Source organism: Canis lupus, chromosome 16 (genome assembly GCF_003254725.2).
Source record: "Canis lupus dingo isolate Sandy chromosome 16, ASM325472v2, whole genome shotgun sequence".
Lineage (NCBI taxonomy): Eukaryota > Metazoa > Chordata > Mammalia > Carnivora > Canidae > Canis > Canis lupus.
The window spans coordinates 28,246,349-28,388,232 of record NC_064258.1 but is presented as its reverse complement, the minus strand read 5'-3'; the positions used below and the strand labels follow the sequence as shown (position 1 = coordinate 28,388,232).

At 42.5% G+C, this 141,884-nt stretch overlaps 5 protein-coding genes and 3 long non-coding RNA genes across 19 annotated transcripts in view; 5 read left to right on the top strand and 3 right to left on the bottom strand.

Moving 5' to 3' along the window:
- LOC125752627 (uncharacterized) overlaps nucleotides 1-2,263 on the bottom strand; it is an 8,651-nt gene extending 6,388 nt beyond the window's left edge. The window contains exon 1 of the long non-coding RNA XR_007402591.1: nucleotides 2,089-2,263. This is a non-coding gene — a long non-coding RNA (uncharacterized LOC125752627). The remainder of the gene's footprint in view (nucleotides 1-2,088) is intronic.
- Nucleotides 2,264-2,837: 574 nt separating this feature from the next.
- On the top strand, nucleotides 2,838-23,164 carry EIF4EBP1 (eukaryotic translation initiation factor 4E binding protein 1). The gene is made up of 3 exons (XM_025429791.3): nucleotides 2,838-3,063; nucleotides 20,596-20,775; nucleotides 22,699-23,164. The coding sequence occupies exons 1-3, from the start codon at nucleotides 2,919-2,921 to the stop codon at nucleotides 22,728-22,730; spliced, it is 357 nt and encodes a 118-aa protein (XP_025285576.1). The 5' UTR covers nucleotides 2,838-2,918; the 3' UTR covers nucleotides 22,731-23,164.
- A 65-nt stretch (nucleotides 23,165-23,229) lies between these two features.
- Nucleotides 23,230-42,815, top strand: LOC125752626 (uncharacterized). Its single transcript, XR_007402590.1, has 2 exons — nucleotides 23,230-23,653; nucleotides 24,135-42,815. It is a non-coding gene; the product is annotated as an uncharacterized LOC125752626 (long non-coding RNA).
- Nucleotides 42,816-46,037: 3,222 nt separating this feature from the next.
- On the top strand, nucleotides 46,038-78,475 carry ASH2L (ASH2 like, histone lysine methyltransferase complex subunit). 8 transcript variants are annotated; one of them, XM_025429963.3, is made up of 17 exons: nucleotides 46,038-46,259; nucleotides 46,921-46,987; nucleotides 47,102-47,253; nucleotides 51,137-51,225; nucleotides 51,494-51,588; nucleotides 55,502-55,597; nucleotides 56,231-56,326; nucleotides 58,302-58,377; nucleotides 59,116-59,133; nucleotides 60,581-60,674; nucleotides 61,405-61,622; nucleotides 71,097-71,264; nucleotides 71,497-71,690; nucleotides 75,225-75,317; nucleotides 76,769-76,867; nucleotides 77,589-77,648; nucleotides 77,742-78,475. In XM_025429963.3, the coding sequence occupies exons 1-17, from the start codon at nucleotides 46,072-46,074 to the stop codon at nucleotides 77,847-77,849; spliced, it is 1,911 nt and encodes a 636-aa protein (XP_025285748.1). In that variant the 5' UTR covers nucleotides 46,038-46,071; the 3' UTR covers nucleotides 77,850-78,475. The 8 variants fall into 8 exon arrangements, with proteins under 8 accessions (XP_025285748.1, XP_025285824.1, XP_025285904.1 ...); XM_025430039.3 differs by having other exon boundaries at nucleotides 46,039-46,259; nucleotides 47,108-47,253; XM_025430478.3 differs by lacking the exon at nucleotides 46,038-46,259 and adding an exon at nucleotides 46,353-46,487.
- A 1,643-nt stretch (nucleotides 78,476-80,118) lies between these two features.
- STAR (steroidogenic acute regulatory protein) lies at nucleotides 80,119-86,624 on the bottom strand. The gene is made up of 7 exons (XM_025430573.3): nucleotides 86,404-86,624; nucleotides 85,205-85,318; nucleotides 84,756-84,883; nucleotides 83,516-83,674; nucleotides 83,191-83,375; nucleotides 82,488-82,581; nucleotides 80,119-82,006 (listed from the first exon to the last, which is right to left on the bottom strand). Exons 1-7 carry the CDS (start codon nucleotides 86,465-86,467, stop codon nucleotides 81,893-81,895), a joined length of 858 nt encoding a protein of 285 aa, XP_025286358.1. The 5' UTR covers nucleotides 86,468-86,624; the 3' UTR covers nucleotides 80,119-81,892.
- Nucleotides 86,625-88,892: 2,268 nt separating this feature from the next.
- Nucleotides 88,893-93,802, top strand: LOC125752625 (uncharacterized). Of its 2 annotated transcripts, none has more exons than XR_007402589.1 (2): nucleotides 88,893-89,039; nucleotides 91,941-93,802. It is a non-coding gene; the product is annotated as an uncharacterized LOC125752625 (long non-coding RNA). The 2 variants fall into 2 exon arrangements; XR_007402588.1 differs by having other exon boundaries at nucleotides 88,893-89,043.
- Nucleotides 93,803-97,268: 3,466 nt separating this feature from the next.
- On the bottom strand, nucleotides 97,269-108,650 carry LSM1 (LSM1 homolog, mRNA degradation associated). Its single transcript, XM_025431037.3, has 4 exons — nucleotides 108,517-108,650; nucleotides 103,158-103,226; nucleotides 101,652-101,767; nucleotides 97,269-97,773 (listed from the first exon to the last, which is right to left on the bottom strand). The coding sequence occupies exons 1-4, from the start codon at nucleotides 108,560-108,562 to the stop codon at nucleotides 97,603-97,605; spliced, it is 402 nt and encodes a 133-aa protein (XP_025286822.1). The 5' UTR covers nucleotides 108,563-108,650; the 3' UTR covers nucleotides 97,269-97,602.
- A 72-nt stretch (nucleotides 108,651-108,722) lies between these two features.
- Nucleotides 108,723-141,531, top strand: BAG4 (BAG cochaperone 4). 4 transcript variants are annotated; one of them, XM_025430903.3, is made up of 5 exons: nucleotides 108,723-108,857; nucleotides 125,174-125,281; nucleotides 132,155-132,409; nucleotides 132,954-133,208; nucleotides 134,114-141,531. In XM_025430903.3, exons 1-5 carry the CDS (start codon nucleotides 108,855-108,857, stop codon nucleotides 134,597-134,599), a joined length of 1,107 nt encoding a protein of 368 aa, XP_025286688.1. In that variant the 5' UTR covers nucleotides 108,723-108,854; the 3' UTR covers nucleotides 134,600-141,531. The 4 variants fall into 4 exon arrangements, with proteins under 4 accessions (XP_025286688.1, XP_025286532.1, XP_048950682.1 ...); XM_025430747.3 differs by lacking the exon at nucleotides 108,723-108,857 and adding an exon at nucleotides 108,991-109,390; XM_049094725.1 differs by lacking the exons at nucleotides 108,723-108,857; nucleotides 125,174-125,281 and adding an exon at nucleotides 108,991-109,390.
- Nucleotides 141,532-141,884: the final 353 nt, after the last annotated feature.

Here is a 141,884-nt window from a genome sequence, read left to right as displayed (position 1 = left end):
ATATGTCTTTTTTAAATGGTTCAATTTTGATCTGGGGCAAAGTATAGGAAGCCCTTATTATACAAGAAAATACCGTAGCCTCCAGAGGCAATTGGGGCCATGGTGACAGGTTGCTCTAGCTAAGGTGAAGGACTTCCAGCAGTGAAGGGGGAACATTTTCAGTATCAAATAACTGTTAGGAATGGATTAACACTAACACACAGGTCACTTTTCTCCCACTGCCAAGCTCCTCCCTAACCTGAGGGGCTTCCTAAAACAGCCTCTATTGTAGTGTGATGTAGAGAATCTGAAGGCACTTCTCACTCTTGTGGTGCCCAATTGGTCCAGCTCAGTAGAGATGTGTTGAGAAAAACACTGGAGAGAAAAACACAGTAACTGCTTCAGGACTACACCTGGTTGGCTACTCAGAGGAATTCCACTTATTTAAAATGATAAAATCAGTCCCTCATCCCTCTCTGCCTATAGGTCAGGTAGAGCAATATGGGTGGGAGCTTCTCCAACCTGTGTGTGCGCAGATCATTGCAAATGTTGATCTAAGCTGGTGCCATCCTTGGAAGCTCAGCTCTAACCAAATATGCACATCCAGTAAGGCATCTGAACAAACCCCCTTTCAAACCAGTTCCTCCTAAAGCAGGAGGATGGACCACTTTGTTTTCTAGTGTGGCAACAAAAGGGCAGGCCTGGAAAGAAGGGGAGACTGGGTCACCTAGCTTTGCCTCAGGTCTTTCATAGCTGTGTGACCCTCTCTAAGACTCTGGGTTTTGCTTTTTAAATAAGACAGTGGTGAATTTAAAAAAAGATGTGGAAAGCTCTGGATATTAGAACTATATGATTTTGCCATATGTTAGTATATTTTAGCTTAATTTGTAAAAACCCCAACTGAAGAAAATACATATGTAGGCTCATATGAAAGATATATTACACTTACTCCAGATAATTTTAGTTTTGAATCTTTGGCCAGGAGACTTTTAAGAAAACTGAGCTTAAAATTATATAAGAAGTATTGAATTATTTTGGAATTTCTTTTTGACCTTAGTGCCAATGAAAAGTTTTCCTTCCTTAATTACTAGTGTTTTCCTCATAAATATTAATTAATTAATTAATTAATTAATTAATTAAATGGTGGTGAATGCTGTTCTGGATGACCTATGGTGTACATGGCCAAAGCCAAAATTTGATGATTGCATAGTTTTCTGGAAGGAAGTTTCCAAGAACTTCAGGATTGCTTTCATTATTGCCTCATTCTAGAGCAGTACTATCCAATAGGAATATATTATGAGCGCGCGCTCTCTCTCTCCCTCTCTCTATATATATACACACACATTATATACATATAATTTCTTATAATTCCACCCAAAAAGGTAAAAAGAAACAGGAATCATTAATCTTAATATTTTACTTAATCCAATATATTCAAAATATCATTTCAACATGTCATTAACAGACACTGAGATATTTTACATTTTTTCATGCCACATCTTTGAAATCTATGTATTTTACACTTGTAATATGGACTAGCTGTATTTCAATTGCTTCAGAGGCACAGGAGGCCAGCGTCAATAGAAGGCAGTGGAGGCCTAGCGATTAGCTCAGGAATGCCCAAACCCAGCCAGTCTTCCTATCTGTGTTTCTGACCCCGTCTGGGGTCCATTCTCAAACTCCAGAGCCTCCAGTTATCTTTCTGGGGAAACAAACAAACAAATACCACCAACAAAACCCTAATCATGTCACTCCCCAACTTAAGAGATCTCTGATATCTCCTACCCTCCTAGGACAAAGTCTGAACACTTTGGCATGATTTAAAAGACCCTTCCCAAAAAACAAAACAAAACAAAAAAAACCTTCACAATCAGACCCCAATTTATCCTTTAAACTGTTCTTCGTGGGGCACCTGGGAGGCTCCATGGTTGAGCCTTTGCCTTAGGCTCAGGTCCTGGGCTGAGTCCCAAATTGGGTTGTTGTAGAGGGAGAGCCTGCTTCTCTCTGTGTGTCTCTCATAAATAAATAAATAAAATCTAAAAATAAATAAATAAATAAACTGTCCTCCTGTCTCCTCTCCCCTTGTATCAAGTAGCTGCAATGACAGACCTGGTCTCTCACCCCACGGGCTTCTCTGACTTCCTGGTATTTTTCAGTCTCCACTTGGAGAGCTCCTTGAAGCCTCATTCATTGGCCGGTTCGATGAGTGCCCTACTAAGTGTCAGGCGGCCTGTTGGCCCCGGTTCCCAGCTCCCAGGGCCGCAAGGAACCTCCCTGGCCCACTCTTCCCCGCCCCCTCCCCCCCCCCCCCCCCCCCCCCGGCGTCCAGCCCCTCCCAGCGCCCCGGTGGGCTGGAGCTGTAGCCTGCAAACGAGCTGGGCGGCCCGTCCGCGCTCCTCCCACTCCCTCCCCCACGCCAAGGAACGCCCCCTCTGCGTTACTTCTGCGCCCCGCGAAGGCTCAAAAAAAAAAAAAACCCTGAGGGGTGAAGGAGCACTCAACCCCCACGTTCTCACGGCAGGAACCGAAGCGCGGAACACGGAGCGCTGAAGGAGACCGTCCTGCCCATACAGGACCCTCCTGTATGCAAGGGTCCCCGCACAGCTCTGACAGCACCCGGCCGCGAGCCGTTAACCCACACAAGCCCCCGGATCCATCGCCGCCGCCAGCCGGACCGGACGGACTCCCGAGCAGGAGCGGCGGGCCGTCGGGGGGCGGCGCCCGCAGCCGCGCGGAGGAGACCGCAGACCGCGAGAGGGTGCCTCAGGGCCGGGGTGCGGAAGAACGCACGAACCGGCAGCCCGGCCGCCGCGGCGCCGCTGGGACTACAAATCCCGGGGGGCGCCGCGCCGCGGGGGCGGAAGGGGCGGGGCGAGGTGGGCGGGGCCGGGGCGGCCGTCGGGCCAGGCTCGGGCTGCGGGCGCGGCGCGCGGGAGACCATGTCCGGAGGCAGCAGCTGCAGCCAGACCCCGAGCCGGGCCATCCCCGCCACTCGCCGGGTGGTCCTCGGCGACGGCGTGCAGCTGCCGCCCGGGGACTACAGCACCACCCCCGGCGGCACGCTCTTCAGCACCACCCCGGGAGGTAGGCGCGGGCTCCGAGAGCGGGCGGTGCGGGGGGCTGACTGAGCGGAGCGGGAGGGGTCGGGAGCCGCCAGTTGGACGGGGCGACCGAGCTAAGGGGCGCGGTGACTGCAATAAGGCGCATCAGGGAGGCAGCGAGGGTCGCGGAGGTGGCCACCAGGAGCGAGCAGATGGTCGCTGCCCATTGCCTACCCTCTGGGTGCGTCCCCCCGAGCCCGGACTGCAAACTGCTCCATGAGTTTCCTCCTCCTGGGAGAGACAACCGAGTACCCCTACGGAAACATCCGCACGCTTGCAGAACGACCACATGCCAGGGTGTGCTGCCCCTTGTGGGTTTGGGGGCGTTCTGAGGCAGAAGAGCGTGGGGTCAGAGTGGCCTGAGAGCAAGGGGAGGCCTGGCCTGGGGCTTTTAGGGGATGGGGACGGGCGTTCTCTGTCGGGGTAAACGACTCTTGAAGAATCCTTTTTCCTTCCCGGGGCACCCCCAGTTTTCCACTGGGCCAGCACCCTCTGACGGGGGATTTGGGCTGACGGCGCCCGTCTGCTCCAGCTGCGCCTCACCTGCACCTGAGCCAGGTTGCCGGCGTACGCGTGTGCTATCTCCGCAGAGGGACCCGGAGCCGCGGGCAGGGCTGTGCAGAAAAACACGTTCTTCGGTCCGGGGGGGAGGGGGAACCGTGTGACCTCCCTAAGAGTGTATGAGGAAGAGGAAGCTGAGCTGGCACGGGTGGGGGCCAGCCTTGGGCTGCCCTCGGGAGCCAGGCATTCCCTCCCAGCCCGGGAGCTCCGGCGCACAGGCGCTGATGAAACCTGCCCGCCCGTTTGCATGATGAAATCCTCGTGGCTCACCACTTCCCTGTGATCCTCGTCCCTCTGCCCTCACCCGCTGTGTCCTTCTCCCCTCCACCCTCCTCCACCGCTCCGGCCCAGACTGCACCAAAACGCCGCCGCAGAGTGGCGCTCCGTTGAGAGACACGGGTGCAAGTGGTCGCAGGCGGGGCGGCAGCCTCGTCCCTTGCCAGCGTCTGGGAGCCACATGCTTATTTTCTCAGGCAGCAGTCCCACCACCAGCAAACACTGACAGATCCGAGGTCTCCCGCCGGTTGATCCAAAACATACAAGGTTAGAACTGTCAGGGATTATGGATGTACTTGTTTCACAGAGGCTCCAAACTTGAAAACACATGTCCCTTATCCAACGTCACATGGTTTATCAGGTTGAACAGGAAATAGTATCCAAGCATAAAGGGGTAAATGCCCTCTCTTTTATTAAAAATGATCAAAGGGAAAGTTCTCAGTGAGCCTTTGCTCCACTCTTGACTCAAATTCTCCATCCCTGCGAAACGTCTTTTGTGACCCCTTTGGTGGGCGTTCTCTGTGTCATGTTGTGCCTACCAGGATCTGTCCTGGATGATTTTGGATTTCTGTTAAGTGAGGGTGTGAATCTCCACTTGATCTGTCCAGAGTGGGCACTGAGGCAGGCCTGAAGGCTCAGGTGCTCTTTTTTGCACTCTTCGTTGCTGCATGGGGACAGGTCAGTTGGAAGCCATGGCCAGTGTTACTGTTTACAGGGAACTCTGATCCACTTCTCATGCTGGACTGGGAAATGGAGGGTTGTTTTGTTTTGTTTGTTTTTGTTTTGGTAAACAACAACAAATCTCCCTTGGAAGGTCTTTAGTTGGAAAGGGTCTCCTGGGTCAGAGCATAACTTTGTTTCTGAGGCCAACTGGAAGGGAGCTAGCAGTGCCAGGAGCCTAAAGGCAGCTTTCTTCTCTGGGGTGTTCAGCAGGACAGGCACAGCTCACAGTCCATAACTTGGAAAAACACACCTTGCTTCTTGCTAATGTCAGTAAGTCTGGTCTGCCTCAGTGAGCCAAGGCTTGCAGTCTTCCTCCAAAGCCCAACTTTACCCTCAAAGAAGCTTAACCTAAGGTCATTTCTGGCACCCTTTTGTTCTGGTCTAGATGTTATTTTCTCATTCCTCAATGGACATATGAATTACCTGGGGACCTCATTTAAATACAGCCTTTGGTTCTGTAGGTTCTGGGTTTGGGCCTGAGATTCTACATTTCTAACCAGCTCCCAGTGATTGATCTAAGTACCACACTGAATACTCAGGACTATGACTTCCCTCACCTTTTCAGACCTCTGGGGTCTGGCAAAAAGTGATGCTTCTAACCAGGTAAACTCTTGAGGTTGGGTTGGCATCAGCCTTCAGACCAGGGTCCAGAAAGAGTCTGTGCAGGTGCCAATAGTAGCTTATTTGCAAGTGCCAGGAGCTATCAGAGTGTCCACAGGTCACTTTTGCTGAGAATGGCACTGTGGTGTTCATCCCCAGAGGAACAGAAACAGCAGTTGATTTGATTCGTAAGACGCCAGTTTACTTCTCTTGGTCATTAATCTTTCACAAGCTAATCCACTGATCTGGTTAGAAGTCTGGAGAACTTTAGATAAATTTGTTAAAAGGAGTGTTGTATATGAATATTTGAGCCTGTGGAGTCTTAAAAATGATCAATGACACAATAGACCAGCAGAATCGTTGTTTTTGTTTTTGTTTTGTTTTATTGGAGTTCAATTTGCCAACATATAGCATAACACCCAGTGCTCATCCCACCAAGTCCAGCAGAATCTTTCAATGGGTCAGAAACCTTCCACTCCCATCAACCTCCATATCCCCCATTCCATGTTGGATGTTTGACCCCAAAGCCTCCAGGGTTGCTTGGCTGGTAATTATACCTAAACCCTGTACCTGGATAAGGTTAATCAGAGGTACAGGTGTTCATGGCACCCTGGTTTAGACAAACAAAGTCTGTGCCCAGGAAGCTTACCTTGGAGCAGCTCCCAAGTCTTTGGCTATAGAACAGATAGTGCTGGGAAGAGGAGGAGGCAGACTGGGCACTGAAGCTAGAGCACAGCCAGTGTCCTGAGGCCTCAGTCATCCAGGGGAAGATTATGTCTCCTGATTGCCCAGGGTCTATAGTAACTCTAATAAGACTAGGGTCTCATTATTAAGGATCCTATTAAGGACTAGGGTCTCATTAAAAGAACTTGGACATTAAGGCAATGAGGGAAATATAATGGGCCCTCTTCTCACACTGATCTAAGCTTTCTTTTAAAGCTTTTTTTTTTTTTTTTTACTTAAATTCAATTAGAAAATAAATAAATAAATAAATAAATTCAATTAGCCAACATAATCTTTAAAGCATTTGGAACATTTCACATTGTGTCCTTCACTAAAGACTTTGACCAGGGGACCCTGGTATAGAGCACCCCTAAGTCCCTCTGATGCCCATCAGCCTGCCTGGTTCTAAGGCTTTCACTGCATCCAGAACCAGAAAACAGTCCTACCCTAGGGGCTTGGCTTGCTGCTTAGGAAGAAGCAGACACACCTGAAATAGAATTAGAAGTATCAGAGTTGTAGCCATAGAATCAAACAATTAGGTAGACACCCCCCACCCTCCATAACCAGTAGAACTTGTATGATTCTCACTTGATCCAAGTTGTCAGCCACTAGGCCTTCTGTGCTAACAACGCACACGTAGCCATGAGATTGTAATTGCCTTCCAAGACTTCCATTTTGTTCTTCTTGTTGTCTTCCAACATCTTCAGAGGCTGCTGGCAGGGCCTGATTTGAAAGAGGAGTTTGATTTTTTAACCTACATAATTTTTTCTGAAAGAACAAAAAGGTCCTTCATTACCAAATTTGGTAAAAGGACAGGCAGGGTGGCATACCGTGTCTTTCTGTTGGTATAAAGCAGTGAGGCATTTTCTTGTATGGGTCTTTATTTGATATCCGTACAGAGGAGGAGTGAGAATGGGACAGCAGTATGGAAAAGAGATTGCTTCCCAGGGGGAAAGTTTTTAACAAAGAATGTTCATTTGTACACGGAGATTTTTCATGTTCAAACAAACAAAAAACCTGTCCCTTTTGGGACTCAGAGCCCCGCGCATGTTCTTCCTCCGTTATGATTCATGATAAATGAGTCACGTGTATTTGTTTACATGTTTGTTCCCTGCGGTAGGAGGGAAGTTCTTTCCCAGCAATGTTACTCATCTTCCTATCCTGGCCTTTGAGTGCTGAGTCGGGTGTTCAGGAGGTGAAGCCTTGAAAAGAATCCTAGAATGACAGTATTCTCAGGGTAACCTAGCTCCTTTGCCACCAGGCCTGGGTCTGAGCTGGCTTAATGATAACATTCAAATTTTTCTTTTCTGCCCTTTGAGTTGCAGGGTATATATAATCTTTATCTTGGAATGTCCCAGGGACAGAACTCCTTTCCTTGAACTTTCTCGTTTATCCCAGTATCACAGATAACAGTATTACTAATCCTCCTTTTCCCAGTTATTAAGCAGAAAGTAGAATGAAGTGGCCTTTATGCTGAACATGTCATTGGTGGGGCCAGGGTCTCAGACACTGGGATTGATGCTCCTTGTTTATTTGTTTGCCTCCTGCATCACTGACTAGGCAGGGATAAGTCACATCTGCTCATGGCATTTGGATGATCAAGGATACAAGCAGCACAAGATGTCTTGTAAGCCAGTGTCCTTGCCCCCAAAAGTTTACTGAGAGAGCTCAGATACTCAGCCCAGAGTTTCACAAAACTTAGTAACTTCAGCAACAACAATTTATTATTTCTCTCCATTCTTTGGGCTGGCTGGGCATTCTTTGATGGTCTTCCTGAGGTCACTCACCTGGTTGCATACAGTTGGTAGCTAGATTGTCTTGGGCTTGAAAGTCCAATCTGGACTTTCCCACATTGCAGGGGCATTTCTGGGGACACCTAGAAGGCTGGGCGTTCTCTGTCGCCTTGGTCCCAGGCCATTCAGCAGTCTAACCTGAGTCATTGACATGACAGTTTTCATGTCTTAAGACCCAGGCTCAGAAGTCACATAACATCACACACACAGTATTTTATCAGTCAGAGCAAGCCACAGGGCTATCTCAGATTCCAAGAGAGGGGAAATGACTGCCTTGGAATGAGAGAAGCCTCCTGTAGGGAAAGAAGGGGAGGAGTTATAGGGCTACTTTCAGCTATTTTCAGGCAGTCTTCCACCAGGACTGAGCCTCAAAGGATGGTCTTTTGAGGGAACTTAACCACCCATCCTACTCTGTGGCCAAGTACACAAGCCAAGGCTGGGTATAGAAGCAGACCAGAATCACAAGCCTGTGAATTAACTCTTAGGTTAAGAACTGGGACACCTTCCTGAAAACACGGAGTCACAGATCCTGCACCCTGTGTTCAAGGCCCTACGTTCAGTTCCACAAAGCAAACTGTACAGGTGGCCATGATGCCACACCCGCAAGCAATACCTTCCACTTTGTGTCATGCTTCCCCTTGCTGACTGCTATCTTGCCTGCCTCCTCTTCACTCCTCAAACAGCCAGGCTTTGGGAGCACCTTTCAGGGGAGCCCGCCCTTGCCTGCCCTTCCTAGTACCCCCATTTGAACACCCTTGATTTTCTGGAATGCCGACAGTAGGATAGAGTCAAGTTCTGAGCCCAGCAGCCTTCTGAAAATGTGTAGGAGTGAGAATGCCAGGAGGTGCAGGTAGGTCCAGAACTCCCTTTGGTTTTCTGGTGACATGAACCACATTCAGGCTAACCAGGTCTGTTGCCTTAAAGAGAGTGCATGTGTATAAATTGATTTCTCTCTCCTGCTTTTTGGAGTAAAAGGGGAGAGCTGGCCTATATTAATTTGCGAGGGCTGCCTTAACAAAATACCACAGACTGGGTGGCTTAAACAACAGAAGTTTATTTTCTCACAGTTCTGGAGGCTAGAAATCCAAGATCAAAGTACTGACAGGGTTGGTTTCTCTCAAGTCCCTTCCCCTTGGCTTGCAGATGGCTGTCCTCTTGCTGTCTCTTTATGTGGCATCTCCCTTTCTCTCTCCTTTTTCTCTCTGTGTCTCTCATGAATAAATCAATAAAATATTTTTAAAAAATAAAGATTTTATATTTTTATTTATGTGAGACTGCACACACAGACTCCCCAGTGATAACGGAGCTGTTGCCGGAGGGGAGGGGTCTATCCCATAACTCCCAGATCATGACCTGAGTGGAGCCTAAACCAAGAATTGTATGCCTAACTGAGCTACCCAGCCACACACCCCGCCCTGCCGCCCCACTTAGGACACCAGTATACTGCATCAGCGCCCCACCCTAACAGCTTCTTTTTAACTTACTGGCCTCTTTATTTTTTTTATTTTTTTTTATTTTTTATTTATTCATGATAGTCACACACAGAGAGAGAGAGAGAGAGAGAGAGGCAGAGACACAGGCAGAGGGAGAAGCAGGCTCCACGCACCGGGAACCCGGCGTGGGACTAGATCCCGGGTCTCCAGGATCGCGCCCTGGGCCAAAGGCAGGCGGTAAACCGCTGCGCCACCCAGGGTTCCCCTTACTGACCTCTTTAAAGACCTTATCTCCAAATACAGTTTCATTGAGGTAGGAGGTTGGAACTTCAGCAAATGAATTTGGATGTGGTGTGGAGGCAGTTCACACAGAAAACAAGGCCCCTTCCTCTTCCAGCCACAGCTTTTGTTGCTGTATAACGAGAGGCATTTCAGATGGGTGCTCCCCGTTGGTGATGAATTTCAGGGGTAACCTTACCCTCTTCTGCACAGGGTCATTTTGAAGTATTTGGAGGGAAGTGAGGGAAGAAGGAACTTGGCCAACTCTTAGAATAATTATTTCAGCTATTTTGTTCGGCATGTTTCGGCAAAAGCCTTGTCCCTGCTTCTTAATTTTCAAATAAAATGGACTATTGCCTCCCATGTCAGGGCCTCAAAGGTGAGAGGGCCCTTTGTCACTCATTGATTGCCTTCATTTGGTATTTGAGGAGCTTCCTAACATTGCCAGCTCCTGAGAAACATTCAGATATTGGTTCTCATTGCAGAGCTGACAGGGCTAATAGTGAAGAAGAGTCTCGGACCGACCACGTCTGGTTCTCTACCCAATATTTCCTCCCTGACAAGGTGGCTCAGCTTGCTAAACAGACTGCCCAGCAAGACAAGCTACCCTGACACATGCAGTTCCTGCTGTGTGGTGGATGGGGTGGGAGACCCCTGGTAAACTCTGTGTTTGCCTCCAGGTTGGCACAGGGCTGCTGGCGAGAGCTGAATGTAAAATTATCCGGAGTATTTAGTTCACAGGCTGCTGGCTTGCATCTGAGCATAGGCATTTGAGCCTCCCGCCGAGCATGTTGTGAAACACTCTCCCTTTCCCTGGAATGGGAACAGCAGTTCTAGGAATTCTGTCCTTGGACTCTTGCTAGGCCTCACGTCCCCCACTCAGGGGAAGAATGTTTCCACCAGGGGAGGTGCAGGGGAAAGCAAGGGACAGGCTGAGCTCAATTTACAGAAGCTGTGGCCAGCCCCATGCTGAACCTGAGTGTGGGTACTGTGGGAAGGTGGAGAAGAAATCAAGGCAGGCCTCTCCCAGGGAACATCCTGTTCTGGCCAGATACTCAGAAGAATAGGGGAAAGTCACAAGACCCCTGGAATGTTCCCAGTTGCCCATGCTGGCTGAGGCATGGCAGCCTGGGTCTGCTTTGCTAGTTTTAAACAGAGGCTGATGTTTAGGATTGGAGGCAATACAGGCTAGGTCTGCCCCCATGGGGAGAGCCTTTCTGAGCCTCAGTTTCCTGTCTGTGAGTGGAGGACACTGTCTCCTTTGTGGGGAGTTGGGAGATGGGGGTACTGAGATCTGGCATATCAGGCCATGAGCACAGTGTTTGGCCCACAGACAGACAGTGCTTTCATCTTCACAGTACGCCTGTGAGGTGTGGAATTTTTTTAAAGATTTTTATTTATTTATTCACGAGAGACACAGAGAGAGAAGCAAAGACATAGGTAGGGGGAGAAGCAGGTTCCTTTCAGGGAGCCCGATGTAGGACTCGATTCCTGGACCGGGATCATGCCCTGAGCCAAAGGCAGATGCTCAACCACTGAGGCACCCAGGTGTCCCAGGTATGGATTTTGTTAGTCCCCGCCTCTTATTGCTGAGGAATTAAGAGTTGAGGGGCTGGCACAGCAAACTCAGATTCGAGCTCAGCACTTATCCCTCCAAGCACTGTGTTGTTTGCACCACACTGAACACTTGCCAACAGCCAAAATAAGTGGTAGTGTATCAGAGCTGGAACAGACCCCAAAGATTATCTATAAAGCCTGGCACATGGTTGGTGCTTTAAAAATAGCTTGAATGAGCCTAGTACACCACCCTTGTTTACAAGTGAGGAAAACAGACCCAAGGGGACTGTCTGCATTCTTTTTATTTTAATATTTTATTTATTTATTTGAGAGAGAGAGAGAGCATGAGGTAGGGAAGAAGCAGAGGGACAAGGACAAGCAGACTCCCTCCAAGCAGGGAGCCCAACACGGGCCTCGATCCCAACACTCCCAGATCACAACCTGGGTTGGAGGCAGACACTTAACAGACTGAGCCATCCAGGTGCCCCGGAATGTCTGCATTCTTTGTACATTCAAGTAAACTGTCATCATCACAAGCATGCCTTAAGAAAAATTACCATTCTTGTATTTGGGGCACATGTAAAGTTTTTATAATCCTGAATGAACACTGGTTGCCAAACATGCCAAAGCTCATGTTAATTCTTAAAGCATGTTTCTGTGGGCCAAAAAAAGGATAGAGGGTCCCCTTACCCTCCCGCATCCTCCACACCCTGGTCTCTTTTCAGAGCAGCTTACCTCCTCTCTGATTTGTTCCAACTCTGACTGGATAATTGGTCCCTAAAATATGTCACCTGAAGCCATGCCAGTCATAATAGCTAGGATTTGTTCACATAGGTCTTACCTTGTGTCAGCTACTGTTCTAATCCACACCATTATTTTATGAAGTTGGGAGTTAAAGTCTAACATGGACAGGTCCTAGCACACAGCTGCCAAGAGAAATGCTGGCAGGGCAGGCTCAAGGCTCCACTTATCCTGGCCAGCCAGCAGAGAGCCCCCTAGGCTTTCTAGGGAGAGTGTATGGGAAGGGTCCACTAGGTCGACCCTAGTCCTAGCCAAGGCCATTTTAACTTGGCTTCCTAGAAAAGGAGATTCTCACCTCTATCCTTATTTGTTTGCTTAATACCCTATGTATTAGAGTTTTGTATTAAAAACAAAATATGGGGATGCCTGGGTGGCTAAGTGATTGAGCGTCTGCCTTTGACTCAGGGCTTGATCCCGGGTCCTGGGATTGAGTCCACATCAGGCTCCCTGCGAAGAACCTGCTTCTCCCTCTGCTTATGTCTCTGCCTCTCTGTCTCTGTGTCTCTCGTGAATAAATAAATAAAATCTTTAAAAAAATAATAACTGGACAGCATCAAATTGTAGATCTGATCAATAATTTAACCTATCCCTTAATATAAAAAATAAGTTTTACATATATGTATATGTGTACAATTATAGTATTCTGTCCTCTTGTATTCCTTGATTTTTTCCATAATAAAAGTATGTCAAACTTACATGTAAGTTTTTTTTTTTTGTAAGTTGTTTTTATGTGTAAATAGTTACATCTCAAAATGATTAAAGGCTCCTAATAAAGCAGTAATCCCTTGCCTCTCCACCCCCCTCACTCTTTAGAAGCAACTAACATTTTCTCTTTTTGGGGATTTACCACCATATTTCTAGCTTTTTCTGGACTTTATCTATTGATAGATGAGGACTTATTATCATTTGTATACCCTCATCTTCTCTTCCTATTCCCCAGTATAATTATATCACAGTTTTTATTACTATGCCTCTTGATCAGCCAAGTAGTTAATTATTATACACCATTTTTTAAAATTTTTATTTATTTATGATAGTCACAGAGAGAGAGAGAGAGAGAGAGAGAGAGAGAGGCAGAGACACAGGCAGAGGGAGAAGCAGGCTCCATGCACCGGGAGCCCGATGTGGGATTCGATCCCGGGTCTCCAGGATCGCGCCCTGGGCCAAAGGCAGGCGCCAAACCACTGCGCCACCCAGGGATCCCTATTATACACCATTTTACAAAAATAGTTAACAATTGCTTCATTTTCAAAATGTGGTTAGTTTTGATGTGCCTGGGTTCAACCACTCATCAGTTGGTTGAACATCTGATTCTTGGTTTCTGCTCAGGTCATAATCTTATGGGGTCCTGAGACTGAGCCAGCCTCCGGCTCTGTGCTCAGCGAGGAGTCTGAAGATTCTCTCCCTCTGCCCCTCCCCTGACTCAAGTGGGCATGCTCTTTCTCTCAAATAAATGAATACATCTTTTTTTTTTTTTTTTTTTTTTTTTTTTAGATTTTACTTATTTGAGAAAGAGAGAAAGAGAACAGGCAGGGGAAAGGAGCTAAGGAAAAGGGAGAAGCAGACTCCCCACCAAGCAGGGAGCCCCCATGTGAGGCTCGATCAGAGGGCCCTGAGATCATGACATGAGCTGAAGGCTTACCAACTGAGGCACCCCAAATCTTTAAAATGCCATTAGTTTTGGTGCACCTGGCAAGCTCAGTCCCTAGACCATGGGATTCTTGATCTTGGTTGTGATTTCCAGCTCCACATTGAGTATAGAGATTATTTTTTTTAAGATTTTATTTATTCATAGAGACACAGAGAGAGAGAGAGAGGCAGAGACACAGGCAAAGGGAGAAGCAGGCTCCATGCAGAGAGCCTGACATGGGACTCAATCCAGGGTCTCCAGGATCACGCCCTGGGCTGCAAGGCAGCGCTAAACCTCTGCGCCACCAGGGCTGCCCTAGAGATTACTTTAAAAAATAATGTGCTTAGTTTTCATTCAAGTATCCCACACCCTCTGGCACTTGTAAAATGCTAAACAAAATACAGTTTGACATGCAAAGTCCAACTTTTGGATTTATCAGCCCATTTTTATCCTTTTATGGGGAACTGACAGGATTTGGAGGCTCTGGACCTGCCATGTAGCTGCTGATAGGAGATCTCTGATGCCCTTCCACTTGGTAGAATTTTGGTAGAATATTCCTGTAGCTTTCTGAAAATGTCTCTATTTTACTTTTACTTGATTGTTTTTTTTTTTAATTTTATTTATTTATTCATGAGAGACACAGAGGCAGAGACACAGGCAGAGGGAGAAGCAGGCTCCTCTCAGGAGGCCCAATTCAGGACTCTATCGAAGGACCCAGGGATCATGATCTGAGCCAAAGGCAGACACTGAACAACTAGCCACCCAGGCATCCCAACTGATTGGTTTTTGGCTGGGTATAAAACTAAACTAAAATGAATTCTCCCTTGGGATTGTGAAGGCATTGGCTCACCATCTCCAGGCTTCCAGCATTGCCATTGAAAACATTCATGCCATTCTTATTCTCAATCCTTGTTTGCACTTGTTGGATTTTTCCCCTTCTGGAAGATTTTAGGGATCTTTTTATCCAAACTATTGTGAAATTTCACAATGAAAGTTGGTATTTTTAATTCATTATACAGGATACCCAAGAGGCATTTCAAGACTAATCTCTTTCAATTCAGGAAATTTTTCTCTTTTTTTTTGTTGTTATCTCTCTTTCTTGACTTCCTGTTATCTGATACTAGATTTCCAGTTTGTTCTCTTTTTGCCTGTTATTTTTTTCTCTTCCTGTCTTTAAAGTCTTCAAAAAGTTGAAAAGTTTAAAAAACAGTGAAGTCCCTTTACTCTTTCCCTCTGTGGGTGTGTTTGGGTCTCTCCTTAGATGCTATAAGCTTTTTTCAGAAATGTGTGGAGACATTGAGCTGGTTATATTTAAGAGTGAGGCACTTCCAGAGCTAACTGGAAGACCTTTCTGAGGTTAGAGGCTGGTGGGTGGCTAGCTGATACTTTTCATCTGGAACCCCCTTTCCAAAATCAGCTTCAGTTGATCCTTATCTTTGCTCTTTATCCTGAAGAAGGGCATGTAAAGGGATTTGAGGTCTCCATTGAGGAGGTCAACTTAAACTTAATTTCCCTGTCTCCTCCCCTTTTGGGGTAAGGGGCAGAGTGGATCTCTTCCTGGTGTTAGTCCCATTCCCATTTTCCATGATGCCTCTAATTCCTGAACCTTCCTGAGGTTTCTGGAACCTCACTTCCTATTGTAACGTCCAACCCCACCTCCCTGCATTTAGATGCCACCCTCATCCTCTCTGTTAGAACAACTCCTCCATTCACTCTCTGTCTTCATATATTGTGATTTGGGGTACCAACCTGAGCCTCACTTGCTTCCAATATGAGTATGTGCTTCTATTTCTTGTTTTATTTCTTGGTGTCTGCTTGATTTTTGAGAGAAGAAGCAGGGAAAAAACATGTCTTGGCTCTGGTATCTTGAAGCCACATAGATCCTCAAAAGCTCTTCATGCTCTTGCTTGTAGAGGCCTACTGGAGTTGGGTCATTTTCCCTAATATATATAGAGAAAGTAGGCCCTGTAGAGTATTATGTGGAGACAGCCAGGTGTAATACCCACATAGCCCAGAGGCCCACATCTGACCAGCACCCTCCAGCTGCTACTGTTTAGCGCCTTGCTGGGACCTTAGTATAGCCCCCCAACCCACCCGGTTTCCATTTCCTGTCCCTGTATGCAGGCCAAGTCCCCAGCTCCAGAAAACTGCATTTCAGCCAAGGGTGCCTATTTTTGACAATATGAGACTGTATGTTTTGTTGTTTGTCTCATCTGTGGAAGACGGAGGGAATTTCCAGAAGATCACTGTTGGCTGAAGCTGTGTGGTGGTGGATCCCATAAAGGGATGGAAGAAGAAAGGATTAAAAAGCTAACGCTTCTTCCATAGGAAACATTTCCACTACCTTGGTCTCCATCTCATACTCCCTCACTGATGCCAGATGAGTCAGTGGTCCCCTCCGAGGCTTGGTGCCTTGTCAGCTGACTTTCTGAACGCTACCATCCCCTGCCTCTGTAGCCTCCTCCCCAACTAAAATACTCTGACGGTGGGTGTCTTGGGTGTCACCTCTGCTGTTATCTAGTTTCTGGGTTTTATTCATTTAAATGAGGATTCTTATTTTTTTTTTAATTTTTATTTATTTATGATAGTCACACAGAGAGAGAGAGAGAGGCAGAGACACAGGCAGAGGGAGAAGCAGGCTCCACGCACCAGGAGCCCGATGTGGGATTCGATCCTGGGTCTCCAGGATCACGCCCTGGGCCAAAGGCAGGCGCCAAACCGCTGCGCCACCCAGGGATCCCAGGATTCTTATTTTTAAACAACTGCCATAGGTGTAGGACAAAGGCACAGAGGCTCTTTCTTTTTCTTTTTTAAGGATAATTAATGATTTAAAAATTGCCTGGTGCCACTTCCTAATATATACCCCCAAAGAACTGAAAGTATTGTCTCGGAGAGACATTTGCACACCCGTGTTCACAGCAGTATTATTCACAATAGCCAAAATGTGGAAGGAACCTACGTGTCTGTGGATAAACAAAATGTGGTATATCTATACAATGGAATATTATTCAGCCTTAAAAAGGAAGGAAATTCTGACACATAGTCAATAGTATAGATGAACCTCAAGGACATTAGCCTAAGTGAAATAAGCTAGTCACAGAAAGACAAATACTGTATGATTCCACTCCTGTGAGGTACGTAGAGCAGTCCAGTTCATAGAGACAGAAAATAGAATAGTGGTTTCCAAGAGTTAGGGGGAAGGGAAATGGGAGTTGCTATTTCATAGGTATAGAGTTTCAGTTTTGCAAGATGAAAGTGTTTTGGAGATTGGTTGCACAACACCATGACTGTACTTAACACTACTGAACTGTACACTTAGGAATGCTTGCGGTGGTAAATTTTATGTTACTTGTATTTGACCACAATGTCAATAAAATCTGTGGAGGGTAATAATCTCTAAAGAGCTTCTCCAGGAGCTGCTGACTCCCTGGTTCTGTTTTTTTTTTTTTTAAGATTTTATTTATTTATTTATGAGAGACCCAGAGAGAAAGGCAGAGACATAGGCAGGATCCATGCAGGGAGCCTGATGCGGGACTCAATCCCAAGTCTCCAGGATCACGCCCTGGGCCGAAGGCAGGCGCTAAACTGCTGAGCCACCCAGGGATCTCCAGTTTTGTTTTGTTTTTTGTTTTTTTAGAAAAGAAGAGAAGTGGAGGAGGTGCAGAGGGAGAGGGAGAGAGAATTTTAAGCAAACTCCACACCCAGGTCAGACCCCGATATGGGGCTTGATCTCACAACCCTGAGATCATGACCTGAACCGAAATCAAGAATCAGATGCTCAGGGATCCCTGGGTGGCGCAGCGGTTTGGCGCCTGCCTTTGGCCCAGGGCGCGGTCCTGGATATCTGGGATCGAATCCCACGTCAGGCTCCCGGTGCATGGAGCCTGCTTCTCCCTCTGCCTGTGTCTCTGCCTCTCTCTCTCTCTCTCTCACTGTGTGCCTATCATAAATAAATAAAAGTTAAAAAAAAAAAAGAAAACAAACAAACAAACAAAAAAAGAATCAGATGCTCAGGGGTACCTGTGTGGCTCAATCAGTTGAGCATCTGACTCTTGGTTCCAGCTCAGGTCATTATCTTGGGTAGTGGAATCAAGTCCCAAGTCAGGCTCTGCGCTCAGCTGGGAATCTGCTTGAGATTCTTTCCCTCTGCCCTTCCCCTTGGCTCATGCATGCACGTGTTTTCTCTCTTTCTCTCTCTCTCTCTCTCCCCCCTCCTCAAATAAATACATAAAATCTTAAAAAAAAAAAAAAAAAACCCAAAGGGTCAGACACTTAACCAGCTGAACCACCCAGGCACTCCCCTCTACCCTGATTCTTTTTGAGATCCTTGAATCTCCAAGTCTTAGGTTCCACTCTGATGTGGTCAGTTCCCCATTCTGTGGTGAACAAAGCAACAAAATAGCAAGGCTGGAGGGAGGCAAGGACAGGGGAGAATCTTGCCAAGCCTTGAGGATTAAGAAACAAAGAAGAGTGGTCTGTCTCTGAAGCCAGGGCATTTACCTTCAAGAAGGCACTGCTCCATTTAAGTCTTCATTTAGAGCCCCTTGGGCTCATAGGCACTCCTCTCAGCCCTTCATGTTACAGATGAGGAAACTGAGGCCCAGATGGAGGAGGAGCGGAGGGTGGTGGGCAGTAGGGTCACTCGGCTGGTTGGTAGCAGAGCCTACAGCACAGCCTGGGTTCTGTGTTCTTTGCTTTTCACCCTCCCCCTAAGAAATGTGAGTGTGAACCGTAGTTCACATGGTGTTGGTGGACAAGGCTTGGGCATTACTGCCTCTCAGGCAGGGAGATCAAGACTGGGTAACTGCCCAGGCAGGGCTGCAGTCAGATGGGGACATGCAAGTAGGCCAAGTGCACCTTCTGGTATCTCTTAACCATTTCTGTGCTTCTCAGCATTCCAGCCCTCAGCAGAATGACCTCCACCCCATGCACTCCTGCTCAGATCTCTGGGGTGCAAACAGGTTCCTCTCCTGGGTGCTGCTCACAGAGCCCCTGCTCAACATCGTGACATGGATCCCCACTTTCGGAATGTCACTCATCTTAGCCCTCAAGTAGGGAAAATTCTTCAGGTCTATTGATAAGGAAGGGCACTCCTGAAGTCTTTGATCCTTGCTTCTAAACTCCAGCACTCGCATTCCATCTGCAGTTTATATTGTACCTTGCCTTCTATTTGTATGTATATTTTAGTATTTGTCTTTGTATCCTTTACCTTTTTAACTTAGTTTTTGTTATTTTATCTTATGTGCATTATTTATAACATATATACTGTTATAATATTCAATTATATTGTATATGAAAAGGAAACTTGATATCACAACTATATATGGAAAACCAGATTCACTTGCCATAAATAGAAGGTAACTATAAAAAGAAATATAATGACACCAAGGCAGTTTTAAATTCTAGCTGGATTCCATTGCCTGCTGAAGGATTTGAGCCTGAGGCCTGCCCTTTGTTGAAAAGGCTGAATCAGGAGTGTGAGGGAGGTGTTTAAGGTATGTTACTAATTACTACCTTCCTTGTGTTTAGAGGTAATTCTGAGTAAACAAGGAACCAACATGAATCACCTCTCCCTAGTCATTGTTCTTTGATGAAACCAATTGAGTCTTGGACTTTAGAAAATGTTCCTTTTTAAGATATCACTCAGGCAACCACCCTCACAGGCTAGGTCCTGGGTGTGGTTTAAGGATAGTGAGTAACTCCATGAGACTTGGTCCTCACCCTAGGGTGATGCTCAGGAAAGGAGAATGAAGAGGGAGTGGATAGAACATAGATCATGGGCAAGCCCTGAAGTGCGGTAACACATCAGAGCAGCTGTCACAAGGGAGACGGGCTTAGCAGGAGAGCCTTTAGTGGGAATGTAGAGCCCATGCATCACTTCTGTCCACGAAGCTCAGGCAGGAGTTCTCATTTTTACTGATTTGGGGGAATCACTTAATTTTCTGTTTGCTTGGGACACCTGGGTGGCTCAGTAGTTGAGCATCTGCCTTTGGCTCAGGTCATGATCCCAGGGTCCTGGGATCGAGTCCCACATCGAGGAGCCTGCTTCTCCCCCTGCCCATATCTCTGCCTCTGTGTGTGTGTGTGTTTACCATGAATAAATAAATAAAACCTTTTTTTAAAAAAAATTGTTCTTTTTACTCATCTGTAAAATGGAGTTACATATTCTGGATATCCCATGAAGGTCCTATAAGGACTGAATTGAAAAATAAATAAAAATGTACCCTCTCAGGGTGCCCAGGTGGTTTAGTTGGTTAAGTGTTTGCCCTCAGTTCAAGTCATGGGGTCCTGGGATCGAACCTCGCATGGGGCTCCCTGCTCAGAGGGGAGCCTGCTTCTCCCTCTCGCCCATCCCCTCCTCTCCGCTCATGCTTTCTCCCTCTTTCAAATAAATAAATAAAATCTTTGGGCAGCCTGGGTGGCTCAGCGGCTTAGCGCTGCCTTCGGCCCAGGAAGTGACCCTGGAGACCCAGGATCGAGTCCCATGTCGGGCTTCCTGCATGGAGCCTGCTTCTCCCTCTGCCTGTATCTCTGCCTCTGTGTGTGTGTGTGTGTGTGTGTGTGTGTGTGTGTGTGTGATTGATAAATAAGTAAATAAATAAATAAATAAATAAATAAATAAATAAAATCTTAAAAAAAAACATGTATCTTCTCTAGTATTGGATATGATTGTCCTGAGTAATAACACTGAACACTAATTAGTGAGTTGGACAACTTTAAGGGGAGAGTCCAGGATGCACTGATCTGAGAGGAGAAGGTGCAGTGTGGCGGGCTGCCAGGCTTCTTTTTCCATCAGAGTGTGCACATGATGAGATTGGTGGTTCGGAGGCAACAGAGCAGGACTGCAACCAGACCCCTGAATCTGCCTCACTCCTCCTTTTTTTTTTTTTTTTTTGGCATTTATTTTCAGTAAACTCTACCCCTGTGGTGGGGTTCAAATCCACAACCCCCAAATCACTGGCAGACAACTTGAGTCCCATGCTCTGTCAGCTGAACCAGCAGGCACCCCAGCCTCACTCCTCCTTGATCCAGCTTTTGCAGATAAACCTGCTGCCTCTAATAATCATGCCTCAAAGAAGTGGAAAACAAGCAGGCAGGAGGTTTGAGATGGCTTTTTCAACATCCCTGCCCCCCTCTAGGTACCAGGATCATCTATGACCGGAAGTTCTTGATGGAGTGTCGGAACTCACCTGTGACCAAAACACCCCCGCGGGACCTGCCCACCATTCCCGGGGTTACCAGCCCTGCCAGTGAGGAGCCCCCGACAGAGCCCAGCCAGAACCACCTGCGCAACAGCCCGGAAGATAAGCCGGCCGGTGGTGAGTGACAGGGCTTGGTCAGGCCCTTCCTTAGGGAGGGAACATAGGCAGCTGATAGATCCCTTTCAAAGAGGAAATTTCAGGGAAGGGAATGATGGCCACTGCCCTACCCTCTGTGGAACAACTTAGAGACCAGATGTGGATTGGGGGGTAGAACTTTCAGTGGTACCAACTTTCCACATGAAAAGAGTCTGAGAACTCCAAGAGAGGGGATTTGGCCCCATCAGGTAATTTAATTGGTGGGGAGTTTGTTTGAAATGGAGGGGAGGGCTCCACACAGCCACTTTCATAAGCATGACTCTTGGTATAATTGTCCCTGAAGCATTTTCCCATGTCTGCCATGCTTGGGACATATCCCAAGCATGGGATATGTGCATGGGCAGGAGATGACTTCTCAAAGATATGATATATGTACCCTCTAGGAAATTACAGGTCTATAGGATCAGAAAGACATCCAGGATGCCTCCTGTATTGGTCTGCTAGTAGATTCTTGAAGATGAGTACTCAATTGTTATTTTTGCAGGTTTGACATGGGGCGGCTAGGTCCTTCTTGGTATCTCACCCTGCCTTCCCCCTAAATAAACAGAGCAACCACCCGGGGAAAGGTGTGTGTGATGCATTCTTGTGGCATCATGACTAGCTCACCAGAGCATCTCAGTGTCCTACTGTGGGAGAGTGAAGTGTGAGCACTGGCAGACAACTTGAGTCAGATTGGAACCCGCTAACCCTTCACCCGGAAGGCGGTGGACCAAGGCCAGACAGGACGCAGCTGAGACCTCAGGCTGGGCTGGCCCTGCTGACAGGCGCAGAGTCCATCTATCCAGGGCCTGCAGGATGTGATTCATACTTACCCTGGGAACTCCATGACAGGCAGCGCTTGCCTGGCCTTTTATACTTGGAGAACAGTGGGAAGGAGGGAGAGAGGTGTGCTTGAGCACACACAGAAAAGGATGGATGGATTCATGTGGTCAGTTACCCCCTTTTGCCTCAAACCAAAGACTGGAAGTTGAGGATGAAGGTAGTCATACCTGACAATGTGGAATCGTCACTACTTGACAGCTATGCCAAACCCTTCACAGTTTCTGGAGCTGCACTCAGCCATAGCAAATGCAGGGCTGGCTCAGAGGTGCCCCAGGCTGACAACCCTTAACCCACAATAATGGCCTAAGATTTCCACTGTGATGGTGAGGGATGGACCTAATTTTTCATTTTGCGTTAACAGGACATTAGCCAAAGTTCCTAGCCTGGGACCATATATTTGTGTAAATAAAACCAGAAGAAGTGGCCAGTTTCCCTGTGGGGGCCAGGGCATCTTGGTATATAGAATCTCAAAGCAGCCTTACCCCAGAAGATCATGAACAAGGCAGCTCCATTTAAGAAAACAACCTCCTGCAGCTTGAGTTACTTGGATATTTTTGTGTAAAGAGTTAGGATGAGGGTAATGAGTAGCTGAATTACCAAAATAACTCCTTTATTGCAGAGTCAGGCTATTCTGTGGGCAGTTGGACATGGGCCTAGTAGGTTGTGTTACCATCTTCTAAACTACGGTTGGGACACACACTCAGAAAAGTTTCATGTTTAAGGAATGTTCTTCTGTGAGGCTGTATTTATATCAAAGCTAAGTAACCATTCACTCTTTTTAAAAATAATAAAAATTGTACAAAATTCAGGATTGTCATTTCTCCTGTGGGGAAACTCAGTTTCTGCTCTTCCTTTAAGATTGGGGAAAAGAACACAGCTGGACAGGGAAACTTCAGGCCTGTTTCCAGGAATTCCTAGTGGAGTCCTACTCTCCCTCCATTCTCTTTGGCCCCTACTCTTGTAGGAACAACAAAATGAAAAATAATGCCTCTCCCTGGCCTCTAAAAGGTGAGCCCTACTTTACCGATTGTTTACCTGGCCATCTATCCCTTCTCTCCCCAGGTGAAGAGTCACAGTTTGAGATGGACATTTAAAGGACCAGCCATTGAATAATGCCTCTGGGCCCCCTGACCCTTCTCGGGAGAAGAGTCGTACCAGCCAGGCCTTTTGCAAGTCATAATCCTGTGCAGGCATTGAGTATAGGGTCGGCCATCCTGGCCCTCTGCTCCCTCACTCAGGGCACCTGCTCCCCCTTCCTCTTCATGAACGGATACCAGCGGATACCTCCATGTGCCTCCATTCATGCAGGTGCTTCCACCTTAAAGGGAGTGACTATGATGAGCACACCCTGCAGCCCAGGGCCAGGATTGGACTCGGAGGAGCTCTTCTGAATGATTATCTGGCTCTTCTAGCCCCATCCTCTGGGGGCACACCCACCCCTTCCTTAGGTTGGTGTGCATGGGAAAACTCTCCTCCCCCTTCTTCCCCAAGAGAGGAAATAAAAGCCACCTTCGCCCTAGGGCCAAGAGTTGGCCCCTGTCTGAGCTCTTTTCAACTCCATATGGGTAGCTAACACCAGCTATTATTTGTATGTGGGGTGCTTCTAAGCACTTTCCCATACATTATCTCATTTGATTCTCACATAAACTTATAAGGTAAGTAGACTAAGTGTTATCCTCATTGTACAGCTCAGAAGACTGGCTCAGAGAAGTTAAAACACAACCAGTAAATGACACATGGGACTGGCTTTGATCTGTGTGTTGCTCTCCATCTCTTGTTCAGCAGTGGGTGCAATTTCTTTTCTGGGCTTTGTCCGCCAAGCCTGTTAATTGACCCCATCACCTTCGTTCTGTGACCCAGTCCCTGCAAGAGTCAAAGGGAAGAACCCAAGACTTGGATGATACGGAGCGTCTTTGATCCACACACCCCTCATATTGGTCCATGATCCCTTTGTATGAGCTGTCATGGGAGACACCAACAGGAAACAAGTACTCTGCCTTGAGGATTTCATTGAAACGTAAGATTTGCCATAAGGAAAGGTAGTCTAAGAGAGATTGTATAGGATTGGTTACCAGAGAATGGTCAATGCAAGTAGAGGCTTCATGGAGCTGATGCTCCAGCTGGGGTCCTGAGAAGGAGTGGGCTGGGCAGCGGCAGGGGCCCAATATTGCCAAGGTCAAGAGGCCTTGAGGAACCAGGGCATACAAGGACAAGACATCAATAACCAGAGCCAGCAATTTGTGTGGGTGGGGACAATTTTTATAAATGAGTATAAAAGGGTCAGATTTCTAAATCCTTGAATGTCAGGCAGAGAGATTGTTGAGAAACAGCAGGTGTTTCTCATTATAGGATATGCTGGGGGTGGATGGCATTTGGCCAAGTGGCAATGGCTGACCTGGACCTTACAGTTCTGGACTCCTAGCACTTGTCAATCTGCCATTTGGGGAGCTGCTAGCAGGCCTTGGGTGGTAAAGTCCTCTGCCTGGCCTTTTCTACAGCTGTATTGGAGTCCCCCTCACAGGGGCTATGAAGGCAGCTGGAATCCATGTGCCTGCTAAGGGCACGTGGAAGGGCCCATCCATAGTGGCGTGTTTCCAGGGAGCACAAGTGGAGGAGTGGCCTGAACCGCCAGTGATTTTCCAACCTCCATCCTACTGTTGGCACAGCTGTGGGCATCCCTCCGACTCCCAGGAAGCCAGACGAGGTCATCTGTCTACTAGCACCCCATCATGAGACATTTACCATGGAAACGACCCAAGGAAGAGCCCAAGGACACTGAGGGATTCCTTGGTCTGAAAACCAGTACTTCAGGAAGGGGCAGGGTTCATTAATAGACCAGCAAGTGGTCTTTTTCAGCTAAACCCAACCTCCTTCTGATTTAATAAGACTTTGCTAAGCCTCTAATCCATACCCAGCAGAGTGCTAGACCTTGAGGCAATGCAGGAGAATTTCAAGACCACCACTCAAGGACAAAGTTGGAGGAGGCATGATGAAGAGCAAATAAGAGGAGTGAGAGTGGGACAGGTGCAGCTGAAGACTGTGAAGGATTGGTGGGCTGCGGCGAATCTGCATGTGCAGAGATCTGGTGTCTGGAATGGATACAGTGTGCATAGGAGTATCATGTGAGGCTCCAATGTGTTGGGTAGCACACGGTAAATTTAGATAGCATAAGATTACATTATTGGGGGGAAAAGGCCATTGGTTGAATGCTTTTTGTATACCTGGAGCTTTACTACAATCTTATTCGTGGTCCCAGTAACATAAGGTAGATTTTTTTTTTAAAGATTTTATTTATTTATTCATGAGAGACAGGGAGAGAGAGGCAGAGACACAGGCAGAAGGAGAAGCAGGCTCCATGCAGGAAGCCCAATGTGGGGCTCAATCCTGGACTTCGGGGATCATGCCCTGAGCCAAAGGCAGACATCCAACCGCTGAGCCACTCAGGCGTCCCTAGATTTTTTTTTAAGGTAGATGTTTTTATTCCCATTTTACTTACGTCTGTGGTGGCTGTGTGTCAGAATTAGGATTCCAGCTTCTATCTGTCCAGCTCCAAAACCCATGCATGTCCTTTATACCACACTAGTTGGAACTGAGGTCCGGGCTCTATAGATTCTGAGCCATAGGCAACTAGGATGTCGGTTGGAGGTATTAGAATAAGGCAGTGACAGGCTAGTGTTGAGGTGAATCAGGTGAAGATAACTAGAGCCAGATAGATGTTCAGTGATTGCTTAGAATTAGAGGGATTGGGGGTGAAAACCAAGGAGTGAAATTAGATTGGTAGCCTTTCTCATTTACGCAAGGGCTATTTATCGAGTGCCTACTGTGTGCCTGTGTGCAGGCACTCTCAGGCACTGGAAACAGAGCAGTGAGCATGACAAACCTTGCTTTCCAGGAACTGGCGTTCTTGGAGAGGTAACATACACTTAAGGATTGAGACTGCATGTGATTCTTGTCTTGCATATTCATTGCTGAAATCATAATCCTGGCCTCCTTGAGATAAGTCTCAGAATTTTTTTAAAGTTTTTTTATTTATTTATTCATGATAGAGAGACAGAGGGAGAAGCAGGCTCCATGCAGGGAGCCCAATGCAGGACTCGATCCTGAGACTCCAGGATCATGCCCTGGGCCGAAGGCAGGCGCTAAACCGCTGAGCCACCCAGGGATCCCCAAGTCTCAGAATTTTTTTTAAAAAGTTTTATTTTTTCATGAGAGAGACACACAGAGAGAGGCAGAGACATAGGCAAAGGGAAAAGCAGGCTCCCTGCGGGGAGCCTGATGTGGGACTTGATCCCAGGGCCCCAGGATCAGGACCTGAGCCAAAGTCAGATGCTCAACCACTGAGTCACTCAGGTAACCCCTAAGGTTCAGAATTTAGCATAGCCACCCCTCCCTGCCATCCTAAGCAGAGGACACACTCCCCTTGCTGTGGGACGATGAATCTTGCAAAGAAGAGCCAGCTTCCCAGTGCCAGGCAGTAGACCCCTCAGTTTCTGGAAATAACTAGAAGAAAGCCTCCCTCCTCATCTGCAGCAGGTTAAATCAAGAGAAGGTGAGGAAATGACAGATTAATTAGGGGAAAGTACAACCCATGAAGATTAGGTTTCCTTGAATGTATATTTTCCAAAGGATACGAGTTGAGTGTTCTGCAGAGGGAGAGGGGACCCCCCTGGCCAGAGTGAAAGTGAACTCCTCCTTCCCCCAGCTGTTCAGAGGCTATAGCACAGGACACTGGTTTTTAAAGGCAGACTTTTGAGTGCCATTTGTTCCTTATTCTCAGATTCTCTATAGGAAAGGTTTTGTTTTTTGTTTTTTTTTTTTTAGTTTCCAGCTGTAATACTCAAGTTCGTGCTGCCTCCTGCTGGAAGAGTCTGTTAAAACAAGGAAGGAAGCTTACTGTTCATTTCAGTTAGATGAGGAAGTGAGGGGCAACACAGGTATTGTAGACCTGAGCACATTTCTTCACATTATCTCAAGGTTATGATATTGGCCACTCATTCTCTGAAAAGAATACCGAGTGACAAATTTTCCAGTGTGACCAGAAGTGTATTGTGTATTGAGGGCAGAACCAGGGGTAGCGTAAAACACTTCTGCACTGCTCAGACCTGGTTTGGGACAAGCTAGTGACAACCCTGACATCCACCCTCCAGCCAAACAGCCAAGCATGTGGCCAGTCGTGGTGCCTTCTGACGTCAACTCACCACTCTGTCCACCTAGGCTCCATCCACTTAGGCTCTACCCACCTAGGAACAAAGTTTACTCCTTGCATGGCTCCTCAACCTGAGCTTTTGCCATTAGGTTGCTTTTAAACCTTTTCCCAGTCACTCCACCCTAACACGGGAGAAACAAGACTGCCTTCCAAAAGGACAAGACTCTGAACTGTTAAAAATGCTTTCCATGGGACACCTGGGTGGCTCAGTGGTTGAGCATCTGCCTTCAGCTCAGGTCGTGATCCTGGGGTCCCAGGATCAAGTCCCATATCGGGCTCCCCTCGGGGAGCCTCTTCTCCCTCTGCCTATATCTCTGCCTCTCTCTGTGTGTCTCTCATGAATAAATAAAATCTTTTAAAAAAGAACGCTTTCCTTAGACTCTACCAGGATAGCTTCAGATTTGCACTAGCATTGTGGATATATAAAGATAGTTGTCACTCAGGTAATCCCCCAACTCCTGGGACACTTTCAGCCCCTGAGCCCTTCAAGGACCACCAAGAAGCCCATCCAGAGCTGTGTTTCCTGGCTCCTGAGCTGAGCTTCTTAACAAGAGGTGTCCTAAACAGTGGCACTGAACTCAGTCTGTAAGCCTGGTGAACCTTGCCACCCCTTTACTCAGTTCACTGACAAATTATGCTAGGGGTACTGATCTGGGGGGAAAGTAACATGACTTCCTCTATGGATGGCATCTAAACCAGATCAGCTTTTTTCAGTGCAAGGGGCCCAGAGGCAAAAGAGAATGTTCATGTGGGCACCTTGTAGTATGTGTGCAATGTGGTTCATCAACTCCACCCATTCAGCCCTGGGTTTGGGAGATCTCAAACCACAAAGGAAGAAGATGGCACCTTATTTGTTTGTTTGTTTGTGCTATACTCAAGATGTAATTGGAAATGCTACTCAGCCATCAGTGGATAGTCCCTCTATTGACAGGATTTGGCACCTCCAACCAGAACGAATTTTCAACCACTGATTCTTTTTTCCCTCCTGGAGACTCCAATTCTTTCTTATCTCAGACTTGACAGCTCCCTTCATGTTCCTCTAGGGTTGAAGACAAGCCATCACCAAGAGGAAGACATTATGATCCTGACCTGTCAAAGAGCTGGTCTGCTATCTATTCTCATATATGCTACACAAAGTATACATGTACTTAGATCCAGTGAGGGGTGGGTAGCAGAGAGCCCCAACTCTTGGGCCTGCATCATGAAAACTTAAATCCCTGAATGAGTAACTGCATTAAAGTTTACAGTTCAGTCAGAACCTTTCTTGTGTCAAGGAAAGGAGAGAAAGGAGGTCAGAATTTTGTCTCTCCTCCAGAGACTTCATGGACTCCTGAATGAGGCAAGCTCATTTTCACTGCCCCTACTTTAGTTCTCCTCTGATAACTGCTGTCCTCTTGATCTTTCCAGATAATCTGTATAGTACTTTATGTACTATACAGCTTCATTTATGTTCTGAGCTCCTGACTATGCCTTATCCTCTGCAATTCCAACAGAACAACCATTTACCACATCTTGATCAGAACTTACTATGTCTAGAAGAAGTGGAAATTTTAACTTTATATTCTTTCTCTGCCTACCTTTTTTGGCCTCCAATATCCCACAGGGACTCTCATCAGAGAAACTCATCTACCGTGTGTGTGTGTGTGTGTGTGTGTGTGTGTGTGTGTGTTAAGATTTCATTTATTTGACAGAGAGAGTGCAAGAGAGAGAGCACAAGCACAGAGAGCTGCAGACAAAGGAAGAGGGAGAAGGCGGTTCCCCACGGAGCAGAGAGCCTGGTGTAGGGCCTGATCCCACATGGGATCATGACCTGAGCTGAAGGCAGATGCCTAAGTGGCTGAGCCACCCAGACTCCCCTACCCTGTGCATTCTAAACAGTCTTCATCACTAGCTCCCTGAGGAACTGCAGGACAGGAAGCATCTTTTTGCTTGAATGCACACACCACCACCCCCAGGACTCAAAATAGGCTCTGAATTTTCAGCACTTGTTCCTCCTCTTGCTCATCCTTCTGCCCTTTATCCCACTACATCAGTGATGCTCAAACTTTAGAGAGAGAAAAAAAAAACTTTAGAGAGCATTGGAATGACTTGGAGAGCTTGTTACGACACATTGCTAGGCTGGATCCCCAGGGTTTCTGATTCAGTGGGTCTGGAGCAGAACTTGAAAATTCACACTTCTACTAAATTCCCAGCTGATTCTCACACTGCTAGTCCTGGGACTACACTTTGAGAACCACTGAGCTACATAATCTGAGGATGTCCTTGACTAGACAAAGGCAACTTGTTTCCAAACTCCTCAGACTCCAGAGGACCCCTTTGCTGAACGCTCTGGGACACTTTCCCCAGTGGGGCTGCTGGTACCTTTGGCCTCACAGTGGGACCAGCCTTCACAGGAGAGAGATGCAGTTCTATATATTTAACAAATATTTCCTGAGTATCTTCTTTGTGGGGAGCACTGTTCTAGGTGTGTGGGATACATCAGTGAGCAAAACACGAAAATCCTCCACCCACATGGAACTTACCTTTTTCTAATGAAAGGAAGAATAAAACCCTTTTTACTGTTTCTAGGACTCCGATACCTGGTTGCTGGAAGTAATCAAGAGTGTTTAGTTAACTCTGTGTACATACACTAGAGATTAAGGTCCAAGGGCTCAGGCAGAGACCAAATAAGAGCTCCATTGAGATAAACCACTATAATAATTATTTTCATCTTTTGATAATTATAACAAACATGTTTTTTGGTTTTGGTTTTGGTCTTTTTGGCTTTAGAGACGATAAAAAAAATATGCAGGTATGGGGGGAGCGGGGAGCAGAGCACTGGACATCTGACCCGCTGCTCTTTTTTTTCCAAAAGGGCCCAGAAACTTCTGGCAAAGGCTGCTACAGGGATGGGACTGCTTTTTCCCCATTAAGTTCTCTCCCTTGGGGACTGGAGGCCCTCTGGTGGTCAAGAACAAATACGGTGCTTCTGAAGGGCCAACACTAGAATCTTTGCTAGTGTTACAGATGTGAATCTTGGTCTACAACTCAATTAGCAAGGAATGGGACTGTATAATCCAACATGATTTTTCTTTATATTCTCTTTATATATATATATATTTTTTGTGATCCAGCAAAGTTCAGGAGAACTCTGTTCTATTGGGGGTAGGCTTCTGTTCTAAGCCTAACCCCCACGGCATCCACTGAGCCTTCCTTTGCCCCATCTGCTGTTCAGGTATGGGCCAGGTGAGAGGATGTGGGAGGCATCTTGTCTCCCCTGTGCCGCACAAGGGCACCGAAATCTCTGCAAGGCTCAGTCCCAGTCTATCTAGACTTACCCACAGTCATGACACGTCCCTTTCTCATCTTCTAAGAAATCTACGTGGGGGTAGAAGTATGTACCTCAAGTATCTTAGTTATGAGTCCTTTCTGTACCTCTAAGGGACGTAGATGACCAACTATTTGTTTCATCTTGCCCTATCTCTCCTTTAGTCAGTGAAGCACAGGGCCCTGTCTCAGTGGGGAGTCTGCTTCTCCCTCTCCCTCTGCCCTTCCCTCCTCCTCTCCCTCCTGCTGAAGTCCTCTCTCTCAAATAAATAAAATCTGAAAAAAAAAAAACCACATAGGAAGTTTTTTTTTAAGTAAAGATTTTATTTATTTGTGAGAGTACGAGCAAGAGTAAGAATGTGTGTGCATGAGTGAGGGAAGCAACAGAGGGAGAGGGAGAAGCAGATTCCCTGCTGAGCAGGGAGCCCCATGGGGGGCTTGATCCCAGGACTCTAAGATCATGACCAGAGCCAAAGGCAGACACTCAACCAACTGACCAACTGAGCCACCCAGGTGCCCCAGAAAGCTTTTTTTTTTTTTTTAAGCTATCATTGCCTGGATCCCGCCTTTATAGGGTCAAATTATATTGGCCAAGGAGCACTGCCTGTTTTTTGTAAAGCTCCTCAGGTGCAATCCATTACTGTTTGGAATTATTATTCTACGTTAGCTAGTAGCTAAGCAGGATTAGTTATTACCAGCTGTACACCAAGCTCTGTTGCAAGGGATCATATGAGAGAAGCTAGTGGGGAGGTGAAATAGAGTTAGAAATACTCTACTCCCAGCCACTCAAAGTGTGATCCTCAGACTAGCATCCTTGCCACCAGCAGGGAGCTTGTTAGAAATGCAAGCATCTCAGCCGCGCCCACACGCCCCCGCCCCCCCCCCCCCCCCCTTCAGCATCTGCAAAGTACTGCTTGACACTGCTCTTTTGTTAAAGCATACTCTTGGGAGGAGGAAGGTCTGGAACAGGTTTTTAAGTTGTAAAGCTTTCTGGAAAGCTTCATTCTCAGAACAGCAAGAAAATAGTCATGCAAGAAGTCAGTGTGGCTGCTTGGTGGAGAGACAAAATGGACACAGCTTGGGGAAGTTTCTGGAGGGAGAAGTAATCTAGCAACAATTAGAATCCAGCTCATATTATGTCTTGGTTTTGTTTTTAAGTGAGAAGAAAATTCTCAGTTCCTTAAGGGTCTGGAATATCTTTTTTCAGTTTAAAAGATGATAGAAAAAAAAGATGATAGAAGTAGGTTAGTTCACTTTAACATTTATACTAGGGGAAATTACTTGGTTTAGTTCATATATGTGTAAAATTTTTAAAAAATGTGTTCACCTTTTCTGATTACAAATCCAATTGATAGAAAAATCTAAGATATTACAGAAATATATTACAGAAAGTCTCTGTATTCACCTCTATTCCCCTAGAGATAACCACTGATATAGCTACAATCCAGATTTCTTTTTTTGTGTATACTAACAAATATACAAAAGTAGGAACACAACATAATAGGTTTAAGGTTCATTTATTTATTTAAGTAATCTCTACACCCAACGTGGTACTTGAACTCACAACCCTGAGATCAAGAGTCTCACACTCTGGGATGCCTGTGTGGCTCAGCGGTTGAGCATCTGCCTTTAGTTCAGGGCATGATCCCGGAGTGCTGGGATCAAGTCCCACAACAGGCTCCTTGCAGGGAGCCTGCTCCTCCCTCTGCCTGGGTCTCTGCCTCTCTCTCTGTGTGTCTCTCACGAACATATAAATAAAAGCTTAAAAAATAAAAAAGAGTCTCACGTTCTTCTGAGCCAGCCAGGAGCCCCAAAATTGTTTTTTCCTTTACACTCTTTTTATTCTTGAATCCAGATGATCCATCAATCAAAACAATTGCTTCTTATATTTATTTTTTTAAGATTCTATCTTTAAGTAATTTCTCTACCCAACATGGGACTCAAACTTACGACCCCGAGATCAAGAGTTTCATGTTCTACCAGCTGAGCCAGCCAGGCACCTAATTAACTTTATCCAAAATCATTAAATCCTACGGAAAGAAACAATATTGTTTTGAAACTTGGCTTTTAACATTTGCCATTCAAGCCAGAGGGAACAGCTCAAGCAAGGAAAAGGAAACAAAAGTGAACTGAGTGCAGAGTGGGATACTGATTGCTTTTGAACATTTTATTTTTTTTAAATATTTTATTTATTCATGATAGAGAGAGAGAGAGAGAGAGAGAGACAGGCAGAGGGAGAAGCAGGCTCCATGCCCAGAGCCCAACGCGGGACTCGATCCCGGGACTCCAGGATCACGCCCTGGGCCAAAGGCAGGCGCCGAACTGCTGAGCCACCCAGGGATCCCCGAACATTTTATTTTTTAAAAAAGATTTTATTTGAAACAGAGTGAAAGAAAGCACACAAGCAGGGGGGAGGGGCAAAGGGAGAGGGAGAAGAAGACTCTTGGCCGCTGAGCAGGGAGCCCTATTTGTGGAACTCGATCCCAGGACTCTAAGGTCACGACCTGAGCCGAAGGCAGATACTTAACTAAGCCACCCAGGCGCTGGCTTTTGAACATGTTAGAGAAGTCAATTATTCATAAGACATCGTAGTTTGTTACAAATGAAATGATCGCCTGTGTTTCACCTCATTCGGGTGAGCCAAACAGGATTATGGACACTGGGACTACAATAAAATGTTCTAATTTGCAACTGAGGACTATTGAATCATATACACTTACATAGAGACTGCATGAAGCAAGTTTTCCAAGGGGGAAATAACTTTAGATAAGGGTCTTGATGTAATACACATGGATGCTAGAAGGGGGTGGGGGGCAATCCAGACGGAAGGAAGGAGGACCAAACCTAGAGATCTGAGGATGGGGTGGGGTATCCTGAGAATGGTGGGTTCCAACAGGACTGGGGCTTATTTGCTGAACACTCTTGAACATGGAACTGGGTCTGTTTTCTCTGAAAGGCAGTAAGTAGCTTGCTAAGGAAAGATGCAGAGCTGCAGAGATGTCAAATGACTGGCGGGGCTGAATCAGAGTAGGAAAGCCTGAACCAGGAAGCTTCAGGTGTGGTCATCCTAGTGAGGTTAAAAAAAAAAAACAAAAACAAAAACAAAATAGGCTGGAGGTTCAAATCCCCAGACTAATCTGGAGAGAAGTGAGGAAGGAGACAAGTCTTTCTTTTTTTTTTTTTAAAGCCTTTATTTACTTCTGATTTGAGCAACACTTGCACACAGTCAAGCACTTGGAAAACAGAAGAGGCAGTCTTTATCAACCCACTGCTGAAGAATTACAATTGTGAGCATCCTGAATACTGTGTCTGAGGATGAGAGAATGGGCTCCCTATTTTCACCAGGCGAACAATAGACCTTCCAGCAGGCAGTTGCAGACAGTCAGCTTCCTGGCAAGCTGGAGGAGTTCCCTACGGCAGATGGGGAGAGCTTCTAAAACATGTGAAGTTTCTCCCATTGTATCCATCCTCAACTTCTAACCCGATGCCATTAGTGATTTTGGTTAACCTTTTTCTTGAGCAGCTGCCCTGGGTGGGGGATGCCTTGCTTTCTACTCCTAGAAATTAGATTTAGTTTCATCTTAGCCTCACACATTTTTTTACTCACACATGAGCCAGCTGTTCAGGAATTCTACTAAAATCTTGAAACTCAAATATTCTGACTTCAGCCTCTCCCCATTCCAGTTCCTGCCTTCTCATCCAGACTTCTGGATGCTGAATTCCCCCATTTTCCCCTGTCTTCCTGCTTTCTCCAGTGTCATGGTTCAATCATCTGAACTGCTTTCTTGCTATCATCTTTGATTGCCTTTTCTCCTAGCCCTTTTACCTGCCTGGCAAAACTGAAAACTCACACAGTTGCCATTCATTTTTGCTGTCATATAGCCTAGTGCTGTTGCGGGAATTGGAAGATATAAACTGGGGCCACCAAAGCTGCGCAGGCTCGGAGCTCAGTGAAGCCCTGTCAGCCAGCTACTGACTCAAGGTCTCCTGTTTGTATTAGAAACCACGTCTTTATTCCATCCTCCCGATTTCTTCCTGTCTCAGACGAATGGATTCTCTCCTTGCCATCAAGCCAAACTTCTCCACCGGCCAGTTGCCTCACCTCCTTGACCCCATCAGTTTCTTTACAAAGCTACCCCATCAACCACCACTTCTCTTGTATTTTCAACCTTTGGCTCCCTACTGATGAATGAGTGTCATTAGCCAGCTCCCCAACCCTGCATTTCCTTCTAGCTATCATTCAATTGTCCTCTGACCTTCAGAGCCAGACATATGCTTAGGGACTACTTCAAACACACTGAAACAGTGCAGAGAAGCATGTAACAAACAAGGATTTAACAAATGTCAACATTTTTTACCACATGGACTCAAGTTTTTTCTTGGAGGAAATAAAATGCCTCAAGAAAAACCTGGAAAGACCTGTCTTCCTCTCCCTTTTCAATCCACTATAATGTGGGTTCTGCCCCTTACCACTCTACTGGAATCATTCATGGTCTTCATTTAAAATGTAGTCGCTGGCAAGATGGCAGAAGAGTTGGGGCCTTAACTCACCAGGCCCCACAAACTTACCTAGATAACTTTCAAAACATCCTGAACACCTACAAATTCGACCTGAGATTTAAAGAGAAAATAGCTGGAATGCTACAGAGAGAAAAGTTTTCGCTTCTAACAAGGTAGGAAGACAAAAAAACAAAAAAGAATTAAGTAAGGGAGAGGAACTGCAACCAGCAGGGCTAAAGTGGAGCAGTGAAAGCCTCCTGGGGCAGGAAAGCTCAGCCCTGGAAAAGTGGGAACTTTAAAAATCTGCACCAGAGTTTTCCCTGACAGAAAAGTGCTTAGCCAGGAAATCGCAGGAGGGGCAGGGAAGCCTCAAGATTCCCAGAGTCACTATAAGAGGAGGGGCACCTGGGGGAAAGTGCACCACAAACCACGGTCCACTATCGGTAAAGGGGTGGAGCGCCACAATCCTCTGGTGCATTTGGGAAAAGCCAGTTGGTTAGGTGAGCTGGCTCTGGGCGGAGGTGGCTGTACCCCATTTCCTTCGGGACAGGCAGTCCCCAGGAGCACGAGTCCAGAGGCACAGGGCCCCGAATCCCAGGGCGCCAAAGCAAAGCGGGTGTTCCTTCTGGGACAGGCAGAAGCGGGGAGGGCACAGGACAGTGAGAACTCAACTGCTACTAGGTACCCAGCAAGCTGTGCAGATCAGTGCACCGGCGCCTGCCCCCAGGAGCATCTAGGCCAGTGTGTACTGGGAGCTGTGGTTAGTTACTCACAGGGAGCTAGACTCCAGAGCTGGAAATCTGGCCGCTACCATTTTTGTTTTTCCTCTGTTTCACCTTGTGCCTAGGAGAGGCGGGGCCTCTAGGAAACAAAGACCTCACGGGATCATCAACTCACTCTGAGCCTGGCACCTGGTGAGGGATGGGGTATCTCCACCCAGGCCCAGACACCTGAGAATCAGGACAGCAGACCCTTACCCCAGAAGAGACCAGCTGGAAGAACAAGGGAAGAGCAAGTTTATTGACCAAGCAGCACTGGAAAGCTGCCTATGCTGATTCTCTAGGACTGAGGGAAAATAGTACATAGAACAAGAAGGTCTTTTTTTTTTTTTTCCATTACTACTCGTTTTTATATCAGACTAAAAATTTCCAATATTTTTTCTTTTCCCACCTTAACTACAATATTTTACCAGCTCTTCATTTTTAAGTTTTTTCCTTTTTGACTTTCATATTTCTAAAATTACATGTCTTAGACATATTTTTCACTTCTGGATTCCCTTCAACATATTCAATTTAATTTTGGTAGATATACAAGATATGGGTTTTTGTTTTGTGTTGTTTTTTCTGCCTCATTTTGTTTTACGATGGTGGGTGTTAGTACCTTCTAAAACACGACCAACATATACCCAGAACCAAGTAGAATACCATGTTCGTTCATTCTGTGAGATTCTATTCCCTCTTCCTCCTCATTCCGCCCCCCTCTTTTATCTTGTTTGTGTTTTTGTGGTCAATGTTGGGGCTTTATATAACTTTTGCTGGTTTATATAAATTTAGGATTGAGCACCTTCTAACACAGAGAACAAAAAATACTCAGAACCAAGATGATCACCCTCTAGGACCCCTCAGATAGACATTCTCTCTCCACTACCACTTCCTCACCACCACCATCCCCTCCTTTTTTTCTTTTTCCTCTTTACTTTTTTCTTTTTCTTTGTTCTTCTTCATTGTTTTTGGTTTTGGCTTTTTATTTTTACTGCTTTAAGAATGTGTTTTTCACTTTAGTGGTCCTTTTATTTTGTTTTTTTTTGTTTTGTTTTGTTTTTTTAATTTTCTGGTCTCTGACGTCTTCAGAATCATCTAGGGTGTATTTTACTTGGTCATGGTTGATATTTTTGACTCAGCCCACTCATACAGCCACTCTGCACTGGACAAAATGACTAGAAGGGAGAATTCACCATAAAACAAAGAACCAGAAACAATACTCTGCCACAGTTACAGAATTTAGATTTAAATATGATGTCAGAAATTCAATTCAGAAGTACAATTATAAAGTTACTGGAAAAAAGCATAAAGGACTCTAGATACTTCATTACTACAGAATTGAGATCTAATCAGGCCGAAATTAAAAACAGATGAAATGAGATGCAATCCAATCTGGATGTTCTAACTTCTAGGGTTAATGAAGTAGAAGAGAGAGTGAGTCACATAGAAGACAAGTTGATGGCAAGGAAGCTGGGAAAAAAAGAGAAAAACAATTAAGAAACCATGAGGAAAAGCTTAGGGAAATAAATGATAGCTTGAGAAGGAAGAATATGCATCTAATTGGGATTCCAGAAGAGGCTGAGAGAGAGGGGTGACCACAAAGTATATTTGAACAAATCATTAACTGAGAACTTCTCAAATCTGGGGAAGGAAATAGGCATTCAGGTAGAGACGCCCCCTCCCCAAATCAATAAAAACCATTCAACACCTCGACATTTAATAGTGAAACTTGCAAATTTCAAAAATAAAGAGAAAATTCTTAAAGCAGTGTGAGACAAGAGATTCTTAACGTATATGGGGAGGAATATCAGATTAACAGCAGAGCTCTCCACAGAGACCTGGCAGGCCAGAAAGGGCTGGTATGATATATACAGGGTACTAAATGAGAATAACATGCAGCCAAGAATACTTTATCCAGCAAGGCTGTCATTCAGAATAGGAGAGATAAAGAACTTCCAAGGTAGGCAGAAACTGAAAAAATATGTGACCACCAAACTACCTCTGCAAGAAATTTATTTACTGTAAATTGAAAGAGTAAAAAGAAAGAGGAAGCCCAAAGAAATAATCCACAAAACAGGGACTGAATAGGTATTACAATGACACTACATTCATATCTTTCAATAGTTACTCTGAACAGGAATGGGCTAAATAATCCTATCAGAAGACGCAAGGTATCGGACTGGATAAAAAAGCAAGACCCATCTATATGTGTCTACAAGAGACTCATCTTAGACCTAAGAACACCTCCAGCCTGAAAATGAAGGGATGGAGAATCATTTACCATTCAAATGGTCCTCAAAAGAAAGCTAGGGTAGCAATCCTCATATCAGATAAATTAAAGTTTATACCAAAGACTGTAGTAAAAGACGAAGAGGGATGCTGTATCATACTTAAAGGGTCTATCCAACAAGAAGACTTAACAATCATGAATATTTATGCCCCTAATGTGGGAGCTGCCAAGTATATTAAGCAATTAATAACCAAAGTAAAGAAATACTTAGATAATAATACACTAATAGCAGGAGAGTTCAACACCCCACTTTCAGCAAATGACAGAAGTAAGCAGAACATCACCAAAGAAACCAGGGCCTTAAATAATACACTGGACCAAATAGATTTCACAGATATATACAGAACTTTCCATCTGAATGCAACTGAATACACATTCTTTTCAAGTACACATGGAACTTTCTCCAGAATAGACTACATACTGGGTCACAAATCACATCTCAACTGATTCCAAAAGATTGGGGAAATCCCCTGCATATTTTCAGACCACAATGCTTTGAAACTAGAACTCAATCACAAGAAGAAATTGGGGAGAAACTCAAACACATGGAGGTTAAAGAGCATCCTACTAAAAGATAAATGGGTCAACCAAAAATTAGAGAAGAATTAAAAAGATTCATGGAAACTAATGAAAATGAAGATACAATCATTCAAAATCTTTGGGATACAGCAAAAGCAGTCCTAAAAGGGAAATACATCGCAATACAAGCCTCCCTCAAAAAATTGGGAAAAAAATACACAAGCTAACCTCACACCTAAAGGAACTGGAGAAAGAATAGCAAGTAAAGCCTACACCAAGCAGAAGAAAAGAAATAAAGACTAGAGCAGAACTCAATGAAATCGAGACCAGAAGAACTGTAGAACAGATCAACAAAACCAGGAGTTGGTTCTTTGAAAGAATTAATAAGATACATAAACCATTAGCCAGCCTTATTAAAAACAAAAGAGAAAAGACTCAAATTAATAAAATCATGAATGAAAGAGGAGAGACCACAACCAATACCAAGGAAATATAAACGATTTTTAAAACATATTCTGAGCAGCTATACACCAATAAATTAGGCAATCTAGAAGAAATGGACGCATTTCTGGAAAACCACAAACTACCAAAACTGGAACAGGAAGAAATAGAAAACCTGAACAGGCCAATAACCAGCAAGGAAATTGAAGCACTCATCAAAAACCTCCCAAGACACAAAAGTCCAGTGCCAGATGGCTTCCCAGGGGAATTCTATCAAATGCTTAAAGAAGTAATACCTATTCTACTAAAGCTGTTTTGAAAGATAGAAAGGGATGGAATATACCCAAACTTGTTTTATGAGGCCAGAATCACCATGATTCCAAAACCAGTAAAGACCCCAACAAAAAGGAGGATTATAGATCAATATCCCTGATGAACATGGATGTAAAAATTCTCACCAAGATACTAGCCAATAGGATCCAACAATACATTAAGAGGATTATTCACCACGACCAACTGGGGTTTATCCCTGAGATGCAAGGTTGGTTCAACACTCATAAAACAATCAACATGATAGATCACATCAACAAGAGAAAAACCATACATCAAAGTGTATGAAAAAAACAAACAAACAAACAAAAAAAAAGTGTATGGATAGAGAGAATATTCCTCAATATCTTAAAAGCTATTTATGAAAAGCCCACAGCAAATATCATTCTCAATGGGGAAAAACTGAAAGCCTTTCCCCTAAGATCAGGAACACGACAGGGATGTCCACTCTCACCACTGTTATTCAACATAGTACTAGAAGTCTTAGCTTCAGCAATCAGACAACAAAAATAAATAAAAGGCATTCAAATTGGTAAAGAAAAAGTCAAAATCTCCCTCTTCAGAGATGACATGATATGTACACGGAAAACCCAAGAGACTCCACCCCAAGATTGCCAGAACTCATACAGCAATTTGGCAGTGTGGCAGGATGCAAAATCAATGCCCAGAAATCAGTGGCATTTCTATACACTAACAATAAGACTGAAGAAAGAGAGATCAAGGCATCAATCCCATTTACAATTGCACCCAAAAGCATAAGATACCTAGGAAGAAACCTAACCAAAGAGGTAAAGGATCTATACCCTAAAAACTACAGAACACTACTGAACGAAATTGAGGAAGATGCAAAGAGACGGAAAAACATCCCATGCTCATGGATTGGAAGAATAAATATTGCAAAAATGTCAATGCTAGGGCAATTTACACATTCAATGCAATCCCTATCAAAATACCATGGACTTTATCCACAGAGTTGGAACAAATAATCTTAAGATTTTTATGGAATCAGAAAAGACCCCAAATAGCCAGAGGAATATTGAAAAAGAAAACCAATGCCGCGGGCATCACAAGGCTGGATTTCAAGCTATATTACAAAGCTGTGATCATCAAGACAATATGGTACTAGCACAAAAACAGACACATAGAAAAATGGAACAGAATAGAGAACCCAGAAATGGGCAATCAACTCTATGGTCAACTAATATTCGACAAGTAGGAAAGAATATCTACTAGAAAAAGGACAGTCTCTCCAATAAGTGGTGTTGGGAAGATTGGACAGCCACATGCATAAGAATGAAACCAGACCGTTCTCTTATATCATACACAAAGATAAACTCAAAATGGTTGAAAGATCTAAATATGAGACAGGAATCTATCAAAATCCTAGAGGAGAACACAGGCAACAACCCTTTTGAACTTGGCCACAGTAACTTCTTGCAAGATACATCTATGAAGGCAAGGGAAACAAAAGCAAAAATGAACTATTGGGACTTAATCAGGATAAAAAGCTTCTGCACAGCAAAAGAAACAGTCAACAAAACTAAAAGACAACCTACAGAATGGGAGAAGCTATTTGCAAATGACATATCAAATAAAGGGCTAGTATCCAAGATCTATAAAGAACTTATTAAACTCAACACCCAAGAAACAAATCCAATCCAAATGAGAAGATATGAACAGATATTTCACCAAAGACGACACAGACATGGCCAACAAGCACATGAGAAAATGCTCCACATCACTTGCCATCAGGGAAATACAAATCAAAACCACAGTGAGATACCACCCCTCACACCAGTGAAAATAGTGAAAATTAACAAGACAGGAAACAACAGAAGTTGGAGAGGATGTGGAGAAGGGGGAACCCTCTTGCACTGCTAGTGGGAATGTAAACTGGTACAGCCACTCTGGAAAACAGTGTGGAGATTCCTCAAGAAGTTAAAAATAGGGACGCCTGGGTGGCTGAGTGGTTGAGCATCTGCCTTTGGCTTAGGGCATGATCCTGGAATCCCGGGATTAAGTCCCACATCAGGCTTCCTACATGGAGCCTGCTTCTCTCTCCACCTAGGTCTCTGCCTCTCTCTCTCTCTCTCTCATGAATAAATAAATAAAATCTTAAAAAAAAAAGTTAAAAATAGATCTACCCTACGACCCAGCAATTGTATTACTGGGTATTTACCCCAAAGATACAGATGTAGTGAAACGCCAGGACACCTGCACCCCAACGTTCATAGCAGCAATGTCCACAATAGCCAAACTGTGGAAGGAGCCACAATGTCCCTCGACACATGAATGGATAAAGAAGTTGTGGTGTGTGTGTGTGTGTGTGTGTGTATATATATATTTTTTTTTAGAATATTACTCAGCCATCAGAAAGGATGAATACCCACGATTTGCTTCGACATGGATAGAACTGGAGGGTATTATGCTGAGTGAAGTAAGTCAATCGGAGAAGGACAATCATCATATAATTTCACTCATACAGGTAATGTAAGAAATAAGTGAAAGGGATTTTAAAGGAAAGGAGGGGAACTGAGAAAAATTAGAGGGAGACAAACCATGAGAGACTCCTAACTCTGGGAAACAAAGGGTTGTGGAAAGGGAGGTGGGCAGGGGGTTGGGGTAACTGAGTTACGGGCTTTGAGGAGGGCACTTGATGGGATGAGCACTGGGTGCTATATGTTGCAAAATCAAACTTAAATAAAAACAAATGAAAAAATAAAATAAAATGCAGTTGCTGCCCAGATCACAACCCCCAGGCACAGCACTTTGAAAACAATGCTGTATCAGTGTTTTCCAAATTGCTGAGGTTGTCAAATCAATCTAATGTGTCACTACTGACATTAAAAAAAAAAAAAGAAAAGGGATTCCTGGGTGGCTCAGTGGTTTAGTGCCTGCCTTCAGCCCAGGGCGTGATCCTGGAGACCCAGGATCGAGTCCCACGTCAGACTCCCTGCATGGAGCCTGCTTCTCCCTCTGCCTGTGTCTCTGCCTCTCTCTCTCTCTCTCTGTGTCTCATGAATAAATAATTTTTTTTTAAAAAAAAAGGATATATAGAGTACAGAATGTTTCATGAATCTTTTAATTGTAAATAATATAACATGTATAGTGGGTCACATTGCAAAATGTATTATGTGAGATGTGGTCAAACGTTGAAAGACATTGTTCTAAATTAGCGGTCTTCAAAATTTTGTTTGCCTGAATATATCACTGTAAATTTAATTACCTGTAGAGAATTTCAGGTGAATTGCAAACATCAGCATTGTTAAATAAAACTAAAAAGAAAGTTCCACTGTACTGATTGGATATCTGCCATTATCCATACAAAAAATACATGAACGACTTTTAATATTACACTAAAAAATAGAAATTTTACATTATCTCATTTTCTCTTTAAAGTCAGAATTGGGGATCCCTGGGTGGCGCAGCGGTTTGGCGCCTGCCTTTGGCCCAGGGCACGATCCTGGAGACCGGGGATCGAATCCCACATCAGGCTCCCGGTGCATGCAGCCTGCTTCTCCCTCTGCCTGTGTCTCTGCCTCTCTCTCTCTCTCTCTCTGTGACTATCATAAATAAATTTAAAACAATTAAAAATAAAAATTAAAAAAAAAAATAAAATAAAGTCAGAATTGTGGGCAGCCCCGGTGGCGTGATCCTGGAGACCCAGGATTGAGTCCCACGTTGGGCTCCCTGCATGGAGCCTGCTTCTCCCTCTGCCTGTGTCTCTGCCTCTCTCTGTGTGTCTCTTGTGAATAAATAAATAAAATCTTAAAAAAAAAAAAGTCAGAATTGTTCTTCTTCCCTCATAAAACACAATACACATATAGATACGCAATACACAGATAATACATTTGTGCAAACATTTATTTTTATACTAGAAAGTCTATAATACTTCTCTGAAATAAATATAAAAATTGATGAGGTGGGGCACCTGGGTGGCTCCATGGCTGAGCATCTGCCTTTGGCTCAGGGCAGGATCCTGGGGTCCTGGGATCCAGTCCCGCATCACGTTCCCCACAGGGAGCCTGATTCTCCCTCTGCCTCAGTCTCTGCCTCTCTCTGTGTGTCTCATGAATAAATAAGTAAATTCTTAAAAAAAAAAAAAAAAAAGTTAATGGGGCACCTAGCTGGCTCAGTTGGTAGAGCATACAACTCTTGGTCTTGCGGTTGTGAATTTGAGCCCCATGTTGAGTGTGGAGATTACTTAAAAATAAAGTATTTTAAGGGGTACCTGGGTGGCTCAGTTGGTTAAGCCTCCAGACTCTTGATTTCAGCTCAGGGTCATGAAATCCAGCCCCTGCATCAGCTCTGGCTCAGTGGGAGTCTGCTTCTCTCCTTTTCCCTTTCCCTCTCCCCTCCCCCTGTTCTCTCTCTCTCAAATCTTTAAAAAAATAAAATAAAGTCTTAAAAAATATATATATGAAAGTTGAAATTACAATTTTAAAAACTTCCTGTAACCTTAAGGCTCTACTGTCAAAATCTTTCTCCTTGATTGCATAAAATTCAATTAATCAAATAAGTGTACAAGTTTTGATAAACATAAATTAAAATTTTATTGGCGATATAAGTTTTTTTTAAAGATTTTATTTATTCACGAGAGACACAGAGAGAGGCAGAGACACAGGCAGAAGGAGAAGCAGGCTCCATGCAGGGAGCCTGATGTGGGACTCGATCCCAGGTCTCCAGGATCAGGTCCTGGGCCAAAGGCAGTGCTAAACTGCTCAGCCACCCAGGGATCCCTGGAGATAAAACTCTTAATGAGACTGATTATTTATTTCTTTGATTTACATCCATAGATGAGTATCACCACTGCTAGAATAAGACAGTTTAGCATCAATACTATTCTATTTTTCAATTTTTTATATATGCAAGAGCTGACAATCTTTGTTTACATAAACAAGCAGATTCCCATCTAGGATTTATTGAATCTGCTACAGATTTATTGAATCTGTTCAATTCTTTGAACTCCTTCAAAGTTCTATGCCAAATCACATTGTGACCTAACATCAGTTTTTTAAATTTATATCTTCAATTACTTTTAGATTTACACAAGAATCACAAAGATAGTTCAAAGAGTTCCTTCATATAGCCTTGATCCAGCTTCCCCTAATGTTAACATCTTAAAGCATAGTACATTGATCAGAAATAAAAAAAATCAACATCACTGTGGGACGCCTGGGTGGCTCAGTGGTTGAGCATCTGTCTTTGGCTCAGGGCATGATCCTGGAGTCTGGGGATCAAGTACCGCATTGGGCTCCCTGTGAGGAGCCTGCTTCTCCCTCTGCCTGTGTCTCTGCCTCTCTCTGTGTCTCTCGTGAATAAATAAATAAAACCTTTTTAAAAAATTAACATTGCTGTAATATTATTAACCACAGACATTATTGATTTCACCAGTTTTCCACTAATGTCCCTTTTCTCTTTCAGAACCTCATCCAGGATACTATACTGCATTTAGTAGTCATCTCCTTGTCTCCTCCAGAGTTTCTCAGTCTTTCCTTCTCTTTCATGATGTTGACAGTTTTGAAGCATACTGATCAGGTATTTTCTAGAATGTCTCAATTTCGATTTGGCTGTTTTCTCTTGATTAGACCAGAGTTAGGGATTTTGGGGAAGAATCCCAGAGATGAAGTCCGTCCTTCACACTGCATCATATCAAGGAGCAAATGAAATTAATCTGATTTATTACTGATGGTGTTAAACTTGAGCACTTGGTTAAGGTCGTGCCTGCCAGTTTCTCCATGGTAAAAATTACTATTTTCCTTTTCCACATTCTACTGTTCGTTAGCAAGTAAGTCCAGCCCACACACTCAAGAGGAGGGATTCAAGCTCTATCTCCTAGAGGAAGCAGTACCAAAGTTTTTTGGCCCTGTGTTAAAACTACCACTATAGGTAATAAATATTTGGGGGGAGGGGCACCTGGGTGACTCAGTGGTTGAGCATCTGCATTGGGCTCAGGTCATGATCCCGGGGTCCTGGGATCCAGTCCTGCATCAGGCTTCCCGCATGGAGCCTGTCTCTCCCTCTGCCTGTGTCTCTGCCTCTCTCTCTCTCTCTCTGTCTCTCATGAATAAATAAATAAAATCTTTTCTAAAAAATAAATAAATATTTTTGGGGGCATACTTTGAGTCTGTGAAAGTACTGTTTTTTTTTAAAGACTTTATTTATTCATGAGAGACTACTCCAGTGATTTCACCTATCAATACTGCCATTGATTCAAGTTCCTTTCTTTTTTAAAATATTTATTTATTCATGAAAGACACAGAGACAGAAGCAGAGACATAGGCAGAGGGAGAAGCAGGCTCCTCGCAGGGAGCCCGATGCAGGAGTCCATCCCAGGACCCCCAAAAGGAGACGCTCAACCACTGAGCCACCCAGGCGCCCCATTCCTGGGGTTCTTACCGTTGCTGGACACCTGTTCCCTTCTCCAAGGCCAATCTTCTTTCAACCGCTGCGTCCTCTAGCATCTGACTTCCTAACTCGGGCTTCAGCTTCCCCAACACGCACTGCCGCGCACCTCTTCCGTCTGGATGCTCCATCCACATCCCCTCTCCGGTCCGCGCCCGTGCAGCTGGGGCTCTAGATTCACACGGTCGAGGCTAGGCGTGCACAAGGTGGCAGACCTCGAGGGCAGGGCGGCGAACAGCTTCTGCGGCGGGGCAGCGAGTCCTGGTCGGTGTTTGTAGAAGACATTTCCACATTTCACGGGGAGGAACGTTTGGAGTGCACACCACAACCTTCGCAGTCCTTGGGCACCTCGAGCTCTCAAGGCGCCTCATCTGCGCGGTGACTTCCAGCGCTGGCCACGAAAAGGTACAGTATCTGGCCAAGAAAGTCCTAGAATAAAGTCAACTAGTATTCTTGCTTCCGACGCCTTCACCCTGCTGGGTCCGTAGCAGGCCACACCCCGAAACCCCGCCCACCTCGGCCCGCCCGCCCGCCCTTAAAGTGGTCCGGGAGCGCCTATTCCTCAGGCAAGCGGTGGACCCACCAAGAACCTTTACTGTTTGAAGATTACAAAGCCAGTCGGCAACTCACGCGAGACCGAGATAGGATTCTCGCGAGAACCCTGGGAGGCGGCAGTGATGGCGGCGGCGGGAACCGGACCCGGACCCGGAGTAGATGCAGGACCCGGCCCAGCAGCGGCCGCAAATGCAACAACGGCGGAAGAAGGGGAGATAAAACCGGTGGTAGCAGTGGCAACTGCCCCGGCTGGAGAGGGGGCATCTGTTGCTCCAACTGCGGAACCTAGTTCTGGAGAGGCAGAAAGCGGGTGAGACGTCCTGTGGCCCGAGGAGGATGGAGGGAGGGAGGCCCACCCCTCTTAGAATTCCGCGGCTCCCGGGAACCCTCTTGCCCGCCCCCTCCGAACCTAGGTCTTGCAGCTAACGGCTCGCCCTGCCCCCTCGAGGAGTGTAGTCCCGCCCGCCGCTTGGCCCGTCCCCTTGGCCCTCCCCTCTGAACTGTGTCTGAAACTACGCCCCTTCTCACATCTTTCTCTGTGAGAGTCCAGGTTCTTGTTCTCTCCCCTGCTCTGGCACCCTAGCACGGGGCTCGTAGCTTACTCTTAGAGCAGGAACCCCTCAGATATCCCAGAGAAGAAACCACTTTGGATTGCCGGACTGGAAGAAGTAACGGTTCCTCTGTAAGCAGAGTGGGAGAGCTGCATCTCTGCGAACCTCCCCGAGGACCAATTCCATCCAGTGTAGATTTGTTGGTAAGGGCAGATTAGGCTTCCCTGTGCCCTATGGGGCTGCGTCTGTCTAGGCCATATTCTTCCTAACCCTGGGCATCCAGGCTGAGAACAGGCTTAGTTGGAAAAAGCTGTAGGAGCGTGAAGTTCAGCTGTACTTTGATCGTTATCTTTGGAAATAGGCACTTTGAGGTTTGTTTCTCTTGAAAATTCTTACTTGAGTGCTTTCATTATCTTGTAGGGATGCAAATTCAGTTGATGTAGGTGGTGGTTTGGAGACCGAATCCTCTAATGGAAAAGATACACTAGTAAGTACTTCTTTTTGGATGTATGCAAGGCGAAATAGGTTTTGTTTTTTAAGTTTTTAAGTGACTCAGAAATACAGTTGGGTCAACTACCTTGATTTTCTAATTGCTCTGTGGACACAGGAAGGTGCTGGGGATACTTCAGAGGTGATGGATACTCAGGCTGGCTCGGTGGATGAAGAGAATGGCCGGCAGTTGGGAGAGGTAGAGCTGCAATGTGGGATATGTACGAAATGGTTCACAGCAGACACCTTTGGCATAGATACCTCGTGAGTATTTTTTGTGGCCTCTGAGAATCGCTTTATGAAAAAAATGTCAACATGTTCAACAGCTGAATGATAGTTTGTAGGCAAACATAAAAGCATATTTCCTATGTCTTCTAACCCCTGTTCAGTGAATAGTAGGATTTGAATCAGGAATTGTTTTAATAACCTGGGCTTGTTTCCTACCTATTGAGGGCCCAGACCAAATAGGTGCAACGTTAAGTATTATCCTTGCTTTGAGCTTACTTGGTTGGGAGACAAAGCTGTGCAGTTGTGAAGCAGTATATAAACAAATATGGGACAGTATCATTTAAATGTTGTTTTAGTGTTAATGGATTTGGGGGAAAGGGTTGGTGCGTATGACAGACAAAGCCTGTTGTCAAAAATCTGAGATGACCTGTGCCTATTCATGCTTGAGCCATTTTTTCTTTCCTTTAACTCACTCCCTTTAAGTATCCTGTGTTTACTCCTCAACATATTTCCAATCTTTTACCTCTTCTAATGAATTAAAATCATTTTATGATTGAGAATAAAAGGCTGTTGCTTTATTGTAGGGATTCAGTAAACAGCTAGCAAGTGCTTGATGTTGATCCACTGTCTATGGAAATAATTCTGCTAGCTCTCCGTGGTGTTCCTTATGGTCCATATTATGCAAGTAAATTTAGATTGTCTCAAAATAAGACTATTATGAAATTCTTCCTCATTGGGTGGATTTGTGAAGAAATATCTTCCTTTATAGTTTATTGTATGCTTTCTAGTTAAAAAGTTATAATGGGTTTTAGAAATGCTAATGTTCTTTTTTTTGTTTTTTAAGATTTTATTTATTCATGAGAGACAGAGAGGCAGAGACATAGGCAGAGGGAGAAGCAGGCTCCGGGCAGGGAGCCCAATGTGACTTATTTCCAGGACCCCGGATAATGATCTGAGCCAAAGGCAGACACCCAACCACTGAGAAATGCTAATGTTCTAATTCACATGTGATTGATGACCTTAAGATAGAATGTTAAAAAAAAAAATACTGAAGGATCTGGAAGAAAGAATTGATCTTGTTAGAAGGCTCTGTAGGGAGAATATACAAGATAAGCAAAGCTGGTCACCTAGACAGACAAGACCTAAAATTGGGCCGCTTTGGCCAAGGAGAGTTTATTTGGATAAGTAGAGCCTAGGAAAGGAAATTTACCAGAGGGATAATTTAGGTAGATCTAGGGAAGAATCAAAGCACAGTTTGGAGTTTTGGTAAAAACCAGTTTGTACCTGAATTTGAGAAGTTACACCTAAAGCCCACCTAGGTGGGACAGATTACCCTTCACAGCTGAGATGGAGGAAGTGAGCCAGCAGGGTAGGAAAAAGGCTGCTGTAAACATGTTATATTTCAATTAAATAACAACTATCTACATATCTGTAGTTTGAGGCTTCGCTTTATCTTTTTTTATTAAGATTTTATTTATTAAAAAAAAAAGATTTTATTTATTTATCCACAAGAGACACAAAGAGAGGCAGAGGGAGGAGAAGCAGACTCCATGCAGGGAGCCCGATGTGGGACTCTGATCTTAGGACCCCTGGGTCACACCCTGAGCCAAAGGCAGACCCTCAACTGCAGAGCCACCCAGGCATCCCTCTTTCTTTCTTTCTTTCTTTCTTTCTTTCTTTCTTTTCTTTCTTTTCTTTCTTTTCTTTCTTTTCTTTCTTTTCTTTCTTCAACTTTATTTATTGATTCATGAAACCGAGAGGGGCAGAGACATAGGCAAAGGGAGAAGCAGGGTCCTTGTGGGGACCCCAATGTGGGACTCGATCCCAGGACCCCTGGATCACAACCCTAAGCCAACGGCAGATTCTCAACTGAACCACCCAGGCACCCTGAGGCTTTACTTTCTGAGATGATTTTGTCACAGTGGCTGTTGAACAGAAAGGATTTGAGAGCAATGTAAAGGCAAGTGAACTCAATCTAAACATTCACAGAAATGTTTATTTCTTGAATGGTGACAGTAGACACACACTCAGGAAGCTGCTCTTTGAGGATATCTCAAGCAAGTTTCAGCTGAATCCAAGATTATCCTGCTTTTATTTTGATTTCTTCTCTTACAACTTAAACCAGTCTCCTATTTTTCTGTTACCCTTCTCCTTTTTTTTTTTTTTTTTTTTATTATTTATTTATGAGAGACAGAGAGAGAGGCAGAGATACAGGCAGAGGGAGAAGCAGACTCCATGCAGGGAGCCCGATGCAGGACTCAATCCTGGGTCTCCAGGATCAGGCCCTGGGCTGAAGGCAGCACTAAACTGAGCTACCTGGGCTGCCCTACTTTTCTCCTTTTTAAGACTAAGGTCTCCCTGTACTCTACTTTTCCAGTCATTGGGTGCAGTCCCTACCACACCTCTTTCTCTAATGCATTGGTTTCCTCAGTTATATCCTCAGTATCCATCATTTTTTTAAATCTCTCCCTTTCTCTGGCATCTTTCTGTCTGCCTTTAAACAGACAAGTCTTCTCTTGCCCCAAACTTCCCTCTTAGGAGGTTTCATCTTCGTGATATAAGCACCCTTAGTAGGTAGAATTTTCACCTCCTGCACCCCTCCATTAGTCACCAAGCTTTACCAACTTTTTTCTCTTCTTATGTAGGGGCTTGTCCTTTCTGTTTTTATTAATTTCACCCTAAGTGAGGCCTTCTTTACCTTCTGTTGGAGCTTCCAAAAAAGCATCTTACATACATTTGCTTTTTGTAATCTCTTTCTTCAGACCCATCCTGTCATGCAACTTGGAATTTTAACCATGTCACTTCGCCTTCAAGGAGTTCCTATTACCCACAGAAAATATCCAACTATACCTGGTTCCTTGCACTTCCTACCTATCAAGCCTTACTTTTTACTTTTCTTTTTTTTAACCATATCCCTGACAAATCCCCTCTCTGAGACAAATTTATTTAACAGCAGTTTGCCTCTCTGCCCCCTAGTTGGCCCTTTCTCATCTCTATACATAGTTCACACCTAGAGAAATGAAAACCAAATCATCTTCCCAAATCCAGTTCATAACTTATGTCCTCCAGAAATCTTTTCTCTTAAATCTGAAGTTACTACTTGGATGCTTAAAACTCTAATAGACTAATTACCATCTGTAGGATTCCTTTGATAATGAGATAAGTAATATTTTGTGACTATGTGTTGTTTTCTTGAATAATTACATTTTTAAAAAAGATTTTATTTATTTTAGAGAGAGAGCAGGGGGAGGAACAGAGGGAGACAGAGAGAGAGAGAGAATCTCAAGCCAACTCCACGCTCTGCACAGAGTCCAATGCAGGGCTCAGTCTCCCAACCCTGCCATCACAACCTGAGCCAAAATCAAGAGTCAAATGCCCAATCTTCTGAGCCACCCAGGCACCACAATTATTTACATTTTTAATTAATCTTGTCATAGTTTCTCTCTGCCCTTTCCAACAGTGTTACTAGCACTTTAAATAAATATTTAAGTATTTAAATAAAATTTATATACATTTATATAGCTGTTTATATTTACATATCATTTACATACAAATATTTATATATAAAGGTATTTAAAGAGCCTGCTTTGTCTTCCACAACTGGCCTAGGATAATCTTTTTAGGTGCTCAAATACTATAACAAACTAGCTTGGACAAGATCCCAGTGAGAACCTTCCTGGTGATGAATTATCCACTATGGTAGATAATGTCTTATTAAATTTTTGTAACACAAAAATCCATCTATTTGTAAAAATACAAGCCTTATTTTGGTTTTGATGACCTTTTTAAGTTGTAATTGTATATTAATATATTTATATTATTCCCTTAATTTCATTGTGAGAAAGGGATTCTTGTTGATTCTGTTGATTTACTTCTCATAAAGAAATGTGCTAATCTGTTTAATCTGGCTGTTCTGCAGATCCTGTCTACCTTTCATGACCAACTATAGTTTTCACTGCAATGTGTGCCATCATAGTGGGAATACCTATTTCCTCCGGAAGCAAGCAAGTAAGAACAAACTATGGAGTGCTGCAAAATTGTTCTCTGGTTAGCTGCAAAACAAAAGGGATTTGGACGTAGCAGAATCAGAAACCCCTGCCTGGTAGCTGGTAGAAGTTCAGGTTTAGCTCTGAGTAATGGCTGTTGTCCATTTCAGATTAATGATGACTCTATTTTTAGCTGCTGTAATTGCTAATTTGTGGACCACCTAGGTTAATATTCTTTTGGTAATAGATAATACTATAGATAACTTTTTCTTCCATTTTGTTTTTGATAGACTTGAAGGAAATGTGCCTTAGTGCTCTGGCCAACCTAACATGGCAGTCCCGAACACAGGATGAACATCCGAAAACCATGTTCTCCAAAGATAAGGTAGAGAAGAAATTAATGTAATTGCACAGTTATGCCAAAGAATTAGGTGGAACTTCTAAATATACTTTTTAACAATAAGTACTTTCCCCCCAATTTTTGTGAATATACGACTGTAGATTCAGTAGTTACATGTTACTTATTTCATGTGATTTACTAACTTCTTAGTATGTGCAAATTATGTCATTTGGCTTAGTTATTAGTTGGGTGAATTGTTAAATAGTTTTGGTTGGCATTATAGAAGTAACAACTGTCTATCCTGCAAGTAATAATCAGATCTTGAGGGGAACCTTCTCAGCTCAGTTTAGCTATTTGTATAGATTGTTATTACAGATTTTGTCAGAAGGAAGAGGATGAGTTTATTTAAATGAGTTATCCTATTATTAAACTGCAGCACCACACAATGAAAGTCAGGAGTCAAAATTAGATGATTAACCCATCCATGAGTCTTTCCTATACTGTGATTCATGGTAACAAAATAAAATTAAATAAATTTTAGAATGTGGAGTTTACATTGTACCTAGTATACTTTTATACCTTCCTACTTTTCATTTAAAACTGAAACAAAAGGGCAGCCCCGGTGGCGCAGCGGTTTAGTGCCGCCTGCAGCCCAGGGCGTGATCCTGGAGACCCTGGATCGAGTCCCACATCAGGGTCTCCCTCTGTATGATGCCTGCTTCTCCCTCTGCCTGTGTCTCTGCCTCTCTCTCTCTGTCTCTATGAATAAATAAATAAAAAATCTTAAAAAAAAAAAAAAAAGAAAACAAAAATTTCACCAAACAGTGCTTATCCTCTGATCTTTTCCCTCTGTACTCTGTTATTTCCTGTTCTAGGCAGGGCTAGATTTGATCTGCAAAATTGATTTTATAACTTACTAATTGATGCGATCTACAGTTTGAAAGACACTTGTATAGGGTGTCTGGTGAGACCAGTGTAGTTGGGATCAGGGATTTTCTACTGAATAGAAATTAGGATCTAGTCCTATAGACAGCCTGCTCACCTTCTTTTAATTCCTGCATTAAAGATGTGTTGTGATTAGATTTGTTTTTTTTTTTTTCTTATTTTTTCCTCCCAAATTATTTTGAATTTTTCAAATGTATAGAAAAATTCAGGTAGTACAGTGAACATCTGTTTATTCTTCACCTAGATTTACCAGTTGTTAATATTTTATTGCATTTACTTTATCATCCTGTCTATATTTTTCTCTAAGCTACGTGAGACTAAATTGAACATTATATCCGGTATTCTCTCATAATGATAATACAGTGATCATACTCAGAAAATTTAGTGTTAATGTAATATTATTGTCTACTTATATAAAGTTTTTATTTTTTATATAAAATATATAGTTATATTTTCTTACTGTTATTATTGTCTTAATATCTTTCATAGCTTTTTCCTCCATCCAGGATCCGGGCAAGGATCACACATTACATTTAGTTGTAATGTCTCTCTCTTTCTCTCCTTTTCTCTCTCTCTCTCTCTTTTAAAGTAGGCTCCACACCCAACATAGGGCTAGAACTCATAACCCTGAGATCAAGAATCACATGCTCTACTCATTGAGCCAGCTAGGCATCCCTATAATGTCTTTTTTGTCTTTAAAATAGTTCCTGAATTTATTTTACTTTGTTTTTTCAGTCTGCTATGACATACATTTATTTATTTATTTATTTGCAAAGTTTATTTAAGTAATATCTAATCCCACTGTGGGGCTCCATCTCACAACCCCGAGATTAAGTGTCTCATGCTCCTCCAACTGAGCCAACCAGGCACCCAAGTCTGCTGTGACAAAAATTTTGAGGATCTTAATTGTTTGGCATGATGTTCCTCAATTTGCATTTATATCTGATTGTTTTCTCATGAGTGAATTCAGGTTAAACTTTTTTTTTTTTTTTTTAGAGAGGGAAGTGGGGCAGAGGAACAAAGAAAGGGAGAGGGAGAGAGAGAATCTCAAACAGGCTCCACGCCCAGTACGGAACTTGATACAGGGCTCGATCTCACAACCCTGAAATCATGACCTGAGCCAAAATCAAGAGTCAAATGCTTAACCGACTGATCCTCTCAGGTTAAACATTTTTGGCAAGAATATTATGTACATAGTGTACATTTTTCCTTGTGTCACATCAAGAGACATAAAATATTGGTTTGTTTTATCATTAGTGGTTCTAAATTTGATTACTTTGGTAAAGAGGAGGTCTCTGCCAGATTTCTCCATTGTAAAGGGACCTTTTCTCTTTGTAATTATTAAGCAATCTGTGTGGTGATGCCTTGGGATTGTGTGAATGTATTGTTTGAACCCTTTCGAGCAGTGATTTTAGCAACCACTGATTATCCTAGCCTGAATCAGTTAATAGAATGGTCGCTGTGAAAAAGAATATATTTATTGCTTGCAATTCTTCTGTAAAGAAGAATTTTCCTTTCTGTCCATCCTTTTTTTTTTCTTTTTGAGTATGACTGCGGATTTGTGTTTTTTTTTTTTTTTTAAGATTTTACTTATTTCAGATGGGGTGGGAGAGGGGCAGAGGAAGACACAAACTCCCCACTGAGCAGGGAGCCAACAACCTGGGGCTCAATCCCAGGACCCTGGGACCATGACCTGAAGATGGACACTTAACCGACTGAGCTACCCAGGTGCCCCAGATTTATAGTCCATTATTGGATTTCTGATTCTGGTGCTTGGATTTGACCAGTGTCAGACTGCTGACTCCTTACACTTTTTGATATGTCTCTATCAGTTTTTGAACTCTTCTTTCTGTAACAGCAGAATATTCCAGACTTCCTTTCTACTTTCCCTGGTTCAACCTTGGTTCCTTTTATTTTATTGTTTATTTATTTATTTTAAAGATACTATTTTTAAGTAATCTTTACACCCAACATGGGGCTCGAATTTACAATCCCGAGATCAAGAGCCACATGCTCCACCAACTGAGCCAGCCAGGTGCCCCAACCCTGGTTCCTTTTGGTAAAAATTTGGTTTTCATGGAACTAATTGGTAGAAGGTATTAGTGGTTGACTCTGACTCTGGTGGACTTTGGAAGAATGGTGAGAATGGGGGAAGGCCAATGTCAGATCAAGCTCAGATATTATTTTAGTCACGCCAGCAAGAACTGGTGAGGACTACAATCAAAGCAGTGGGGATAGAAAGGAGGCTAAATTGGTGAGAATTTCTGAAGTCTTAAGAATTAATTTGGTGTTAGTTTAGATGTAAAAGTTGTACACAAGAGAAGAATCAAAGATGACCCATGGTTTCTAGCTTGTGATTCTAGGTAATAGGTGATTCTGAGCATTAAGAACAAGAATAAAAATCAGCAGAGCAGATTTGTGAAGTAGGATACAAAGTTTAGTTTTCTCTTTCTTTCTTTTTTTAGAGGGTGGGGGCGAAGTGCAGAGGAGGAGGGAGAGAGAGAATCTTAAGCAGGCTCCATGCACGGGAGCTGGACTTGGGGCTCCATCTCATGACTCAGATCATGACCTGAACCAAAACCAAGAATCCTACGCTTAACCAACTGAGCTCCCCAGGCACCCTCCAAAGTTTATAGCTTTCTTATAAGAAGTTTGAGGTGCCTGGGGGGTATCCATATAGAGATGTCAGAAGCAGAAACAAGAACTCAGGAGAGAATGATTTGGGAGTTGTCCAAATGGCACCTAAGAGAATGGGGTAGAGGAAGATCTTTCCCTCCCAACTAGATTGTAAGCCCTATGTAGCTAAGATATGTATATACTTATTTGAAATTCCTCACAATCTATATGTTGTTTGCATGCAATTGTGTGTTTGTTTAATCATGAAAAGACTAAATGTGGATTTTTCTCTCAGTTCTGACAAGGTCTTTGAAAATGCTGCAGTTTTCTTTCCTTTTTTGTGAGTATAACTGAAAGCAACTGTAGAAATCTTAATATATTTTGTTTTAAAAATTAGGATATCATACCATTTATTGATAAATACTGGGAGTGCATGACGACCAGACAGAGACCTGGGAAAATGACTTGGCCAAATAACATTGTTAAAACAATGGTGAGTAGACTAAAATGATTAGACTCGACATTTTGGATGTCAGTGTTCTTTGTAAGAATTAAATTTGTTTAAGTCTCACTGAAATAATGTGATGACTAAGAAAATGAGAAAACTTAGTTCTAATTCTTGGAGAGTGAGGTATCGCTAATTGTAAATTTTAATAGGTTTCACACAGTCACAAAGTTGTGTCTAAAGTGAATATCACCCTGGTTGTTTTATACACGACACTGAAACCTTTTCTACTGTACTTTTGCAAGTATAATTTTATATTGACATTGCAGACTATTTTTCCTTTGCTTTAAAAACAAAAACAAATAACACTGTTTTAAACATTATTGTCCTTAGAATTAAAGAGAGCACCTGGGGAGAAGCCAACAGCAAGCTGTTAACAGTGCTTATCTCTGTGAGGTGGAGGGATAGGTGAGGATTCTGAAGGACTTTGGCTCTCATTTTTTCAAGTTTCTCTGTTTGAATTTTTGGATGGTCTTGTGTTAATTTTCTAATCAGAGGGGAAAGCAGTAGTATCATTTTGGGAGATTACACTTAGGAATTGGAGTTGCTGGTTGATCATCCATTCAGCACCACTTTGAAGTATAAAATCTCCAATAATGCTAAAATACTGCTTCCTTTTAGAGTAAAGAAAGAGATGTATTCTTAGTAAAGGAACATCCTGATCCCGGGAGTAAGGACCCAGAAGAAGATTACCCCAAATTTGGACTTTTGGATCAGGTACTGTGTACTCCTCTTGATTTGGAGACTGAGATTTCGGCTTTATTAACATTTTACTGTTTGCCACTGCCACTAGAGGCCTCTCACATTGTGGGCTCCAAGGGAGGGTTTCTGCTATATGTGGGAAGAGGGAGCCCTTGCCTTAAACCAGGAGACTAGCATTTTAGTTCTGGCTCTTCCCCTTAATGTTATGGCTTTATGCATATCCTTTTTATCTTTTTTAACTTTCCTCACTTGTATCACAAATAAGCTGTGCTGAGTTACTTCTAATTTTCTTTCCGTCTCAAAGTTTACTCTTAAAAACTTTTATATTAGCAAGAAAAATTTGTCGTGAATTAGAATTTGTGTTGTGGGGCAGCCCCTGTGGCGCAGCGGTTTAGCGCCACCTGCAGCCCAGGGCGTGATCTGGAGACCCTGGATCGGGTCCCACATCGGGCTCTCTGCATGGAGCTTCTCCTTCTGCCTGTGTCTCTGCCTCTGCCTCTCTCTCTCTACATCTCTATGAATAAATAAATAAAATCTTAAAAAAAAAAGAATTTGTGTTGTGTATCTAGCATAATGAAGAAAAAGAAAATTTCCACTCTGTACAATGGCAGAGGTCACATTTGGTGTGGCAGAAAGCCACATCTTTCAGCTGTGCCTTAAAATGTTTGATCAGGGATCCCTGGGTGGCTCAGCGGTTTGGCGCCTACCTTCCGCCCAGCGTGTGATCCTGGAGTCCCGGGATCGAGTCCCATGTCGGGCTCCTTACATGGAGCCTGCTTCTCCCTCTGCCTGTGTCTCTGCCTCTCTCTCTCTCTCCCTCTCTCTGTCTCTCATGAATAAATAAATAAAATCTTTATTAAAAAAAAATGTTTGATCAGTCAGCATTGAAAATTCAAGGTTTCTTTCTTTTTTTTTTATTATTCATGAGAGACACACAGAGAGAGGCAGAGACATAGGCAGAGAGAGAAGCAGGCTCCATGCAGGGAGCCCAATGTGGGACTCAATTCCGGGACTCCAGGATCACACCCTGGGCCAAAGGCAGGTGTTCAACCACTGAGCCACCCAGGCGTCCCGAAAATTCAGGGTTTCACACAGAAATGTTACTGTATACAGGTCCATTGCCCGATGATGTACAGTAAGCCAAAACCTGACACCAGTTTTGTAGCAGAGAAAAGAGGTTTTATTGCAGGGTTTCAAGCAAGGAGATGGGAGAAAATTTCTCAGATCTGCTTTCTCGAAGGATAGGGGTTGGGTGTATTTAACCATAAGGAGTCAGGATGTCAGGGAGTGGTGTGTAGGTTGAATGGAATATGCTAACTGATATAGGGACAAAAGGAGGTGTCCTCCTTTCTGGGCATGTGCATTCAGGAATCAAGCCTGTTTATGGGTCATTTGCTCCAAAAATAGCAGCGCAGGATGATGAGGTAGAGGGCACCTGGGGGTATGTCCTCCTAGAGGTTACTTTTGTTTGCTCTTTGTCCTTTCTGTGCATTTGGAGGAATTCCCTGTTTGCTCCAGTCTTAGCTAGCCTTATCCTTGATCAGTCAGCTTCTGCAAAACAGGCTCATAAATCAGTCAGTTTTCTTAGAGTAGATGAGTCCAGCATTTGTTAATGTGCCAATTTTAGAAATTCAGATTTCTGTCTTTTTTTTCTAAAAGATCTGATTACAATGGGCCTGAATTCCCACAGGGAGCTGAGAAAATGAGGCTTAGGCACTGCTGTTTGCCACTGCCCCCCTCCACCATTCCACCCCCAATACATTCTTAACCACTGTGATCCTTACATTTGGCCCACTTCACACTCGTTACTTGTTGATCTCTGAAGCATCCAGGTTTGGGACCCTGCAAATTTCAGGTTTGTCAGTTTTGATTCACATTCTTAGTGTTGTCAGTTTTGATTCACATTCTATTAGAATTTCCTGGTTTTTTGAGCATTGCCACAGTGGTTTGATTATATAGCCTTTATAATTGAATATGTTTTTCCCTCTAGGATCTTAGTAACATTGGTCCTGCTTATGACAACCAAAAGCAAAGCAGTGCTGTGTCTACAAGTGGGAATCTAAATGGTAAGTGTTTAAATGTCTCCTTGATGAAATACTTGTAAGCTGTTGAATCCAAATATGCCTAGCATTGGGCATCCTTTGGGTTGACTCTTAACTGGATATTTACAGAGGCTTTACAGTCCCGAACTCAGTTTTTGGAAGCTAGCTAAAGATTAGATGGTAGTGGAGATCTTTTTGTCCCTTTACACCATAGTTTGGTCTTAAGTGAAACAGATTTAGCATAAGACAACATACAGGTTTAAGGTTAGATTTACTGTGTTTATTTTAGACTCCCTATCTGTATGTCTGTATCCTCATCACTAACATCTAATGTAGATTCAGTTGCTGTCTGCTCTTACTCCTAATTCAGCTTCTATTTAACAGAACTCCTTTGCCCATCTTCTCATTTTTCTTGCCCTGAAACTTTAGTTTATTCCCATGACAGCATTTCTGTACTGATCACTCACTATAGATGCTTTTCTATCAGTAATCCACCTAATGACAGGAATGGCCTTCAGGATTAATGGTAATCTAATGAAAGTTGGGGTAGCTGGGAGGTAGCTAGCTATTCAGCTAACACATGGTGTCATTAACTTGTCCTTTGGAGCAATAGCATCTTAAATCTGTAATCATTTCCACTGTTACTAATATTCTAAGATGGGTTGGAAATAGCTAAGCATATTGTTTATCTTTTTACACCATTTTTCCCCTTTTAATTGTTTAAAATCTGACAAATACATGGTGCCACTTCTGTTCTTACAGGTGGAGCCTCTTTTGGAGGTGAATTCCTCCTCTGTCTTCTTTCAGCCTCTCAGACTTAAGTATTATGTGGTTTGGAAAATGCTTTTTGCTGAGTTGTGGTAGAAGCTAAAACTAAGTTGAAATTTTAAAGCATCGTGAAAATGGTGGCAATAGCACTTGATATGAAACCATAGTTCCAGTTGAATGTTAGTAATTAAAAGCTTATACATTGTCATATTCTGCCTAACATGGCCAGCAGTCCCCTTAGTAGTTTTATTTCAGGTAGATATAAAACTTCTCTCTTAAATTAATCAAAATACAAGTAACAGTTAAAAATTAATAGTTTTTTAAGGTAACTCAAACTAGAGATAATGGATGTTGCAACAGTTTAACATTAAACCTTGTTATGAAAAATAGGAATAATACCTGATATGTTCATAAAAGGAAGTTCTGTGTGAATCTGGTCCTGTATGTGCAGAATATGACTTGCTCTCAATGTCTTGATCTTTTTCATTGCAGCAGAACTGCTGATAATTTCCAAGCTTGCCCCAAATTAAGATACAGTACTCTATGTAGTTGTTTCCATAAAGGTGTTTTCCTGCAGTTCAGGGACATTTTCTGGCAGATGGAAAAACAAACTGAGAGGAAAGACAGAACTGGACAAGGATTTCAAAGTACCTATTTCAGAAATCACTAGGTAGGAGTCCTTGTGGCCTGAGTATGTAGCTAAATTATTTTTTGTATGACATATGTAAATTGTCTACTGATATTTGCTCTTAATTCCACAAGCTAGGTTAATCTAACTTGAATTTTATACATTGGCACAGTAATTGTAAAAGTTGCCTGCTAAATTTAAAGCCTTTCTACTTGTGTCATGCGCAACTGGAGTGGATACCTAGTAGCACTGGAGAGAAACACCTTTTTAGTATTTCCGTTTCTGTTTTCTATGTTTTATGTACCTTTGTCTTGTTGGATATTCTAGTTAAGTGCTTTAGCAGATATTGTGCCTTTATTACGTTTATGGAATATATCATGCACAGTTCAAGCGAGTGAACATCTCCTTATACTGAGGATATTCTTTGTGAATGTTTGTATTGATTTGGGTGGGAAAAAAATATTACTCTTGCAATTGTTTTTAGATGTGGGTATTTGGAATCTGGATGAATGAAAATGCATTTGTGTCACATCCTCAGAAAGTGTACTTGTAGTTATAGTTTATTAAGAAAGGAAGGTTGAAAATGTAATACCGGTGTTATCAGTGCTACGTTCCTTTGAGCTTACCACCAGAGCCCAGTGTTCTGAGCTGTGAGAAGCTCAGCAGACTCTTTCAGAACCAAGGTGAAACCCACTATGCTTTCAGGAAGGAAATCCTCCTGTGTGTGGTGTTACACAAATGCACGTCGGGAGTGTTAGTCTCCATGGAATTTCCATATCCTGGGAAGCTTCTGTCACAACTCATTGAAAGTGATCTGCCTTCTCTTCAAAGGGGGAATTGCAGCAGGAAGCAGTGGAAAAGGAAGAGGAGCTAAGCGCAAGCAGCAGGATGGAGGGACCACAGGGACCACCAAGAAGGCCCGGAGGTGGGCAGAACACCCGCTCCCACTGTTACACCATTCTTTGGTGCTGGCACAGTCCATCAGAGGGAAAAGAACTGTACTCTTCACTAGCTCAGGTGTCTGAGATTAAAAAGCCTGTCCATTTTTCTCAAATCTTGAGCACTTTGAGGGGTAAAATAATCCCAGGCTAGGAATCCTGATTTACAGATTTGTTAAAATCAGCCCTGGGGCAGCATCCTGTGGAGTTAAGTTCTGTAGGACATCTCGAGAAAGGGTAGGTTGGGGAGAGGGAGAGCAGACCCAATATTGAACTTGAGCTCTTTTACTTCATCTTTGCTGTGCCTCTTCCCTTTGCTTTGTACAATAAATCCTGGTCTTATTTAGGTTGGCAAGGTAGTAAGTGCTCATATCTCTGAGTTTCATGTCATTAGTTAATAGTAATTAATATACTAAAGGAAATTGTCATTGTTTCCTTCTCCCTTTCTCTCCCTTATGAAGTACTGGCTCTGTTTCAAAGATATTCCTACAGACTAGAGAGTAATTTGACCAAAACCACTTCATTAAATTTAAAAGCAAATCTTTTCCTGGTTTGCCTGCAGAGGGCAGGATCATCTATTTGAGCAATGGAAAACATTTGTGACCTTGCATGTGTTCCTCTTGAAATCTAACAAATCAGATGTCCTTCTTACAGATTTGAAGGCATTTGAGCTAGAGGGAGTTTTAGTTTCTTGATTTTATTTTTTCCTTTCTGCAGTGACCCTTTGTTTTCTGCTCAGCGCCTTCCCCCTCATGGCTACCCCTTGGAACACCCGTTTAACAAAGACGGCTATCGGTATATTCTAGCTGAGCCCGATCCCCATGCCCCTGACCCTGAGAAGCTTGAACTTGACTGCTGGGCAGGAAAGCCTATTCCTGGAGACCTCTACAGAGCGTGCTTGTATGAACGGGTTTTATTAGCCCTACACGATCGAGGTATGTAAGGTATTAATGTTCATGTTGGATGCAGATGGTACTTTGAAAACTGTCCTCAGCTTTGTTCAGTCTAGAATGAGAGAAAAATGTCAGTCTATTACCCCCACCTGTAGTTCTAGCTGGACTCAGCTAGAACATGCAAGAAAGAATCTCCTTCCTTTAAAAAAAAAAAAAGAATCTCCTTGTTTGTCTCTTCCTATAAACTCTAGCCATTTATATAAATGCATACGTGTGTGTGTGTGTGTTTTTAAAACTTCCTATTTTGAACTAATTTTATTTTTAAGTAATCTCCATACCCAGCGTGGGGCTCAAACTTACAACCCTAAGATCAGAAGTTGCATGCTCTGCCAACTGAGCCAGCCAGGCACTCCTATTTTGAACTAATTTTAAACTTAGAATAAAGTTATAAAAATAGTTTTAATATATCCCTCCCCAAGCTTCTAATGGTAACATCTTACACGAACTTTTTTTTAGAAGATTTTTTATTATTTTTTTATTATGAGAGACACAAAAGGCAGTAACATAGGCAGAGGGAGAAGCAGGCTCCCTGTGGGACGCCCAATGCAGGACTTGATCCCAGGATCCCAGGATCATGACCTGAGCCAAAGACAGGTGCTCAACCACTAAGCCACCCAGGTGCCCTTTTTTTTTTTGTAAGATTTTTTATTTATTTATCATCTTACACGATTGATAATCCAGTTATCAAAAGCAGGAAGTTAACATTGGAATATGCAATTAACGAAACAAGATTTCATGTACATTTCACCAGTTTCCTCACTAATGCCTATTCTTTTTTTTTTTTTTTTTACTAATGCCTATTCTTGAGGATCTTACATTGCATTTCATTATTTCTCCATAGTCTCTTGAAGCCTTTAACAGTTTCTCAGTCCTTGTATATCTTTCATGATCATATTAATCAGGGATTCTGTCGAATATTGCTCAGTAAGTGTCTAACTTTACCTCATGATTAGACCAAGGTTATGCATACTTTGGAAGAATACCACAGAAATGAGTCCTCATTGCATCATCTCATGGTGTTCATGATGTGGATATGTCTAATTATTGATCATGTTGACTTGGTCATCTGGTTAAGGTGGTTTCTGTGGCTTTCTTTGTCTTTCCCTTTGTAGTTAATAAATACCTTGAGGAAAGATGCTTTAAGGCTTTGCAGATATCCTGTTTATAAAGTTTTGCTCAATTTTACCCTTCAGTGGATCTTCTCTGCAACATTTTTTTTAAGATTCTATTTATTTGGGAGAGAGAACATGAGCAGGGGGAGGGGCAGAGGGAGAGGGAGAAGCAGACTTCCTCCTGAGCAGGGAGCCCACAGGGCTCAATCCCAGGACCCAGAGATCATGACCCGAACCAGAGGCAGATGCCCAGCTGACTGAGCCACTCGGGCGCCCCTGCAGCAGTTATTAATGTAATGTTTGCCTGATGGTTTTTGATGTCTTTCTTCCTGTCTCCACTTATTATTTAATTGATTATATCAGTGTGAACTCTAGTTGCTCAAATTATTCTTGTTTTGGCCATGGGGAGGGGTTTTTGTGAGTTTTTTTTAAAGATTTTATTTATTCATTCATGAGAGACACTGAGAGGCAAGACATAAGCAGAGGGAGAAGCAGGTTCCTCGTAGGGAGCCTGATGTGGAACTTCATCCCAGGACCCTGGGATCACAACCTGAGCCAAAGGCAGACACTCAACCAACTGAGCCACTCTAGTGCCCCCATAATGAACTTAGTTCCATTATTGTTTTTGATAAGCCTCATCTTTTTTTTCTTTTTAAGTACTTCTTTACTTTCTGGCATCACAAAATATTTCTGGCTTATCTAGTAATTTCTACATCCCAGGCCAAGTATCAGCTACTTCTCTGAAGAGCCCTGGTTCCTTTGATTGGAGAATGAGATTTAGAAATAAAGACTTAAGTGTTATGCTCCCCAGATGTCGCTTCTAGACTCTTTCAATGGACAGAAATAGGAGTTGTATGTATATCAGCTAACACGTATATATACAGGGCTATACTGCATTTGCACTGATAGCTTGGATTCCAGTGAAACATGACAGGGTAGTTCCAGCCCTCCGCCTTTCCTTATTTGTCATTTCTTTCTCCAACAGTGAGAAACCTGGCTAATTTGTCTACAGTGTAGTCCTTTATTGTTTATTTGTAATATGCACATAACGTAGTTTCAGAATTGCTAACCTCTGTGAGAAACACTCAATAGCTAGCTTACAGTAGTTCTGTCCAGCTCTTTGTCTTTTAATCTTGCAGTATTCCATCAGGTTACTGTTAACTTAGCTTCGTTCTCTTTCTCCCTACCTCATTCAGGGTGATTGTATGTCTCATTTATAATAGTTAGGTTTATTTGTTAGTGTCTGTATGCTATATTTTTTAGGTTCTCCCACCTCCTGGGGGGCTGGCGGGGGAGAGAGACAGAGAGAGAGAAAAGTGTGTGTGTGTGTGTGTGTGTGTGTGTGTGTGTATGTGTGTGTGTGTGTGTTATTCAGGAGAGTCGGTGAAGGGTATGTGAAACATGACTGTGGTTCCAGGAGTTAAAGTTGTATAAAAAGGTTAACTCAAAGTATCACTCACTCGTCATCCCTGCCACCCCATTCTCATTCTTTTCTCCCCTCACTTACCCTTTATAGGTAACCAATCTTGTTAGTTTTCTAATTTATCCTTGCTATGTTTCTTCTGCACAAATAAACAGATATGTGTACTTCCTTTTATCTCCTTTTTTCATACATGAAGGGCAGCACACTACAGATACTCTTTTGCATTTTCCTTCATGCATTTACTCCTCAGCACTTCAAAGAGATCATCTTCGTTTTTTCCTATTTTTTTAGCTTCTTAATACTCTATTTGGAGATATATAGCTTATTCAACCACTCTTTGGGCACTTTGTGTCTAGTATTCTGCAATTACAAAAAGATACTGAATAACCATGACCATGTGTGTTTTGTATTGTTGTTGGTATACTTTCAGGGTAGAATTCTAGAAGTAGAATTTGCTGGAGGAAAAGATAAGCAGATATATATGTAGTTTTGTTAGCATTGCCAAATTGCCCATAGGAAAGTTGTGCCAATTTGCATTCCCACCAGCAGTGTAGAGTGTTTATTTTCCCCATAGCCTCACAAACAGAATGTGCAATTGTCCTATATTTTAACTGGGCAGTCTCATTGGTGAGAAATGATACCTTAGAGCTGTTTTGTGTTTGAGTTTGAACACTTTTTCATGTTTAAGAGTCATTATGGGGGCACCTGGGGTGGTTTAGTGGTTGAGCATCTGTCTGCCTTTGGCTCAGGTTGTGATTCTGAGGTCCTGGGACTGAGTTCCGCACTGGGCTCCCCACAAGGAGCCTGCTTCTCCCTCTGCCAAATGTCTCTGCCTCTCTCTCTGTATCTCTCATGAATAAATTAATAAAATCTTTAAAAAAAAAAGTCGTTTTGAATTATCTGTCCCTTTATATACTGGAATATTGGCCTCTTGTTTGTGGGATGTGTTGTGAATATTTTCTCCCAGTTTGTCAGTTGTCTTTTGACTTTATAACTTTTTTTTGTCCTAAAAAACTCTTTAATGTATAATAGCTCTTTTAATAACATAATTTACTCAAAATAGCCTTCATTATCCCTTAAGTCACTTACATCCCTTAGAATGTAAAAATGAATTTAAATAAAATCACATTTTTTAATATATATTTTTTATTTATTTATTCATGAGAGACACGGAGAGAGAGAGGCAGAGGGAGAAGCAGGCTCCATGCAAGGAGCCCGACGTGGGACTCGATCCCAGGTCTCCAAATTCACATCCCAGAATGAAGGCAGCGCCAAACCGCCGAGCCACTGGGGCTGCCCTAAACTCACTACTTTTAGACGAGTGTACCTTATGAATTTTTGTTGTTTTCTAGAGTATTAATGAAAATTCCAAATAGCATATTATTTCACTCTGTATGTATGTCAAACAAGGTTTCTTTAAAATATAACTATTATACCATTATTATCCCTAACCAAAATGAATAATAATTCCTTAATGATCTAATAATCACATATTCACATATGTGAATTCACATATTCACATTTCCATGGTTTAAAATATGCCTTTCAGTTGTTTCTTTGAATTAGTTCTAAACAGGTCACATACATACTTATTGCATTTGAAAACCCATTATTTCTTGATTTAATGCTAAAAACTAAGACTTGTAGGAGTGCCTGCCTGGCTCAGTCAGTGGAGTGTGTGACTCTTGATCTTGGAGTTGTGAGTAGGAGTCCCATGCTGGGTGTAGAGATTACTTTTAAAAAATAAAATTAAAATTAAATTTATAAAAAAAACTAACACATTGATGCTGGTCATTTGGAAGGGCAGGAATCCTATGGTGTCATGTCCATTATATATGGATTGTTTGACTTCTGGTAGTGGCAAGCATACTTTGATAGTAGGGAAGAGCCATATAAGTGACTTCAGGGTGTAAGAAGTGAGACTTATTTCATTATACATAATAGCTATAATCCTGGAAGAAGGAAAAAAAAAGAACACTGGCCCTTAATAGTTAATTATTTATTTATTTTTTATTTTTTATTTTTTATTTTTTATTTTGTTTTATTTATGATAGTCACACAGAGAGAGAGAGAGAGGCAGAGACACAGGCAGAGGGAGAAGCAGGCTCCATGCACCGGGAGCCCAACGTGGGATTCGATCCCGGGTCTCCAGGATCGCGCCCTGGGCCAAAGGCAGGCGCCAAACTGCTGTGCCACCCAGGGATCCTATTTTTTTAAAACTTAATATAGGATAGCAGTGGCTGCTTGCTGTTTATGCTATTTATGCTGAGCCTTTGAAAAATTAATGATAAATTTGTATGGTATCTTTTAAAGTTTTTATTTTGAAATAATCTCAGATGTATAAAAAAGTTGTAAGAACAGTACTGAACTTTTTTTTCTGAACCATTCGAGAGTAAGTTGCCATGACCCCCTCTCATTTTTTGAACTTGATGATGTAATTCTTACAAGTAAGGATGTTCCCCTTGTGTTATTTAATGCTGCTTAACAAAGTACCATAAAACTTAGCAGTCTAAAACTATAAATGTTCATTATCTCCCACAGTTTTTAAGGTTGGGAATCTGGGAGCAGCTTAGCTGTGTGGCATGTTTCAGTAGCATTCATGTGGTTGCAGTCAAGCTCTTAGCGGGGCCTATCGTCTCTGAGGACTCGACAGGCTGGAAGACTTATTTCCAAGATGGCTCACTCATGTCACTTTGACAGGATTCTCTCAGAGCCTCACCATGTGGGCCTCTCCATAGACTAATTATCCTTATCCATGGATGTTAACTCCTCCCAGTGCAAGTGATCCAGGAGAGCAGTAGAGTTTGAGTGTCTTCTGTGACCTGTCTTTGAAGCTGGTTAGTTGCTTCAACTTTGTTTTGTTAGAAGTGAGTCCCTATGTTCAGCCCACACTCAGGTGGAGGGAAATTAGGCTCTACCTCTTCAAATGAAGAGTATCAAAGAGTTAGTGGATATTTTTTTTAACTGTCACATTCTTACAGAACCAGTATATAACCATCAAAGACAGGAAATTAACACTGATTGCTACCATCTGATGACCCTCAGATCCTACTCAAGTTTCTTCAGTTGACACAGTAATGTCATTATAGCAAAGGATCCCATTGAGAATCATTTGCTGCTTTTAGATGTCATGTCTTTTTTTTTAAGATTTTATTTATTCATGAGAGATAGGAGCAGAGACACAGGCAGAGGGAGAAGCAGGCTCCCCACAGGGAGCCCAATGTGGGACTTGATCCCAGGACCCCGGGACCATGCCCTGAGTGGAAGGCAGATGCTCAACCACTGAGCCACCCAAGTGTCCATAGATGTCATGTCTTTTAAGTCTTCTTCAATCTGGAACAGTTTTTCTATTTCCTAGATTTTGAGGACCTTGAAGCTTTTGAAAATGAGAGTGCACTTGTTTTATAGAATATCTTGCAATTTGAGTTTGTCTGGTTGACTCCTTAGGATTTGATTCAGTTCTGCATCTTTGACAGAAATAGCATTAAATCAATGCTATCTATGTTCTTCATGTTGTATCCTGTCATGTGGTACATGATTTTAATTTGTCCCATTACTGATGATGTCCACTTTGATCATTTGGCTAAGGTGGTATCTGCCAGGTTATCCCCTGAAAAGTTACTTTTTTCCCCTATGTAATTAGTACTTTAGGAGGAGGTACACCCTTTAGTGTCCTATTCCATCCTGGACACTTGCCTTGCTCACCCCCCACCTAGTGGCTTTAGGGGTGAATTGCCCAGGAAGGGGTAAGGGAAGAAATATTTGTATTTGAGAAGTTAGAATTTGCGAAATGCCTAAGAAAGTTGTGCTAAGCAACATGCATTTAATTTAAGGAAGTTATCATTGTATCTGCCTAGTACATGAGCCATTGTGGCTCTGTGTAACAGAGCGCAGGGGCAGGGCTTTTTAGTCAGCCATGCCACACTGACCTGCAGTGCGCTCTTGAACAGCCACATCATCTGCTGCTCCATCTGCACTGTAGAAATGGTAGTTGAGAGAGTCAGGGTCTGTCTACCTACCTATCTACCTGTGAAAGTACTTTGTAAGTCGTAAAGGCCTTTATAAAAGCTATAGCTGGGGATCCCTGGGTGGCTCAGCGATTTAGCGCCTGCCTTTGGCCCAGGGTGCAATCCTGGAGTCCCGGGATCTAGAACCACATTGGGCTCCTGGCATGGAGCATGCTTCTCCCTCCTCCTGGGTCTCTGCCCCCCTCTCTCTCTCTCTATGTCTATCATAAATAAATAAATCTTAAAAAAATAAAATAAAAAATAAAAGCTATAGCTAATCTCAATTTTTTGCTTCCTCCTGTAGAAGTCAGACAACTTTGAGTGTTACAAACAATATTTCAACTTCTTTTTCTCACTGGCCTTAACTGGATTTGTGGTTGTTTCTATGTTGATAAAAATCACCTGGAAATGCTCTCCTATCTTGTCATTGCTTTTCTTCACTTCCAAGTCGCAATATCCCCTCCAGTTTGTTTAGATTGTCCCCTTATCTTGCATAATTTCCTCATAGTAAAGTTTCAAACATACACAAAGGTAGAAAGATGAATACAGTGAACCTTCATATACTTTTCACCTAGATTTAACAATTGTCAAGTTTTTGCCATATTTATTTTATCTGGGTTTTTTGCCTCTCTTTTTTTTCCTGAATTTAAAAATTTTTTTTTTTTTTTATTTAGGATAGTCACAGAGAGAGAGAGAGGCAGAGACACAGGCAGAGGGAGAAGCAGGCTCCATGCACCGGGAGCCCGATGTGGGATTCGATCCCGGTTCTCCAGGATCGCGCCTTGGGCCAAAGGCAGGCGCTAAACCGCTGCGCCACCCAGGGATCCCTTTTTCCTGAATTTTTAAGACAAATCTCACCCTACATACCTCTAAAAAATATGCATTTCTAAAAGATGGGGTTGTTTTCTCTTAATAACCACAATGCTCACTCTTAACAAAATAGATCATTCCTTGCTATCATCTAACTTCAGTCCATAATCAGATTTCCTTGATTGTGTCAAATATCTTTTTATCTCCCCCACAAAATTCTTACCAATTACAAAGGGAAAATAGTAACTTTATTTTTTTAATTTTTTAAATTTTATTTCAGTTAATTGACATATAATGTATTAATTAGTTTCAGAGGTAGAGGTCAGTGACTCATCAGTCTTATGTAATACCCAGTGCTCATTCCATCACATGTCCTCCTTAATGCCCATCACTCAGTTACCACATCCCCTACTACCCTCCATCAACCCTCAGTTTGTTTCCTATGATTAAGAGTCTCTTGGGCAGCCCGGGTGGCTCAGCGGTTTAGCGCCTCCTTCAGCCCAGGGCGTGATCCTGGAGACCGGGAATCGAGTCCCACGTCAGGCTCCATGCATGGAGCCTGCTTCTCACTCTGCCTGTGTCTCTGCCTCTCTCGCTCTGTGTGTGTCTCTCATGAACAAATAAATAAAATCTTAAAAATAATAATAATAATCTTTTAAAAAAAAAAAGAGTCTCTTATGGTTTTTCTCCCTCTCTGATTTTGTCTTGTTTTAGAAAATAGTAGCTTTATAGTGGAGAAACCTGTAAGGCACCGTGATAGTCAAGTGCTCAAAGTATAACATGGACATTTTGATATCATGTGTTTCCTCATAAGATATACTGAGCAGGGATCCCTGGGTGGCGCAGCGGTTTAGCGCCTGCCTCTGGCCCAGGGCACGATCCTGGAGACCCGGGATCGAATCCCACGTCGGGCTCCCGGTGCATGGAGCCTGCTTCTCCCTCTGCCTGTGTCTCTGCCTCTCTCTCTCTCTCTGTGTGACTATCATAAATAAATAAAAAATTTAAAAAAAAAAAAAAAAGATATACTGAGCAGCACAGCATTATTTACTTCAGTGATGTTCCAGTCACAAAAAGCATTACCTGTACTTAAATTGGAGAAAACATCAGAAAAACCTAATTGAGGGACATTCTATAAATGAAAGTGACCAGTACTCTTCAAAATGTCATGGTCATGAAAGACTTAAACTGTCTCAGATTGGAAGAAACTAAGGACACATGACAACTAAGTGAAATGTGGGATGTTGGATTAGATCCTGGAACAGAAGAAGGATATTATTTGGCCAATTGGCTTGATTTGAAGATGATCTATAGATTAGTTAATAGCATTGTATTATTAATACTAATTTTCTGGTTTTGATAATTGTGTTGTGGCCACAGATGGTGTTAACATTTGGGGAAGCCAGGTGAGGGACATATGGGGAATGTGTACTATTTTTGAAAGTCTAAAATTATTTCAAAATAAAATATTGGGTCTATTAAAGGATGGTTTATACAGGGGCACCTGGCTGGCTCAGTAGGTAGAGCATGCAACTTGATTCCAGGGTTGTGAGTTCAAACCCCACATTCAGTATAAAACTTACTTAAAAAAAAAAGGAGGGGGGGAATGGTTTATACAAATCAAGACCCAAGCACAGGGGCAGCCCGGGTGGCTCAGCAGTTTAGCGCCGCCTTCAGCCCAGGGCCTGATCCTGGAGACCCAGGATCGAGTCCCACGTCGGGCTCCCTGCATGGAGCCTGCTTCTCCCTCTGCCTGCGTCTCTCTCTCTCATGAATAAATAAATAAAATATTAAAAAAAAAAAGACCCAAGCACATTATAATTAGTTTGTTACATTTTAGGGACTAGCATCATTAATTTTAACCTGTTAATTTAATATCACTTTTAGTAGAAACTAGATTACCTGACTACTTTATTCCTTTTTTTTTCCTCTCACCTTCAGCCATGTCTTCTGTTGAGATTTTGAAACTCCTGAACTAATACTGCAGATTCCTGACCTAATATTCTGATTTCTTACTCCATTTTCCTGGAGACTCTGGCTTGGGGGGCAGTTGTCTCCAAGTGCCTCCAGTAAGTTGCGGGCCATTGTTTTCATCTTCACACTGCAGCTCCCCAGCTAAAGATCTCCGATGACCGGCTCACTGTAGTTGGAGAGAAGGGCTATTCCATGGTCCGGGCTTCTCATGGAGTACGGAAAGGCTCCTGGTACTTTGAAATCACAGTGGATGAGATGCCGCCAGACACCGCTGCCAGACTGGGTTGGTCCCAGCCGTTAGGTGAGTGGAAGCTGTTGTGCGGCCATCGCAGCTGGCGGAGAGGTATAGACCATCTGGCTGAGCTTCATGACTTTTCAGCTTATTGGGCAGAAAATTCACTTCCTGAAGGATTGGGTGGTTTGCAATTTTGTAAAACTGACCAAAAAATATAATGAAAGGAGAATTTTTTTGTCAGCAAACCAGATTTGATTTGCAGTCTTTTGACTTCCTGTAAATTTCTTAATCGGAACAGGTAACCTTCAAGCTCCCTTAGGTTATGATAAATTTAGCTATTCATGGCGAAGCAAAAAAGGAACCAAGTTCCACCAGTCGATTGGCAAACACTACTCTTCTGGCTATGGACAGGGAGACGTGCTGGGATTCTATATCAATCTTCCTGAAGACACAGAGACAGCCAAGTCACTGCCCGATACTTACAAAGATAAGGTGAGTTTGTCCTCCTCAGAGATTTCTCAGGGTTTGAAGATCTGTGGCAGCTAACAAATGCCTGCAATTGCGGCCTGGGTGTTCTCTTGTAATGCTGACCTACCATTCACGTTTTTCTGACATTTCGCTATGAAAGTTTTTAGATACAACAAAGTTGAAAGAATTTTAAAGTCATTGTCCGAATACCCATCACCTAGATTCTACCATGAGCCTATTATTTGCTCATTCCTCCACCTACCCACCCATCTGTCCGTCCATCTTGTTTTAATATACTTCAGAGAGGTATAGCCATCAATATACCTCACTCCTGCCCACGTACTTCAGGATACATGTCAATAGCTAGAGTGCAACCTTGATTTAGCTTTTTCTTTTGATATAAAACTTACCTAAAATGAAATGTACAGATTTTAAGTATAAATTCACTGAGTTTTGAGTTTGGCCCAAATCCCTAAGAAGACATTAGAATCTTATCACCCCAAGAAGTTCCCTCATGCTCTTTCCCAGTCAGTCCTAACTCCCATCCCTTAGAGAGCCAACCACCATCTAGAAATTTTTTTCCCCTATCATAATCCTATACGTTTTAATTGTTCTTAAACTTAAGTGAATTGAGCCATGTACTATGTAGGCTTTGTATCTGGCTTTTATTGTTTGACATAATGCTTTGGAGATTCATTTATGTTTTTGCATGTATCTGTCGCTTGTTTCCTTCTGTTGTGGAGTAGTGTTGCATTGTATGAATACACGCAGTGGATTTATCCATTTTCCTATTTTTTCCAGCTTTATTGAGATATAACTGATATACAACTATCCATTTTCCTATTTTTAAAAAATTTTAAGATTCCAATATAAATAACATACAGTATTTGTTTCAAGTGCACGATGTAGTGATTCAACAATTCTGTGTATTAGTGCTTATCATGATAAGTGTACTTTTAATCCCCTTCACTTATTTCACGCATCCCCCCCACCTACCTCCCTCTAGTAACCACCAATTTGTTCTGTCTTGTTGAGTCTGGGTTTTTTTGTTTGTTGTGTTTCTTAAATTCCACATATGAATGAAATCATATGATATTTGTCTTTCTCTGACTGACTAATTTCACTTAGCATTATACTGTCTAGCTCCATCTATGTTGTTACAAATAGTAGCAAGATTTTGTTCTTTTTTTATGGCTGAGTAATATCCTATTTTGTATACACCACATCTTTATCCATTCCTCTATAGGTAAGTAATTGGATTGCTCCCATAATTTGGCTGTTGTAAATAATGCTCAATAAAGATAGAGATGCATATATCTTTTTGAATTAGTATTTTTTGTTCTTTGGGTAAATACCCAGTAATGGAATTACTAGATAAGATAACTCCATTTTCCTGTGGATAGACACTTGGGCTATTTCAGGTTTGCGGGTGTTAGGAATAAAAGTGACTAGAACTTTCTTATACAGATGTTTTTGTAAACATGTTTTTGTTTCTTTTGGGTCAGCAGCTAGAAATGCAATTACTGGGCCGTAAGGTAGTTATGTATTTAGTTGTTTTTTTTTTAATTTTTTTTTCTTTATTTATGATAGTCACACAGAGAGAGAGAGAGAGAGAGAGAGAGGGGCAGAGACACAGGCAGAGGGAGAAGCAGGCTCCATGCCGGGAGCCCGACGTGGGATTCGATCCCGGGTCTCCAGGATCGCGCCCTGGGCCAAAGGCAGGCGCCAAACCGCTGCGCCACCCAGGGATCCCTATTTAGTTTTAGAAGCAGTTACCAGACTCTTTCCACTCCCAGCTACAATGTGTGGTAATTGTAGTTGCTTCATATCGTTCTCAGCATTTGTTGTCTATCAACTTAATTTTAGCCATTTTGGTGGCTCCTAGTCTGTGACTTATTTATGTCTTAATGGTGTCTTCTGATGAAATGGAAGTTTTTAATTTAAGAAATCTATCGGGATCCCTGGGTGCGCAGCGGTTTGGCGCCTGCCTTTGGCCCAGGGCACGATCCTGGAGACTCAGGATCGAATCCCACATCAGGCTCCCGGTGCATGGAGCCTGCTTCTCCTTCTGCCTGTGTCTCTGCCTCTCTCTCTCTCTCTCTGTGTGACTATCATAAATAAAATTTAAAAAAGAAAAAAGAAAAAAAAAGAAATCTATCAAATTTTTCTTTTACATTTAAATTGCTTTCTATGAGTTAATAATTCTTTGCCTACTTTCCACTCATGAAGGTATTCTTCCATGTTTTCCTTTGAAAACATGGTTTTAGCTTTTACATTTAGGTCTCTGATCCACCTTGAATTACTCTTTGTGTATGGTATGAAGTGTAGGGATCAAAGTTAATTTTTTCTTCCATATGCATGGATATCCAATTATCCTAACCCCATTTTTTGAAAACTTTTATGCTTATTTCTTTGTTGCCCTTTGTGAAAATCAGATGATTTTACAAGTGGAAAGTAGAGTTTGTTCTTGAGCTCTCTATCCCATTGATCTATTTGTTGACCTTTATGCCAGTACCACACTGTCTTGATTATTGTAGTTTTAGAGTAAGTCTTCAAATTATGTAGTATCGGTCCTTTTTGCTTCCTTATTTTTGTCTGGTGTGGGTTTGTGTGTGTGTATGTATTTTAATTTTGAAATACTAATATATGCCTAGACTTTCTAGAAGGATACAAGAACACTGGAAAAGAGGTTGTTTTTGGGAAAGCAAAACTTGCGTGTTGAGTGACATGGTGAGAGGGAGAGAGACTCTTCTTTTTTTTTTTTATTTATGATAGTCACAGAGAGAGAGAAAGAGAGACAGAGACATAGGCAGAGGGAGAAGCAGGCTCCATGCACCGGGAGCCCGATGTGGGATTCGATCCCGGATCTCCAGTATTGCGCCCTGGGCCAAAGGCAGGCGCCAAACCGCTGCACCACCCAGAGATCCCGAGACTCTTCATTTTATGTTCTTGTAAAATCTCTTGATTTTTTTTTTTATTGTGTTTATGTGCTAAGAAATTCAAAATAAAAAATAATAATAATTTCATACATTTTCCTGGGAATAAGTATTAATTAGGCTCTTGGGAACCAGCAAGGAAGGGGTGAACTGGAAACCTATAGGAGAATCAGAACTAGGATTAAAGGAAGTGGCTCTCAAAAATGTTTTTATAGAATAGGAGATTGTAGGCTCAGTAAACTTGTTATTTCACTGAGATTATCGAGGGAAAAAAGAACTATGAATTAATTTTAGTTTAATGGGTATTTTTGTTGTGGTGAAAGTATATATGTGTATGTATGTGTTTTTTCACAAATCTTAGTAAATAAAGGTCTTTTTTGAAAATGTTTAACAAGTATGTGCCATCCAGTAGTTTTTAAGATGCATGTAGTTGTTTAAAATCTAGCAAAGCTAAACCCCACATAGATTTTTAATTTTTGTTGCAAAGCCCAAGGGATGCATGCTATTTGTGTGAATCTGGCTTTTTCTTTTTTTCTTTTCTTTTTTTTTTTTTTTTTTAATTTCATGATGATGTAGCTCATGCTTCAATGTTCCTTTTTTCTTTTCTTTCTTGATTTTCAAGGCTTTGATAAAGTTCAAGAGTTATTTGTATTTTGAGGAAAAAGACTTTGTGGATAAAGCAGAGAAGAGCCTAAAGCAGACTCCCCATAGTGAGGTGAGTCATGGTCATAAAAATGTCAGAACTAGAAGACTTTGAAGATTGGGACCAATCTCCTAATTATAAAAGTGAGGAAAATGAAGCCTGAAGGGGCATCAGAGCAAGCTCCCACTCCTGCCTACTGTGTTTGTGCTCTTCCTGTGGTACCATGCTGTTACTATAAAAGGGATCATCAGGGCTCTTTAGGGCCAGTCTATAGAGAAAAAGGTAAAAACAGCAGCCTACTGGGGAAATCTGCAAGAGATTGAGGAAGCAAGTCAGAGATATTTCTTCTTCTCAGAGGAAGGGTCAGGTTCAAAGGAAGGAACACTGGAATAGGAGAGGATCTTGCTGTGACCCAAAGGCAGCAGGAGCTGTCATGGTTCATTCAGTGTCCTCTAGAACTTTCCCTACTTCCTGTTCCAAGGTTGATGGAAACACATCTGCCCAAAGTCCTAGCATAAATAAAGGCTGGCACGACTGGACCCAGCCGCAAGGGCTGAAATTAGAAGGAGAAGGGGTGGAAGAAAATTTTAAGCTGGAAACATTTTTCCATAAAAATGTTGTGAAGCTGCCTGGGACAGTAATAGAAGCAAATGTAGGAGAAAATAAAGTAGGGTTCCAGTAGTTTTTTTTTGTTTTGTTTTGTTTTGTTTTTCCAGTTGTTTCTAGGGAGAAAATAATAAAGGAAAACAACTAATAGATCTAAGGATAATCCAGCCTGGGAGAAGATCACTCATGCTGGGAGGAACAGGCAGAGAAGGTTGCTTCAGAAAGAAGAGCCTTTTCTGAAGTCCATAGATAGTGGATGAGAGAAAATATTCGGAATAATTTCAAAAGGGAAAGGACAAAAAATGAGGATTCAGAGATTTAGAAGATCTGAAGAGATTTTCAAAGGAGAAATACAGAAGTGAGAATCTGATGTAAGGGAAGGGGACAAATAAGCTTAAAAGGGTATGGTTCCAGGGAATTGGTGGAAGACCAAATTATTTTTTTTTTAAGATTGTATTTATTCATGAGAGACACAGAGAAAGAGAGGCAGAGACACAGGCAGAGGAGAGGGAGAAGCAGGCTCCATGCAGGGAGCCTGGTGTGGGACTCGATCCCAGGACTCAAGGATCACGCCCTGGGCCGAAGGCAGGGCGCTAAACCACTGAGCCACCTGGGGATCCCCTCGAAGACCAAATTACTCTCTAGAAATATGTGATGAATAATAGGAAAACAGATTGATATAAGTAACATAAGAATTCAGAAAGCAAAAAAACCTGAGGACTGACTAGAATAGTGCATGTGAATATGCTCTGAAAAATCTAAAGTCCTGTATAAAGATGTTGTTGGTGCACAAGCTATATGCTGGTCTTGGAAGACCTTACTACCAGCATGGTGAGCACTTCTAAAGGGTTCTCCAAGTGAGTTGTTTTTCAGTTCTGTGGTTAAATTCTGAAGTAAAACCATGGTTTTTGTTTCAGATAATATTTTATAAAAACGGTGTCAATCAAGGTGTGGCCTACAAAGATATTTTTGAGGGGGTTTATTTTCCAGCCATCTCACTGTATAAGAGTTGCACGGTATGTATCATCTGTTCATCCTGTGAACAGGACTTGAGGGAAATAGATGAATGGTTGTGTTGGAAGAGCTATTGATGTGAGTTCTAGAATAGCCTAAGAGTGAAAGGAGAATGTGTTCCTACTGTTACTCTTTGTTCCAAAAATAGTTGGGTGTTTTAGGAAGTATTTGCTTGGATAGATAAAAGATTGTGCGGTTAGTGTGTCCCATACTTTTCCTTTGAATGTACTATGTGGTAAATATTATTGTTCCATGTAAAACAGAGGAGGTACATAGGTACAGAAGTCAACTTGGTGTTATAAGTCATGATAATCCACTACCGTTGGTTAGTAACTGTTGCTTATACTGTGTTGTGTTTTTTGTTTTTTTAATATGATCCAGTATGAAAGGGACTCTCATCAGATCCTGTTAGGTTTTTGTTGTTGTTTTAAATGGTTTAAAAGGGTAATGTCTGGAAGTTTCCATGTATTTTTAGTCTGTCAGTAACCACCATTTAAATAGAATAAGGAAATCTTTAGGTTGTAAACAGAAATCATCAAGTCTATTTACCTAATTTTTGACGAACATCAGGATGTTGACCACTTTTAGCAGTGTGAATCTATGTCATTCGTTCCGCTTGTGCCCCGAATGTCATAGCTACATTTAAAAAGTTCCCATGTCACGTTCAACTTGTTCACTGTTTTCTTCTGTGCTTTCATGTCTGCTCGAATTGAACTCCCCCAGGTTTCCATTAACTTTGGACCATGTTTCAAGTATCCTCCAAAGGATCTCACTTACCGCCCCGTGAGTAACATTCACGATACATCCTCCTATCTCTGTTTCTTCTTGTTGTAGCTATTCTCATCGCCTCATTTCTGTTTCTTGTTCCCCCCACAGATGAGTGACATGGGCTGGGGCGCTGTGGTAGAACATACTCTGGCTGATGTCTTGTATCATGTGGAAACAGAGGTGGATGGGAGACGGAGTCCACCATGGGAACCCTGACCAGATCCCTCTTCTTTGCAGACGTGGACTTTCTGGGGAATAAATTGGGGAGGGGGCCTGTTTTTGTTTTTTTAACTGTTGCAAACGTTCTCCCAAAGATACTACGGAACACAGCCTCTGCTGTTAGCAAGTTAAAAGTGTGGGTGAGACTGGGAAAGACTGCCTGCCCTTCAGCACTCTCTCCACTTCCGGTGACTGCTTCTATGTTGTGTGCCATATGCCAACAACTGCTGACCCTAGGATCCCATACACTCCCTGTGAAACTGGTGCTGTACCATGTATCCCACCACCTGGGACTTGTTATCTTACTGTATTTTCTAAGGAGTGAATAATCTTGTTCAAGTAGCTAACTTATTTAAAAAGGCATTTCCTTTAGTGGCATTGACTTCATCCCATCTGATTTCCAAGGAAATGGTCTGTTTCTGAGAACAGCTGATTTCAGTGACTGTACATTCCAGACCTAAAAGGTCTTTCCTTTTGGTGTGGGTTTTTATTCATTTTGAAATATTTTTGAACACTGGGGTCTCTGAAACTACTAGGTCTCTAGAACTATAATTGTAAAAAGAACTTGCTTGCAGCTTTAACAATTAGAAACTCTTCCCAAATAAAACTTGTCTTCAAGTGTGTGTGGCACTTTGCTTCCCTTTCACATTGGGTTCCTCTTGTGACAGTGGTAGGGAATGTGGGCAGTTTGAGGCTAGAATTGGGGGAGACAGGCACATTGCTGACTCTATCCCAAACCCTCTTGCTTCCATTCTTTCCACCCACTCTCTTTATCCTTGAAATCAGACTCCTGAGGTGAACAAGAGCTTAAAAAGTTTAATGGGGTCACCTGGGTGGCTCAGTCAGTTAAGCAGCTGACCCTTGATTTTAGCTCATGATCTCAGGGTCCTGGAATAGAGCCCTCCATCAGGCTCTGGGCTCAGCAGGGAGTCTGCTTGGGGATTCTCCTTTCCTCCCTCTGCCATCCCTCTGTCCCCCACTGCTTGAGTGTGCCCACTCTCTCTCTCAAATAATAAATAAATCTTTAAAAAAATAAACAATAAGGGTTAATGGTCTCCCTCCAACTCTTCCCATTGAACATGTATGTTAATATGTAGAGATTGTTTTCAGAATAGGTGATAATAAAAGGGCAGTGTTCAGAATACTACAAGCTGGAATGTAAGAATGAGGGCCCCCTCCCCCTCCCTGCCAGGCAGCCCAGCCCCAGTGGCTCAGTGGTTTAGCGCCACCTTCAGCCCAGGGCATGATCCTGGAGACCCAGGATCGAGTCCCGCTATCAGGCTCCCAGCATGGAGCCTGCTTCTCCCTCTGCCTATGTGTTTGCTTCTCTCTCTGTCTCTCATGAGTAAATAAATAAAATCTTAAAGAAAAAACAAAAAACGAATGAGCCCTCCCTTGAGATCCTTTTATGGCTTCCCTGTCCCCGTTTTTAATACGTCAGCCTCCCAGGATTACTCCAGAGACTTCCCTGCCTCTAGCCTTCCATCTAGGTAAATAGAGGGGTTCACCGCAAGGTGGGGAATGTGTTGCCATATTTCCTGCGTGTTGAAGAAGTCTCTCAAATCTCTAGTGACTATTGGTATCCTTAACACAGTAGCTTTGACTAATATATTTGTCTCCTAACAAACCAGCCTGGCTGTTTGTTTTGGCCATTCCACATCTCTTCACAGAAGACCTAACAGAGTTAGTATGATCGTAGGCTAAAGACACCTATTCATTCATGGCTGGTCTTAAAGGGCAGACTTGGTTATAAAGCTGGATGACCAGAGTTTGAAGAACTCTTAAAAGAGAAATGAGGGAGGGTAGTATCCTTTAGAGGAAGCTGGAGGTAATTTTTTTTTTTAAGATTTTATTTATTTATTTGAGAGAGCAAGATAGAACAAGCACGAGTGGAGGGGAGGCACAGAGGGAGAAGAAGAAGTAGACTCCTCACTGAGCAAGGAGCCCAAAGCAGGACTCAACCCCAGGACCCCGGGATCATGACCTGAACAGAAGGCAGATGTTTAACGGACTGAGCCAGCCAGGCGCCCCTGGAGGTAAATTCTTCGTAATATAATTTACCACATGTTATTTGTACACCCACTCTCCATTTAAATGATAAAATTTTGTACATTATATTTTCATAAATTAAGTTACAGAAGTAATGATTTTACCTGTTTATAATTCATATTCAAAGTGCTTGTGTGTTTTGAGAAAGTTCATTTGAAGGGCTCACAGAATACCCACTCTTCACATAGACTTCCATAAAATGGTCTCGGCAAGCAGGTTGTCACTAACAACTTACTTTATTCCAACATAAAATTAAACAAGTGGAAAAATAACTCCCAGTCCCCTCAAAGACACAGTTGCATGGTTTGAAGAAGGCAATTTAAAATCAAGATCACAACTATGATGTGTGGTGAAGTCCCATTTCTTTGCTTTCAGCATGTTCTTTTTTAAAACCAGAGTGTAGCTTCACACAACTTTAAACAAGTAATCATTTTCTCTGAGCTGAGAATGGATGATAATTCTGTATTTAGATATTTCTAATTCTAGAAATACTTCTACAACTATCATCCTCTCTCACTCTGAAGTGCCCCCAGGTAGATAACAATAATTTGATCTATGCTAAAAAGAGATCACTCTAAGAAACAGAATAAATAATAAATACTTTTCTCAGATGTAAAGTTTCAGTAGCTCAATAAATACCAGCATTCCCACTCTTGCTGAGCTGTTTAACAAATAAGCTGGAGCTCTGTTTCCAAATGCTTTAAATCATCAATGCCATTGAAACCAGAATAGAAAAGCTTCAAGTGGTGATGGCTGGGTTTTCATCGTGCTTATACACATTAACAAAGTAATCCCGCCCCAGTTTATATTTTTAAAGCATAAATTCTCTGAATCTTGGGTGCTTTGCTATCACTATATATCACCTCTTTCAACCATCTCTTGAAATTGTAAAACACTGACCTGTTAAAGGAGAGAAAGTGGCCACCCTGAGCCAGGCTAGAAGCTGATGTAAGCAGCTCTGAATTAAAGACTCCCCTTTTTGGGTTTCAGTGTTCACTCAAGGAAAAACAATTAAATTTGTTTCTGTTCAACATTATCATTCATTCTCATATTTGTCTTATCTTTTATTTAGGTAAATAAAAATCCTCAGTCATGACCCTCTTCCAGTGCTCATCAATCAGCTACCAGTTCTAGAGTTCTTTTAAGAATTAATTTTGGCTTGTGCTTATCATGGAAATTAAACCTTTATGAAAGATTCTGGTAACATTCTAAATAATTGAGTAACTTATGTGCCCAGTAGTTTTTCCTTCTAATGAGCTAGTCCTAGAAGGACTCCTTTAGCATGAAGTTGCAATTTATTAGAATGATTTTTTTTTTAAGAGAATTTTTCAACAGGTACAGACTGAAGTTTTTGTGTTAGTTATAATTCTTTATTCTGACTGGTGCTCATGGCAGAAGTAGGAGAACTAGTTTAATTAGTTTTATTTATTTATTTATTTTCAATCAGGAAAACGTAGACTACATTTCTAGAAGTCACCTGCTGCTGTGGGGAGTTGCTTGGTCTTTGGTGCAGCTCACTACCTATCTGGTAGAGGAGCAGAGGGTTGCTAGAGTACCTTTTATAAAACCCAGCTGTGTCCACAAACACTGCCTGCAGGGAAGAGGAGTTCATGAGCCCATAAAGTATGAGGTCCCAATCCCTGTATTTAGTGCCCTCTGCACCCTGTATCAGCTAGTAGCATTTTAAAGATGCTCTTAAATAGACATGTAAGGGCCAGAAAGAAACTTTAAAAATATGCTGGGGCCCTTGACCTTCATTTCACAGCTAATCATTGAAGCTATAAAGCTCTTAAAAGCCTTGCCCTCATTTTCTTGGTCCTAAAATTTTACCAATCGGAGTCCCAGTATCATACTCTATAAATACACTCCCACCTCATTTCTCAGTCCCCAGATGAAGATCTTAAACAGACTTGTAGGCTTCTAGCAGGGATCTTCCTGACAAGCATGCAAGCCAGTGTAGCTAGGAACAGTTGGGAGCAGCAGGCTGGTCCTTAACATCTGGCTTCAGGAGCAGGGCTGGACTCCAGGTGCTTGCGCAGGTGGTTGGCAAAATCCACCTGAGTCTGTGATAAGACCTGGTTGATGATGGTCTTTGGCAGCCATCCCTAGAGTAGAAAATTAGAAGAATTTGGCCATCTTGTGGGTGATGTTCGGCTGTAGAAACCTCTGTACCCTATCACAAACATGGGTTACTTAGGGCTTGGTCTTCAGCTCTGTTTATAGATGCGACCTTAGAGTTGACCAGGAGGACTGCATCCCTACCCTGCTGTCCTGACAGTGTAAGAAGCACAGAACTACTCTCTTCCCAGGTGTGTGACTCTGAGCTAGCAACCATATCTTTTGGGGCCTAAGTTTCCTTCTTTCCACATTGATAACTGAAGAGTTGAAATTTAATAGAGGTAAAATGGAGCTATTGTAGGCTTTTGAGGTGATGGAACAGTAGGCCATAACTCGAGCCTCTTCCCTCCGACAATCTGCATTTTGAATGCAAGAGGATTTTCCCTCTTCCTTGTGGGACAATGTAGGAGGGCCAAAGCCAGTTTTTCTCCCCACCACCCACCCACTGAGCCACCCTGTGCTCCTCACCTTGAGGTCAATGCTGAGCAGCCAAGTGAGTTTGGTCTTTGAGGGACTTTGAGCCAGGGGATGGAGCACCATGCACGTGGGACCATGCTCACCTCTGGCAAGTGAAGAGAAATCAAGTCAGGAGAACCATGCAGAATTCTTATGCTGCCAACTTAATATTAGCTATGCTTCTCTATTACCTTGTCTTTTCTAAGTCTCAGAAATATTATTTGCCAAGGGTGATATTTAACAGTTGGCGTGGTTACCAGCTCATCAGAACAAATGCCAAATGGAGCTGGAGCCTGGAGGCCTCCTGTGGTGCCTTTTAGTTGCTGAACACCAGAGAAAGGGTCCAGGGTAGTGGCTGGGGCCCTGGGAAACTGAGGCAACAGCTGTGTTCTAAGTGGTATGGATTACATTTTAATCGACAGTATGTTCGGTCATACCTGAGCATACCAGCTAAACCTCAGCCTTGCCTCATGTTTTAGAAAGTTACTAAGGTGTTTAAGCTCTCTTGGAAGGTCAGGACAAACTGGCTATGTAAGTAGGGCCAAACTTGTCTTCCTTCCCTACTATGGAAAAAGAATACTTCTGTGTAAAAGCAAGCTGAAGGAAGAGACCAAGGACTGGTTTCTTGGAGCTGAGGATTCATCACACACCTGATGGGTGCATGCCCACAAGCCTGTGTTAGGGAAGAGAGGTTTTGAGGGACGGCCAGTATTACCTGATGACACCTTTCTGCTCAGGCATCTCCCCGAAATGTGTGGCCATGCCAGCCAACACACAGGTGGAGCCTCGGCGCTTGGCACAGCGCACACTCACAAAGTCCCGGGGCCCCACCAGGTTTCCTGCTGATTCTGCAGCCAGCTCATGGGTGATGACTGTATCTTTTCCAATCTTCTGCAGGACCTACCAAGCCACAGGGAGCCAGAATCACTACTCAGCCAGTGCTGGGTCTAAGGCACTACCCACAGCTTGCGGCCTCTGTGGCACACCTTGCAGACTGAGTTCCTGTGGCTTTCTGCCACTCACACCCAGACTCTCCTTACCTTGACCTCCTTGACATTCGGGTTCCACTCTCCCATTGTTTCCATGCGTTCCACAAGCTCTTCATAAAGCCTCTCCATGGGCTGGTCCACCACCACCTCCAAACGGAATACCTTGCCCACATCTGGGACCACCTTACTGAGTACTTTGTCCCCATTTGCCTATCAGGGAGAAAAAATTAACCTCAGGATAAAGGTTAGAAAAAAGTATTCCTAGCTTAAGGCACACAGGCAAGGCAGGCAACAGGTAGGGAAGTGGCACACACAGCTCCAAGCTAAGCCCTAAGAAGCCTAGCATTACTTCTGATGAAAACAGTTGCTAATCTTTCCTGCCACAAGCCTCGTGCATCTGCCAGAGCTTTAACAAGCAACCTGCCTGCTCCTGGACCCTTTTTTCTTGGTGGTAAATGCTGTTGGGTGTGGGTAAGTCCAACTGTAGAGGCCCCTACTCGACCTCAGAAGCACAAAGTTCTGAACGAGACAAACCTGGGAGTGGGAAAGTCTGCTCCACCACCACCTAATTACATACACAGCATGCCAGGTGGGATCTTAAAGACATGTTCAGTCCAGTACCTTGCCTTACAGCAGAAGGATGTAGGCCCAGAGACCCTTAGCCTAAGGGCATTGCTGGACCTACACCCCAGATTTCCTGACCCCAAACCAGTGGTCTGCTAACTCAGAACTTGGAGAAAGGGAGGGTTTACCTAAACTTTAGGCAACAGGCAGCATGGAAGCTTTTGGGTGAAGTACAGCCACAAGAGACTCAATGGAGCCAGTGGCCTTGAACATGTGCCTGTTACTGGTTCCCATTCAGGATGCGGTGCTCAGGAGCCAGGAAACTCAGAAGGCCTCGGGGTCCAGCCCTGTTGTGGCTGAGCTCAGATCAGCCCTGCAAGCTCAGCTGTGAGGACGGCTGAACAGCAGCAGCACTGGGCCTTGGTACTGGCTCTTCTGACCAGCGTGGTGAGGCCTCCAATGCATGCAGGACCGTCACTGTGTGGTCCCTGGCAAACTAGGTGTACAATGTGTTTGGAGGGTAACTGAGGATCCAGGTGACAGTGTTTCTAGAACACCAGTCTCCAGGATGTCTGTGATGGGCAAAAGGAGTATCTGAGGATGTATTCTTGGAAAAGGAGAATTTTCAAATTAAAACTAGCACTTGGCAAATGAGGCAGGAATTCTGAGGCCTTGAGGACAGCAGAGGAACAGTGAGGAACGTGGGTTCCTCCAGGCCCACCCTTACCTGCTGGCTCTCCTTCTTCCAGCCTTCCTGATTGCTGAGGATGCCCAGGGCCTTCTGCATGGCTTCCTCTCCCTGCCGGATATAGGCCAGCTCCTGGTCGCTGTAGAGGGTTTCTTCCAGCCGAGAACCTAGATACACAGCCAAGGAGAGCCCAAGTTTGCCTCTGTTTCCCTGGCCTCCCTCCGACTTCCATCCCTTGGAATCTGGGTCTGCTCTTTCCCTTGAAGAGCCAAGACGAAAGCCATGGGGTCAGGCTCACAGGCAAAGTTAGACACACAGCTGCAGCTGACAGGGGTCTGGCCTTCAGGAACTCCAGTCCCATCTTCTCAAAGTAAGTGAGTGAGGCCAGCTTAGGGTTAGGGGGAGGCGGGGGTGGTGGGAGGGAACCAGAGCAGCACGCACGAGCTCGAGCTCGCACCACTGGCACAAGTCCAGAAGCCTGGGCTTACCAAGCAGAGAGCTCCGACGCTGAACCTGGTTAATCCACGCACCTGGGGTTGGGCCCCCCAGCGCCCTCCGGTTCAGCTCCTGGCCGATGGCCAGCATAGCCTGGTGCCTCAGCCCTGTGGAGAGCAGAGGAAATGGTTGCTTAGGATAGCAAAATACCCCTAGAGGGCGACCAATCCACCGCTTCACCTTGCCACAGATGAGGAGAGGGAGGTGACTTGCTCAGGAACACAGATCCCTAGTGGGGACCGGAACCAGAGCCAGGCCATCTCCCAGTCCAGGGCTGTTACTCTGTGCCAGGCTGCCTCCTGGGCCCAGAGTCTACCTTCCATCTGGGTGGGCCAGGCCTGGTCCTGCCTGGAGGCAGGAGCTGTACCAGAGCCCAGGGAAGTTTCCTTCTTGAAAGAGAAGCTTTGTTCAACCAGAAAAAATCTGCTGCCGAAGGAGAATTGAAGACCCCCATCCCCTGTAGTCTGTGTATTTGTCAGCAGCCGGGGGTCTTTGCATGAGTAATTGCTTTGTGTGCCGCTGGGTCAGAGCGAGCTGGTCTTATTGATCTGGTGACAACAGGCCCACTGCTGGTACAAGTCTTCCAAGCATGGCTTCCATCTGAATGGAAGCCAGTTCAATCCAGTGTAACTGGAAAGCACTCGAGATTGGTTTGTGTGCCATTCAGTGACCACAGGGGATTGACTCTGATGACCTGGAATCTTGATGAGCACCACAAAATCAGGCTTCGGTAACCGGTTCTGCCTCCCCATGGTACAATAATAAGACTTCCAGCTGCACCCACTTTCTCTCTTTCCTCTGCTCTTCTCTGGGTTCCCTCTCCCGTCTTTTTCTCCCCACCCCGTCCCTGCGCATGTCTCAGGCTTGCCCACACGGCCCGCTGGAAGTCAAGGCTCACGCCCACTGCATGCACCGAGGCTGAGACTTTCCTGGTAGCCTCCGTGCCAATCTAGGCAAAGTCAGGACGAGCTCAAGAAAAGGTGGGGCCCCAGAGAGGAGGGCAGCAGTGACAGGATCCTGAAGGGACACAGGTATCTAAGCATCCAGCCCAGCTGTTCACATGGGGAGCTCCAGAAGGGAAGCGACTGGTGCAGTTGCACATGGGATCAGCGCCTGAGGGGCCTGCTCCCCAGTCCCGCACAACCACGCGGCCTGAGCACCCGCAGCCCCTCCCCCAGTCCAGGGACCTCACCCTTCATGTTGCGCACGTGTCTGTAGGAGCTCCCTGCACACAGCTTAAACGTGGCTAGAAGCATGGTTTAAGGCAGTGGGGACAGGCAGGGGAGCGGTGCTGTGGCCACTGGGGCTCTTGCCTCTGCTCTCCAGGTGGCTTCTTCCCTCCTGGCCCGAGCCCAGCAGGGTCTGCCTCTGGGTCCTGCAGCTGTGGCTGGGACCAGCCCGTGTTCCTGTCTTAAATGCTCCCCGGCTGAAGGCTGTGCTTTATCATCCGGAGATAAAGTCATCACTGGCTCTGCAGAGGAAGGGGTCAAGGATAGAGGGATTGCCTCACAGTGTGGCTCTGGCCATGTGCGGGTTGCCTGGGGGAGGCCGGTGCACAGAAGGGAGCTGGGAGATTGGTGCCAGACTCCAGTGGATGGAGGGGGGGAAGCTGCTGAGGCCAAGGCAGTTTGGAACAAAGCCTACACCATGCAACTGTGCTTTTCAAATCTCATGTGGGGGTGCTGTTTAATATGCAAATTTCTGAGAGGTGTCTGGGTGATTCTGTGGGTTAAGCATCTGCCCTGGCTCAGGTTATGATCCCAGGGTCCTTAGATTGAGCCCTATATGGGATTAGGGGGCCGCTTTCTCCCCCTCCCTCTGCCTGCCACTACCCCTGCTTGTTCTCTCTCTGCGTCACATAAATAAATAAAATCTTTAAAATAAATAAATAGGGCAGCCCCAGTGGCTCAGTGGTTTAGCGCCACCTTCAGGCCAAGGCATGATCCTCGAGACCCAGGGATTGAGCCCCACATCAGGCACCCTGCATGGAGCCTGCTTCTCCCTCTGCCTTTCTCTCTGTGTCTGTCATAAATAAATAAATAAAATCTTTATTAAAAATAAATAAATAAATAAATAAATAAATAAATAAATAAATAATAAAATGCAGATTTCTGGCCCCCCAGCCTTAGAAACTCTAGATTTAACAGGTCTAGAATTGAGGCTTTAAAACTCGTATTAAAAAAAGTTTTCAAAAAAAAAAAAAAAAATTCCAGGTGGTTGCCATGTGAATTGCATGCTACTCTTTGAGAAACATTGTCCTGGTCTCTGATGAAATCTTTTCCTTTTAAGATTGAACTTGAGGTTGCGTTTAAGCTGGATTCACCGGACAAGAGTATCAGGAGTCCAGAGGATCACACTAGTGTGGCCCCTGGCCCAGGGCCTTCCTTCCTTGGGAGAGCGTTCTGGGTCCTATCACTGCTGCCCCAGGGGTAGGGAGGGCAGGCCTAAAGAGCAGGGAGCAGTAACAGGTCCCCACTGGCTCTTGCTGCCTCCCTCACCGCAGAAAGGATGGAAGGGACAGGACCTGCTCAGAGCAGAGCCGGTGCCCAGAGCCCATGCAGAAGAGTGAGTCCCACACCCTCGTCGGCCCATCAGGCCCCATGAGGAGTAGGGAGGAGGGTCCAGCAATCCAGAGGCTCTTGTCCTGGGCTCCTGTCTGAGCAGTGGCTGCCTGGAGGCCCTCCAGCTCATTTCTCGAGGCCCACTGTGGGCCCTCTTCCTCTGGGAAGGAAGCCTTCCTCCACCATCCCAACCTTCTGGAATGGCTTATTCCTCTGACACACACCCTCACTTGTCACACCACCAGATGGGTGCATCACGTCGGCCCGACTTGTATAATGGTTTGTGTGTTTGCTTGTCTCTTCCATTGGACTGTTTCTCCCCGAAGCGGGTGCCTTGCCCGCTTCTCCTCAACACCTGCACCCCGGCCCGCACTCAGCTCCAGGCTGGGAGGGCACAGAGCAGGCTCTCGCTCCTCTGTTGGGTGACGGGGTGGGGGGGTGCAGGGGCGGGGCCGAGAGGTCTTTGGCTTAGGAAACATGCCTGCAGGCTTTGAGCCCTTGCAGAGTGGCAGGGAAGGGGAGAGGCCTTGGCCTCCAGGTCTCCAGCCCGCGTGAAGGTTGCGGTGGTGGGGGTGGAGGCTTGACGTTCAGGGCTGGAAGGGAAGGTGCGGAGGGCGGACTGGGAGGCCGGGGACCAGCACCCCCGCTCCTCCGGGCGTGTACACGTGCGCCCTCCCGCACATGCGCCTCCGCGGCGGCGAAGCGGAACCGGCCGCGGGTTATTCCCGGGCAGGCCGCGCAGATAATGCTCAAGGCCCGGCTGCTGCCGTCCTGCGGGGGAGGGGGGCGGTGAGGGCCGGGAGCCAGGGGGAGCCGGGCTGGGGAGGTCGCAGGGCCAAAGCGCACAGCTGTTGCTGATGTCAGAGGCGGCCACTGACTGCAGGAGGGGTGCTGGTGACCTCCCCCAAGGCCGGGCCCTCGTCTTCCTTCCTCACGGTTTCCAGGACCGGTGACCGGTTAACCCTCACTGTCCCTCTGAGCAGTGAGGTGCAGGAGACGGGACTGTCATCTGCCGGGGCCCCGGAAGTCCTCTGTATCTGTATCTGGCTTGGCTTCCCGAGGAGGGCAGGCCCGGGGAGGAGACCGTGCGCAGGCGGTGCGGGGGCGGGCGGGAGGCCGGGGCGCGGGGCGAGGCAGGGCTGGGCGCGCCGGGTCGCTGCGGCTCTGCGTGCGGGGGCCGCCAACCGTGTGGAGTCTGCAGGGACCAGGATGCGACACCTCCCGGCGCTCCGGGGAGGAAGGGACGTTCGAGCTGAGTGTGGAAAGTGTGGGTAGGAGTTGCTGGGTTTGAGAAGGCGGGTGGGGTGCGGGGTGTTCCGGGGAGAGCGCGGGGCCAGCAGCCCCAGGAAGGAGGCACCGGTCGCAGGCGGGGAGGAGCGGCGGCGGGTGCGGGACCGCGGAGTCCCAGGGCGGGCGCCCGAAGATTCCTCGGCAGGGCAGGAGGCGGGCTCCCCGGGCCTGGGCAGGCGGGGCGGGGGCGCCGGGACGGCAGGGGCAGGCAGCACAGAGCTCGCAGGTGTCACACCGGGTGTCACGTAGCGACGGGCTCCGGCCTATGCCCCCACCCACCCCACCCCCGGCTGCCTCTTGCTTCGTGATTGCCAGCCGCTCCCTTCTTCCTTCTGAAATCCCTGATCTGTGAAATGGGGGTATGTTCTCCTTTCCTTTTCCCTTGTATGGCCCTCCCGAGGGGTGGTTATAAGGCTGCGAACAGGTGACCATACATCAGGAGCCCACGAGAGGAAGTCCAGACCTCTTAGCCCCACGTCTGGGCCCGCCAGTGGCTCACACCCTGGCTGTCTTCTCCAGTGCCCACGTCCACGTGCAGCTCGCTCACAGCATCACCTCCCCTCAAGGCCTCCCTTCCTCCCACCTCACTCTGCTTCTTTGTTTCCTTTTCTTTTTCTTTGTTTCTTCTTTTTAAAGATTTTATTTATTTGTTCATGAGAGACACGGAGAGAAGGCAGAGACATAAGCAGAGGGAGAAGCAGGCTCCTCGCAGGGACTGGGATGGGGGACTCCATCCCGGGCCTCGGGGACCACGACCCGAGCCCAAGGCAGACGCTGAACCGCTGAGCCACCCAGGAGTCCTTCACTCTGCTTCTTTAACTAGAATTCAATACTTTTCCCTTTGGGCCACCTTGATAAATGTGTATCACAGTATCAGTAAGACTACTGCCCGATCCGACCCTCCCTCCCACACACCTCGTTTTATTTTATTTTATTTTATTTTATTTTATTTTATTTTATTTTATTTTATTTTAATTTAATTTAATTTTATTTTATTTTATTTTATTAGAGAGAGAGAGAGAGAGAGAGAGAATGAGGGGGAGGGGCAGAGGGAGAAGGAGACTCCCTATTGAGCAAGGGGGCTGGCCAGGCACCCCTGAAAATACTTTTATTTTATTTTATTTTATTTTAAATATTTTATTTATTCATGAGAGACACAAAGAGACAGAGACACAGGCAGAGGGAGAAGCAGGTTCCCTGCAGGGAGCCTGTTGCAGGACTCAATCCCAGGACCCTGGGATCAGGTCCTGAGCCAAAGGCAGACGCTCAACCACTGAGCCAACCAGTGGCTCACTCAGTCAGTGGTGCCCCAAGACTATTATTTTAGAGCAGTTTTAGGTTCCCAGCAAAACTGAGAAGAAGGTAGAGATTTTTTATACACCCCCTGCCCCCACACAGGCAAGTCCCCCTCTTTTACACGTCTGTAAGCTCGATAAAGACCTGTAAACTCCACTAGAACTTGGATCCTTTGCAAATTCTCAAATCCCCAGCGCTTAGCACAGTGGTAGTTAATTGATACTGAATCAATGTTTAATGGATGATTGGAAACATAGAACCTGGTACCTTGTAGATTCTCAGTAAGTACTGATTTTCTTCCATCTCTTAATGGTGGTCAACCTGGAAGTAAGGGCAGGTCCTGGGCTGCTTATAGGGTATATGCTTATTTAGGATCAAAAGAATGTGGTATTTCCCTCCCAAGGCACCATTGTGAGGCGGCAGCAGAAAGTCAGGGAAGTTTGACTCATTGGCCTTGAGGTAATTATGGATTACCTCCCTTTAGAATACGTTTTATGTCGTCAGTATCTTAATTTTTTTTTAAAGATTTTATTTATTGGAGAGGTGGGCGGGGGGTGGGGGTGACTGGGTGACGGGCACTGAGGGGGGCACTTGAGGGGATGAGCACTGGGTGTTATTCTATATGTTGGCAAATTGAACACCAATAAAAAATAAATTTATAATAAAAAATTATTTTATTTATTCATGAGAGACACAGAGAGAGGCAGAGACACAGGCAGAGAGAGAAGTAGGCTCCATGCAGGGAACCCGACATGGGACTCAATCCTGGGACTCCAGGATCACGCCCTGAGCCAAAGGCAGATGCTCAACCGCTGAGCCACACAGGTGTCCCAGGATCTTAATTTTTAATCCGAGTTAGCCAACATTATTTCAGAAGGTATCCTTATTTGTACAAAGGAGACTGTTAAGTGTCAGTTCATCAAGGGAATGAAGTCGATGCCAAGAGTCTGGCACATGTCAGGGATTCAGATGATAGTAGCTGACAGCTGGACACTCCTTCTGGGCCAGGCATGATTCTAAGCTCTTTATGCATATTAGCTCACTTTATCTTTATAGCCACCAACCAAGGAGTTGGTGCTATTGTTGTGCCGATTTTACAGATGAGGAATTAGAGGCATCGTGCTAAGCAGCTTGACCAAACTCAGACAGCTATGAAGAAGCCAGGCAGTCTAGTCTGTGCTTTTGGTTACATAACTTAACCTTTAAAAATTTCGTGTTTCTGGGGGCACCTCGGTGCTGCAGTCAATAGAGTGCCCAACTCTTGATTTTGGCTCTGGTCATGATCTCAGGGTCTTGAGATCGAGCCCCAAGTTGGGCTCCATACTCAGTGGGGAGTCTGCTTGAGATTTTCTCTCCCTGTCCCTCTGCCCCTCCTGCTCTTGCATGCATGCACTCTCTAAAATAGGTAAATGAATCTTTAAAAAAAATCTCGTGTTTGTCTCTGGAAACCAGGGCCAAGAGTTGCCTCTCATAAGCTATCATACCTGGGATATAGTAGTCATTCAACAAACTTGGAGCAATGAATGATTTATTCAAATTATATTTGGTCCATTGCTCTCCCTTCACTCTCCATCTCCCACAGGTGAGCCAGGCTTTGGGTCTCCTTGCCCAGAGATTTGGGCAGGGAACACCAAACTTTCTGCCTTTTGGAATAGCCTAAACCAGAAGAGCAAACTGAAGGCGGGTAGGCTGAATTTTTCTTTTTAAGATTTTATTTATTCATGAGAGACAGAGACAGAGAGAGAGAGGCAGAAACATAGGCAGAGGGAGAAACAGGCTCCATGCAGGGAGCCTGACTGCAGGACTCGATCCCAGGACCCCGGGATCACTCCCTGAGCCAAAGGCAGATGCTCAACCGCTGAGCCACCCAGACGTCCCAGGTGGGCTGAATTTAACCCAGAAGGTTTTTTTTTTATTTTGCCTCTTTTGACCTGTACACTATTATAAGAAAATTTTTAATTCATTGCCAACATACACTAAAGTGACAGGAAACAGATCAGTGGTTGCCAGGGAGTGGGAAGGAGGGAGAAGTTAAATTCAATGGGACAGGGTCATGGGCACCTAACTATATGTAATTAACTCATAGAGCTGTGTACTGAAAGAGGGGATTTTACTGAAAGTAAAATCTTAGAGATAAATTCTCAGGCCATCTGGATATTTAACCTTGAGATACACTGAGCCCTTGTTCTTTTTGTCCTTGCTACAGGCTAGCTGGCTGCCCAGAGTAGCAGCATCTGAGGCCGTTTCCTACCGCTGGGTCCAGCCAAGTGGCAGCTATAAAGTCTCTTGCTCTCCATGGTGGGGGGGGGAGGGGAGGCGCAGAAGGATGATCCAGGGGGCACTGGAGGGTGATCTGCAAGATGGGAGTAGGGGGCTGCTGTTGAAAGGAAAACAAGTTGAAGAGTATATTCTTTCCTTCCAACAACCTTGACAAGTCCTCCCCTACTCCCAAAGTCCATGTTTCTCTGGGATGCTCTTCCACACATTTTTTTACACCATGTATCTCCATTCCTTACACCTGAAGGGCTGTGGTCTGCAGTGAAGGCTGCCCCACAGTAAGAGCCTGTCTCCACATTCAGCATAAGGATCTTGGGCAGCCCCAGTGGCTCAGTGGTTTAGCGCCACCTTCAGTCCAGGGTGTGATCCTGGAGACCTGGGATGGAGTCCCAGGTAGGGCTCCCTGCATGGAGCCTGCTTCTCCCTCTGCCTGTGTCTCTGCCCCTCTCTCTCATGAATAAATAAATTTTACAAACAAACAAAAAAGCATAAGGATCTCTACTAATTACTCCTGTTGGCTGCTTGGTGGGTCCAGTTGTCATGTTCAGTCTCACTGGCAAAAACCTGGCATCTCTTGGATTTAATTTACAGTTGACTTTTTGTTTTTTGTACAGTTGACTCTTGAACAACATGTTTGAATTACGCAGGTACACTTATAAGTGGTTATTTTGATAAATCTAATATAGTACTCTAAATGTATTTTCTCTTATGACTTTTTTATTTCAGAAAGAGGGAGAGGGGAGGGAAAGGGAGAAAGAATCCTCAAACAGATTCCTTTCTGAGCTCGGGCACCCAACACAGCGCTCAGTCCCAGCATGGGGTTAGATGGCAGGACCTGAGATCATGACCTGAGTCAAAACCAAGAGCCAGCCACTTAACTGGCTGAGTCACCCAGGCACCCCCTTGTGTGATTTTTTACTAACATTTTCTCTAGCCTACTTTATTGCAAGAATACAGTATATAATACATATAATATACAAAATATGTTAATCAGGGGATCCCTGGGTGGCTCAGCGGTTTAGCGCCTGCCTTTGGCCCAAGGGGCAATCCTGGAGTCCCGGGATCGAGTCCCACATCGGTCTCCCGGCATGGAGCCTGCCTCTCCCTCTGCCTGTGTCCCTGCCTCTATGTCTATCATAAATAAATAAAATCTTAAAAAAATGTTAATCAAGTGTTTGTTATTCATAAGGCCTCCAGTCAACAGTAGGCTCTTAGTAGTTAAGTTTTTGGGGAGTCAGGAGTTACATGGGGATTTTTGACTGTGTACAGGAGGGTGTGTTCCTAACCCCTGTATTGTTTAAGGGTCACCTTTAGGAATCAACTGCATTGGTAGAGCATGTGTGCATGTGAGCTTTTATCACAGCTGATATTTCCTGCTCAGCTCACATTAACCCCAGTGACAGCTCAGACAACTCTCCTGCTACTCTTTCCTTGATTAACTGGCAGGGTTGGTTTTAGCTTAAAGCTGGAGGATTGTTTCAGCATTGGAGCATCAGCCTGCAACATCTACCACCAGGATGCCTTCTTTGTACCTCACAGGGAATCCTGGCTCTTAATAGGAAAAGTGGGATAGAGCTCATCTTGTAGCATGCCTTTTGAAAGGTGACAGATAACCCAGATAGGTATGTATGTATAACTTGCTTGGGAGGAGAATAGGGGTATGGAACTGTTTGTCAACTATCTCCCTTCTAGTATTTTCTTGCCCAGTACAATTCCTGGGATTGGCTCTGGAGCTGTGCTGCCATGAATCTCCTGTATGGCTCCGAGACTACAGGTTGCCCAGTGCGTCTGCCTGAGCCTGCCAGCCTCTACTTTTGGGAGCAAAACGAGACCACTTTCCAGCCACCTTCAACTCTATGCAATACCTCTGGGATTCACCCTGATATGGCCTGTTAGCTTATCAGAGCTGGGGGAAGATTGTGATTTTATTTAAATTTTTAAAGATTTTATTTATTTATTTATTTATTTATTTATTTATTTATTTATTTATTTATTTATTTGGGGGGGGTGGAGAGGGAGGGAGAGAGAGAGGGAGGGAGGAGCGGGGTGGGGGGCAGAGGGAGAAGCAGACTCCCTGCTAAGCAGGGAGCCTAATGTGGGATCCCAAGACTCTAGGCAGATGCTCAACTGACTGAGCCACCCAGGTGCCTCAAGGCTGTGGTTTAAACAAGCTAAGAGCATGTAACATAAGATCAAGAGCCAAGGAAAGGGAAAAAGAACAGCTAAGAGAGAGAGAGATATGCTTTGAACTCAATTTTATCAGATTAAAGATGGACAGGAAAGGAGCTTTGGTAGATCATCCTTATTGGTTTCCCAAAAAAGCAGTGTCATGGGAAACCCTATTGGAAGAAACTTTGTTTTTAAGATTTTACTTATTTGACAGAGAGGCAGAAAGAGAGATTAAGAGAGAGGTCACTAGCAGGGGGAGCTGCAGAGGAGAGGGAAAAGTAGACTCTCCTTGCTGAGCAGAGAGCCCCATGTGGGGCTCAATCCCTGGACTTGGGTATCATCACCCAAGCTGAAGGCAGATGCTTAACCAGCTGAACCACCCAGGTGCCCCTGAAGAAACTATTAAAGATAATGAAGTATGAACTGAGGTGGAGTCTGAAATGTAACAGAAGAGTGTGCCAGCAATGGTCCAGGAGAAAAAGCACCAGCTTTCAGTATCTGCAAAAAAGGTTGGGCCAGGCAGAGCAGAGGGCAACCATTGTACTGAGCAGCCTGGAGACTGAGGAAGGAAGCAGGTAGTCCAGTTTCATCCTTTCAGTATAATTCTTAGCTGTTGCCTGTGTGACTAAGGTCAGGAAGCAATGATCAAAACCTGCTAAGGCCAAGGAATTCTATTGAGGATATAATGTCCCTTTTGCTCATAAGCCATAACTCTTGTTACTGCCTTTGGAATCGTTTGAAGGAGGTTGAAAATAAGATAACTATAGTGAATCCAGATTTCTTAAAGGTGTCAGAGGTTCTGAAACAGTGGTGCTTGGGAAAAAAAAATGTACTTCTATTGGACTCTCAGTATCTTCTCGTAGTTAAAGTGACACATGTTTGTCAAAGGTTGGTGCTGGGCCTTGTCCCTTTCTGGTGTGTTAATAACAAATTCTGGGTATTAAACTTTAAGATTAGAGGCAAGAACTAGATGCATCATTACATGCAACAGTTTCTTCACAAATTATCTAATTTAAAACCAACCCAATGATGAATAGCTCAGCAGTCAAATGGTTGATAGGCATTTGGGGGTAATTTTAAAAACACCTGACAAAACATTAAGTATACTTAATACTATCAGTAATTCAGACACAGGAGTGGAAGAAGTGGATTTAAGTATCTTATGAAAAGGAAAAGGATGTCCTTGGTCAACATGCCATAAAAAGAAAATTATTCTTTAACTGTAATTCTGAATTAACTGTAATTGAATTCAATTCAATTAATTGAATTAATTGTAACTGAATTAACTGTAATTCTACAGTTAAAAAAACTGAGAGAGGTGCTTGGGTGGCTCAGTCGGCTAAATATCTGTCTTTGGTTTGGGTCATGATCTCCAGGTCCTGGGATCAAGCCCCCCATCAGGCTCCTTGCTCTCTCTGCCTCTGCTTTTTCCCCGCCATTCGTTATTTCTTTCTCTCTCTTAAATAAATCTTAAAAAAAAAAAAAGATTTTATTTGTTCATGATATATCTATATCTATCTCTCTCTCTCTCTCTATGTATATATATATATATATACATAGAGAGAGAGAGAGAGAGGGGCAGAGACACAGGCAGAGGGAGAAGCAGGCTCCATGCCGGGAGCCTGACGCGGGACTCGATCCTGGGACTCCAGGATCGTGCCCTGGGCCAAAGGCAGGCGCCAAACCACTGAGCCACCCAGGGATCCCTCTGTTAAATAAAATCTTAAAAAAACAAAAAACAAAAAAAACACAACACAACACAACAAAACCCAAGAGTCAGAGAGGGGAACTGAGAGAGAACAGTGTCTCTCCTGACGTGTCTGAACTCCTCGTTTGGTACACTGCCCAACACTACCCTGCACTCTTGAAATCGGTATATTATACATCCGGGCAGTCAACATCATACCATCTCCCCAGGTCATCAGCCAAGAATAACCTAGATTATCAGTCCCTGAAACACCACTTAGTTTCTGCTCCTTTATGATGACAGCACAAGAGGCTCAAGACACAATCCCAAGAACCAGAAAATCTAACCAAATTAACAGAAGATTTGGAGAAAAAGTCACCTTAGTAAAGTGCTGGGTCTCATGGGAACGCAGTTTGGACTGGCTGTTGGTGAAGCAGTAACAGCAGGTATGGTTGTAATGCTGTTTCTCAAAACCGAGGCTTCTGATACCATCAGTTAACTGTAAAACTTCACTGAAAGCTCCTTCCTCAAGCCTCCTCAAGCCCTTGAGCTCCTCCACACTTCAAGAAAAGGTGTTTTTCTTATTAGACAAAAATATGAAAAGGGGAGAGGGGAAGACCTGCAAGATATTTAGGGTGAAAATATTCCTTCATAAGCCACTAGCAAATTGGAATTGTCGCTGAAGGGAGAAATCCCAGTGTGGACAGCTTATACCTTTGAGAGCAGAAACTTAATTTTATCTATTCATTGGAGGCAACTCAAACTTAGGAAATAGCATGAGTTTTCAGATTATTTTATTTACAAGTAAACGGAGAATGTCTCCTGTGAACACTAATTTGAGACAAGAAAGGCAACATAAAGCAGGGTTGCCAGCTCCACAGTGATCAAAATGATGTGTCAAAAGATCCTTGCCTCTGTTTTTTTTTTATTTAACAATGATTTTTGTCATTAAAAAGGGGGGGAAAGTGATTTCATGTTGTTCATGTGAAAGAACTCAAAAAGGACTTTTCAATACTCTACAGTCTCTAGTCAAATGAGTGAAGTGATCAGGATGTCACTTTCATTCAGTGACAGCCTTGTTCCCCAAAAGCAACAGCCTCTGAGCAAATGATTAATACTCGTCAAGGGTATCTGCCCGAGGAATGGAGAGACCCCGATCCTTCAGAGCTTGAACTTTCAGCTTCTCAGCTTCCAGCTTGGTCTGCTGTTCTACCCTTTGTTCTTCTAGGATTTCTTCAATAGACACTTGCTGGAGGGGTGTGTCACTCTCCTTTTCCAAGTCCTACAAAATAAGCAGGGTTGAAAAACTTCAACTGATAACCAAGAATAGAAAACATTACAGACCATTAGGCAAATGGATTCCTATGTCAGGCTTGGGTTATTTATCATAATTGTTACATGGCTGAAATATCCTTTTCCTGGGGACAGAGAAGCTTCCTAGAGAAATGGATGGCCACACTACTACAAAATACATACTTATATGAATGTGGTGGTAGGGATCGCTATCAGTGTGTATCACAGAGCTTTAAGTTACCTGCAGTCCTACAATACTCAAAGACTGCTTTTCTTAAAAAAAATTACATATTCATATATATGCATGAAGAGCTGTCTCCCCAACCCAAAGGATCCAAAAGAGAAGTTACTGAGGGCCAGATGGCTTTAAGTAAGTTTTGTATTTTTACATGATCAAAGTCAGCTTAATTCCTGGGGGTTTTGGCTCACTAAGAAGGTAGAGAACGTTGATTCAAAGAAGCACCCCTCACCCAAAGAGAATAAACTGCCCCTCTGTTCCATTAACCAGGAGGCTTTAAATCATAAAGCAAGATTCTTTCCCCCTCTATGGCAACAAATCTACAGAAAACCTTAATAGACCGGTTAGGTCACTAAACTAGTTTCACTCCAATATATTTCTCCACTGTTTTAATTACAGTATTTTTGTTTTTAAAAAAGTCATTTTTTCTGTTATTTTAAAAACACACGTGTACTGTATGAAATTTAGAAAACGGACGAGCAGAAAAATTACCCATAATTCTAGTATGAAACAATATTTTGGTGAATAGCTTTCTAATTTTTCCATGTATATATTGACTTGAAACCCCACAAAGCAATTAATTGTAATTTTTTCACTTACTCTGGCATAAGACACTTAATTTTTTTTTAAAGTAGGCTCCACATCCGGCACAGAGCCCAGCATGGGGCTGATATCAAGACCTGAGCTGAGATCAAGAGTTGGATGTTCAACCAACTAAGCCACCCAGGTGCTCCTATGCTTAATATTTTTATGTTTGAACACCATACAAGTATTTGGTAACTAATCTTATGCTGCAGAACCTTGCTATAAAAGCATCTCACTATCCATAGATTCAACTTATTCTCCTTAAAATGAACATACAGGTATTATTCTGTGTTTCTGTAACATGGAAAGACTATATATATGGGATATTCTTATTTCTTATCTTTTTTCTATGATTTTCAATCTTAAAATTCTGGGAAGGCATCAACACACAAACCCTCAGGACACTCCACCCTACTGCTGGGTACTAACACCACATGTGTTGCCAAGGCCTCAGAACCCACAGGCAGTGACATCAGGTGGAAGATCTTCACCAGAGAGATTAGAATGAAAGCCACACAAATTATATAAGCAAGTCCTGCCTTGGCTCGAATGTTAGCTGCCCTGGGCAAAATGTATCTTATCAAGTATAACCAGCCCTAACAACCCATGTGTAGCAGCTGAAGGGAAGACAATGTTCTTGGCATGGTATACTGCCTCTTGGACTTCTCAGTAAGTTATTCATTGAGTTGTTCATGTGGTTATGATGATGCCAATTTCCAACAATCAGTTTTATTACTTAAGGCTGTGTGCATCATCATCCTTGAGGCAGAATCTAGGGACTTCCTAAACAACAGATGTTTACAGACTCTAAATGGTTTCTGGGTATGAGTTTCTCTTGGGTGGGTACTTAATTTCTTCACACTGACTATTGATTGGTTCCTACAGCTGTGTAACCATTCTGAACCACAAGGCTTATAGCCTTACCACTGTAAAATTCCGCAGCATCCAAACCATTACCATTCAAGAGTACTTTCTCCACAAAAGAACTCCCAGGAAACAACGAATCTTCACGAACAAATTCAAGTTCCCTCCCTTTCCTCACATACATATACATCTACACAGGGGCACATTTGTGCCAATGCAACTGGCACACAAAGCATTTGTGGTGTCTACAACTAAAAAAAAACTGAAGCAGAGTATGTGTAAATATTTTAACTTAAATCATTTTTTCCTGATAGCAAGTCATGTTTCCTCTTTAAAAATTAAATTGAGAAAAGTATAAACAAACAAAAAAAAAATCACGCATACTCCTACTGTCCAGAGATGGGTTAGCCCTTCTTTATATACTGGCAGAAGAGCACTTTACTTTGTAGTCCTTTACTACTGCCACTCCCCACACCTCACGGTGCTGTATTTCAATCTCTACATGTTACAACGAGATGACAATTCCTACAGCTGAAACATGCGAAAAATGATCTACTGAACCAAAATTATCAATCACAAAAACACTTTCAAAATTAGAAAAAAATATTTTCTACATTTCATAGGAGGACTTAACAATATTGCTATTAAGACTATTGATTAGTCATCTCTAGCTAACTGTTTCAACTTGAAGTCTCTGAGCCAACCTGACCCTGGCATAGATTATCTCCTTACTTTTCCAAACAGCTTATTGTTAAAAATCACTACAGACCAAACCACTTCACTTCAAAGAATTCCGTAAACCAGATATAAGATGTGGTTAGGTATTGAGAAACTACTGAAAATGTTAAATGCCAAAGTTTTTTAGTTTAATTTTCCTGGCAAACCCAATAATCAAAGCAAAACCAAAGGTTTTAAACTAGGGATTTTTCTTGGTTTTTTTTTTTTTTTTTTTTTTGAGTAAATATTTTATGTAAAATATAATAAAATTTTATCTTCTTTTAAAAATGTCTGAGAACCACCGTATTGGACATCTGAAACTAATATAATACTGTATGCTGGGGCACCTGGGTGACTCATTTGGAGGAGCATGTACCTCTTGATCTTGGGGTTGTGAGTTCAAGCCCCATATTGGGTATAGAAATTACTTAAAAATAAAATCTTTATAAAAAAAAATAAAAAAACTACTGTATGTTAATTGGAATTAAAATAAAAACTTAAAAAGCCAAAAAACCCCACCAAGTCTGAGTACATCTATTAGCTATATAAGTTTTCTAATAGTTTTGTATGTATTTATATATGCCTACATATAGACATGTGCATATGTATGGTTATGTACATGTACATACACATACACACACACAGACCTACTACAGTAACAACATTTTAGAAGACTTAACTTTTCACCTGCCAACTGGTCTTCCTGGCATAGGTATAGAGGTATCCTCTTTGGTTGTGAGCTATGATCCAACGGAGGCTGAGCTCCATTCTCAGGAGTTAACAGAGAGGCTTTTCCTATAGGCCTCTTCTTTCTTTCCCCTTCCCCCCCTTAAAAGACAGGAACATCACAATGTATATGCAATGTCTTTCCCTCAAGCATTGCTCAGTAGCTCTAGGTCATGAAAATCTACTTGTAACCAATTGTTTAAAAGACTGCAAAATATTCCAATTGAGCATCTGCCTTTGGCCCAGGGCATGATTCCTGGCCGGCTCCCTACAGGGAGCCTGCTTCTCCCTCGGTCTCTGCCTCTCTCTCTCTCTGTCTCTCTCATGAGTAAATAAATAAAATCTTAAAAAAAAATTCCAATGCACATAAATCACACTTTATTAATTATTCACCTCTTGTTAGGTATTAAGTTTTTTAATTTTCTGCTGTTAGAGATAGCAGAAATAACATATTAATGAACATGTTTTTACAGTATGGCATTTTTATATCAGGTAAAATCAACAATACTTTGTTGCTAATGGGATCAAAATCTTTAAAATGCCAAGTGGCACTGAAACAAAGTTAATTATTCTCTCTAGTTTTCCTTTTACGTCTGTAGCTCTCCTGAACTAATGTGCTAGTTTCTGCTAGAAGCTGGATGCAATGTGGAAAATATACTTTTTCCTTCTTGAAAAGAAAAAGAAACCTAGCTAGCATAATTATGAAGACCCACAGCAGCTTAACAATTTTCACTTACTATTTCTCCTAGTAGGACCACATTTTCTCCTCTGACCACAAAAATCCCTCGAGGAATATCACCGTATTTTTTGCCCACATGAATACGCTCCACAGTCTGATGTAGCACTAAATTAGCTATAAGTGTATAGGGAAGAAATAAAGATATTTAGTTTAAATTATTGGGTAAAGGTCTGTTACTCCAATAATCAGTTATTTTGAGTAGAAAAGATTTCGCTAAACATGATCTCCAAACTTTCTAATTCCGGGAAAAGCTAAAATTTTGAATAGTCTTCTTCTGTTTCATTAAGACACACCACTTAGGAGACTCCTAAACAGATGGAAACTGAGAGAGTATTGGGTATTATGTTGCATTAACATGAATGATGGTGGGGACCAGTTACAAGAATTAAATTCCTTTACATCAGTGAGATTGTGACTATCGATGTGATTATAAGAAAATATAAATAGTCGGGATACTTGGAAGAATCTAAAGCCTAAATAACTGGAGAGGTCAAAATTCGTTTTTAGACAAAAAAACAAGTTTTCCTCTGTTGTGTAGGTTTGTGTATATGATGATTTACCAAAGATTTAACTTTGTTTCAGTACTTAGGATTCATTTAACCCAGTGCAGGTATCCATGGATTATGATACACAAAAACCTCTTTTCACTTTGTGAGATAACTGTACCTGGTAATGTGAGAATAAAGTCAGTATTTGCTACTTTTCCCCCAAGGTATTTTGATGAATTTGACAAAAGATTCAGAACCCCAGTCTGTTGTTAATAATTATTATTATTTTTAAATTGATATTATTTGTCTCATTTGAAGAAAAGCAAATATCTCTATCTTCTGTAATTCCTCTAAGTGTTTCAATTATGTTGCTTTTCCTTATGCCCAAATCCATTAGGAAATGTCCAACGAATGTTGATATGAACTGAGAAGTTCCTTGAAACAGAAGCAAATATAGATCTCTTTAGAAAAATGCAAGATGCAAAACAAAGACTGAGACTCTTTTGGGTCTGCTGTATCTCTCAAGTGTAAAATCTTGAGCTTAAAGTTGGGACCCCAAAAAGTTCAGGAAATGCTTTCTATACAATTTTCATTGGACAAGGGGGATTACCTTCAGTGCAGGAACTGCTCTGAAGAATAGTCGCACCCAAGCAATGTACAAATGAGCAGCTTTTTCAGTGGCCTGAGTTTATTTCTATCGTTTGGCTCCCTCTACTGGGGAAAATAAAAAACAGTCCAAAACATTGTAATCCTATGTTCTAGTGAAAACCAGTTTTAGAAATACAAGCTAAAAACAAAAACAAAAACAAAAAACAAAAAAGAAATACAAGCTTGTAAATACTAACTTTTGAATCACCTGATCGTAATTTAGAAAAAAAGGACATAATGACTCAAAAACAGTATTCCATTATGCCAGACACTTGAAAAAGTTGCAGGATTAATGTCAACATTTAGTAACACAAACATACAAAAGCAGCTCTTATTATTCAGAGTATAAGTCTATAACTAGTACATACCAAATTGATCAATGCTTCTTAAAAAACCTATAAGCGTCCTTCCATCTCGAAGCAGGACCAAGTGCTTTTCTAGGGAGAGGAAAAAAGATCTTTAAAAATGAGAACTGTTAGCTTCAGCGAGTTTACAGGATTAATAATAAAAAAAAAGTTAATAGTTTAAGCTCTACCACTTCTCCCAATGTATTTAAGGCAGAATTAATTGGGAAATTAGTGGAAGGACCAAGGGATCCTGGGGTTTAGATGACAAGATTCCTGGTGAAAAGGATCCGAGTCATGTGGCAGAGTGGGCAAAGGACTGGGTGAGTTGACTGGAAGCCAGCCTCCCAGGTCTAGATGTTAATGTTGGCAGTTAAATCCTCCCAGTGTCATGTCAGTTTCTATATCCAAGGATTGAGGAGGTCTAGATAACCTTTATGGTCTTAATACTAGAATTATTTTCCTCTCAACTTAGAAGAGCTTCTATATCACATTTTGGGATCAGGGAAGGTTTTGAATAAAAACAATGCCTCAGACAGGTAAAATGAGCATGAGCAAAAATTCAGTAATATTTTTTGAGAGCCAACCACTGGTCTGGGGCTTAGATATACCGTAGAGAAGACGACTCAAAGTCACCAACCTTATCAACATATATTCCTGGTAAAGGAAGACAAACAAGTAAAAAAAAAAAAAAAAAAAAAAAGACCCACTGTGATTAATACAATGGAATAATACACAAGATAGCAGGATAGTATGATGAAGAGAGAGGGGAAGTAGCTACAGAAAAGAGAGTGGCTAGGGAAAACTTCTAAGAGAGACTTTGAGCTGCACTGAGGAACGACAAGTTGCTAGAATGGCCAAATTCATTCATCGATCATCTTTAATGATGCAGTTAACTGCATCTTTTTTCTTTAATGATGTGCATAAAGTACTTTCTAGAAGCATAACAGAGAAATAAGACAGTGATTCTTCCCTGAAGGAATTTGTAGTCTTCTTTGGGTTATAATTAAGTTCCATAAGAAAGCAAATCTTAATTATATGAGATTGAGAGAAACTAGCTAGCTAGAGGAGGTATCTGAATTGAGCCTTGAAAGATCACTTTTGGCCTCTGCGATGAATGACAGGGAAAGAGAGAGAAAGGAGAATCTGCAATTTAGGAAGCAGGGGGGAAAAGGCCTGTATGTATCCATACGTTTGGCTAAAAATGTGGGATATAAAGGGAAGTCAAAGGATATAAAGTCCAAAAAGTACCAGAAGCAGGTTCAGTTTGGTTTATACTTCACAAGAAAACATTGAAGTATGAACTGACAGAAAAGGGAAAGCAGAATGTGAGACATGAAGAAAAAACCTATACCAAGGCCAATGAGAAGGAAAAGGCAACAGAACTAAGACTGTGTAGTTCTGTTTTGTTTTTTAAAGATTTTTCATTTATTTATTCATGAGAGAGAGAGGCAGAGACACAGGCAGAAGGAGAAGCAGGCTCCATGCAAGGAGCCCAACGTGGGACTCGATCCCAGGTCTCCAGGATCACATCCTGGGGTTAAGGCGGTGCTAAACCGCTGAGCCACCCGGGCTGCCCTGTTTTTGTTTTTTAAATATTTACGTATCTTTGAGAGAGAGTGCATGCATGTAAGTGCTCACAGAGGGAAGGAGCAGAGGAGGAGAGAGAATACTCGATCAGACTCCATACTGAATGCAGAGCCCAATGTGAGGCTTGATCCCAGGACACTGAGATCATGACCTGAATTGAAACCAAGAGTCTTGGTTTAACTGACTGAGCCACCCACACACCCCAAGACTGTTTAGTTTTAAGTGATGGGAATTTGTAAAGGTAGAGTATGATTGTATGTGGGGGTGCTGAAGAAATGAGTTAAGAAGATGCAGGAATTTTTTAAAAGATTTATTTATTTGAGAGACAGGGAGGGAGGGAGGAAGAGAGAGCACTCAAGTGCACGAATGTGGGAGGGAGGGGCAGAGGGAGAGAGAAACTCTAAGCAGACTCTAAGGAGACCCCAAAGCTCGGTGGGGCTCCACCTCTTGATCCTGAGATCACGACCTGAGTTGAAACCAAGTAAGATGCTTAACTGACTGTGACATCTAGGCGCCACAAGATGTAGGAATTTTGAGTCATGACAGAACAGATCATTTATCAAAAGTTGGCAGTAAAAGATTAAAGTGAAAGACTGTTATTAGTGATTCTAAAGTGCTAATCAGGGCATCTACATAGAAATGTCAACAGGGAGTTGGAAATATAAGGCTAGAACGTCAAAGAGGTCAGAATTAGAGGAATTTCTGATAGGTCTACAAAGAGGTGATACAATTATAAAAGTCCAGGAGCTCTCCTAGAATTTTAAAGAAAAAAGCATGGGGCACCTGGGTGGTTCAGCTGGTTGAGCAGCTGGCTCTTGAATTCAGCTCAGGTCATGATCTCAGGTTCCTGGGACTGAGTTTCATGCTCAGAGGGGAGTCTGCTTGGGCTTCTCTCTCCCTCTTCCCACCCCCTAAAATAAGTAAACAAATCTTAAAAAACAAAAACAAACAAACAAAAAAACAAAAAAAGAGGCAGACCAAAGATAGAACCTAAGGGGCCACCTATTTTAGGGAACAGTTAAGAGTTGGAGGAGTGAGAAAATTAGCAAGTACCAGTGCTGGAGAAAACAAACAAACAAACAAACAAACAAACAAACAAAAAGAATTAAGAACCCAGTGGTATTAGTATCACAATATTACAGAGGAGAGGGAAGAACCCAGAAGAATGCATCAGATTTTGGCCTTTTAAGAATGCAGCTTCAGGGATCCCTGGGTGGCGCAGCGGTTTGGCGCCTGCCTTTGGCCCAGGGCACGATCCTGGAGACCTGGGATCGAATCCCACGTCGGGCTCCTGGTGCGTGGAGCCTGCTTCTCCCTCTGCCTGTGTCTCTGCCTCTCTCTCTTTCTGTGTGACTATCATAAATAAATAAAAATTTAAAAAAAAAAAAAAAAAAAAAAGAAAAGCACTCTGGGGATTTAAAAAAAAAAAAAAAAGAATGCAGCTTCAGTGTGATGATAACAAAAATCAGATTGCAGGTATAATGGAGGTGGTCTACTGCAGGTGGTCAGGAAGTAGAATCAAAATGGAGAGGATTCAAAATGTTAAGGGGTAGGGGGATCCCTGGGTGGCTCAGCGGTTTAGCACCTGCCTTAGGCCCAGGGTGTGATCGTGGGGTCCCGGGATCGAGTCCCATGTAAGGCTCCCTGCATGGAGCCTGCTTCTCCCTCTGCCTGTGTCTCTCATGAATAAATTTAAAAAATTTTAAATAAAATGTTTAAAAAAATGTTAAGGGGTAAAGATATGAAAAAGGGATGGGAGTTTGATGAGGAGACATAAGTGGAAAAAAAAGTATGAGATGGACAGACAAGAATAAGAATATACATGAATGGAAGGATCCAGGGAGAGAGAGAAGATACGAGAGAAAAAGGGCATTAATGGAAGAAATAGGGGAAGAAAGAATAATAAAAGACCACAGACTGAAAAGGAATACCTCCTACTCAGATGAGAGGATGGGTGCATATGCAGAAAGACTGAGGAGAAAGGAGGAAATTGTGTGTCGTTGGGGGGACAGCGAAGGGTACATAAGGAATGGTTTCAAACTTTTCAGTAAAGGAGGGGGCTTGGAGTCTACAAAGAAGGCGTTAGAGGGTTTGAGAACAAAAATTATTTTTAGTAGAACAGCAGGATTTATCAGGGGCTTCATATAATTCAGATACATAAAATGAGAGGTGGGCAGCCCCGGTGGCACAGCGGTTTAGGGCCGCCTGCAGCCCAGGGCGTGATCCTGGAGACCCTGGATCAAGTCCCACGTCAGGCTCTCTGCATGGAGCCTGCTTCTCCCTCTGCCTGTGTCTCTGCCTCTCATTCTCTCTCTGTGTTTCTATGAATAAATAAATAAAATCTTTAAAAAAATAAATAAAATAAAATAAAATAAAATAAAATAAAATAAAATAAAATAAAATAAAATAAGAGGTGGGGGCAAAAGGGCATCCACAGACAACTAAAATTGAATTTTTCATTACATATTACAGGTGGATTTGTGCAATTGTTATTTATATACAAATACAGTCCAATTCACACTACATTTTCTTTCAATAGCAAAATCACTAATTTGGATTTATTTACTGATTTGTTTTTAAAGATTTTATTTATTTATTTAACTGAGAAAGAGAGCACAAGCAGGGGGGAACAGCAGGCAGAGGGAGAGGAGCAGCAGGCTCCGCTGAGCAGAGAGCCCCATGTGGGGCTGGATCCCAGAACTCTGGGATCATGACCTGAGCCAAAGGCAAACACCTAACGGATTGAGCCATCCAGGCGCCCCACTAATTTGGATTTAAAGAATGATTTCAGACAACGAAGAGAGTATGATCACAGACTCACATTTTATTATTTTTTAAAAAATTGTATTTTGAAGTACTCTCTAAGTAACCCAAAGTGGGGCTGACCTCACAACTCTGAGACCAAGAGTCACCTGCTCTACTGACAGAGGCAGGCAGGCGCCCCAGGGACTCACTTCTTAAATTTGCATACATAATAACCGTGATTGTTGTAACTTGTTTGGAACTGTGTAAACCACTTTTGCAGCAATTATAAGTTAATGAGACAGACCACAGGATTTTAAAGGATTAGAAAATGTTGCTTGAGGAGTAATTCACAGAAGAGAGCTTAGAAAGGGACAGAGAGGAGTCTTTCTTTTGCGCAGGACCGAACTCTTCTTTAGAACAACGATGGGGAGAAAAGGGAGGTCTTTTTAGTACAAGTAAGAGAAAACCGTCGAACAGAAAAATAAGTTTGAAGTGATTCAGCCTTTCCAGAAAAGTCAATACCTTTGTCTGAAAGTGCTGAAGAACCTGACGGTAAAAGGATATTGCAAATGGCTACACAGCATAAAACCTGCGTTTACTGCCAATTAAGTCCAACCGCTGCTATCTTTTAAAACGTTCGTTTCTTAACGAATCCTTTCTCTACTCTCATTCGTCTACCAGTAACAAGCTGGTACTTCGATATATATTGCAGGTGGGAAAGAGTGGACGTGGGGAGGGGCAACTCTGGCGTCTGGGTCTTGGCAGCCGCGTCCCTCCAAAGCAGGAGTGAATTCTACAGCTTGTGGCTTATCGGCCCACGGGCTGGTGGAGGCTGCGAGACGCAGGAGAGAGGCAGGCGGCTAGGAGGTGGACAAATGGAGTGCCTGAGGCTCTTCACTCACGTGGAGCATGTCAACGCCGAACAGCCAGAAGCGTGCTAAAAACACTCCCCCCGCCCCAGACTCCTTCTAGGAGCTCCCCCTGAAGAGGTGTCCGCCCGGGAGGAAGGATCTCACCCGACTTCACGCAGAGGAGATGAGCTACTCACTGTCGATGTCCTCTATGAGGCTGGCGGTACCGGGCATATAGTTCATTTTGAGCTGAGATAAGGCTGCAGAGTATAGCGGCGGCGGGCCAGTGCGTCCAACACCTCCTTCTTTCTGACCGCAGTCGCCGCCTCGGCGGGACCGGGACAGGAACCCGGACCAGGAGCAGCACGTCCGCCCCGGCTTTCAGAAGCCGGGGCCTGCCGGAAACGCCTCCATATTATTCCCACCCACTTCCGGTATCACGTGCCCGTCCTCCGGAAGAGGCGGGACTGGCGCGGTCCCGGGACACCCATTCCCCGCCCCCGGTAAAAGGGGAAGAGGAAGCTAGCTTGACTAGATGGTAAGGAAAACGTAGTCTCCCTTTTAAGAAACGCAGGGCTGCAGCTCGTCCTCCAGCTTCTCAGACAGCCGCCCCCCGCCTCCCCCGAGGCACGGACCTCGGTCCCACGACTCTCGGGACTCGCCGCCGAAGGGGCGGGCCCGAGCCAGGATTGGCTGCTGTCGGCCGACCCCTCTCCCTGCTCTCCAGTTCCTCTCGTCGGCGGGCGCTTGCGCCATGGGCTGGCCGTGGGGGGCGGGAAGCGCTGCGGGGCATTAGAGCCCATGTCGGCCTTGAGGCGCTCGGGCTACGGCCCCAGCGACGGTCCTTCGTATGGCCGCTACTACGGGCCGGGCGGGGGAGACGTGCCCATGCACCCGCCTCCGCCCTCGTATCCTCCTCGCCCTGAACCTCCCCAGCCTCCCATTTCCTGGCGGGTGCGCGGGGGCGGCCCTGCTGAGACCACCTGGCCGGGAGAAGGCGGAGGAGGGGATGGCTACTACGCCTCTGCAGGCGCCTGGTCAGAGAGCGGTCGAGCTGGAGGAAGCCACCAGGTAAGCTTCGGGCCATCTGTCCCAGGGGGGTTCGATAAGGGGAGTCTTTGGAGGGTGAGGGCCGCCGGGGTTGATAAGCCTCTGGAGTTCGTAATGGATTGGGTTTCATGTTTATTTTGCTTATGGGGGGTGCGTTGGAGAGACAGACGGGGTTTGTGGCTGGAGGGATATGCTTGTGTTCTCTGCGTCTCCTTCTTCGACCATAATAAATGTGTCTGCTACCATTAAAAAAAAAAAAAAAAGAAGAAGAAGAAAGATCCTCCGCTGACTTGATAAGCCGAGTAGCAAGGTGCGGAATCTCTCGCCTTGGGTTGACGTTGGGCTGGAAAGCTTTTGGAGCTCTAACAATTTATCCTGCGTGGCTCATATGGCCGGCTCTTCCCGAGAAGGGAGGTGGCTGCAGCCCCCGCTGCCACTCAGCAACCCCTCCCGACGGGAAAGAGCCCTGCAGGAGGAGGAGGGATCGGGCATTTAGCCCTTTGCCCCTAACGCTTTGTCCGGGGTTAACTCACCAGTAATCAATGTTGGAAAGCACCTTTACTTGGATTGTTAAGTTACGTTGCGGTTGCGACGTAAATGCCATTACAACCTCTCTCTTTTATGATTTAATAGTTGGCCCCTGAGAGGTTAACTCACTTGGGCAGTAGAGGTCTCCCTGGGTTTTTGAAGGTTCACTTTATTGCCACTTGGTTTTTTAGGAAGGACCTACATTAGTGCCTGTTTTTACTAACTGCAAGGAATCCGGAGAGGAGTTTGGCTTTTAGGAAAGAAGCTGAAAAGTGAGAATAGCTTCAGTGTTTGTTTTGCAGCAAGCAGTAGTAGAGGCAGTGCGCAACTGGGCAGTAAGAGTGGCACCGCCAATCTCCTTCCCTGGGAACTACACTCAGCTTCTCAGCATCACACTGCCATTACTCTGAACTGTGTCTATGAGCCTCTGGGCTTTATCTCCATTTATTTTGTGCATTTGTTGGCAAGATATGTCCTAAGGTATCAGAAAAGCCTAAGAAAGGTTGAGGAGCCTGGGAATGCTGAAACATTTTTCATAAAAATTAATGGTAATTGCTTCCCCCCCCCCCCTTTATGCCATTTTGGCTTTACAGAAGATTTCATAGGAATGTTCTATTTTCAGATAGCAGGGGAAACCTCTACAGTCGGACTTATAACATTTTACTCCTTGTGTTCCTGTGGGAAATATACTTCTCTTTTGTTAATTAAGTATTTTTAGCAGTGAATTATTATGTGGTTGAGGGGAGCACACCTCTCTTTCCATTCAGTAATTAGAACATCTTCATGGGTTGAAAATGTAGTAGTGAAATGCCCATATATTGCTGGTAGGGATATAAAATGGTTCATTGCTTTGGAAAGTAGCTTGGCAGTTCCTCAGAACATTAAGCATAGAGTTAGTATATTACTCAGCAAGTTTGCTTTTAGATATGTACCCAGGAGAACTGAAAACATGTCTACATAAAGACTTGCATGTTTTTAAGAACATCAAGCATGCTCATGGCAACATTATTCAGAATAGCCAAAAAGTGGAAATAACCCAAATGGCCATCAGCTGATGAATAGATAAAATATGATAAATTTCATTTGAGAGGAAATTATTTAGCCATAGAAAGGAAATAAGTACTGATACATTCTACGACATGGATGAACCTTGTAAACATCAGGCTACATGAAGACCATGTACTGTATGAGTTCATTTATATGAAATGTCCAGAATAGGCAAATCTATAGGGACAGGAAGATTAGTAGTTGCCAGGGGTTGAGGAACTGGGGACTTTGAGGTGATGGTAAAGGATACTGGGTTTGTTTTGAGGTGATGATAATATTCTGGAATTAGATAGTGATGATGATTGTACGAGTTTTAATATACTAAAATTGAATTGTGTACTTTAAAGGGGTGGGTTTCAGGGCACCGGGGTGTCCGACTCTTGATTTGGCTCAGGTCATGATCTCAGGGTCCTGGGGTCCAGCTGCATCAGACTCTGTGCTTAGTGTGGAGTCTTCCTGTCCCCCTTCCTCTGCTCCCCCCACCCTTTCAAATAAATTAATAAAAATCTCTTTTTAAAAAAGGGTGGGTTTATGCTATCATAGTCATATCTTTAAAAAATTATGTGAGAAACATGTAGTGAGAGATTAATTGTGGAGAAGGGTTATATTTGTGTGTGTGTGTGTGTGTGTGTAAAAATCTGGAATAAGTAGGCTGAGGAAACCCACGGTAGATTAGAGTGATAAAATGTTTGGCCTATAAGGAGACAAACTAGACCACAGAGGAGAAGACCAATAAACCGATGACTTATACTTGGACTTGCAGTATTCTTAAATCAAGGACAGTATTCTTAAAACTTTTAAAACCTTGTTACTCAAAAAGTGTGGTCTATGGACCAGAAACAGACCTCTTCTGAGCTGCTTTCAGGATTTTCGCTTTGTCTGATTAGCAAGTTTCACTATTATACGTCAGGGTGGTTTTTTTTTTTTAATTTTTTTTTAATTTTTATTTATTTATGATAGTCACAGAGAGAGAGAGAGAGAGAAAGAGAGGCAGAGACATAGGCAGAGGGAGAAGCAGGCTCCATGCACCGGGAGCCCGACGTGGGATTCGATCCCGGGTCTCCAGGATCGCGCCCTGGGCCAAAGGCAGGCGCCAAACCGCTGCGCCACCCAGGGATCCCTGTTTCATCACATCTATCTTACTTTTTTAAGTAAATTTTTTCAGTAATCTGTACACCCAATATGGGGCTCAAACTCAGAACCCCAAGATCAAGAGTCACATGCTCCTCTGACTACACCAGCCAGGTGCCTCTATCCTACTTTTTGAATGCATTTCCAAACAAGTTGCATAGGTTTGAAAGCCATTTTAGGGATGCCTGGGTGACTTAGCAGTTGAGCATCTGCCTTTGGCTCAGGGTGTGATCCCAGGGTCTCCAGATCAAGTCCCGCATTGGGCTCCCTGCATGGAGCCTGGTTCTCCCTCTGCCTGTGTCTCTGCCTCTCTCTCTGTCTCTCTCATGAATAAATGAATAAAAATCCTAAAAAAAAAAAAAAAAAAAAGACATTTTTAAAGGTATATATCAATTAAAAGTGAGGGAAGCCAGAGGAACAGAAAGTGATTCTGAGGTTTTAGTATTTCCTAGGAATAAATGTTTCATAGTACTAAAAAAAAAAAACAGGAAGAGGAACAGGTTTTTATGGGAAGATATAGTTTAGTTTAGTACCAGAAGAACTAATGATTGGTTAATAGAGGAGCTTAAAAAAAAAAAAAAAAAGGCTTTAGCAAGGGTTTATGTACTGCATTTATTTCATTTCTGTTGCAAGCCAGTTATTCACTGTGGTTACTGTGTGCTAAGATCTGGTTGGATTGTATGTGATTGATTAGAGAGAAGTTTGTGATTTTTCTATTTTTATTTTTGTTTTTTGATGCCAAATTTTAGAGTCTGTGGCATCTAGGAGTTGTCGGTAGGAACAAAACAATAGATGTGGGGTCAGGTGGGTGATGGGGATGGAGATAGTGATTTGAGCGTCATCAAATATAAACATATTTGAATTACCAAACTGGGTAATGGTAGATCTTTGAGAGTCTAGAATAGATGACAAAGAACGGATGCTTGGAAGGAAATCAGGAAAGTCATGTAATGCAAACCAAGCAAGGACACAATTATTTTGCATGTAAGTGATAGGAGAACTGAAAAGATGCTATTGGATTGGCAATTAAAAGGGTTTTGTTGATTTTAGTGGTGGGAGTTTAAAATAGTGGGAGGTTTGGATGCCACGACAACTGGTATAAACCATACTTCCAGAAGTCAGTAAATGGAAAAGTGGATAGTTGACTGTGAACCAGGACTGAGAGAAGAATTTTTAGGATTAGGTAGTTTGAATATGTTTGTAAGTAGAGGAGAGTAAGAAGGAAGATGGGCACAAAACAATGGAATATGGCTTGTGGAGAGAGGGATGTGAAGACATGAAGAAGAGCTGGAAAACCTCTTCCAAGCTAGAGCGGGGGATATATCACTTTGGAGGTAGAGGGGAGGGACATCAAAGGAGTTTGTAGCTCTTGGTATCCTTGGTGGAGTAGGAGGCTAGGTCATCACAGAAGAGAGGAAGTGGAATGGGATAAGCTGAGAACTTGGTATGATAAATATTTGAAACAGGTGCTGGGAGAAAGTGGGAAATTTATTTTTTTAAGATTTTATTTATTTATTAGAGAGAGCACAAGCAGGGGGAGCTGCAGACAGAGGGAGAGGGAGAAGTAGCCTCTCTGAGGAGCAGGGAGCTTGATATGGGACTGGATCCTAGGACCCTGGGATCATGACCCAAGTCATGAAAGCAGGTACTTAACCAACAGAGCCACCCAGGTGACACAGGAAAGTGGGGAAATTATAAAGAACCATGGAAAAGATCCAAATGAGATTGAAAATCAAAATTTGGGATAATGGTGAACATAGGTACATAAAATGCTTTTGTAGTGATTTAGGCATGTATAGCCAAAAATAATTTTTAATGTATATTTTGAATAATTTTTGTCTAATTCTTATAAGCAAGATAAACAAATTTGTAAATGGAACTTAGTAGCAGCACTAGTCAGATTCTTCTGTTATTTTCTTTTTAAGTATTTTTTATAAAATACTTTTATAAAATATATATATATTTTTTAATTTTTATTTATTTATGATAGTCACACAGAGAGAGAGAGGCAGAGACACAGGCAGAGGGAGAAGCAGGCTCCATGCATCGGGAGCCCGACGTGGGACTCGATCCCGGGTCTCCGGGATCGCGCTCTGGGCCAAAGGCAGGCGCCAAACCGCTGCGCCACCCAGGGATCCCAGATTCTTCTGTTAGATTTGTTTGGGGTGGGGTTAATTTTGGAGGCATGTTGGTAAGTCACTTTGTAAATTTAATCATGCATGTACTACAAAACTAATTCTAGGATAAATATGAAAGGAGTTGACTTCAGCCTTCATCTGAGATTTAGCTATTTCTTCTCAAAAGACAGGTAAATGAACTTATTATCTTCTTGCATAATTTTTTTAAAAGATTTTATTTATTTGAGACAGGGAGTGAGCGAGAGAAAAGAGAGCAAAGGAGCAGGGGCAGAAGAAGAGGGAGAAGCAAACTCCCCTGCTGAGCAAGGAGCTAGATGAGGGGCTCAATCCCAGGACCCTGGAATCATGACCTGAGCTTATATCCCAGGGTGTGGAGCTTTAACAGCTAGGTGTGATCAGGGAAAGAAATACACACACTCATTAAAGAAATTAAAATGTTACATTAGAAAATAATTACTTAAGGCAAAAGAAAGCAGTTAAAGAAAAATAGAGGAACAAAAACAGATATGAGATATAGAAGATTAAAAAAATCCAACTATATGCTATTGTGAGATAATAGAAAAAAACATGTATATTGTTCTCTGTCCTGGGTTCCTGACACAGAGCTCCTGAAACTCTTGTAAATTCCTAAATGAAAAGAACACTAGGAGTACTTTTGTTCTAATATTTCGTCTGGGACCCCAGTACCTGACACAGGGCTCTAAACCACTTGGAATTTTTTGGATGATAAAACTATTTTTTGTTCTAATAACATGTTTCTGGGTGGTCTCCTGGGGCTGGTCACCAGAAAGGCCAACCCATAAGATTAGATATTTAGAGTTTTCAGCTCTGGTCCTCATTTTCCAGAGAAGGGAGAGTGGCTGGAAATGAAGTTAATAATCAATCATGCCTATGTAAGGGAACCTCCATAAAAATCCAAACACACTGGGGTTCAGAGAGCTTCCAGTTTGATGAACATATCCACGTACTGGGAGGGTGATACACTTTGACTCTATGGGGACAGAAGCTTCTGCACTTGGGGTCTTCCCAGAGCTTGCCTGCCCTGTGTATCTCTTCATCTGCTGTTCATTTGTATCTTTTCATATCCTTTTTTCTTTTTAAGATTTTATTTATTTATTCATGAGACACACACACAGAGGCACAGATACAGGCAGAGGGAGAAAGCAGGCTCCATGGAGGGAGCTGACATGGGACTTGATCCCGGGTCTCCAGGATCACACCCTAGGCTGAAGGCGGCGCTAAACCGATGAGCCACCCGGGCTGCCCTTGTCATATCCTTTTAACAAACTGGTAATCATAAGTATTTCCCTGAATTGGGTGAGATGTATTGGCAAATAATCAAATTCGAGGGGGTAGAGGTCATGGGAACCTCCACTTTGTAGCTTCGTGAGACATAAATTGTAGGTAACCTGGAGACCTGGGTACCTGTTGCTTCAGATTGGCATCTGAAGTGGTAGGGGGCACTACCATGGAACTGAGCCCCTAACGTGTGAGATCTGATGCTATTTACAGGTAGATAGTTTAATTGTAGGACAGCCAGCTGCTGTTGCAGAATTACTTAGCATGGGGGAAAAAATCTCACATCTGATATCAGAAGTGTTGTGAATGTGGTAATAGCAAAAGAGTAAAGGAAAAACAGGAGTAGTAGGTTTTTCCTTCTTAGCTCTGTGGGAGACACAGTTCAGATTTAAAGATACAAATATTTTAAATGTAAAAAGAGGAAAAAGGGGGATCCCTGGGTGGCTCAGTGGTTTAGTGCTTGCCTTTGGCCCAGGGTGTGATCCTGGAGACCAGGGATCAAGTCCCGCATCAGGCTCCCTGCATGGAGCCTGCTTCTCCCTCTCTCTCTCTCTCTCTCTCTCTCTCTGTGTGTGTGTGTCTCATGAATAAATAAATAAAATCTTTTTTAAAAAAAAGAGGAAAAAGAAATATGCAAACAGTAACTAGAAGAAAACTAGTAGCGATACAGTATCAGATAAGTAAACTTTAAAACAAAAAAATGTTTCTAGGGATAAAGTGGGACATGATAAAAAGGGTAATCTATCAGGAAGATAAAATAACTATAAAAATATATGTATCTAATAACAAAATACCCAAAATACATGAAGCAAAATCTTACAAAAACAAAGGGGGAAAATGGACAATCCAATAGAGACTTCAGTACTCTACTTCCAATAATGGATAGAATAACTGGATATAAGATTAATGAGGAAATAGAAGATGTGAACAACCATGTAAACCAATTAGACCTAACAGACATCTATAGGACCCTCCACCCAACAACAGAATATACATTCTTCTCTAGTATACATGGAACATTCTCAAGATAAACCATATGCTAGCCATAAAACAAATCGTAATATACAAGGATAGAAATAATACAATTGGCCATAATGTAAAAACATTAGATAGTAGTAGGAAAGACCTTGGGAAATTCAATATAACACTCCTTAATATATTTTTTAAGATTTTATTTTTAAGTAATCTCTACACCCAACATGGGGCTCAAACTTACAACCCTGAGATCAAGGGTCTCATGCTTTACTGACTCAGCCAGTCAGGCGTCCCTTAAATAAAACACTCCTAAATAACTAGCAGATTGAAGAAGAAATCAAAAGGGAAATTAAAAAATACTTTGAGATAAATGAAAATGAAGACACAGTATACTAAAACTCCTAAGATGAAGGTAAAGTAGTACTGCTGAGAAGGAAATTTATAGGTATAAATGCCTATATTAAGAAAGAATAATGATTTCAGGGTTCCTGAGTGGCTCAGTTGGTTAAGCATGTGACTCTTGGTTTTGACTCAGGTCATGATCTCAGGGTAGTGAGACCAAGCCCCACTTGGGGCTCAGTGTGGAGTCTGCTTATCCTTATCCTTCTGCTCCTCCCCCCTTCACATAAATAAATCTTTAAAAAAAAAAAGAAAGAATAATGATTTCAAATCAGTACTGTACTCTTCCATCTTGACACTGGAAAAAGAAGAGCAAACTAAACCTAAAGCAAGCACAAGGAAGGAAATAATAAGAGTGGCAGAGCATCTTGCTGCTTGGTTGGTAGAGTGTGCAACTCTTGATCTTGAAGAGTGGAAATTAATCTAAGAGAGAATAGAAAAATAGTAAAGGAAATCAGTGCAACCAAAGGCTGGTTATTTGAAGAGATCAACCCAACTGATGAATCGTTAGCTAGATTCACACAGGAAAAGAGAGACTTGTATTACTAGAATCAGAAATGAAAGATGGAACATTACTACTGATCTTACAGAAATAAAAAAGATTATAATGGAATATTGTGGATACTTGTATATCAATAAATTAGGTGACTTAGGGGAAATGGACAAATTTCTGGAAAGATACAAACTACCCAAACTAGCTCAAGAAGAAATAGAAAATCTGAATAGACCTATAACAAGTAAAGAAATTAAATTGGTAAGAAAACAAAACAAACTACCCCAAAGAAAGTATAAGCCCAGGTAAGCTACTGAATTCTACCAAACATTTAAAGAACTGTTACACCAATTCTTCACAGATACTTCTGAGAAATGGGAGAGAACACTGCTAAACTCATTCTGTGTAGCCATTATTACCCTGATACCAAAACCAGACAGACATCACAAGAAGAGAAAATGGGCCAGTGTATCTTAGGAATACGGATGCAGAAATCCTAACAAATAAACAACAAATCCAGCAACACATAAAAAGAATTATATACCATGGCCAAGTCGGGTTTATTCCAGGACTGCAAAGTTGGTTTAACATCTGAAAATCAATGCAATATACCATATTAATCAAAAAAATAAAACCTCTACAATTATTTCAATAGGTGTAGAAAAAGCATTTGACAAAATCCAAAACTCTTTCTTGATAAAATGACTCCAGGAATACAAGGAAATTTCTCCAATCTGATAAAGGGCATCTATAAAACATCCATAGCCAACTGCATATTTATTGATGTAAGACTAGATGCTTTTTCCTAAGATCAGAACAAGATGAGGATATCTTCCCTTGCCACTACTACTCAACACTATCCTGGAAGTTCTGGCTAGGGCAATTAGGCAAGAAGAAGAAAGAAAAAGACATGTGTAACCTATACATCTATATGGAATAGAATTGAGAATCCAGAAATAAATTCATGTGTCTGTGGTCAAGTGATTTTTGAGAAGATGCCAGGACCATTTAATAGAGGGACAGAATAGTCTGTGGCACAACATAACAGTACCATGACAACTGGATAGCCATATCTAATCAATAAAGTTGGACTCTCAGGCAGCCCTGGTGGCTCAGCAGTTTAGCGCCGCCTTCAGCCCAGGTGTGATCCTGGAGACCCGGGATCAAGTCCCACGTCAGGCTCCCTGCGTGGAACCTGCTTCTCTCTCTGCCTATGTCTGTTCCTTCATGTGACTCTCATGAATAAATAAATAAAATCTTTAAAAAAATAAAGTTGGACTCATATATAAAAGCTCAAAATGGATCATAGACGTAAGTGTAAGATCTAAAACTATAAAACTCTTAGAAGGAATAAAGAGTAAATCTTCACTACTTTGGATTTGGCTGTGGTTATGTCACCAAGAGTTAGATGTAAAGGGAAAGAAAGAAGCCTTAGTTCTTTTTGCTGCCTCAGTAAGGAATTACAGTACGGCAAAGTAAAAGGAAAGCAGAACAAAGTTTTATTAAAGCACACTGCAGGGGAGCAGCAGGCCAGTCAAAAGAGAGACAATGGCCCTGGAAACTCCTTCTGGGGTGTGGACTTGTATCAATTTTTTCTTTTGGGTGGGTCCTAGGTCGCAATATTTGAGTGACAGACCTGCATTACATAATATAATGAACTACACATGTCCTTTCCCAAGACATAGTGGAAATGGCTGAATAGGGTAGGAAATGGCAACATTATTTCTATTCTAGAGACAGGTTGAATAAGGACAAGCACAGCAAAATGAACTCCTCCTCTTCCAGGATGTAGTAACTCCAAGTTGATGCTAGATGGGTGGAATGTGGTTTTCCCTGGGGAGTCCTCGGTTGGGACTCTCTGTCAGATGTCTGAGGTCCATCCTTCTCTGTTGCTCATGCCTAGCTTCCTGCCTAACAGTTTTCTAAGATAAGACCCCAAAAGCACAACCAAGAAGAGAAAAATTCAGATAAATCTGACTTCATTAAAATGAAGAACTTCTGTAATTCAAAGGACATTATCAAGAAAGTGAAAAGGTATAAAATGTTTACAAATCATATATTTGAAAAGGGACTAAATATATTTAGGATGTATAAAGAACTTATTTTTTAAATATTTTGTTTATTTATTCATGAGAGATAGAGGCAGAGACACAAGCAGAGGGAGAAGCAGGCTCCATGCAGGGAGCCCAATGTGGGACTTGATCCCCGGTCTCCAGGATCACGCCCTGGGCTGAAGGCGACGCTAAACCGCTGAGTTCATCCTATAAAGAACTCTTAAAACTAAACAATAAAAATATCAATGACCCACTTTAAAAATTGGCAAAACGTCTGAATAGATAATTCTCTAATGAAGGCATAAAATGGGCAATGAGCACATGAAAAAAATGCTCAACAGCATTAGTCATGAAGGAACCATAAATCAAAACCACAGTGAGATACCATTCCACACCCACTAGGATGGCTATCAAAAAACAAAACTACAGAAAAACAAGTATGGATGAGGATGTGGAGAAATCAGAACTCAACACATTCATTGCTAATGGGAAAGTAAATTGGTGTAGCTGCTTTAGAAAACAGCTTCCAGTTCCTCAAATTGTTAAACACAGTTGTCATATGACCTATCAATTCCAGTATCCAAGATAACGTATATTCGCATAAAAAAAATCATTCATGAATGTTTATAGCAGCATTAGCCATAGTGGTCAAAAGGTGGCAACAATACAGATGTCTATCAACTGATGAATAGGTAAACAAAATGTGATTTTGTGTACAATGGAATACTATTTGGCCACAAAAAAGAATGAAATAGTGATACATGGTACAACATAGTTGAACCTCAAAAACATTGTGCTAAGTGAAAGAAGCCAGTCACAAGATATTATATGTGATTCCATTTATATGAAATATCCAGAATAACCAAATCTATAGTGTTAGGAAGTAGATTAGTAGTAGCATAGAGCAGGGGGAATGGGGAGATAGGAGGATATAGCTAAAGGGTAACAGTGTATCCTTTTGAGGTTTTGAAAATGTTCCAAAAAAAAAAAAAAAAAAAAAAAGGAAATGTTCCAAAACTGATAATGTACTTATCTGTGAATATACTAGAAACTGTTAAATTATACAATCTAAATGGTCAAATTGTGTATTATCTCAGTAAAGATGTTAATAAAAATAATGCTGCTATGTTGACTAGCTTAACTAATGAGTACAGGTTTAAATTTCTAAATTTATTTTTTTTTTTTAAGATTTATTTATTTGAGAGAGAAAAGGAGTGGAGTGGGGAGGAGCAGAGGCAGACAAGAGAGAATCTCAAGCAGGCTCTCGCTGACCACACTCCCACTGAGTGGGGAGCCCAGTGCTAGGTTTGATTCCAAGACCCTGAGTTCATGACTTTAGCCTAAACCAAGAGTCAGCTGATTAAACTGCTGAGCCACCCAGGCGCCCCCAGGTTTAGGTTTCTTTGCAGTTCAGCTTATCCTGAGAGTATATTCCACTGAAGATGTACAGTAAAAGTACTATAATTTAAAAGTCATTTGAAATAATTCTTTTTTCCTGCATGGTTATATTACCAACTTGATATTTAGTTATTGGATTCTCTGATTTTTCCTGTAGTAAAAAACAACTAAGAGTTGTGGCTTGCAACAGTAAGTGTTTATTTCTTGCTCGTGTTCTGTGAGTTTGCTGTAGTGACTCCAGGTTCTAGGTTGGTTTGCCTGTGTGTCTTCTCATTCTGGGACTCACACTGAAATCACAGCTTCTATATGGCAAATGCTGGCCTCATGGTAGAGGACAGGCATACAAAAGAGGAATACCTCTTTAGGCAGGCGCTAAACCGCTGAGCCACCCAGGGATTCCCTATCATTCATTTTTAGCAATTATTGGGTAGGTTATTGTTAATCTTACTGATTGGTATGCCACTCACTTGCTGCACTGTTATGGTAGTTTAAATATATATTTAAATATTTGCTTAGGATACTCTTAAGGGCAGGTTTGTGTTGTAATGGGGATGATCTGCTCAACCAGGAAGAGTTGAGGAAAGATAGACTAACTACAGGAATGAAATTCTTTAGACGGAAAGAGGTTATGTGGGCCACACACCTATGGGGAAAGGATTGGCTTTCATGTTTTTTTTTTTTTTTTTAAGATTTTATTTATTCATGAGACACAGGCAGAGGGAGAAGCAGGCTCCATGTGGGGAGCTCAACGTGGGACTCGATCCCCGGTCTCCAGGATCACACCCTGGACTCACCCCGCTGAGCCACCCGGGCTGCCCCAGGATTGGCCTTTAATAGAGCCAGAGGCACATCACACTTTCTGGGAAGACAGTGGTAGATAGGGTGCATTTGATTTATAAGTAGGAAGATGGTGTTTCTCTCTGATTGCTTCTTCCTTTTTTTTTTTTTTTTTTTTAGGTGGAATATGAGATAAAGTTGTCAGTTAAAAAATGAGGGGTGGGCTAAAAGGATATTGGAGATTTGAGGGGGCAAGAAGAGTAAAATAATTGTTATGGAGAGTGAGATGAACATCCTAAGGAAGTGTGGTATGGTTGGTAGGCAGTCCTGTCTACTTGAGATTTGTGGTCTCTAATTGAGAGAGAAACCAAAGAGCTTATAGTGTTTCTCTCCACCAGTATGTATGTATGTATGTATGTATGTATGTATGTATGTATGTATAAGATTTTATTTATTTATGAGAGACACAGAGAGAGAGGCAGAGACATAGGCAGAGGGAAAAGCAGGCTCCCTGTGGGGAGCCTGATGCAGGACTTGATCCCAGGACCTTGGGATCACGACCTGAGCCAAAGGCAGATGCTCAACCACTGAGCCACCCAGTTGCCCCTCTCCACCAGTATTTAGAGGAAGTGCAGATGTGAAGTTAGTGAACAGTTGGGTTTAAACTGGGTTGGGTTTGGGGATCTATGGGTAGTTTAGCAGTTTAGCGCCTGCCTTTGGCCCAGGAATCGAGTCCCTCATCAGGCTCCCTGCATGGAGCCTGCTTCTCCTTCTGCCTGTGTCTCTGCCTCTATCTCTCTGTGTGTCTCATGAATGAATAAATAAAATCTTAAAAAAAAAAATAAACTGGGTTGGGTTTTTGCAGGGCAAGTATATCTGAGGGAAGCAGAGGCAAAGGACTGGGAAGGTGAGTAATGAAGGAAGTGAGGACGTGTGTGGGGTGAGGGATAGAAGAGTGGAGAAGTAGTGAAAATGTGGGGGACCAAAGAGAGTTGGTAAGAGAGAACAGAAACCAGGGCAGTTCTGGAGAATTTTTTTTTTTTTAAATTTATTTATGATAGTCACACACAGAGAGAGAGAGAGAGAGGCAGAGACATAGGCAGAAGGAGAAGCAGGCTCCATGCACCGGGAGCCCGACGTGGGATCCGATCCCGGGTCTCCAGGATCGCGCCCTGGGCCAAAGGCAGGCGCCAAACCGCTGCGCCACCCAGGGATCCCAGTTCTGGAGATTTAGATATTAGTTCACCACTGCTGGGGTGAGTCAGCTTCAAATCTTGTTTTTTCGTCTCTACTACTAAGATTCAAATTCTTGGTGGAGAGAACAATTAGCCAAATGCTTACCCTTTAACCAGGAAAAGGAAGGGAGGGCATTAATTAGGGGCATCTGCCTGCTTGAGAAATTTAGTAGGTATGATCTGAAGTTTGCCCATAAAATTTTTTTAATCTTGCTATATTTCTGTATTATGTAAAGGAGATGCTACTTGGCTAGTTTGTATAACGTCATATGGAATACTTATGTGCTTTGAAAACAAAGCATTATGAAACTGTTAAGTAGGAGCACTTGGGTGGCTCAGTGGTTGAGCTTCTGCCTTTGGCTCACTGGGATCGAGCCCTGCATTGGGCTCCCCGGGCCCGGGGAGCCTGCTTCTCCTGCTGCCTGTATATCTGCTTCTCTCTCTGTATCTCTCATGAATATATAAATAAAATGTTAAAAAAAAAAAAAAAGAAACTGATAAGTAGCGCAGTTAAGCCAAGATGGTGATAATTAAACTCTCTGTGATTACAACTGCCAGTGAATTTATTAAACAATCTGAAGATTTTGTTTAAGCTTAAAACTAGAACTATAAAGTTCAAAGCAAATTTATTCATGAGAGGCAGAGAAAAAGAGAGAGAGAGAGAGGCAGAGAAACAGGCAGAGAGAGAAGCAGGCTCCATGCAGGGAGCCCGACGTGGGACTCGATCCGGGACTCCAGAATTATGCCTTGGGCTGAAGGCAGGCGCTAAACTGTGGAGCCACCCAGGGATCCCCCTTAAAAAGTTTTTATGGGGGCAGCCCGGGTGGCTCAGCGGTTTAGCGCCTGCCTTCAGCCCAGAGCGTGATCCTGGAGACCTGGGATCGAGTCCCATGTCGGGCTCCCTGCATGGAGCCTGCTTCTCCCTCTGCCTGTGTCTCTGCCTCTCCCTCTCTCTCTTTGTGTCTCTCATAAATAAATGAATAAAATCTTTAAAAAAAAAAGTTTTTATGGGCTTATTGCAAATCATTGTATTAACTCTTCAGTGGGAGTACAAAGCTGTAGAGACTAATGTCATAGCTAGACTTTCTTTTCTTTTCTTTTTTTTTTTTTAAGATTTTATTTATTCATGAGACAGAGAGAGAGAGAGAGAGAGGCAGAGACACAGGCAGAGGGAGAAGCAGGCTCCATGCCAGAAGCCTGACGTGGAACTCGATCCCAGGTCTCCAGGATCACACCCTGGGCTGAAGCAACGCTAAACCTCTGCCCTAGACTTTCTAGGGGCTGCCCTAGACTTTCTTCTTGGAGTGGTAATTGGTCTTTATCAATTCCTGATACTTGAGTTAGTTGTAGGCTGCCAGCCGAAATGTAGCCATATCAGAAAGTAAAGGAAAAACCTAATGTGGCAGGCAAAGGAGTATTGCAGATGTATGTTTTTGAAGTAAAGTTTAGAAGTAATATTTTCAAGCTCCAAAGTTTTTAAGATAGGCAAATATTGCTTCTAACATTGGAAGAAACTATAATCTTGTGCGAATTAAATTATAGTGATGGGGATGCCTGGGTGGCTCAGCGGTTGAGTGTCTGCCTTCGGCTCAAGGCGTGATCCCTGGGTCCTGGGACCAAGTCCCACATTGTGCTCCTTGCATGGAGCCTGCTTCTCCCTCTGCCTGTGTGCGCCCCTCTCTCTCTCTCTCTCTCTCTCTCTGTCTCTCAGGAATAAATAAAATTTTCAAAAAAATCTTAAATAAATAAGAGAATCTTGAATGAATGAATGAATGAATTTGATATGGGGTTGATGATTGGAGAGGATAAAAGAATTTAGGTCTCCAGGGATCCCTGGGTGGCGCAGCGGTTTGGCGCCTGCCTTTGGCCCAGGGCGCGATCCTGGAGACCCGGGATCGAATCCCACATCAGGCTCCCGGTGCATGGAGCCTGCTTCTCCCTCTGCCTATGTCTCTGCCTCTCTCTCTTTCTCTCTCTGTGACTATCATAAATAAATAAAAATTAAAAAAAAAAAAAAAAAAAAAAAAGAATTTAGGTCTCTGGTTTTGCTATTCATGTTGGCATAGTAGAATTCTGTTATATATCATTTGGTATCATAATGCATAAGAACAGGCTATAATAGATAGTCAATAATTGCTTTGTTATAGGATATGTGATTTACCATATAATATTTCTGCATCAATTTGATGAGAATTTAATAATGAGTGATTTTATAGTAGGATTCTATTGCTTTTTGTCTCTTGCTCTTTTTTTGATAATTATACTTACCTCTATCAACTTTTCAATATGATATGAGAATATTATTAAAAGTGACTTTTTTTCCCCCTTAGGACCAGCCACCTTATTCTAACTACAATTCTAATTATTGGAATTCTCCTGCACGACATAGAGCTCCATACCCAAGTACATATCCTGTAAGACCGGAAATGCAAGGCCAGGTATGAACTAAAATTGACAGACTTCCTGAAATTTTTTAAAAAGATTTTATTTATTTATTTTAAAGAGAGAGAGAGAGAGAGGTGTGTCACGTGGGGGGAGAAACAGAGGGAGAGGGAGGGAGAAAGAATCTCAAGCAGATTACAGGCTGAGCTCAGAGCCTGACCTGGGGGCTGATCTCAGGATCCTGAGATTATGACCTGAGCCAAAACCAAGAGTTGGATGTTCCACCAACAAGTGACCTAGGTTTTTTTTTCTTAATGTATTGGTTTATTTTCAAAACCCGCGGAGATGTCAGTGTGTGGCGTTTTGTTATTTATCGGATTCTATCCTAATAAAGGATAGAATAATAAAGTCTGATAGAATTATCCTTTGACTCCTTTTTGACTCAGAAGTAAAGAAATATCTAGGCAAATATCTATACAAGATACCTTAAGGCATAATATATTACTTCTTAGGACCTGGAAACAAAAAATATAAAATGACTTAGTGTTTTATTTTTATTTTTTTTTTTTAAGATTTTTTTTTTTTTAATTCATTCATGAGAGACACAGAGAGAGAGGCAGAGACACAGGCAGAGGGAGAAGCAGGCTCCATGCGGGGAGCCCGATGCGGGACTTGATCCCAGGACTTCAGGATCACGCCCTGGGCCCAAGGCAGGAGCTCAACCACTGAGCCACGCAGACATCCCATGTACTTAGTTTTTTAAGTTTGACTTTTTTTTTTTTGAAATATAATTGACATGTAACATTATATTAGTTTCAGGTATATAATGTAATGATTTGCTATTTGTGTATGTTGTGAAATGATCACCACAATTAGGTCTAGTTAATGTCTGTCACCACATATAATTACAATTTTTTCTTCTGATGAGAACTTTTACAATTTATTCTGTTAGCAACTTTCAAGTATGCAGTACGGTATTAACTATAGTCATCATGCTGTGTATAACATCCTCATGACTTATAGTTGGAAGTTTGTACCTTTGACCCTCCATTCACCCATTTGTACCTCTGGTCCCACTTCTAGTAATCATCAGTCTGTTCTCTGAATGTAAGATTTTTTTTTCCTAAGATTCCACATATGAGTGAAATCATAGGATATTTGTCTTTTTCTTTCTTTTTTAAAGATTTTAATTACTTTATTTGAAAGAAAGAGAGCACATACGTAGGGGGAGTAGCAGAGGGAGAGGGAAAAGCAGATTCCTCACTTCTCGCTAGGACCTAAGGATCATGACCTGAACCGAAGGCAGATGCACAACTGACTGAGCCACCCGGGTGCCCTGATATTTGTCTTTCTCTGACTTATTTTGATCCTTGTTGTTGGAAGAGGCAAGATTTCCTTTTTTTTTTTTTTTTTTAAGATTTCCTTTTTTATAGCCAAATAATAGTAAATTGTTTATATATACACAGTTTCTTTATTCATCCATCAATAGATACTTAGGTTGCTGTTATAAATAATGCTGCAATTGGGGATCCCTGGGTGGCTTAGCGGTTTAGTGCCTGCCTTCAGCCCGGGGCATGGTCCTGGAGTCCTGGGATTGAGTCCCACATCAGGCTCCCTGGATGGGGTCTGCTTTTCCCCCTGCCTGTCTCTGCCCTCTCTCTCTCTCTCTCTCTCTCTCTCTCTCTCGAATAAATAAAATCTTAAAAAATAATGCTGCAATGAACATGGGGATGCAGGTATCTTTTCAAGTTAGTGTTTTTGTTTCCTTTGGATATGTTATAAGTAGTAGCTTTGCTGGATCATTCTATCGTTAACTTTTTTTTTTTTTTTTTTAAGATTTTATTTATTCATGAGAGACACAGAGAGAGAGGGGCAAAGACACAGGCAGAGGGAGAAGCAGGCCCCATGCAGGGAGCTCAACGTGGGACTTGATCCCAGGTCTCCAGGATCAGACCCTGGGCTGAAGGCAGTGCTAAACCACTGGGCCACTGGGCCTGCCCTATTTTTAACTTTTTGAGGAACCTCCAAACTTTTTTCTTTCCGTAGTGGCTGTACCAAATTACATTCCAACCAGCAATGCTCAAGGGTTCCCTTTTCTCCACATCCTCACCAACACTTGTTATTTCTTTTCTTTTTAATAGTAACCATTTTAACGAGTGTGGGGTGATATCTCATTGTGGTTTGGTTTGCATTTCCCTGATGATGAGTGATGTTGAAGCACCTTTTCAGGTGCCTGTTGGCCATCTGGAGGTCTTCTTTGGAAAAGTGTTTAGGTCATCTGCCTATTCTAATAGGATTGTTTGCTTTTTTGGTATTGAGTTTTATGAGTTCTTTATATATTTTAGATATTAACTTCTTATCAAATATCTGATTTGAAAATATTTTCTTCTATTTAGTACATTGCCTTTTCATTCTGTTGGTGGTTTCCTTTGCTGTGCAGAAGCTTTTTTAGTTTGATGTAGTTCCTACTTGTTATTTTTACTTTTGTTACTTTTTCTTTTGGTGTCAAAAAATTGTACTCTTAGGACAAATATTTAATTTTAAATATTTCAAGCATACTGAAAAAGAACAGAAAATGTGTACATCTTTTTGTCCAGCAGTTTGCCACATTTGGAAAAAGAATTTCAGATTTTTTTTAAGATTTTTTATTTATTTATTCATGAGAGACAGAGAGAGAGAGGAAGAGAGAGAGAGGCAGAGACACAGGCAGAGGGAGGAGCAGGCTCCATGCAGGGTGCCTAACGTGAGACTCGATCCCAGGTCTCCAGAATCACACCCTGGACTGAAGGCGGCGCTAAACTGCTAAGCCATCCGGACTGCCTTTGTTTCAGATTTTTAAAAAGAAGTAAAACAAATAGAGTTGAAGTCACATAAAATACTTCTTTCTATTTCCTGAGGTTATATTTATTATCTCATATGTGTTTTTATGCTGTATTACTAATATGTGCGTTTACATAGTATTATTTACCATGTTTTTAAACTTGATGTGAATAGTTCCATATTAGCATTCTCCTGCAGCTTTCTTTTTTACTTGACATTGTTTTCACTTTTTTGTTGTACACATTTGAGGGAAGAACTTCTCTAGGGTTTGGTATTTTGAGGTTTTGGTGTGTATGCTTATTAAGTATAGCCAAATTACTTGTCACAGTGGTTGTATCATCATGGAAATGAGGAAATGTTTATAGTTAGTCTTCCATCATCTGGCCACCTTAGTAAAGCAATAATTGTCACATTTTTATATTTCCTTCCACTTTTTTTCCTGTCTATATACCATATTTCTAAATGCAAGTAATTTTTATTTTTAAATTTTTAAAAAGATTTTATTTTTAAGTAATCTCTCCACCCAATGTGGGGCTCAAACTCCAAACCCCAAGATCAAGAATTGCACAGTCTTTCAACTGAGCCAGCTAGGCACCACTGAAAATAAACTTTTTAAGAAAAGATTTTATTTTTTTATTCATGACAGACACAGAGAGAGAGGCAGAGACATAGGCAGAGGGAGAAGCAGGCTTGCCGCTGAGTAGGAGCCCAATGTGGGACTCCATCCTAGGTCCATGACCTAGCCAAAGGCAGACGCTCAACTGCTGAGCCACCAAGGTGCCCTTTGAAAATAATTTTTAAAAACATGATGTAGTATATACAATTTTTTAAAAGTAATCTCTACACTCAATGTGAGGCTCGAACTTATAACCCCAAGATCAAGAGTCATACACTCTACCTACTGAGCCAGTCACGTGCTTCTGTAGTATATACAGTTTGTTTGTTTGTTTATTTAATATTTTATTTATTTATTCATGATAGAGACACAGGCAGAGGGAGAGGGAGGAGCAGGCTCCATGCAGGGAGTCTGACATGGGACTCGATCCTGGGACTCCAGGATCAAGCCCTAGGCTGAAGACAGGAGCTTAAACCACTGAGCCACCCAGGCTGCCCAGTATATACAGTTTTAAAGCAGCTGCATTTAAGCAGCTTTCAAAGAATTTGAATTTTAGACCCAGGTCAGAATTTTCTGTAAACTGATGTTCTCTGCAGAATTAAATTTTCAGATCACCATAAAGCATACTAATGTAATTCTCCTGATAGTTTTCAAATGTCAAATACTATGTTCAATTCTGTTCTAATTTTCTGTTGGTGTGGGGGCTGAAATAATAAAAATAAGTTTTTTTTTAAGTATTTTTAAAATTTTATTTATGTATGATAGTCACATAGAGAGCGAGAGAGATAGAGAGGCAGAGACATAGGCAGAGGGAGAAGCAGGCTCCATGCACCGGGAGCCCGATGTGGGTGGGATTCAATCCCGGGTCTCCAGGATCGCGCCCTGGGCCAAAGGCAGGTGCTAAACCGCTGAGCCACCCAGGGATCCCTAAAAATAAGTTTCTTTATGGGGCTGAATAATTAGTTCATTACCAAAAAATCATTTCCCTTTTTTCTCATTAATTTGGTGATACATGCCTTTAAGATTGATTTTTTTTTTAAGATTTTATTTATTTATTCATGAGAGACACAGAGAGCCACCCAGGCCCTCTTGAATAGCTTGTAGTTTTTTTTTTTTTTTTAATTTTTTAAAAAAGATTTTATTTATTCATGAGAGACACAGAGAGGCAGAGACATAGGCAGAGGGCAAAGCAGGCTTCTCTCAGGGAGCCTGATGTGGGACTTGATCCCAGAACTCTGGAATGAAAACCAGAGCTGAAGGCAGACGCTCAACCACTGAGCCACTCAGGTGTCCCTTAAGATTGATTTTGAGCTAGAAGAGCCTATTAAAGTGTTGTTTTTTTTTTTAAGATTTTATTTATTTATTCATGGGGGGGTGGGGCAGAGACGCAGGCAGAGGGAGGAGAAACAGGCTCCATGCCAGGAGCCCAACACAGGACTCAATCCCAGGTCTCCGGGATCATGCCCTGAGTCAAAGGCAGATGCTCAACTGCTGAGCCACCCAGGCGTCCCCCTATTAAAGTTTAGAGCAAGATTTATGTACTTAAAAAAACATAAAAGCAATTGATTTTTTTTTATTTTATTTTTTTTTTATTTATGATAGTCACACAGAGAGAGAGAGAGAGAGAGGCAGAGACATAGGCAGAGGGAGAAGCAGGCTCCATTCCCTGGGAGCCTGACATGGGATTCGATCCTGGGTCTCCAGGATCGTGCCCTGGGCCAAAGGCAGGCACTAAACCGCTGCGCCACCCAGGGTTCCCGCAATTGATTTTTCTTAATGATTATGTGTACATGAACTTTAGGATAAGGTTGATAGGAGACTGTGGGATACAAAATAAAAAAAAACATTGTATTTGTGTCATCTGCATTCCTATGACTGAAATTGAGAAGCAGGCATTGTTATTGCTTAATGTGATATGCATGTAATTTAGCCATATTTCATAAAATTCACCCTGAAATGTACACAATTAATCTGTTTTTATTTTATTCACAAGGTTCTGCATCTGTCCTCATTGTCTATTCCAGACATTTCCATCATCCCAAACATTTTCATCATCCCAGTTAAAAACAATGTACCTATCACCCCATTCTTCTCTCCCCTTAGCCCCTGGCAAACTTTAATATATTTGTTATTTCTATGGATTTGCCTATTCCAGACATGTCATATTAACAGAATCATATATTTGATATCTTGTGACTGGCTTCTTTCTTTTAGCATAATGTTGATCCATGTTGTGGCAATGTACTGCTACTTTGTTTCTTTCTGTGGCCAAATACTGTCCATTCTATGGATATAACACATTTTATCCATTCATCGGTTGATAGAAATAGGTTTTTTTCACTTTTTGGCTGTTATGAATAATGCTATTATAAACATTTGTGTGCTTATTTTTATGTGGACATATGTTTTTTCAGTTCTCTTGATTATATATGTAGGAGTGGAGATGCTGGTCATATGGTAGCTCTGCTGTGTTTAACAGTTTGAAGAACTGGCAAGATTCTAAGAAAACTGAAGTCCTTTGATAGCATTCTGAATTGAGAAACCATGATACAAAAAGACATTGGTTAGAACCTGTAACACTTTTTCATTCAATTTGAAGAGGAATTGGGTTGTAAAATATAGCCTATTAAGAACTGTGGTCAGGGCAGCCCGGGGGGCTCAGTGGTTTAGTGCCACCTTCAGCCCAGGGCATGATCCTAGAGACCCGGGATCGAGTCCCACATCAGGCTCCCTGCATGGAGCCTGCTTCTCCCTCAGCCTGTGTCTTTGCGCCTCTCTCTCTCTCTCTCTCTCTCTCTTTCTCTCAAATAAATAAATAAATAAATAAATAAAATCTTAAAAAAAAGAACGTGGGCTTTGGGGTCAGATCTGGTTTCACTTCTTGATCTTGCCATAATAATGACAACAGTGATATTATAAATAATTATCATTTATTGAGCATACTAGGGCCAGACACTATGCTATGGATATCATCTCATTTAATTTTCATGGTAATCCTACAAGGTAAGTTTATGATTTCCAATTTTATTGGAGAAACTAAAGCTCAGAGAGGTCAAAGACAGAGCTAGGTCTGTCTCTTTAGTCTTCTCTTCTCTCAGTTGTATCATATTTATTCTTTGTCTAGCCCTTCCCACCAGTTTCCTAGAACCCCTCCCAGGGAGTGGGCACAAGTTCTCTGCTGTTAGGTAGAATTGTTAGGTATACTTATGGAAGTGTTTGAGAAGCACTGCTCTGAGGTCATCACTTCATCATGCTTTACAGCATACTCTCATTGTTACAACACAGACTCTACAGTGATAATCTGCATTTAATATGTGGTCATAATATGTGAGAGAAAGAATGCTTCAGAGATTGCTTAGGGAGTTCATATTTTCATTAGTTACTGATCTTTTTCCTTACCAAAGTTTTTAAAGTTTAGTACTAAGCCAGGGCATTTCAGTTCTTCTATTCAGTCATCTTTTTTTTTTTTTCTCTCAACTTTGCTTTTTTACAGAGTTTGAATTCTTATACAAATGGAGCATATGGCCCACCATACCCCACTGGCCCTGGGGCAAATACTGCCTCATACTCTGGGGCTTATTACACACCTGGATATACTCAGAGCAATTACTCCCCAGAGGTTCCAAGCACTTACCGTTCACCTGGCAACAGCCCAGCCCCAGTCTCCCGTTGGCTGTATCCTCAGCAGGATTGTCAGACTGAAGCAGCCCCTCTTAGGGGGCAGGTCTCAGGATATCCTGCTTCACAGGTGAGCGGTTTTCTGGTGGGTTTTTGTATTTTAATATTCTATGAGTGAGGGGTGCCTGGGTGGTTCAGTCGGTTAAGCATCTGGCTCTTGATATCAGCTCAGGTCTTGATTTCAGGGTCATGAGTTCAAGCCTTTCACTGAACTTAAAAAAAATTCTGCAAGTGATACCATGTTTATTTTTCTGTCCACTTCAAAGGGAGTTCTAATCATGTATATTTGTGTTTCATTATAGCATAAGGATCCACTCATTTATAATATCATGGGACAGACATGCTATGCTTTTGCCATTGAATTTTAAGCTTTTTCCCTCTGAGTTTGTCACTGAATCTGCCCCTCATATCTTTGGAACCAAGCTTTTTATAAGGCTTGGAGAAATAACTATGGCTAATTAGAGATGCTACGGCTTAGCCCAGTAGCCTCTAATGTATACTCTGTTAAGCAGAAAGGAAGCATCTCAGTCTGTTTATATTAGAGTATTTTTGTTACTTTAAGGGTTTTTTTTTTTTTTAGCAGTGACCAGCATATTTCCTTCCTCTCAATCTAGAACCCTGGAATGGCCCTGCCTCATTATCCTTATGGGGATGGTAATCGTAGTGTTCCACAACCAGGACCAACTGTACGACCACAAGAGGACTCATGGGCTTCTCCTGGTGCTTATGGAATGGGAACCCGTTACCCCTGGCCTTCAGCTGCACCCTCAGCACCACCTGGGAATCTCTACATGAATGACAGTACTTCGTCATGGGCCAGCAGCTCCTCCTCTCAGTCACCTCCTTCACCAGCACCCCAGCAGCCCAAGGTAGGAGACCTTCTAAACATTGTTCTTACAATGTTTGGGTAATTGAGAGAGCACAACATGGAAATTTTCTGCATTAGTGTGTGTTAAATGGGGACTAATTGCAAAAAGTTGGTGATTACTGCCTATAGCTTTACCTAACCAGGTTTCTTTTTTCTTTGAATAAACTTTATTTTTTAGAGCAGTTTTAGATTCACATCTTTTTTGGAAAAGACAGAGAAATGTTCATTTACTGTTTGTTGTACTACTATCTGAATGTTAAACAAAATCAAAGATTATATTTTATTACCTCCATCTGTAGACCAAAGATGATACCAGTGTGAAATTGTATAAACCCTAGATTTTTTTTTTTAATTTATTTACTCATGAGAGACACAGAGACAGAGAGAGGTAGAACACAGGCAGAGGGAGAAGCAGGCTCCACACAGGAAGCCTGACATGGGACTCGACCCTGGGTCTCCAGGATCACGCCCTGGGCTGAAGGCGGCACTAAACTGCTGAGCCACCAGGGCTGCCCTAAACCCTAGATTTGAACATCATTTGCCTGTGGGTGGGTTCCTTTTTCATCTTAAAAAGGTTTTAACTCTTTAGGGGAAAAACTATCTAATTCCTGTTTATTTATTAAGTCACTGTGGAATGTGAGGTGGGAAGATAGATTATGAGGTGTTCATGATGATGAGCACTTCAGGGTAGATTCCAACCATTATACTCAGGCATTCTCTGCCTTTTACTTGACAGAGCACTTCTTTTATCTTTTTTAGGGCTTTGTTTTTCTCAAATGATTAAGGACGGAAGTCCAGTTTTGTTAGTACGTTCGTGGTCAGGTGAAAAATGTAGGCTAACAGATCTGGTATTGATGGATTCCCATTAAAACAGCTCTTTTCCTCTCTTTGCTCTCCCACCCCCAGGACTCCTCATACCCCTATAGCCAGTCCGACCAAGGAATGAACCGGCACAACTTCCCTTGCAATGTCCATCAGTACGAGTCCTCGGGAACAGTGAACAGTGATCATTCAGATCTTTTGGATTCCCAAGTCCAATATAGTGCAGAGCCTCAGCTGTATGGTAATGCTACCAACGAACACCCAAGCAGTCAAGATCAGAATGATAATCTTCCTGAAGAGTGTTTATCTTCAGATGAAGGTACTCCCCCAAGTATTAAAAAAATCATACATGTGCTGGAGAAGGTCCAGTATCTCGAGCAAGAAGTAGAAGAGTTCGTAGGGAAAAAGACAGACAAAGCGTACTGGCTTCTGGAAGAAATGCTAACCAAGGAGCTTTTGGAACTGGATTCAGTTGAAACTGGGGGCCAGGACTCTGTCCGGCAGGCCAGGAAAGAGGCTGTTTGTAAAATCCAGGCCATACTGGAAAAGTTGGAAAAAAAAGGATTATGAAGGATTTAGAACAAAGGGGAAGCCTGTTACTAACTTGACCAAAGAACTCTTGATTTTGGTTAATTAGCCCTCTTTTTGAAATGCTTGTTGGTGACGAGAAGCAATACATTCCAACTTTCCTTTGATTAAAACTTGAAAAACTGGTAAAGGACTTGAAAGAACATTTTAGTTATGAGTTGTTTTCAGTTTTCAGACCAATGAATGTAATAGGAAACTGTGGAGTTACCGTTATTGCCAAGTAGACTCACTCCTTAAGAAATTTGTGGATATCTACAAGCTGCTTCTTATCAGCAGGAGGGAAACACGCTTTATGTAACAGGCTTATCAAAAATCGACCAGATGAGACTGGATATAATCTGAGGCAAACAGGCTCTGTTTTTTTAACCATCTGGATTACTTGTCACATTTTTGTACATTGTGACTGCTTTCAACATACACTTCATGTGTAAATTACAGCTTGGACTTTAGCCCTCTTGGACCTCTGTTTTGTTTTGTTATTTGCAGTTCATAAATATAGTATTATTCTCTACTTCTTGGTACGTTTTGTAGTAATATGTTTAATATAATTATTCATGAGACTATATTGACAGCCAGATAGTATGGCAGTTCTGAATGAATTTATATCTTTTCACCACTTGAACATATTGCAATGTGTACTGAGTTCTTGAGGTACATTGGCCCCTTTTTTGTATAGATCATTAAGGTAGCGTTTTACCACTTCTAGTTTTAATGTTAATACTAGAAGGCGAATTGGGAGATGGCAAAGGCACAGGAATAAATGTTTGTGGCCATTTTCTTTTTTGCTTTTTTATTGTATTTGGATAAAGATCCACCTTAAAATTGCCCTTCCCTATCCCTTAATTATCTTTTCACTACTGTTGCTTCCATGTAGAGCATTATGATAGATACAGATAAAAAAATTAAATGCCACAGTTAGTAGGAATAACTGCAAAAGTAATGTGACCACTTGGAAATGTACTTCTCTATCTAAAATAATTAGTTTCATCATGGGGATCCCTATGAGCAGATTTCAGCTCAGTTTATAATAAAAAACAATGAGGGTAAACAGAATTCATGCTCAGGGAATGAATCAGCCATAGTAAGAGTGGAAAATTTTCTTTTAAAGGTAGATTTGATATTTACCTTTATTTCCCTATGACAAATTGTTTTATTAAAAAAAGATGTTGGTTACCATTAATAATGGTCATTTCAGAGCCAGATTTAAGAAAGGGATATTGAAATGGTCTTAGTTGGGCTTGCTTGGGTAGCTCTATGCTATGGTGTAGAAGAGACTTAGGTAAATGGTAAATGACTTACTTTTTCTATTGGAAGTGAGTTCTGGTATACAGTATCTGTTATTGGAAAAACAGCTGTTTCTTAATAAGATATCTAAATGATAACTTTTTTCTAGACTATGAGGCCTATAAGTAATGATAAATCTGTCAGCCATCTCCTCTCCTTTTTTTTTTTTTTAAAAGTGGGCTCCATGCCCAATGTGGAAGCCCTGTGTGGGGCTTTAACTCCCAACCCTGAGATCAAGAGTTGGCCATCCAACTGACTGAGCCAGGCACCTCCATCTCCTCTCCTTTTAAACAAAACCAAACACATGATGAGAAGAAATGGAGTAAAAATACTGGCTGGGTCTTACGGATGGGATGAGTGATTTTATAAGATAATATGGTGACAATTTTATTCTAGGATTTTCTTTTTTGGCCTAATACAGGAATGTTTAAAAAAAAAAAAAAAAAAGGCTTCCTATGAAAATTAGAAAATTGTACTTGAAACTAAAAATTTAGAAAGGGGAGAACCTTAAAGCTGACTTAGTGAGACAGTGACTAATTCAGGAGAAAACACTGCTATTTAACTGAAGACCCAAGATACCAATTTCCACAAAGTCTCGATGTTTATACACACACACACACACACACATACACACACATTATGCACATATATATGTGTGTATGTTTTTTAGCAGTTTTTTTTTTAATTTTGAGATAATTTTAAACCTAAGGAGTTGTAAAATTAGTAGTTTCTGTATACTCTTCACTGAACTTCCCCTTATGTTAAATAATATCTTACATAACCATAGAACAATTGTCAAATTAAGAAATTAGTCTTGATACAATATTGTTAACTAAAGTAGAGATTTAAAAAAGTAGAGATTTTCTTGTTTTTTTCACTGATGTCCTTCTGTTGTTCCAAGATCCCATGCAGAATCCTACCTTGCATTTAGTTGTCATGTCTCTGTAGTGTCCTCCCAATCTGTGACAGTGTATGATAACACCTGATGTCACAATGTGTTTCTGGTGTTGTTAACCTTAATCTCTAAGGTGGCATTTGCTAGGATTCTCTACTGTAAAATTACATTTTTCTTTGTAATGACTAAATATTTGCTGGAGATACTTTGAGATTATGCAAATATCCTGTTTCTGCTTAAACTATTGCCCACTCATTTTCACATCCATTGCCAGATCTTGCTTGTGTCAGTTACTACTACTGTGGTGTTCTAATGGTGATTCTCTGTTTTTCTCAATCTTCTACATTTATTAATTGGAATTCTTCTGTAAGGAAAGGTTATCGCATTTGGATAAGTCAGGATTAAGTACAAACTTAGAATTTAAAGATGTAAACCATTTAAAATGATAACAAAAACAAATATCAAAGAAAGGAAAGCTAAATTGGTAATCTGTTTCAGAAAATATAATGAACTTAAGAAGGAAAATGGTATTTATGATCTGTGGGTTTGGTTCAATATTTGACCTAGTATTGACTTCAGATTGAATTTAAAATATTCTCGGAGTTTCACATATGGACTTTCTAAAAGTATCTTAATTTATATTACTTTGGGGATAGTTTTTGTCAAAATCTTGAATAAAGTTACCCAGACCTGGCATGTTAAACACAGCTATGTCTTCTTTATAATATGCCACTATTGTTTCATATATAAATGCCATATATATTTAGTATTTAGACAAATATGCCCTAATGAAGTTTCTGGATGATGGGTTATGCTAGTGTCTACATTGTTGGAGATCTTCTAAATGCCTGCCTTTTTTTTTTTTTAAAGATTTATTTCTCCATTCATGAGAGACCCACACACACAGAGAGGAGGCAGAGACATAGGCAGAGGAAGAACCAGGCTTCTCACAGGAAGCCTGATGGTGGGACTCGATCCCCAGACCTTGGGATCATGCCCTGAGCCAAAGGCAGATGCTCAACTGCTGAGGCACCCAGGTGTCCCTAAATGCTTTCAAAATAGATTTTGAAAACAGTTCTTTAGTGTTTTGTTTTTTAAGATTTTACCTATTTGTTAGGGAGAGAGAGAGAGTACAAGCAGGGGGAGAAACAGAGGGAGAAGGAGAATCGGACTCTCTGTTGAGCATGAAACCTGACTCAGGGCTCCATCCTAGGACTCTGGGGTCATGACCTGAGCTGAAGGCAGGTATTTAACTGACTGAGCCACCCAGGCGCCCCAGTTCTTTACTGGTTAATGTAATACTATTAAAGGTAGGCAGATTTAAAATAAAGTTGAAGACTATAGATTACATTGGCATTTACAAAAAAGATTTTTGGGAAATGGATAATTGATGACTGGAATTATAATTCTATGTAAGTTATAAAGAGTCAGTTCTGTGACAAGGACCATGCTCCTGCTCCCAGTACCTTGTTCTCTTCTACAAAAGCAAGTACTTTCAACTGAGTCTTTAACAAATTATCTCCATATTTTTGTTGTTCTATTGTTTTTTTAGTTACTATTATCTTTTACTTCTAATCTTTATTATTTCCTTCCTTCTCCTACTTTTGAGTTTTGTTATTGTTTTTCTGGCTTCTTTGGGTGTTATCTCCATATTTTAATTTTTTATTTATTTTTTTAAAGGTTTTATTTTTTTAAGTAATCTCTACACCCAGTGTGGGGCTTGAACTTATAATAACCTAAGATCAAGAGTTGCACAGTCCACGGACTAAGCTAGCCAGGCACCTCTCCATATTTTTTAGTGAACATAATTGTGCTTCTTTTGATTTACCAGAAGCCTCTACTCTATAGAGGCTGAAGGTTTAGGTTTATCTCTCTGCTCTTACCATACACACATCTCAGTCCTCATCCTCCGAAACTCAAAAGCTACTCCCCCCAATCTAGTTATATGATGATTTTGTTGTACATTATTATGACCATGTAAATGCTAACCAGAGCTGTCATGTTGTAAACTGTGATTACTCTACCTTTCCTGAACAACTCCCTTTTTTTCCCTGCAGTTAATCATTTGCCCACATACTTATAGCTAATTTTGATGTCAAACCCTCCATCATTTGTGTAAATCTTCTTTTAAGATGTTCAGATTGGGCAGACCTGGTGGTCCAGTGGTTTAGCACTGCCTGCAGCCCGGGGTGCAGTCCTGGAGACCCAGGATCGAGTCCCATGTCGGGCTCCCTGCATGGAGCCTGCTTCTACCTCTGCCTGTGTCTCTGCCTCTCCCTCTCTCTGGGTCTTTCATGAATAAATAAATAAAATCTTAAAAAAAAAAAAAAGATGTTCAGATATGTATTTTATCAATTTCAAACTCCTGAAGTAGTCTACCCTGGAGCCTTCTGACTAGAGAACTGGTAGGTTCTGAGTGCATATTATCATTCTGGGATCTACTTACCCTGGGGATTCTCTTTGCTTCTCCTGCTGGTTTTCTGTTTTCTGTAGTTTGTCTTTTTCTTAATTTATTCTGTCAGTTAGGTAGAGCATATTCTCTGGTAGCTTCCTGCAAAAGGTTGCCTGAGAAATCGTTTTTTTACATCTTGCATATTTGAAAATGTATTTTTATGATCCTTTGTATAAAACCCTTCTCTCTGGAAGCTTGTATGATATTTTTGTCTCATGTTCTGAAATTTTCTAGCAGTATAGCTTTGGTGTGGGTTTTGTGCATTTTACTGGGCACATTTTACTCTGGAAACTCATACCCTAAGTCCTAAGACATTGTCTTGATTTTGTGTGTTTATTTTCCCCCTCCATCACCCTCATCTCTGTTAACTCTTTCTAGAATTTCTGTTATAGACCTCTTAGACTGGTTTGGTTTTTTTTAAGAGAGAGAGGGACAGAGTCGGGGAGGGGAGGACAGGAGAATCTTAAGCAGACTCCATGCCCAACACAGAACCTGATGCGGGCCTTGATCTCAATCCTGAGATCATGACCTGAGCGAAAATCAAGAGTTAGATGCTTAACCCAATGAGCCACCCAGGCACCCCTAGAGTGGTTCTTTGATTCACTTTTTTTTTTTTTTTACTTTTTGCCTTTCTCCTGTACTTTGTGGGAGCTTTACTTGCCTTTATCTTCTAAATCACTGAATTTTACATTTCTGTATATTTTTAAATTTTAAGAATTTTTTTGTTCTCTATATTCCTTTATGGAATTCTGATTTTGTTTGCAGTTGTAGTATGTTCTGAGGATGATCAGTGATAATTTCTCAAGGTTTCCTTTTTACTAAATAATGGATTTCCTCCAAAATTGCTTTTTCCTTTCTTTTTTGATCTCTATCTTAATCATGCTAGAGATATTTTCTCCGATGTCTGTTAGTTCTTGACTGTGTTATACTGGAGACCTAAAATTATTTCTAGAAAATGCTTCCTATTTTGCTTTTATTTTTTTCAAAATCTCTGTTGGGAATAGCTCTTTTACATCTGAAATTAGGAAGGGAGGATTGTCTGAATAATTTTTTTTTTCTTAAGATTATTTATTCATGAGAGACACAGAAGCAGAGACAGAGGGCGAAGCAGGCTCCCTACTGGGAGCCTGATGCAGGACTTGATCCCAGGACCCTGGGATCACAACCTGAGCAAAGGCAGACACTCCACCGCTGAGCCACTCAGGCATCTCTGTCTGAATAATTTACATTGCTGTGTGTAAATGGGAGATTTTATATTCAATGTGGCTTTCTCATCAGGAGTAGTGGGCACATTTGTTGTAATTAAATGTGAGGGAGAGGAGGTACCAGCTCAGAGAGTGAGGATTTAGGGGTTTCTGAGATCAGCACACATTTTCTGCCAGTCAACTCTTAAATGTCTTTATATTTTGCAATATATACTTTGTCTTCATAGGCTAATGTTAAGAATAGTATTGTCTAATAAATTATAGGACTCCTAGTTACATTTGGGTTTCAGATAAATAACAATCACTTTTAAAAACAAATACATTCCAAATAGTATATGGGACATCTAATAACTAAAAATGCCTGTTTTCCTGAAATTTAGATTTACTGGGGGTACTGTATTTTTTAAAGTTCTTATTTTGGATACTTGTAGATTCACCTGCTGTTTAATTATTTTTTTAAGATTCTATTTATTTATTCATGAGAGAGAGAGAGAAAGAGGCAGAGACACAGGCAGAGGGAGAAGCAGACTCCATGCAGGGAGCCTGATGTGGAACTCCATCCTGGGACTCCAGGATCACGCCCTGGGCCAAAGGCAGGCGCTAAACCGCTGAGCCACCCAGGGATTCCCTCACATGCTGTTTTAAATAATGCACAGCTTTCATGTACCTTTTACCCAGTTTCCTGCAATGGTAATGTTTTGCAAAACTTACTGCAGTGTCACAACTAGCATATTGACACTGATATAGTCAATATACGGAACGATTCCACCACCACATATATTCTTTCTATTGACACCTACTTATCCTTTCCCACCATACTAAACCCATGGCAATCAGTTTCCCATTTCAAGAATGTTATATAAGTAGAATTATACAGTTTTGTAACCATTAGAGATTGGCTCTCTTTCACTCAGTGTAATTCCTTTGAGATTCATGTGAATTGTTTCCTGTATCAGTAGTTCTTTTTTATTGCTAAGTCTATGATGTGGATACCACAGTTCAATCACTTACCTATTAAAGACATACAAATTTCCAATTTGGGGCTATTATGAATAAAGCTGTTATGTAGATTCATGTACAGGTTTTTGTGTGGACATGGTTTTAATTTCTTTGGAAAAATGCCCAGGAATGCAGCTCTGGGTCATAGTGTAGTTGCATGCTTAATTTTGTAGGAAATTACCAAACTTTTCTAGAGTGGTTGCACCATTTTACATTCCTTCCAGCATGGATGATTTTCTTCACATCCTTGCCAGTATTTGATGATGTCACTATTTTTTATTTTAAGTGTTCTGATAGATATGTATCGATACCTCATTGTGGTTTAATTTGCATTTCCTTAGTAGTTAATGATGTTGAACATCTCTGCATGTGCTTATTTGCCACCTGTATATCCTCCCGTGAAATGTCTGTGTGGGTTTTTTGCTCATTTTA

Excerpts from the sequence above, each read along its gene's own strand:
- EIF4EBP1 (XM_025429791.3), top strand. The coding sequence starts at position 2,919 with ATGTCCGGAGGCAGCAGCTGCAGCCAGACCCCGAGCCGGGCCATCCCC. Across the intron at positions 3,064-20,595 it reads CTTCAGCACCACCCCGGGAG|GTACCAGGATCATCTATGAC; the intron begins GTAGGCGCGGGC and ends GCCCCCCTCTAG. Across the intron at positions 20,776-22,698 it reads GGAAGATAAGCCGGCCGGTG|GTGAAGAGTCACAGTTTGAG; the intron begins GTGAGTGACAGG and ends TTCTCTCCCCAG.
- ASH2L (XM_025429963.3), top strand. The coding sequence starts at position 46,072 with ATGGCGGCGGCGGGAACCGGACCCGGACCCGGAGTAGATGCAGGACCC. Across the intron at positions 46,988-47,101 it reads CTAATGGAAAAGATACACTA|ACACAGGAAGGTGCTGGGGA; the intron begins GTAAGTACTTCT and ends ATTGCTCTGTGG. Across the intron at positions 71,265-71,496 it reads GGGTTGGTCCCAGCCGTTAG|GTAACCTTCAAGCTCCCTTA; the intron begins GTGAGTGGAAGC and ends TAATCGGAACAG.
- STAR (XM_025430573.3), bottom strand. The coding sequence starts at position 86,467 with ATGCTTCTAGCCACGTTTAAGCTGTGTGCAGGGAGCTCCTACAGACAC. Across the intron at positions 83,376-83,515 it reads CGAATGTCAAGGAGGTCAAG|GTCCTGCAGAAGATTGGAAA; the intron begins GTAAGGAGAGTC and ends GTGGCTTGGTAG. Across the intron at positions 82,007-82,487 it reads TGCTCAGCATTGACCTCAAG|GGATGGCTGCCAAAGACCAT; the intron begins GTGAGGAGCACA and ends TTTCTACTCTAG.
- LSM1 (XM_025431037.3), bottom strand. The coding sequence starts at position 108,562 with ATGAACTATATGCCCGGTACCGCCAGCCTCATAGAGGACATCGACA. Across the intron at positions 101,768-103,157 it reads AAGAAGCATTGATCAATTTG|CTAATTTAGTGCTACATCAG; the intron begins GTATGTACTAGT and ends ATACACTTATAG. Across the intron at positions 97,774-101,651 it reads TGGTCCTACTAGGAGAAATA|GACTTGGAAAAGGAGAGTGA; the intron begins GTAAGTGAAAAT and ends CTTATTTTGTAG.
- BAG4 (XM_025430747.3), top strand. The coding sequence starts at position 109,121 with ATGTCGGCCTTGAGGCGCTCGGGCTACGGCCCCAGCGACGGTCCTTCG. Across the intron at positions 132,410-132,953 it reads CAGGATATCCTGCTTCACAG|AACCCTGGAATGGCCCTGCC; the intron begins GTGAGCGGTTTT and ends CTCTCAATCTAG. Across the intron at positions 133,209-134,113 it reads CAGCACCCCAGCAGCCCAAG|GACTCCTCATACCCCTATAG; the intron begins GTAGGAGACCTT and ends TCCCACCCCCAG.